The sequence below is a fragment of the Coregonus lavaretus genome (assembly GCF_964263955.1).
Source record: "Coregonus lavaretus genome assembly, chromosome: 19".
NCBI lineage: Eukaryota > Metazoa > Chordata > Actinopteri > Salmoniformes > Salmonidae > Coregonus > Coregonus lavaretus.
In genome coordinates, this window is record NC_140006.1 from 11633642 (window position 1) to 11777820 (window position 144179).

The window sequence follows — 144179 nt, forward strand, 5'->3', positions numbered from 1 at the left end:
CGTCCGGGGTGGAAACGGGCAGACCCCTACCAGGACGTCCTCTGTCTGCCAGCAGGTTGTCCAAACGGATGGCCATGTCCACCAGTTTTGTGAAAGACAACATGGTGTCCTGGCAGGCTAGCTCCCGTCGGACGTCCTCCTGCAGATGGCACCGGAAATGGTCAATCAGGGCCCGCTCCTTCCACCCAGACCCCGCTGCCAGAGTCCGAAACTCCAATGCTAAGTCCTGTGCGGTCCTCGTCCCCTGCCTCAGGTGGACCAGCCGCTTGCGGCTCCTCCTTCGTTCCAAACCGCGTTGGCCCACTCCAGGGCTTTCCCCGAGAGGCAGGAAACGAGGACGGACACCTTCTCCCACTCCGATGGCGCCGGCCTGATGCTGGAGAAGTAAAGCTCCAGTTGGAGGAGGAATCCTTGGCAGAGCGCCGCCGTCCCGTCGAACGCCCGTGGTCGGGATATCTGGATCCCTCCGGGTGCTGGGGTGTAGGTGGCTGGATCTGGTTGGCCAGCTGGTCTCGACAGATCGGGTCCTCTCCTCTCCAGGCGTTGGACGACCTGAAGAACCCGATCCATCGCTTCCCCCAAATAGCGCTGGATAGCGACAAACGAAACAGGCACAGGGGAAAATCTACCCTGGCAATACAAGGTAACGGTAGCTCCAACAATAACAGGCACAGGGGAAATATCTACCCCGGCAATAACAAGGTACGAGTAGCTCCACCGAGCTACACTACTCTCACAAATAAACAATCACCCACAAGGACAAGGGGGGCAGAGGGAACACTTATACACAGACTAATGAGGGGATAAGAACCAGGTGTGTGTAATTAACAAGACAAGACAAATGGAATGATGATATATGGAGCGGCAGTGGCTAGTAAGCCGGTGACGACAAACGCCGAAGCCTGCCCGAAAAAGGATTAGAGGCAGCCTCTGCGGAAGTCGTGACACACACACACACGTAAGTTACACACACACGTAACACACACATAACGCACACACGTAACACACACACTTAACACACATACTGTATTATAGACATATTACCAGGAACTCTCTTGCCGGTATAACCTCATAAAATGATGAGGATATGCCCAGTAAGCCTGTAAGGAGATGCCCTTGAACAGTGCCCAAGAGGTAGCCATACCTCTGGTGGAGTGAGCCCTCAGGCCTTCCGGAGGCTGTAACCACTCCCAATTATAGGCCATAAGGCCAAGATAATAGCTTCCACAATCCAATGTGATAACAGTTGACAAGAGAGGGGCCTCCCCTTGCAGGGAGCTGCCCAGGACAGGGAGAGTTTGTCGCTCTTGCGCAAAGCTTTCGTTCTATCCAAGTATCAAATCAAAATCAAATCAAATTATATTTTTCATATTTTGCTGATGTTATCGCAGGAGTAGCGACATCCTTATGTTCCTAGCTCCAACAGTGTAATAATACCTAACAATGCATAATAATACAGGCAAATCCAACAAATAAAAATAAAGGAAATAAGAAATATAGAAATATTAGAAAGTGTAATGTCAGAGTTTGGAATATACAGTAAATATACAGTACCAGTCAAAAGTTTGGACACACCTACTCATTCAAGGGTTTTTCTATATTTTTACTATTTTCTACATAGTAGATTAATAGTGAAGACATCAAAACTATGAAAAAACACATATGGAATCATGTAGTAACCAAAAAAGGCATAAAACAAAATCAAAATATATTTTCTATTTTAGATTCTTCAAAGTAGCCACCCTTTGCCTTGATGACAGCTTTGTACACTCTTGGCATACTCTCAAACAGCTTCATGAGGTATGCTTTTCCAACAGTCTTGAAGGAGTTCCCAGATATGATGAGCACTTGTTGGCTGCTTTTCCTTCACTTTGTGGTCCAACTCATATATATATATATATATATATATATATATATATATATATATATATATATATATATATATATACAGTTGAAGTCGGAAGTTTCCATACACTTAGGTTGGAGTCATTAAAACTTGTTTTTTCAACCATTCCACAAATTTCTTGTTAACAAACTATAGTTTTGGCAAGTCGGTTAGGACATCTACTTTGTGCATGACACAAGTAATTTTTCCAACAATTGTTTACAGACAGATAATTTCACTAATAATTCACTGTATCACAATTCCAGTGGGTCAGAAGTTTACATACACTAAGTTGACTGTGCCTTTAAACAGCTTGGAAAATTCCAGAAAATGATGTCATGGCTTTAGAAGCTTCTGATAGGCTAATTGACATCATTTGAGTCAATTGGAGGTGTACCTGTGGATGTATTTCAAGGCCTACCTTCCAACTCAGTGCCTCTTTGCTTGACATCATGGGAAAATCAAAAGAAATCAGCCAAGACCTCAGAATTTTTTTTCTAGAACTCCACAAGTCTGGTTCATCATTGGGAGCAATTTCCAAATGACTGAAGGTACCACGTTCATCTGTACAAACAATAGTACGCAAGTATAAACACCATGGGACCACGCAGCCGTCATACCACTCAGGAAGGAGACGCGTTCTGTCTCCTAGAGATGAACGTACTTTGTATATACAGTGAGGGAAAAAAGTATTTGATCCCCTGCTGATTTTGTACGTTTGCCCACTGACAAAGAAATGATCAGTCTATAATTTTAATGGTAGGTTTATTTGAACAGTGAGAGACAGAATAATAAAAAAAATTGATTTGCATTTTAATGAGGGAAATAAGTATTTGACCCCCTCTCAATCAGAAAGATTTCTGGCTCCCAGGTGTCTTTTATACAGGTAACGAGCTGAGATTAGAAGCACACTCTTAAAGGGAGTGCTCCTAATCTCAGCTGGAATGGGCTACAAGACCATCGCCAAGCAGCTTGGTGAGAAGGTGACAACAGTTGGTGCGATTATTCGCAAATGGAAGAAACACAAAAGAACTGTCAATCTCCCTCGGCCTGGGGCTCCATGCAAGATCTCACCTCGTGTATATACAGTTGAAGTCGGAAGTTTATATACACCTTAGCCAAATACATTGAAACTCAGTTTTTCACAATTCCTGACATTTAATCCTAGTAAAAATTCCCTGTCTTAGGTCAGTTAGGATTTTACATTTACATTTTAGTCATTTAGCAGACACTCCTATCCAGAGCGACTTACAGTTAGTGAGTGCATATATTTTCATACTGGCCCCCCGTGGGAAATGAACCCACAACCCTGGCATTGCAAGCGCCATGCTCTACCAACTGAGCTACAGGATCACCACTTTATTTTAAGAATGTGAAATGTCAGAATAATAGTAGAGAGAATTATTTATTTCAGCTTTTATTTCTTTCATCACATTCCCAGTGGGTCAGAAGTTTACATACACTCAATTAGTATTTGGTAGTATTGCCTTTAAAATGTTTAACTTGGGTCAAACGTTTTCGGGTAGCCTTCCACAAGCTTCCCACAATAAGTTTTGTGAATTTTGGCCCACTCCTCCTGACAGAGCTGGTGTAACTGAGTCAGGTTTGTAGGCCTCCTTGCTCGCACACACTTTTTCAGTTCTGCCCACACATTTTCTATAGGATTGAGATCAGGGCTTTGTGATGGCCACTCCAATACCTTGACTTTGTTGTCCTTAAGCCATTTTGCCACAACTTTGGAAGTATGCTTGGGGTCATTGTCCATTTGGAAGACCCATTTGTGACCAAGCTTTAACTTCCTGACTGATGTCTTGAGATATTGCTTCAATATATCCACATAATTTTCCTTCCTCATGATGCCATCTATTTGGCAGCAAAGCACCCTCACAGCATGATGCTGCCACCCCCTGTGCTTCACGTTTGGAATGGTGTTCTACGGCTTGCAAGCCTACCCCCTTTTTCCTCCAAACATAACGATGGTCATTATGGCCAAACAGTTCTATTTTTGTTTCATTAGACCAGAGACATTTCTCCAAAAAGTACGATCTTTGTCCCCATGTGCAGTTGCAAACCGTAGTCTGGCTTTTTTTATGGCGGTTTTGGAGCAGTGGGATCTTCCTTGCTGAGTGGCCTTCCAGGTTATGTCGATATAGGACTTGTTTTACTGTGGATATAGATACTTTTGTACCTGTTTCCTCCAGCATCTTCACAAGGTCCTTTGCTGTTGTTCTGGGATTGATTTGCACTTTTCGCACCAAAGTACGTTAATCTCTAGGAGACAGAATGCGTCTTCTTGCTGAGTGTTATGACGGCTGCGTGGTCCCATGGTGTTTATACTTGCGTACTATTGTTTGTACAAATAAAAGTGGTACCTTCAGGCGTTTGGAAATTGCTCCCAGGGATGAACCAGACTTGTGGAGGTCTACAATTTGTTTTCTGAGGTCTTGGCTGATTTCTTTTGATTTTCCCATGATGTCAAGCAAAGAGGCACTGAGTTTGAAGGTAGGCCTTGAAATACATCCACAGGTACACCTCCAATTGACTCAAATGATGTCAATTAGCCTATCAGAAGCTTCTAAAGCCATGACATCATTTTCTGGAATTTTCCAAGCTGTTTAAAGGCACAGTCAACTTAGTGTATGTAAACTTCTGACCCACTGGAATCGTGATACAGGGAATTATAAGTGAAATAATCTGTCTGTAAACAATTGTTGGAAAAATGAATTGTGTCATGCACAAAGTAGATGTCCTAACCGACTTGCCAAAACTATAGTTTGTTAACAATACATTTGTGGAGTGGTTGAAAAACGAGTTTTAATGACTCCAACCTAAGTGTATGTAAACTTCTGACTTCAACTGTATGTCCCCCTCCACTTCTTAAACCAAAGTTGCGCCCCTGGCTCTTGATGTATCATACAATGCGTCCATATGGCAGAAGGAGACATATTCATAACTACAGTGCAGAGGCCTGCCCGCCGTCCCGCCATAGATGGAGCCCCATCTGTGCAAAAGCCCACCATTAGATCCCATGGAATCTGTATTTCGTCAATATAGCCACGGAGCACGCTGAACATCCCCTGTGCCGTTTAATGCTCGGTATTCGTGAGCCAGAATAATATCTCCTCGTGAATAACACCCCCCGACATATATAGCGAACAAAAGTCAATTAATGGGCATCTCGGCACTCACAGCTAACGTCCATTTGAAGAGCATAAGCTAACATCCATCTGGATAGTCGCAATGACTCAGAGAGGTTGGCCTGTTGCATCCAAATTTAAACTCTCATGAGTCATGCCCAGAGGGCCATTGTGTCTGGGGAGGGTGAAAAATCTCTGTTCGCTTTGGTCAGAAGACAACTGCGTAACGGGAGTTGCCAGGGTTCGTCGTACAGCAGGAGAATTATCTCCACTACCTAGAGCTTGCCTGGCCACCGAGGGGCTAATAAGATGAGGGATGAGCCTTCTTCCCTCACTCTGACTAGAGTGGGGAGTATGAGGCTTAGAGGAGGAAAAGGGTAAAGCAGCACCCTCGGCCAAGGGTGTGCCAGCGCATCCACCCCCAATGGTGCGACTCCTGCTAGCACGAAGAACAGCAGGCAGTGCACGTTTTCGTGCGATGCGAAGAGATCTACAGTATGGATGCTTGACCATATCTCTCCCAATTTTAACTCAGTTAGGACTTTTAGGACAATTAGGACTTCTAATTTCTTCCCGAGACGGAATAAAAATGCATCCGTCACCACCTTCCTCATTGCCACTACCCCTAGGGGAGTCCTAAGAACGAAGATCGAGGGGCTCTTCCAGTGACAGAGAGTCGAGAGACATCGGGATGTCACCTTTATCTGAAGCCTGGTACACAGACAGTGGGCAGACACCCAGCGCTGGAAGTCTGGCTCTCTGTCGCCCCTATGCTTAATAGAGATTTCCTGCTCTAGTATGCGTGCCGAGTCGGCAGTCGCTATTGATTCCAAAACTCAGTTGAAAACGGGTGGTGACCCGGGTCTGGACTGGGCATGCGCAACAGTTCCCTGCTCTTGTGGCTAGTAGCCCACAGGTTGGTAAACTCTCGCTCCCCAGTGGTGCTGGAGTGCAATCTGGTGGCGATGGAGCGAGTCGCCTTTTTATTGTATTTTTGTCCTTGGCATGAAGCCTGCATACAGCAGATACTTGTTTTATTGAAAAGGGAAGTGTTGGTGGCGACTGACAATTTGTCTTCCTGCCCCGGCTGCTTGAATGAGAGGGAAGAGGGGGCGAGCCGTGGCATGGAGGGCACTCAGGGGTAGAGTGGATTCCCTCTGTCTTCCTTGAGAGTGAAAGCATGGGAATGGGTTGCTGCACAAAAGGACGGGCTCTAGGAGCACAGATGTTCCTCTCCCCCATTGTGATAGGGGGGAAGTCTGTACTCCACCCGAGAGGAGGTAGGCCAGAACACGGGGTGAACTGTTGGCTGCCCCTCTCTGCCGCAGGGGGCGTACCCCTAGGTCAGGTGCCCCTTCTTCCCCGTAGGGTAATCAGCAGGGCGGAACCTTGATGCAGCTGCAGCGAGGGACTGTTTTCCCCACTGTCGGCCCCTGTTCGGGGACCCGAACTGTGGGGTCGGTGTCTGCTGTGTCGCTTGGGGCTTCGCTGGTGCAAGCAAATTGCCCTCTCCCTGCTGTGAAGCCTTGGCTCTTGGAGGGGTAGGCGAGTAGCCAGGGTTCCGGGGCTACGAGGCGGCCAGAAGTTTAAGGCTTTGCACCTCCTTCTTCCGAAGTTTGCACTTCTGCCGCATGGCGGCAACAGCCGCCACGAACAGTTCCTTCGGCTCGACAGGAGCGTCAAGGAAATCTGTTTTCTCTTTGTCCGACAGACTGGACAAGCTGAGCCACAAGACTCTCTCCCCGCCACTGCAAGGCTCATGGAATGGCCACAGCCAAAGGTCTGGGTTAGGCTTGCCAATAGCTAGGAGATTATGCATCTCCAGCATCAAATCGGTTTTGTAGGCCAGCAGTAAGGATGTAACATTCAACGCCCGTACAGAACGTGCAGCAGACACGTAGACCCATCTTACCAGAGAGGGAAGTGCCTGTCAGCGATGAGGCACAGGGGTTGAGGTGGTTGGCCAGTAACCGGTGGCTTGCCAAGGCCCAGCTCTTCCATGTCCTTGACATTCATGTTGGCAAAAAGTCTGGTTTGAACCTTGCCGGTCAAGGGTTTGACCCAGGTACGTTTAGCTTCCGCCAAGCAAACTGGGATGGCTGGGAGGAATCGCTTTCCTGGGACGGTACGAGAGGGGAGGAGGTCATGCCCTCACCATCAACCTCGTCGATGACGAGTTCCCCTTACCTTTCCCCCTCCTCCTGGCCAAGTGTGGGTAAAGGTCCTCGGGGTAGCCATCCAAGACGTCGGCTCATGAGGGCTGGGTCTGTGAGGCAGTGTGGGAGACTAACCACGCTGGGCTGCTCTGGGCACTCCCTACAATGGACGCATGACTCGGGGTCGTCGAACGCCTCGTGTGTGTTCGAGACCCAGGCAGACGACACAGGGGGTGCATGTCCTTGCCTGACATGGTTGCCCCGCATGGACATGGATGTGCCGGTGCTGGGGCAGGGGCCTTGCTCGGTACCCCTTGGGCCAGGCTAGCAGGCTCCATGGCTCCAAAAAACAGCTAATCCTTGAACAAAGTGAAACATAACTAGCATTCGCCACGTGGGATAAAAGCTTAGCTAGTTAGCTCAGTGCTAGCCAAAAGAAGCTAGCACAGGAGACAAATGGTAAAGTCACCCAACACAGAAGATGAGAGCTGAAAAATCTGCGCTAGGCGGCGCACCTGAGAACAGTTAAGCAGGAAAACAGGGATCAAGTTGTGCTGTGGAGAGTTTAGAGAGGTACGTGAGGAAGAGAGGTGAGAATGACCAGAGGGCTGGTGAGTGGCTCCTTATCATGCGGGGAGGGGCTCACCTCATTCGCCACTCGACCTGTCTGTCTCCAACAGACGTGTATAATTGGTTCTTCGAGCTTCTGAGATTCAGGTGAATCTCACATCTGAGATATCGAAACGAATAATTGAAAGATAACTCTTTCTCATTTTCCTCAAGAGAACGAGCATCCTCCTTTCCACTACGCTTCATCTCTCTTACTCCATTTCCTTCTCTTTTTCCCACTCTCTCTCGCTCTCTTTCTCTCCCTGTCTCTTCTTCTTTCTGATCTGGTGACCTACATCAGGTGATACCCTCATGCCACTGCCTCAGGGCGCCACAAGACACAACACACTCTCTATATCTTTGTTATTTTATCTTCTCATCTCTCCCCATGTTTGTCTTTCCCTCTTTAATCTGCACACCACACTAGTTTTCTTTCCCTTCATGCTATTTTGTCTTTCCTTTGTCACAGACACAGAAAATGGACTCTCCGTCTCTTACAGCTGTCTTCTCTTCGCCACCTCTCTTTTAACTCTCTCTTTAAATTGTTCCACCTCTTTGCTCACTGAAACACCATTGTCTGCCTCACTTTGTCTTTTTCTGTTGTGGGTCCACAGCAGTGACGTGAAGTCAGGGTAGGAAGTGTAGGCAGTGCTTACCCTGTGATAATCTAATAAAAAAAAGATGTTATGAAAAGCCAAATTAAATTAATTAAATTAAAATTATATCAAATATTGTCATTCTTTTTTGTTACCTAATGTTTTTTCTTAATGATTCGGATGGTTTTTATGCTCTAAATCTCAGGAAAGGAGCCAGTGTATTCATGCCTTGCTTTTCATCCATTCAAATCCATTCAAATCGTTGACACTGCAGCTGGTGCTGACTCCAGCTTTGCCTAGCTTGAAGTAGCCTCATTCGTTGCATTGAGACAAAACTTAAGACCAGACAGAGGCAGCATACAGGAGCTTTACAAGACGTGACATGACAGGCAACCACCATCTGCCTCACTGCTAGCTGTGAGTACGGGACTGTCCACTTCATTACCAAATAATACTTTACACCCAGACTTTTACATATCTTGGACATTTACTTTAGCTTTGTAGGTGTAATGGGAATGGGAATTACTTTTTATGTCAGTGTGAAAATGGAACTGAAGGAGGCCTTAGGGATGCGTCTCCCACATGACCGTGGGCTTGCTGTGTGCATGAAGAATAAAATAATGGACATGGGGTTCTGCTGTGACTTATACAATGCTGTCACAGAGAGGTTCACTCTGAAGGACAGACAAATGGACAGACTTATATCAACATCCTTAGCTTGCCCATTCACTAAATATACTGTTAAATAACTCTGAATGACACCCAATAGCTTAAGGATGCTTAACGCCAAAGCTATCTTATTTGCATTAGCCAACCCTTATGCTGAGGAAAACTAGCCAGTTTGCTAATACCAACCCTGCACAAACCTGTGGCTAACTCTGCTGCTGCTGCACTTTGACTTTCTGGCTCTCCACCTTCTTTCACTGCTGCCTGCTCGTGCTCAACCTGCTCCCTTTTTTTGGCTCTCTTTCGGAAGACGTTCAGCATATCCATATTTACTCTGTTCTACGCTGCAGACTCTGACTAAGTGACAGGCTGCTGAACGATGACATTGACATCTAACAAGCGCTGTAGGGGTGGGGGAGAGGTCAAGGGACGTGAGTGGTCCACTGCGTTGTGAAATCTTGACCAATCACAGCAGGCATCACGTCACTCTAGGGGCTTCTTGCAGTGCCTGCTAATACCTAGCTCAGTGTATTGTTTATTTTTGTCATAAAAATGTGTCAGTAAATACTGCATAGCACAAGTGATGCGTGGTTATGGATACTCATATCAGACTCAATTTTATTTTTATTTCTATAGTTATAATTATTATTATTATTGAACCATAAAAAGATTCAGGTCTGAAGCCCCGGAAGCCCAGGCCTAATGACGTCACTGCCACATGGATGATGCGTGGAGATTATGCAATTTTTTCAACTATACAGCAATGGAAATACAGGAAAGTAGGGATGCAAATTCAGTTTAGAGTAGAATGCAAATGCTTTTAGATAGGGTTCTAAATGTGCATTTTTCTAGATTTAAGATAATTTATGGTGAAAGAAAACCTTTTTAGAAAACTATTGTCAGGTGTAGCATGGTAAATTTCACTAAATAACATACTCTATTGCATCATTGTGATTGAGGGAGTAAAGAATTAGTTGAAGATGAAGAATCGTGAGTCTGCAGCAGGTCTGCATTGCGTCAGAGTCAGCGAACGGAGAAAACGGGAGGAGAGAGGGGGAAAGAAGGGGAAAAGGGAGGAGAAAGGCACAAAAAGGGAAGAGAAGGTCTCTCTCAACTGACCTATATACAGTGGTGGAAAGCCCCCCCATACTGCAATACTGATGTGTAAAGGGCACTTTCAAACACAGGCAGGCTAACAGGCAGACATACATGTGTGGAGCGGCAGGATGGGTGAGCGGTAGTCAGGCAGAAAAACAGATACACAAGACAAGTGACAGATATATTGATTAAAAAGACAAACATTCATATTCATAGACAGGTATAGAGAAAATCAAAGAAAGATATAAAGGCAGGCAATCAAACAGCCATGGATAGAGAGAGACAGACTGACAGAAAGATAGAAAGTCAGACAGGGTTGTATTCAGGATCAGCTGTGATGGAGGATCCTACTGACAGTTATACACAGAATCACACTACAAATGAATGAAACAGAGAAATGTCATCAAGAAATAAGATAGATAAGACTACAACCATACATTCACCACTGATACAGATATCAACATTGATATTGCATCATTTGGGTTATTGTTGCAAGCATGCAGGCTACACTATTGTAATTTGTTCTGCTTTGGATTTCACAATTGCCTGTTATAGGATAAAAAAAGTCTAAATGCCATTGACACATTTGTTGTTAGGATGTTGGTGAAAGAGGAAGTCTTTGGTTTAGCGATTAGGTAATAGCAAACTGCGATCTGCTACTGTTTGACCATACAGTGTGCTAATGCCTGTTGCGATTGTTGTTATGTCATTAGACTCTTAATCCTGCAGTAACATTCCCTGTGATAATCCTAATCTCCACTGTACTGTACTAGCCAAGGCAAACCATAATCCCATAATGTATATCCTCTACTCCACTCCTCTCATCCCTTTCTCCCTAAATCCACTCTTCCCTCACTTCCTAAATGCGTCACTCTCTCCCTCCCTAAATCTGTCCTTCTCTCCATCTCTCATTCACTGTTCCCACCCCACTCTCCCTACACAGCAAATTGGCCAGTGTAGATATTTCCGTGTGTCATGCGTCAGTGTGTGGCGGTAGGACGGAGTCAGGCGCAGGACACAGAACTTAGTAAACAACGTACTTTACTAAACAAAAGTAACAGAGCATATCTTCCACGCAGGGAAGAAAAATACCAGCTCACAGGGAAGAAAAATACCAGCTCACAGGGAAGAAAAATACCAGCTCACAGGGAAGAAAAATACCAGCTCACAGGGAAGAAAAATACCAGCTCACAGGGAAGACAGCAAAACAACGAACAATCACGCACAACACCATGACGAAACCAGAGGGTAAAATAGGGACACAAATTAACGTGATGGGAATCAGGTGTGTGCAATCAAGACAAAACAAGTGGAACACAGAAACATAGATCGGTGGCAGCTAGTACTCCGGTGACGACGAACGCTGAAGCCTGCCCGAGCAAGGAGGAGGGGCAGCCTCGGCTGAATTCGTGTCACTGTGTAACATTTCTAGTGTTAATTCAGGAGTTAAATTCACTCTGTAAGAGTGAAATTAACACTTGTGGTGTAAAATATCCCCCAGTGTTGGTGTTAATAACCAGAGTAATGTTTTACACTGTGGAGAGTAAAACAGTCCCATCAAAACCACACCCATCATTATCATATTTCTCAGCATGCTCTACTGCAGGTAGATTTTTTTTGATTGTTTTTAACATCTGTGTTTTTGCATGTACATTGATTGATTGATACATTTTATGCTACACAAAGATAGATAACATATATTTTTCTAAACTAATCCAATCAGTTAGTTAGATTTATTGCACCTGTTACTGAAATGTTTGTTCGGTTTAAATGGTTTAGGTAGTGTTTCTTTAGGTAGTGTTTTTTCCCCAAAGTTTCTTAACCCTGACAGTCATTCTGAAATCAGGTTGCAGGTGAATACAAATTCCAACTGTTGGATATCCTAACTCTGGCTGGATTCCAATAGGATTACACATAACTTTGTAAACCATCATAATGTGACTTGCAGGCCTGATGTGGCCTGTAAACCAGCAGTTTCCTAGCACCACTGTGTTAGGATAAAACTAGGCCAACAAGTAAGGCCTTATGATATATGTAATGTATTGATCAAATCATCAAATCAAATCAAATGTATTTATAAAGCCCTTTTTACATCAGCAGATGTCACAAAGGGCTTATACAGAAACCCATCCTAAAACCCCAAGCACAGTGGCTAGGAAAAACGATCTAGAAAGGCAGGAACCTAGGATGAAACCTAGAGAGGAACCAGGCTCTGAGGGGTGGCCAGTCCTCTTCTGGCTGTGCCGGCCAGATCATTTTTCAAGTTGTTCAAACGTTCCCTCTAGTGGCCCTGTCCGACGATACCCCCGGACAGGGCTAACCAGGCAGGATATACACCCCTCACCCACTTTGCCAAAGCACAGCCCCCAAACCACTAGAGGCATATCAACAGACCACCAACTTACTACCCTGAGACAAGGCTGAGTACAGTCCACGAAGAAGGCTGAGTACAGTCCACGAAGAGCTCCTCCATCGCACGAGCCCGAGGGAGCGCAAGACCGGACAGGAAGATCACGTCAGTGACAACATTTTAATGATAACGTTCACCTAGGAACTCACTTGGTGAAAGCCACAGGCCTTTAAAAGGAAATAATTCAACAACCATGTCTCTGTCACTAACAAATACAGTCATAAGTGTTAACTCTACAATTTACTAAAAAGAAAAGGCTCCCTGGGAAATATGCAAATTAAGCTTTACACCATACAGTGTTAAAACAACACCCAAAATATTATTCACTGTTTCAAGTTTCAAGTTTTATTAGTCGTATGTACAGGATACACATGGTATACACTGTCCAACGAAATGCTTACTTGGAGGTTCCTTCTCGACAATGCAACAACAATAATAAATAATAAAAGATAAGAATATGAACATAAAGTAAATGGCTCAGGAGAATAGAATAAACATTTTAGCATAAGTATAATACAGGAAGTCACAATTTATAGTCCAATATTTACACGTGTTTTGGGGAAGGGGGGATTGGGGGAAAGTGTTTAAATTGTGCAGTATTTAGCAATCATAAGAGTCTGGTAGCAGCAGTTGTGATGTGTGTGTGTGTGTGTGTGTGTGTGTGTGTGCGTGTGCATGTCTGTGTGGGTGCGTGAGTGAATGCATGTGTGCTAAGGTGCAGAAAATCAGAGCAGGTGGTCAGTCCAGTTCAAGTGTTCATCAGTCTGATGGCTTGTAGATAGAAACTGTCTCTGAGCCTGTTGGTATCAGACCTCATGCTCAATACCGTCTGCCTGACGGTAAGGGAGTGAACAGATTGTGGCTGGGGTGTGTGGGGTCCTTGATGATGCTGCGGGGCTTCCTCAGGCACCGTTTCGAGTAGATGTCCTGGATGGGTAACACTACAGGTGTTCATTTCTTACACTGAAAAGGGTGTAACAGCGTCAACACCAAGCAAAGTGAGTCCAGTTTATTCTAAATCAAGTGTTCTGATTCAGAGGGGTTGGGTTAAATGTGGAAGAAACATTTCGGTTGAATGCATTCAGTTGTGCAACTGACTAGGTATCCCCTTTCCCTTTCCCTATGTTTTACACTGTAGGTGTTGAACATTACTCTACAGTAGAGATATGCAAACACCACACATGAGTTCCTTTGAACACTTTAAGAGTAAAATGGGGAACACTGCATCAGAGTTAAATCTTGTGTGGGACCCACATGTTCACTGAAAATAGTTTACATTTTACACTTTCAGAGTTAAATATAAACCATTGATTTTGCTTTATCCACACTTTCACTGTCCATGAATGTGTTGAGATGTGCATCACTAGGATTACTGACAATGTGGTAACACACAGTAGTATAGCTCTCCACGACGGGAAACTCACGTCCTTCCATGGTAACTCACCTCCTGACCTGATGTGACACAAAGACCACTGGGCAAAAACTGGTTGAATCAACTTTGTTTCCATGTCATTTCAACAAATACATTCAATGTGATGACGTTGAATCAACGTGGAAAACTGATTGACATGGTGACATTTTTGGTTGATTTCTCATTGAATTCAGGTTGGTTGACAACTCAACCAAATGTAAATCAAAACTAGACGTTGAATTGATGTCTGTGCCCAGTGGGAGAGAGTGTGTGTGTGCAACAGGGTTCAAGGTTATCCAGTCAGTCACACTCCCTAAAGCCAGACAGTGTTAGGTTTAGTAAAAGCTACCAGTTTACATTATGAAACATTGACAGCACCTAAACCTCAATTCCCTTGAGCTCTCATCAAAGTATATTCCATTTACACACATACAGGTACATACTGTACATGCAAACATGGAGAGCACACACGCACGCACGGCACAGACACGTACACAGTAAAAAGTAAACAGAATAGTAGAAAGCCTAATTAAGTTGGCTTTGAGTCACAGTCAGGGGTTTGGCCTGAGGTAATGTTTCCAGGAACAAAGATGTGAAGGTGACCTAAATGTAGGGTTAAAGTCCACCTATCTACAGCATTTAGAGGCCCATGTCCATGTGTTTATCATTAGTGTTAATCCAAATGGCCTCTAAATGCTTTATAATAGGGTTTACACAGGGACAATTACCTACCTACATGTCCTTAGGTTTGTATGTACACATGTGGAGAGGAGACATGCACACAAACAAGAGAGAGAAAGAGAGAGAGACATTTGTTCTAAAATGTGTTAATAATACTTCAAAGTAAGCGGAGGGTCATGTAGGTACTGAAAAGTACTTCCCTGTCATTTTGCTGCCAACCCTGCTTGAATCGTGGAAACTGACCTGTGCCATAAAGGTATAGACTTGTTGACAGAGACTGGACTGTACTGTGCTGACATACCTGGAGGGTACACTATTGCATAATTTAACCAGCTCTGATTCTCTAGTGTGTTGTTGTTGTTGTGTTCTCCTGGTTCTAATTGTATCTTCATTAAAATGAGCAGCATGAGGTCCAGATTGACAAGGGAGAGGAGTTTAAGGCCTGTATTCAAGTGTAGGAGTGCTGATCTAGGATCAGGTCCCCCCTGTCCATTGTGGCGTACTGTGGACAAGCCACCAGGGGGAGACTCGTCGAGGCCTGGTGACAGACGGAGTCTACATCACGCGGCGGTGGCTCCCTCTGCTGGACGTGCCAGGTCTCGACGGGTCCTCCGGCCAGGACTAATTGGAGCTGATTGAAGCTGGTGAGTAATCAAGGGTCTGATTGCTCACTAGCCATACGGGCCCATAAAGCTGCCAGGAGGGCAGCACACGGGAGGCTTGGAGGTAGTGAGAGGTTGCTACCAGACAGATGTCCTCACGATCTGATAGACCCAAGGGGCTCGGTGTTCTACCCCAGAGGAGACAGCATTCCCCAAACCCTTGATTAGCCCAGAAGACGGTCTCCTGGAGGAGACCAGTTTTTTTTTTTTTTTCTTTATTGTTGTAAATAACACCCTTAACTGAGGTATCACACTTGTCTCCGTGTCTGATCTGTGTAAACATCTTGATCAAACCCCCTGGTCTGCCACGTGATGGAGAATGCGGGCAAGTCTGACAATGTGGTCAGACCAGGTTTGACGTTTTTGCAGTATCAGCATTGACGAGTTGATAGCTCAGTTCGTTCGGGACCAACAAGTGCAACAGGACATTCAGGAACGAATGCTGGAAGAACAGCGTCTACAGAATGTCCGCCTGCTGGAGGAAGTCAGAAAGCTGCGAGGAGAAACACAGACCGAATCGCATCCCAATCAGTTTTTAATCAAGCTAACGGAGGATGACGACATCGAGACCTACCTCTGCACATTCGAAGGGACAGCACTCCGGGAAGGATGGCCCAAAGCGAAGTGGGCGAGTCTGTTGGCCCCCTTCCTGTCTGGAGACACCCAAAAGGCGTATTATGACCTCAACACCGAACAGGAGGCTAACTACGACTGTCTCAAGAGGGAGGTACTCAGCCGCTACGGGTACAGCCTGGCCCGTCAGGCCAACTGGTCCCCGACTGGAGGTTCGTGGCCAAAGCTTCCCCCCGAGCCCAGATGAGCGACCTACTGTGCATCACCAGGGCATGGCTCCTAACTGACGTAGCCACTCTCCCCGTTATCGACAAAGTGGTCATGGATCACTTCTTACGGGCGCTACCACACGACATGAAAAGGGTGGCAAGCCTATGAGCGCCCCAGACCTTGGAGGACCTCTTGGGAGCCGGGAAGATGCACCAGAATACCGAGGCCCTGCTGAACCTATTGAAGAGGTGGCATGTGAGGACAGCTTTGGCCATGTTATGGTCAAAACCCGGGACGTCGACAAGCAATGAGGACCTCGGACCAGCCCAGAAGCAAGTTCTCCGGGAGCTCGTCGATCGGAACGACATCAGTTTGTTCGACGCCTACCCCATGGATGAGCTCGTCGACCGGTTGGGAAAGGCCCGGTACATCAGCACCCTGGACCTGACCAAGGGATATTGGCAGGTACCCTTGAAAACGTCCTCTCGGGAGAAGGCGGCTTTCTCGACACCGGACAGTTTATACCAATACCGAGTCCTCCCGTTTGGTCTCCATGGAGCCCCGCCCACGTTCCAGCACCTGATGGGCCGTGTCCTCCGACCCCACCAACAGTACGCAGCGGCATATTTGGATGACATCATCCACAGCCAAGGTTGGGAAGAGCACCTGACGCGCCTCCAGGCGGAACTGGACGCACTCAGGCAAGCCGTGTTGACCGCGAATCCCAAGAAATGCAAGCTGGGGTTCGAGGAGATGGAGTACCTGGGGTATTTGATCGGAAGGGGGGAACGTCAAGCTCCAGGAGAGGAAGGTCCAGGCGGTTTGTGACTGGCCCATTCCTTGCACCAAGACACAGGTCAAGTCCTTCCTGGGGCTGGCGGGATACTATAGCCGGTTTATCCCAAACTTTGTGGCTATAGCTTCCCCCCTTACCGATCTGACCAGGGCCCGCCTCCCAAAAACAGTGAAGTGGTCGGATGAGGCCGAAGCGGCGTTCAGGCGCCTGAAGGAAGCCCTGTGCTCCCATCCGATTCTCGTGACACCCGATTTCCAGGTACAGATGCTGGTGCAGACGAATGCCTGCGACAAGGGACTAGGGGCCGTCCTGTCCCAGGTACACGAGGGGAGGAACAGAAACTATAAGAGCTGAAATGATGGTGAAATTAAATGGTGAAATAAATCACACTGAAAAGGATGGAGAATGGAGTGATGGAGGAGTGAGTCAGCCATGGCGAGTGGTGGTTTGGATTCATAATATCAGTCTGTTGTTGATGGGTGCTGTTTGGCTGAACAAGCTTCAGTGGAAAACTAATGGTGCCTGTTTAGTAACAACGGATGAAGAGAGAGGAAGACAGAGACAGACAAAGTCCTCGCCACACCTAAATAAGGGGGGATAGAGGGAGAGAAAGAGAAGGGGAAGAGGGAGGGGGAGACCAAGAGGGAAAGAAAGAAAATGAAAAATAGGAGAAAGAGAGGAGCGATAGGGAGACTTGTTTCCAATCAGAAGTGCCAGAAGATTTGCCAGAAGTGCCAGAAGATTTGAAAGCGTGACCTATTTCCTTCAAGGTAATTTATTGGTCCAATTTTCACTCCAATTGTTAAAACAGCAAATGAAACACTGACCCATTTAAATCAACAACATTGCTGTTGGGGATGATTGGAGCTGGAAAGAAGAAGAACAATCAATTTCTTCTTGTCCAATCAGCCCCCTTGTGATCCAGTCGTGACCTCCGACCTCTACTACTGTCTCCCCGCTGACCCGTTTTTCCCCTTCAACACTCCTGACGGAAATAGTCCCTTTATGAGATATTGTGTAAGACTAAATTTGAAGAGAGATGAGAGGGTCCAGATGAAAATACAGTTTTGCCTTATTTTACGTCTTTCAAAATCACACAAATTTTGGCTACAGTGCCTAATGACCTATACAGTTACATGTAAACCACCCAAAAAACTGTCACAGTTGAGTGATTATTTGGGCTCCTGAGTGACGCAGCGGTCTAAGGCACTGCATCTCAGTGCTTGAGGCGTCACTACAGACCCCCTGGTTCGATTCCAGGCTGTATCACAACCGGCCGTGATTGGGATTCCCATAGGGCGGTGCACAATTGGCCCAGTGTCATCCGGGTTTGGCCGGTGTAGGCCGTCATTATAAATAAGAATTTGTTCTTAACTGACTTGCCTGGTAAAATAAAAAAAAATTTATGCAACATTTCAGTTTCAGAGGAAGGAGTTCAGTAAAGTCAATCTCTCTCGTCTGAACATACTCTGGTGAAACAACGCCCTCCAACCCTCAGTGCATTTGTTTCTACCGTCATCATTCTGTTTGAACACAAAGAGCAGCCAGTACACTGCTAACATGTGGTTTATTGTACGTGACACAGGTCCATACTGTACACCCTGGCCAAACTATACTTCTCTCTCCCACGGCCCTGTTGACATATGAACACTGCTATCTCCCTAACCACGGAGAGATGGTGCGTTGCAAAACATGCAAATTGAGGTTTGAATCACTCCACTTAATCTTTTTATATGACTGACATATACTTCCTCTATCAAGGGTTAGATAGAAGCTTGGAAGATAGACAATACTTTACAGAAGTCTGTAAAATTGTAACATAGAACTGAGTTTCAGAGCCTAAAGCAGGCATTCTAAAGTTCCGACAGAAGAAAAGTTCAATTGAAAGGTGAGTCATATTTGGTCTTAAAAAGATTAAATGATGTAGGCTACACATGTGGTTATTTATGGAGTATTTCTGATACAGTGTCTTCAGAAAGTAGTCATTCCCCTTGACTTTTTCCAAATTTCATTGTGTTACAGCCTGAATTTAAAAAGGATTACATTTAGATTTCTTGGGTCACTGGCCTACACACAATACCCCATAATGTCAAAATGGAATGATGTAAAAAAAAAAAAAAAACTGGGGGGGCAAATTAATATAACATGAAAAGCTGAAATGACTTGAGTCAATAAGTATTCATTCAACCCCTTTGTTATGACAAGCCTAAATAAGTTCAGGAGTAGAAATGTGCTTAACAAGTCACATAATAAGTTACATGGACTCTAATAATAGTGTATAACATGCTTTTTGAATGACTACCTCATCTCTGTACCCCACATACACATATCTGTAAGGTCCCTCAGTCGAGTAGTGAATTTCAAACACAGATTCAACCACAAAGACCAGGGAGGTTTTCCAATGCCTCGCAAAGAAGGGCACCTATTTGTAGATAAAAAATAAACATACATTGAATATCTCTTTGATATGGTGAAGTTATTAATTACACTTTGGATGGAGTATCAATACACCCAGTCACTACAAAGATACAGGCATGTAGACAGTGAATGTTCCTGTGTGGCCGAGTTACAGCTTTAACTTAAATCTACTTCCAAATCTATGGCAAGACCTGAAAATGGTTGTCTAGCAATGATCAACAACCAATTTGACAGAACTTGAAGACTTTTGAAAAGAATAATGGGCAAATGCTGCACAATTCAGGTGTGGAAAGCTCTTAGAGACTTACCTAGAAAGACTCACAGCTGTAGTCGCTGCCAAAGGTGCTTCCACAAAGTATTGACTCAGGGGTGTGAATACTCATGTAAATCAGACATTTCTGTATTTCATTTTCAATACATTTGCTAAAATTGGGGTATTGTGTGTAGATGGGTGAGATTTTTGTTTTAATATTTAATCAATTTTGAATTCAGACTAACACAACAAAATGTGGAATAAGTGAAAGGGTATGAATACTTTCTGAAGGCACTGTAAATGTCAAATTTTCACTTAAACAACAGTATATTGTGATAATCCAATCTACTGACAATATTTGCCATTTATCAAAGATGTATTTCACCGTACAATACTGTGCTATGGTGATTTTCTAAAAAAGGGAACCTCTCTTTGTGGTTTTGCAGAGATATTAGTCAGCTAGTGGGAAACCCACACCATTAGGAATCATTTCCATACAGAACACCCATTTCCTTATAACTGTAGATGCCTGACTTTCAATTTTACCCAGATAAGTGACAAAAATAAATAAAAAGCAACTTATTCTAAAGCCATTTTCTTTGGAAGGAGTAATATAGCATTAATCTCTGAGAGTGAAAGTGAAAGGAGAGGGGGGGAAATAACAGGTATGATTCTGATTCTTTTCATATGACTGTTTGGCTAAAGAAAGTATGTTATGCACTGAGGAACCACATTGTTCCTGTAGACCTGGTGCACACAAATACTCATATTAGACAAGAGTCTACTACTATGAGTACATCTCAATAGTCTAAAGTGGATTCTCTGCTGGCCTTTTCTCCATCATCTGCACTCATCTAAAAAGAGACCAGAGGTGAAAGAAAAGGGGTTAAGGTGCAGGTTTGTCCTCCACTTATTTCACATTAAAGCAGATTAAAGGGCGACTACACTTCCTGATTTGGCTTCGTTTTTCATCAATGCTCATTATGAAATGCTAGCAGCCATGAATGAAGGCAAACGAGAGTTGTCTTGGGGGTGTGGTTTGCCTTGTTTCTCACAAGTGTAGCAGGTCGTGAACTCTGCAAACAACCTTTCTACACTCAGAGAAAGAGAACAGTAAATGACTATGTTTTTTTAATAATCTCACTTTAGGTAGCTATGTGTAACAAGAACAACACCTTCCTCATAGAGATCCTCCAAGGTGTGAGCTACCTTTCTGTGTTTCTGGTGGGCCTGCTACTCAACATGGTGTCTCTACGTGTCTTCTTCTTCAAACGGCCCACGTGGACGGATACACACATCTACATGCTGAACCTCGCCGCCGCCGACTGTGCCCTAATCCTCTTCCTCCCCTTCCGCATCTACGATGCCTTCCAGTGTTTGGCCATAACGCACTTCTGCACGTTTCTCATCTCAACACATTACATCAACATGTACGCCAGTATCCTCACCGTCACCGCCATCAGCGTCCACCGCTACCTGGCGGTCAAGTTCCCGTTCCAGACCAGAGCGTGGCGATCAAAGAAGGTGGCTGTGGCGGTGTGTGGGGCCATATGGGTTACGGTAGTAACAATATGTGGTGTGTTCAGTGATGCCAACTATCCCAACCAACTATTTACATGCTATGAGAGATGTAAAGACTTCCCATTGCCTGTTGGGTTCCTTGTGGTTCTAGAAGTGCTGGGGTACCTTCTCCCGCTCTTGATTATAGTGTTCTGTTCCACACAGACCATAATGGTTCTGCTGAAGGAGAAGGATCAGGAAGAAACCACTGTGGAGAAGAAGAACATTGTTGGCATTATAACAGCCAACCTGATCGTCTTTGTGGTTTGCTACACACCCATCCATCTTGGGTTTCTGCTGAAGTACCTGGCCAAAACAAACCGCTGGGAAACATTAGAATTAGTGGATGGTTTTTGGCTGGTTTGTGAATGGATCGCTACCACAAACTGCTTCTTGGATTCCATTAGTTATTACTTTCTGTTGAAACAGTTTTATTCTGAAGCCAGCAGATCAGCAGAAGTTGACATGGGCCCAGAGATTGCATTAACCATCATTCAAACTGTGAACACACACACCTACCCCGATAATTAGTCATCATACCCCTCCCTCCCTCCATGTATTACACCGCCAGAATAACGTCATCAGGTTTTTGACAACATCTCTTTTATTAAAATAATATTTTAAATAAAGTTTGTGTATGGGTGGGTGTGTGTGCGTGTGTGCTAGTGCATGTATGTATGGGTGTGTTTGTGTGTATGTGTGAGAGAGAGAGTGGTGTGGACGTGTTTACTATACTTGTGAGGACCAGAAGTCCCCACAAGAATAGTAAACAAACAAAAATGTGACTAACTGGGGACATTTTGTTAGTCCTCACAAGGTCAAATGCTATTTCTAGGTGGTTTAGGGTTAAGGTTAGAATTAGTGTTAGGGTTAGAATTCGGTTTAGGAGCTAGGGTTAGTTTTAGGGTTAGGGTTAGGAGCTGGGGTTAAGGTTAAGGTTAGGTTTTTGGGTTAAGGTTAGGGTTAGGGTACGGGTTAGGTTTAGGGGTTAGGGAAAATAGGATTTTAAATTGGGACTGAATTAAGTATCACCACAAGGTTAGTTATACAAGACTGTGTATGTGTGTGTGTGTCTGTCTGTCCGTCTGTCCATGTGTGGTTGTAAATGTGAATGATATAATGATGACAACTTTATTCATACTGACATGACCTTAAGTTGAACTTTTAGATCTGTGTGATGTTCTACCACAGCAAGTGTCTGACTTCAGTCTGCTCGGTAGGAGGTAAATACAATCTGTTATGTCATCAAAGCTACAATCTGAACTCGATATCAAGCCAAGCCATAGAACAGGGGTGGGCAACTAATACTTTTGAAGGCTGTGCAGTATGTGTAGGGACTTGATTAACACCAAGATCATATCAGATAGACTTCAGCATTCAACATTTGTCCAAGTCCCCAGGATGTCGGGAGATGCCTTCAATACCGTCCACTAGGTGCAACGTGAGCACCTATTACCTATTATAAAATATAAACTACATTTGTTTCAAAACATCATTAGACATGTAAATAACGTTATCTGAAATAAAACCAAAATACTATTTTAGTAAATTATATTAATTTGCATATTCTATCAAACAAAAATATAAATGTTTCCCTTAAAGGGAAATTTCACCGCTAGACACTATTTGGGGTGTTGAGCCTGCTGTCTGATCCACAATGTATGGAGTCATGTTTTGTAGAAATTATTGTGGCCTTTGTGTTTTGTCGATTGCACGATCATGCTAGCAGCGAGTAGATATGGTTGCCCTTGTTCATTGGACTTGCATTAGCATCGCTTCTGGTGAAACAATGGGAGTGTGAGGGCCTATGGCAGGATGCTTCAAAAAGCATGCTAAAATCCTCAATGTTACTTCACAACAAATGTTATAGCATCCCAAATACCATAACAAATTGCACATATAGAATATTGGAGGATATTACAGGAATTCTGGTATTTATGTAACATTTCCCGTATAATATTTATTTTTCTGAGAACACACACCAATACAGCACTATGTGTACATTCAGAGTGTAACTGGTTTCTGTATTACAGTTCTACCAAGTATTCATACCACTGACATACTTTTATAAGCTGTTTTGAATGCAACTAAGCATATACAGTATGTTAGGTAATTTTTATTTACCTAGTTATAACCATAGGCGAGTACACAAGGCGCTCCATTGCTGCAGGTGATTTGGTCAAAATCACTGATACAGGTCCCCCTCCACCCTCTGAGGATATGTATAACTTAATATTATGTCTCCAGAGAAACCTGGATTCAAATAAATATTTTTTTGTAGGTTTGCCCTAGAATAACTACACACAAATACAGATCTCTGTGTAGATTCAGAGCGTATCAGAGTTCTGAATTGCAGTTCTATCAAGTATTTATACTAGTGACAGACTTTGTATACCATTGGCAGATTTCTATATGCACAAAAATAAGGTTATTTTGGTTTTGTACACAGTCATATGATACGTGGTATAGAAAAGTACAATCTTAGTTGAGTACATGGGGAGCTATATATCTCTGTAGGTGATCAGTCTATCTGGTTAAAATCACTGATGCAGGTCCCCCTCCACCCTCTGGTGGTATGATAACTTGTTATTATGTCTCCAGAGAAACCTAGATTAAAATAAAGGTCCTATCTATCACGTTACTATAGGCGGAATTAGGTGTTTTTGGCTGAGGTCAAAATGACCCCATAGGACTTGAAGTTAATTTTGAAACAGAAACACTAAACCATGATTTAGTTAAAGGTCCAATGCAGCCATTTTTTCTCAATATTTCTGGGTAACAATGAAGTACCTTACTGTGGTTGTTTTCAATTAAAATGTTTAAAAATAAACAAAAATAGCTTCTTAGCAAAGAGCAATTTCTCAAGCAAGAATTTTGCTAGGACTGTCTGGGAGTGGTCTGAGTTCGGGAGGGGAAAACTGAACATCAGCTGTTATTGGGAGAGAGGTTTGGAACTCTCTTTCCTATTGGTCTATTAACTAATTTACCACCTGGTGATGTCACCAGGCAGGCCAAACCTCCATCCCACCAAAACAGGCTGAAATTTCAGGTGGTCTTTTCAAACAGCTCTTTCACTAAAAGGGCATAATCCTTTTTTTCTCTCACAATTTCACAGTATTATTTAAACCTTATAGTGTGGAAATATATATAAAACACAGGAAAATTATGTTTTTGACTGCACAGGGCCTTTAAGAACAAACATTGAATATTGAAGTGAGACTGTGAGATCTTGTTGTGATTATACTAATATCGGTCTAGAGCCCACAACCATAATAAGGTGATGATTTGAGTTTAAGTGCAGGGCTGGAGCAAAAGCCTATACATATTGCGGCCCTCAAGGACACGAGTTGATCATCCCTTGTATACAGGCATATTATTAACGTGCATCTCAATTCAATAATTTGGCTTCCTCTTCTCCTTTCCTTCATTCGCAATGATTTGAAAACACGATAGATGAAAACAATTAGGTAGATTCCTACTGTGAATTTGCTTTCACCAATCCAGGTCTTTCAAATCAGTGCATCCGAAGTTAAAGAGCCAAGAGGAAGCCGGCATAGACATCTGAGATGCAGAATTATTTTCACAGATGGCTTCCTCTCCTGCAAAGACTAGTTTCGAGCGCCATCTAGGGGTGATATAAATGGTTGCTTGAAAGTGCCCTCTACTGTATGTCAAGATTAAAGTTAACTATCTGTAAAGATATAACAGAGATGAATAGATCTTAATGGTTTATTACAATGAAAAATAATATATTGACAGGGGTCTCCATATTGACTGACTGCTTTATACTCTCACATGAAGTGTTTAGTGTGTGTGTCAGGGTTGGGCTTAATTTGTGTTGAAGGCAGTCAATTCAGGAAGTGATTTGAATTTAAGGTGGCACTCCAGTCTCCTTTTCACCTCAGTTAACACCGGATTGACTTAACAAAAGTCACATCTCAATAGGTGGTCCAGGTATGTCATGACATAGCACAAGTGGGGACGGGTGGGCCTTTCCTGTTTTGTTCTCTATTGCTCCTCTATTGTTCCTCAAGCAAGAGGGGAGGCCGATGACATCACAGATTCCCATCAGACCAACTCTTTGAATGCCCTACTCCTTGAAGTTTGCAGTATTTTTTTTACCCTTCAGTGTGTGTACAGTAAAGTATTTATACTTGGGATATCGCTTTTCAACAGTAAAAGTAAAAAAATCACTGGAGGACATCTTTAACATTCAGAAATTTAAAAACGTTGAAAATAAATAGCTTCTACTTTTCAGTTTATTGAGAAGTCAATGAAAATAAATACATTTTTTTTCGATTATTGAATTGTAATTTGTAAGTTTACTTCCTGAATTGAGTGCCTTCAATTTGAATTGAGCCCAACCCTGGTATGTGTGCGTGCATGCGTGTGTTTGTGGGTGTATATGTGTGTGTGTGTGTGTATGTGCACAGCCGTAAGTCATAAGTAAATTGGATACCTTTTTAATTCAGCTCAGCAGGACAAGCCTGCGATTCTACTCTTTAGAAAGAAAACAGCTAGCCTCAACATTTAGTCAAAGGTAAATACTGTACTTAGTGTACTTACAGCTCATTCACAGCATAGTCAACCAAAACTCACACGTCAAAGAGAAAGGCCTATGTCAAGTATGAAAACAAGAATCTTTAAAACCAAATAGATAAGATACATTCAAATCAATGATTTACAAGAATATGCATTAGATACAGTACAACTCCTTTTCAAATAAGAAAAATAAGTTATTGTGCTTTTGCATTATGTATTATTACTGCACAGTTTTATGAACAAATGAGTATATATATTCATTCAGGAAGTAGCCTTTGACTTGAAGGTTCCTCAGTATGGCTGTTTGTTGGTTTGGGGGAAAACAATCAATACAATGCTAGCGCATTTCAGTAACAACTGAACCAAATTCTGTACTAATGTTTATAAGTGGTTTATAAACAGATTTTCAGTGTTACTAGCATTTGAAATGGAAATGCCTAAAATGCATGAGAGCAGCAAAGGCAAAAGAGTTATGAAAGAAAACAAACATTCAGTAAGCTATCTGAAGGCGACATTGTGATGTTCCTCATCATTGCACACAGGAAGTAACACTATACACATTTGAACAAATCATACAACATCACAGTATCAAATATATAAGGTATAAAATGAATTGACATGGTTTTTATGGCACTTGAAAACGTTTCCTTTTTGTTTCAGTGGTCACATGATATGTCATCCAAAAGTACAGTTCAGAATATTGGCACATATTGTATTGACACAGAGGGTTTGTAACTGTGGCTGCATCTCGAATAACACTATATTTCCCATTCAGTGGAATACATTTGACCACTATATGGACAATAGGGTGTGATTTGAAACATGACCTATTTGTCTGAGTGCTGTGATGTCATCATTGTGCTCCTCCAATGGTAACACAGACTTCTGGGGTTGAGTCACAAGTGTCTTTATATACAGGTCATTGCTGCTCAGGTTCACAACAGAACGGAACTAATTTTCTTTCTGAATATGACTGGAGCTGTGGCTCTGATGACTTGAGAATGGCATATCATATCTTCTTTCTTGTCTCCATATTGTCTCTCTCTTTCTCACTCTGCCTTTCTGTTTGTCTCTCTATCCTCCTGTCTTTCTTCTTATCTCTCCGTCTTTCTATCTATCCCACTCTCCATGTCCACTTAACGTAATGGCAAGTCTTTTATTAGACACTTTGATGGGTAGAATATATGGTGCCATTTGAGCTCTATGAAAATGACCATTAACATTGATGAGTAAGCGTCAGGACTGTTGTTTAAATCACAACAACAGTGACTGTCACACACACGCATAGTCAGTGCATCTGCGCATACAGACACAGGACGCACACACACACACACACTGCCCAACCTAATCCTCTATCCTTCTCTCCACACGTCGCATCGGCTCTAGAATTATTGGCCATTAAAAAGTACATGGAGTGGAAGGGGTGGAGTGACGAAGTGAAGGAGTGGATGGGTGAAATGGCGTCATTAGAGAGAACGTCTGGCTGGCAGAAATAGTGCTGACATTCCACTCCAACTCTCCTCCTTTCCAGGAGTTCAGTAAGAGTGGGTTATAGTCCCAAGGTCCTAGTTAGACAGGTTAGGAGCAGTACAGTACGGCCCCTCTCGCCTCACATACACTGGGACTCTATGGCCCCCTGACCATGCTACCATGGACAGGTCCCCTGCACGGTAGGTTTACTAAAACGGAGCTGTAAATCTCTGTGTGTGTGTGCGTGTGTGTTTGTGTCAGGAGGCTGCTGGAGGGCGAGCTATTAAATCTTCATTGCCGCTTCCTTTCGACACTCTTCATCAGGTATTCTCGTCACGTTCAGAGTCAGAGTCATAGTCAGAATGACCTCAGTGTTTTTCTGCACACTGAGGCTGAACAGTGTCTGTTTCATTCACCTCCAGTAAGATGCTTAAAAGTAATATCTTTATAATTCATGTTTCAGTGTCCTCCATTGTCTTTTTGTCAGAGAGTGCCACTCAGTCTGCACTGGAAGGTGGACAGAGTGCATTGTGTAGGAATGATGTCTCCTAGGTCTTGTCTTCTGACACATGACAGTGGCCATTTTGTTTGGTTAGTTCTTGTTTCCCTGTTTGACGCACAGGGGAGGCTGTCAGCAAGTGTCTGTCTCTGGGTCTCTTTGCATGTTGCTTCCTGCTTATGGTTCTGTCTCAGAATGTTTTTTTTGTAAGCAAACTCTTCCTTCCCCTCTCTCTTTCCCTCTTTCTCACCACTCTTAGCAGCCTGAGGGGAGAGGCAGCTCTGCAATGCAGACACAGCAACAACCTCAATTTCTCTGGCCAATCACAGCCAAGCAGGATCTGAGTGACAGCAGTAGAAACCAGTCACAGAAAGAACAGCCTCAGGAGTCCAACAGTGAGATACAGAGATATCAGGAGGACTGAATGACAATGAGGGACAGAGACAGAAAGAAAGAGAGAGAAAGAGATAGGGAGGGAGATAAAAGGTAGAACAGAGAGAAGGAGAGAGATGTAGAAAGAGACTGAAATGGTCTTAAGCAGTGACTGGGGTCCTTCTCTGCTTTTCATTCTGTTTCTCACTGCCCGCTGTGAGCCCTCTCATTGGAACTCTTCTTACTCAGCAGCTGGCTGAGATCCACCAGTTCCCCCAGCTCTCCTCTCCCCAGTTCCCCTCTCAGCTGAGCCCTGCCCGGCCCGGGGGTGTGGTGCTGAGCCACATACTGCTGGCCATTGGGGGTCGGCATGGAGGATGGAGGTAGGGGGACCATGCCCTGGCTGCTGAGGATGTAGCCTTCCTGGGGAGGCCAGCGGAGAGGCAGGGGCTCTCCAAACTCCATGTGGGCGCTGGGGGCTGACACCACCCTCCTCCTATTCGGGGAGTCCTGGGGGGTCATGGGGTACACATACTCCCCTGCCGACTTGCGAAGTGCCGACTTTGGGGTCCCACTCCTCCCCTTCTCCGCCCAGGGCTTGCTGAGGCACACGTAGTGCTGGCGAGGTGTCTCCCCTCCTCTTCCTCGCTCCTCACCCCCATGCCTCCCACCTCCTCCCCCCTGGAAGAGTCTGGTGGTTAGGTAGACAGCAGTGGAGGGGTGTGGGGGGCAAGGGAGAGGGCAGGGGGATGCCAGGCCCATGGTGCTCCCTCCCAGGTAGGTCTGGCTGTTATCCCACCCCCCTGATCCAGAATCGGACAGCCTGAGCCCACGTCTCTTCTGCTGGGGCGTGTGCTCTGGAGTAGGCAAGAACCCTGGGTCTAGCTCCCCTGACTTCACCCAGCCGTTGGGCATCACAAACAGGGTCTCCCCGCCCTGAGAACAAGGTCTATCCCCTCCTCCCTGACGGGTCACACTGAGGACCGATCCCCCCATCTCTCCTCCTGACGTCAGCATCCCCCTCTCCCGGCGCTGGATGCTGGACTGGCTGGTGTTGTTAGCGTGGCGACGGTTGCTGGGCTTGTGGGCCATGATCCAGCAGACGGCCAGGCCCGATAGCACCGCCCCGATGGTGAAGGCCGAGATTGCAGACGCCACCAGCAGGTTGAGGGAGACCAGACTCTCCGGCTCGATCAGCAGACTCTGCTCTATGACACCTGAAGGGGAGAGGGGAGATGAAAGGAATCATAAGGCTAATGGCAAGAGAGAATATAAAATCCACTTAACGTTACAGCATTAACAGGTTCTCACTCTGCATTCCTTCACTCTCCTCTACCTCTTTGTTTCCATTCTCCCTTATGACCCTCTCCATGCTTTTAATATTGTCACGTTTAGATCTAAACATGATTTGCTGGATCTCAAAGATTATATTCCTATATTGTATTATCCAAGAGCATAATCTTATTCTGTGTTACAGTGATCTATCATAACATTGTAAAATTGCTGAAGATAAGCATCTCCATTTCCTTTTTGGTGCTTTCTCCAGCACATCCTTGGGGTTCTGCTGGCTGGGCTGAAAGCTGCACTTGTCATCAGTAAGAAGGGAAAACACTAAAACAGATCAACTCTGGTCAGAGTTTCCATTCTGTGTTCAGGAAAGCTCTGGGCCGGCCAGTGAGTTTCTCCCTAAAATACATCATTTATTTCAGTAAATATTTCCACTGGCTTTATGCTTTCACCACTCTCTATGGAACAGTCTGACAGCAGTAAACTGGCCTATATCTGAGTTAGAAAGCAAAGGTTCTGGAACTAGAACAGGTCAGGTTCTAGAGAATGGTATGCAGTGCATTGGGAAAGTATTCAGACCCATTGACTTCTTCCACATTTTGTTACGTTACAGCCTTATTCTACAATTCATTAAATTGTTTCCCCCCCCCCTCATTAATCTATACACAATACCCCATCATGACAAAGCAAAAACAGGTAAAATATGACATTTACATAAGTATTCAGACCCTTTATTCAAATCAAATCAAATCAAATTGTATTGGTCACATGCGCCGAATACAACAGGTGCAGACATTACAGTGAAATGCTTACTTACAGCCCTTAACCAACAGTGCATTTATTTTTAACAAAAAAAGTAAAAATAAAACAACAACAAAAAAAGTGTTGAGAAAAAAAAGAGCAGAAGTAAAATAAAGTGACAGCAGGGAGGCTATATATACAGGGGGGTACCGTTGCAGAGTCAATGTGCGGGGGCACCGGCTAGTTGAGGTAGTTGAGGTAATATGTACATGTGGGTAGAGTTAAAGTGACTATGCATAAATAATTAACAGAGTAGCAGCAGCGTAAAAAGGATGGGGTGGGGGGCAGTGCAAATAGTCCGGGTAGCCATGATTAGCTGTTCAGGAGTCTTATGGCTTGGGGGTAGAAGCTGTTGAGAAGTCTTTTGGACCTAGACTTGGCACTCCGGTACCGCTTGCCGTGCGGTAGCAGAGAGAACAGTCTAAGACTAGGGTGGCTGGAGTCTTTGACAATTTTGAGGGCCTTCCTCTGACACCGCCTGGTATAGAGGTCCTGGATGGCAGGAAGCTTGGCCCCAGTGATGTACTGGGCCGTACGCACTACCCTCTGTAGTGCCTTGCGGTCGGAGGCCAAGCAGTTGCCATACCAGGCGGTGATGCAACCAGTCAGGATGCTCTCGATGGTGCAGCTGTAGCATTTTTTGAGGATCTGAGGACCCATGCCAAATATTTTCAGTCTCCTGAGGGGGAATAGGCTTTGTCGTGCCCTCTTCACGACTGTCTTGGTGTGTTTGGACCATGATAGTTCGTTGGTGATGTGGACACCAAGGAACTTGAAGCTCTCAACCTGTTCCACTACAGCCCCGTCGATGAGAATGGGGGCGTGCTCAGTCCTCTTTTTTTTCCTGTAGTCCACAATCATCTCCTTTGTCTTGGTCACGTTGAGGGAGAGGTTGTTGTCCTGGCACCACACGGCCAGGTCTCTGACCTCCTCCCTATAGGCTGTCTCATCGTTGTCTGTGATCTGGCCTACCACTGTTGTGTCGTCGGCAAACTTAATGATGGTGTTGGAGTCGTGCCTGGCCATGCAGTCATGGGTGAACAGAGAGTACAGGAGGGGACTGAGCACGCACCCCTGAGGGGCCCCCGTGTTGAGGATCAGTGTGGCAGATGTGTTGTTACCTACCCTTACCACCTGGGGGCGGCCCGTCAGGAAGTCCAGGATCCAGTTGCAGAGGGAGGTGTTTAGTCCCAGGATCCTTAGCTTAGTGATGAGCTTAGAGGGCACTATGGTGTTGAATGCTGAGCTGTAGTCAATGAATAGCATTCTCACGTAGGTGTTCCTCTTGTCCAGGTGGGAAAGGGCAGTGTGGAGTGCAATAGAGATTGCATCTTCTGTGGATCTGTTGGGGCGGTATGCAAATTGGAGTGGGTCTAGGGTTTCTGGGATAATGCTGTTGATGTGAGCCATGACCAGCCTTTCAAAGCACTTCATGGCTACAGACGTCAGTGCTACGGGTCGGTAGTCATTTAGGCAGGTTATCTTAGAGTCCTTGGGCACGGGGACTATGGTGGTCTGCTTGAAACATGTTGGTATTACAGACTCAGTCAGGGACATGTTGAAAATGTCAGTGAAGACACTTGCCAGTTGGTCAGCACATGCTCGGAGTACACGTCCTGGTAATCCGTCTGGCCCTGCGGCCTTGTGAATGTTGACCTGCTTAAAAGTCTTACTCACATCGGCTACGGAGAGCGTGATCACATAGTCATCCGGAACAGCTGGTGCTCTCATGCATGCTTCAGTGTTGCTTGCCTCGAAGCGAGCATAGAAGTGGTTTAGCTCGTCTGGTAGGCTTGTGTCACTGGGCAGCTCGCGGCTGTGCTTCCCTTTGTAGTCTGTAATAGTTTTCAAGCCCTGCCACATCCGACGAGCGTCAGAGCAAGTGTAGTTCGATTCAATCTTAGTCCTGTATTGACTCTTTGCCTGTTTGATGGTTCGTCGGAGGTCATAGCGGGATTTCTTATAAGCGTCCGGGTTAGAGTCCCGTTCCTTGAAAGCGGCAGCTCTACCCTTTAGCTCAGTGCGGATGTTTCCTGTAATCCATGGCTTCTGGTTGGGGTATGTACGTACGGTCACTGTGGGGACGACATCATCGATGCACTTATTGATGAAGCCAGTGACTGATGTGGTGTACTCCTCAATGCTGTCTGAAGAATCCCGGAACATGTTCCAGTCTGTGCTAGCAAAACAGTCCTGTAGCTTAGCATCTGCGTCATCTGACCACTTTTTTATTAACCGAGTCACTGGTGCTTCCTGCTTTAGTTTTTGCTTATAAGCAGGAATCAGGAGGATAGAGTTATGGTCAGATTTGCCAAATGGAGGGCGAGGGAGAGCTTTGTGTGCGTCTCTGTGTGTGGAGTAAAGGTGGTCTAGAGTTTTTTTCCCTCTGGTTGCACATTTAACATGCTGGTAGAAATTAGGTAGAACGGATTTAAGTTTCCCTGCATTAAAGTCCCCGGCCACTAGGAGCGCTGCATCTGGATGAGCGTTTTCCTGTTGATTTATGGCCTTGTACAATTCATTCAGTGCAATCTTAATGCCAGCATTGGTTTGTGGTGGTAAATAGACAGCTATGAAAAATATAGATGAAAACTCTCTTGGTAAATAGTGTGGTCTACAGCTTATCATAAGATACTCTACCTCAGGCGAGCAAAACCTCGAGACTTCCTTAGTATTTGATTTTGTGCACCAGCTGTTGTTTACAAATATACACAGACCGCCACCCCTTGTCTTACCGGAGTCAGCCGTTCTATCCTGCCGATGTAGCGTATAGCCCGCTAGCTGTATGAAATCCATGTCGTCGTTCAGCCACGACTCGGTGAAACATAAGATATTACAGTTTTTAATGTCCCGTTGGTAGGATAACCGTAATCTTAAATCATCCAATTTATTTTCAAATGATTGAACGTTGGCTAATAGGATTGATGGAAGAGGCAGTTTACTCGCTCGCCGTCGGATCCTTACAAGGCACCCCGATCTACGTCCACGATATCTCCGTCTCTTCCTCACGCGAATGACGGGGATTTGGGCCTTGTCGGGTGTCTGTATGATATCCTTCGCGGCCGCCTCGTTGAAGAAAAAATCTTCGTCCAATACGAGGTGAGTAATCGCTGTCCTGATATCCAGAAGCTCTTTTTGGTTATAAGAGACGATGGCAGAAACATTATGTACAAAATAAATTACAAATAACGCGGAAAAACACACATAATAGTACAATTGGTTAGAGGGCTGTAAAACGGCAGCCATTTTCTCCGGCTGTAATCGGCTGTAATCGCACCTTTAGCAGCGATTACAGCCTTGGGTATGACGCTACAAGCTTGGCACACCTGTATTTGGGGAGTTTCTCCCATTCTTCTCTGCAGATCCTCTCAAGCTCTGTCAGGTTTGATGGGGAGCATCAATGCACAGCCATTTTCAGGTCTCTCCAGAGATGTTCGATCGGGTTCAAGTCCGGGCTCTGGCTGGGCCACTCAAGGACATTCAGAGACTTGTCCCGAAGCCACTCCTGCGTTGTCTTGGCTGTGTGCTTAGGGTCGTTCTCCTGTTGGAAGGTGAACCTTCACCCCAGTCTGAGGTCCTGAGCGCTCTGGAGCAGGTTTTCATCAAGAATCTCTCTGTACTTTCCTCTGTTCATCTTTCCCTCGATCCTGACTAGTCTCCCAGTCCCTGCCGCTGAAAAACATCCCCACAGCATGATGCTGCCACCACCATGCTTCACTGTAGGGATGGTGCCTCCAGACGTGACGTTTGGCATTCAGGCCAAAGAATTCAATCTTGGTTTCATCAGACCAGAGAATCTTGTTGTTTAGGTGCCTTTTGGCAAAGTGGGCTGTCATGTGCCTTTTACTGAGGAGTGGCTTCCGTCTGGCCACTCTAACATAAAGGCCTTATTGGTGGAGTGCTGCAGAGATGGTTTTCCTTCTGGAAGGTTCTCCCATCTCCACAGAGGAACTCTGGAGCTCTGTCAGAGTGACCATCGGGTTCTTGGTCACTTCCCTTTCCAAGGCCCTTCTCCCCTGATTGCTCAGTTTGGCCTGGGGGGCCAGCTCTAGGAAGAGTCTTGGTGGTTCCAAACTTCTTCCATTTAAGAATGATGGAGACCACTGTGTTCTTGGGGACCTTCAATGCTGCAGAAATGTTTTGGTACCCTTCCCCAGATCTGTGCCTCGACACAATCCTGTCTCGGAGCTCTATGGACAATTCCTTCGACCTCATGGCTTGGTTTTTACTCTGACATTCACTCTCAACTGTGGGACCTTATATAGACAGGTGTGTGCCTTTCCAAATCATGTCCAATCAATTGAATTTACCATAGGTGGACTCCAATCAAGTTGTAGAAACATCTCAAGGATGATCAATGGAAACAGGATGCACCTGAGCTCAATTTCGAGTCTCGTAGCAAAGGGTCTGAATACTTATGTAAATAAGGTATTTCAGTTTTTTATTTCTTAATACATTTGCAAAAATTCTAAAAACCTGTTTTCGCTTTGTCATTATGGGGTATTGTGTGTAGATTGATGAGAAAAAAATTATATTTAATACATTTGAGAATAAGGCTGTAACGTAACAAAATGTGGAAAAAGGGAAGGGGTCTGAATACTTTCCTAATGCACTGTATAACAGATGAGATTGCAATGTTCTGGTAGAGGAACTAATTCATTGCAGGTTATAGATCTATGATAGATAGTTTAGATGATATTGTAATATTGTGGACTTATAGTTTAGAACAGATTGCAGGTTCTAGAACTACAATAAAATAGAGGAGATTGTAGTGTAGTGTTCTGGAATCAGAACACTCCCCAGATTATAGATTTGCAATAAAACATATGAGATTGCAGTGTATAATTTGAGTTGGAACAGATTGCAGGTCCTGGAACAGTTTGCTGATGAGAAGGAGACATCCCGATTGACACCAAGACAGATTTGAGATGTGTTCTCTTATGCCCTGCCAGAATCTCAGCTTTGAGCACCACACAGCTTTGCATACTGAGTTTTGCCCTCATTTGTCTTCTGCACATGCTTTTCTGGCAAGCATTTGTCAAACTGTAGCAGACAGTCGTTGACAGCTGAACACTCAGAATATGTCTTAGTCCTGTGGGATTGTGGGGTTGTGAACCAGAAGGCTTTACTTCACTGATCAAGACATTCACTCCTCTGTCAACCAATCAAAATGCATTTATTGAAGCCAGCAACCAATTAAAAGCAGTCATGCTGGGAGGCTTCTGATGGACACTGATCTGAGGAGCGGGAAATCAAAGCCCTGACATTTCACACTAGCTAATCACGTTGCTGACAGACTAAAAAACATGACAATCTTCTGTCACCACTGTAAATGCAAGTACAATACACACATAAACATACAATATACAGTATATGAACTGTAGTATCATTGTGATGTTATGTACATTTGGGTTGTGATTGAGATTTTAATTGAGACCATGACAAATGTAAATTATACTTTGTAAAAACAATTGCATTGATATCTGTGTAGCAAACTTGTGTAATGCATGATTGAGCCGCTAGGCGGAGCATGTATTAAGGGAAAGAAAGAGCAGTTTGTACCCACAGAGCTACAGGGCTAAAGACATGGTACCTACCACCACAGTCTCCTAGATGGGAGAAGTTGCCATACTCAATGTCTTGCTGAAAAGGCAGCCTGCAATAGGACATAGACTATAGATTAACCGATTACACAGGACATCAACATCAATAGATAATAGATTAATACACAATGAACTGGTTAATCTGATCCTAGATCTGTGCCTATATGGGCAGCTGTCTCACCGTGTGCCTGGTCTGAGGAAGGAGCAGGTGCTGCCTCTGGTCCAGCCACAGTAGGGATCTCTGGAAGTCAGACAGCTCCTATACACACACACATGGAGATCTGATCAGCCTGATGGAGATGGTGTGTGTTTGTTAGATTAGGGTAAGGGTTAAGGCTGGGATTAGGGTTACGGTTTAACCGGGATGTGGAAATAAAGCTATGGTTAGGGTTATGGTGGTGGTTGAGGCTAGGGTTAGGGTTAGGGTTGAACCGGGATGTGGACATGATGAAGCTAGGGTTAGGGTTAGGGTTATTTATGGCTAGGGTTAGGGTTGATCCGGGTTGTGAACATAAAGCTAGGGTTAGGGTTAGGGTTACTACTAGGGTTATGGGTAGCCATAACCATAAACAAAACCCTGTGTGTGTGTGTGTTTGTGAATGTGTGTGTGTCTTACTCACTTCATGCAGCGTGAGTGTAGGTGGCAACGTGCTGTGGGCAGTCTGACCAGACAGGAAGGGAAGGCCAGCAGTAGAGTGTGACTGGGACGATCCAGGGACAGAGTCAACAATTGTCTGGCCTGGACAGAGTCCTCTCCACACCTAGAGACAGAGAGAGAGAAAGGAAGAGAGAGAGAGCGAGAGCGAGAGGGTGTGTGTGTGTGTGTGTGTGTGTGTGTGGGGGGGGGGGGGGGGGGTTGGGGGGAGTGACAGAGAGGGAGAGACATAGATGCATCTTTAGAGTATTTTCATTCATTTATATTGTTACAGCAGAGAAATATAGGGATTCACATTAGGGTGATTGCTGCCTTTGCAAACAGACTAAAACAGTTAATCTCCACAATAATGAGCTGACAAAACACAGGACTGCAGTGAGCACATGGGATTGTGGCCAAACTCCCTTCCTATACTCACTTCTCAGGGTTGAAGCCCTCCACCTCCTCCAGAAACACACTGCTGTGTGTGGGAGAGTTGTCTCCACTTGGGACGATGAGGAATTTGAGGACAGTCCCTCGCGTGGAGCCCAGAAACAACACCGTACGGTTTCTATGGGGACCAGCTTCTGTGTCCACCACCATGGCTGTCAATTGGTACCTAGGGAGAGGGAAAGGGAGGGGGGGAGAGAATGAGAGGGGAGAGGGAGCAAGGTATATGGTGAGCTCAATTTCAGGACACGTTGAGGTATACAACTTAGGGCAAACATTGATTTCAGAGTGAACAATCAGTGGTAACCATGTGTATCCTTAGCCATACCTGCCCATAGTCTTGACTACCCAGGGTCTGTGCCCCACCAGGGGTATGGTCTCATCCATCAGGGGATGAGTCTTCACAAAGTTCAGCACCTCATCCGGCAGAGTTTTGGACGAGCTGAACGGAGACCCCTGCACCGCACAGCCACCCGGCCTACAGAGAGAGAACAGGGTCAAAATAAGGCAGAATAATATGATTGAACATCGCATTACAATCCTACAAAACATAAATATGAGTTATTGTTGAAAGTACCTGGGTTTGGGCACAAGCTCATCAGATACAGGTGTCCAGATGGATTCTGGAGATTTCTGCTCCTTGAATCTTCCTTCAAACACCCTAGCCAACTGTTGCATGTCAAATACACAGACTGCAGACCCAGGGATACTGTCAGAGGTAGGGAGAGAGGGGGAGGGGAGGTGGGCCAGAAAGGATTAGATGTGGATCAGAAATATGATGTGTGCCTGTGTGTGTTCGTGTGTGTGCATGTGGGTCTTTCTATGAACTAGGGTACCAGTGAGGGTGTCCTATGCTGGACAACTTGTTACTACGGAAGTCCAGAGAGGACATATGAATAAAATAAATCCCTCGTTATGTCGAGATCAAAATTTATTTATCTCATGATCACTACATAATAAATGTTGTTTTGTCGACATCACAAGATAATCAGAAGTACCACGCATCATCCATTCATTTGTTCAGATGCACGATAATGACCTCATCAAGGAGCCCTGTGGCTGCATTGCATGCAATGTTCTCATTGGGCATTTAAGCCCTGAACGATGCTTGACAGGCAGCTCTGTCTCTCAGGAAGCGCGCCGCCCCCAAGACCACAGCCAATCGCATGCAAGGAACAATGCAGCTAAGTTGGCTAGTATTGTGAGATAGTCCCCTGTAGCTCAGTTGGTAGAGCATGGCGCTTGCAACGCCAGGGTTGTGGGTTCGTTTCCCACGGGGGCCAGTATGAAAAATGTATGCACTCACTAACTGTATGTCGGTCTGGATAAGAGCGTCTGCTAAATGACTAAAATGTAAATGTAATAGTTATTTGGAGCTCAGAAATTCAAGTACTGGAATTGGCCTAGTGTGAAAATCAGACATTTCCTCAATTTGGTACTCGAAAAGTCTGTAATTATTGTAGACAATTTATAAGTTATCCTGCTCCCTTATAATTATCTGTGATTTCATTTTTGATCCGTTTTTGTGAGAGATGTGGGCACTTTACTTCAATTGAACGGTGTTGTGCTACTCTGTTGCGGTAAAACCACATGCAGTTATTATGAGGATGACAACATCTAATGCTTGCTTCAACTTGGATTTTCATACAAATCCTTCTATTACAAAAGTAACCTGGTTTTTGGTCGCTTTCTCATTATAAAAACAGCGATGGTGAGATTCAAATGGTGAGATTAATGGTACCGCTATTCATGGCTTTATTATGTGTGCCTTAATCGGCCACATAGGCTACAGAAACATTTCCATGTATGTATCCAATTTATTTAGTCTGGCAAGTCCACATTATTCTCACATATTTTAGAATGTAATAATAATTTGAATATCAATGCATTGGCAAGGCCTAAACAATTAATTATTCTTTAAGTTTTAATGGCCTACTTTTTTGGACACTTTTTGCATGCTTTTTTTTTTTTTGGGGGGGGGGGGTTCTATATTAAGCCCTATATGTACAATTATATAAATTATACAACTGAGGTCCTTAAAAATTACAATTAAGTGCTTGAAAAAGTCCCTTAAAGTCTTTGAATTTGACTTGCCAATATCTGTATGAACTCTGCTTAAAGGATGTCCTAGGCTTATGTTGTTGTATAGGTGGAGTTATGGGCCAATTTGCATATATTCCTCTAAGTACACATGTGGAACTTTAAATGTTGATCCCAATGTCACAGATTGGACCCATAATTTATAGAAAGATCCATACCTGCATTATGTGTATGCGCGCATATGTATGTGTGCGTGTACCTGTTGGGCGGGGTAGAAAACAGTCCCAGTATGACGTCCCTGCCATTCATGTTGAGTATGGGGCTGGTGGCGTGGAGCAGGTTGAAGTAGAAGTGGGAGTCTCCTGGGACAGAGCAGTTCAGTCTGGCCTTCAGGAACGATGTCCACTGTTTCTCCAACACCCTCTGAGACCCACCCAGGTCCCCCTTACACACCCGCGCCACACGAGACACCATCACCTGTACACACACACACACAGTATAAACAAGAAAACAATATAAACAAAATGTGATGTACAAATCGCCATTTCTGTGTGTGTGTGTGTGTGTGTGTGTGTGTGTGCATGCGTGCATGTGTGTGGGTGTTGGCGTGCGTGCGTGCGTGCGTGTGTATGTATGTTTGTGTGTACTGTGTACCTTCTCCAAGTGATGGAACTCCATTGCCATTTCTCTGAAGAAGAAGTAAATATGAGGACCCCACTCCACTGCACTCACAAAGAAGGGCTCTGAGAGAGAGAAGAGAGAAATGCCATTACACGCATGCATATACCACCCCCCCCCACACACACACAGAGCTCTATATTTATTGCCGATACACAATCTGACACCTCTCTGTAACAACATATGACAACTTCTCTGGGGTCAGCCATTAAGCATTCATGTCCTGTTTAATTGATCATCAGTGACAAGCACATAGCAGTTATTTACTCATGTCTGTCTCTGACCTCTAGGGTTCCACGCTCTGTTTTACTCTGATGGAGATTTCATGCCCTTGATCCGTTGGTCTGGTCCTCTCTGATTTGACAGGACTGGATGAAAGCAATACATCTAACCTGGCACTAAGCTAGCCTATCGCTTTTATCTATCCACTCTTAGGATATAAGGATTTAGGTAGGAATGGAGACCACTTTAGAGTGTTTGGGTTAGCCCGCAGTGTTTATGTGATCTAAGGAAATATTGTTCTCCACCTGCGGAGAAGTGTTTGACCCATTCACTCGCATGCAAGTACGTCATTTCAGTGTACCTCTGAACCATTTGGAGTCGTGTTTGACGGTGCGGAGAGCAGGGCTATCGCCTAGGCTACGATAGATCACAGCATCAATCGCCAGAAAGTCTGTTACAGTACCAGTGAAGAGACTGCCCTCTGAGAGAGAAAGAGACAGAAAGACAGAGAGAGAGAATAACAAAAACATGCACTGTATTAATCATGAACACAAGGGTAGTCCAGTCCCGTTAGCACAACTCCAGTCTCTAGATTGATCCGTCGTCTGAATGCTTTCCCCTGGACATTTACAGCCCTTGTGAAAAGTGCTATGTCATTACTTTCCAATATATTGAAAGAGAGTGAAAGTAAAAAAGAAAGAGAGAAACTCCTGTACCTGCAAACAGAGCCACGTTGGCGTGTCTGGGGTCATAAGGGCATCGAGCCATCCCATTGACCGTCTCTCCTACCATTTCCAGAGTGTCCCTCTGTAACACACACAATTGTACATAGGTACTGTATGAACACGAACACACATGCCAATAAAGATTCAATTAATTGAATTGAATAGACAGATACTCACAGTGTAGTTGGCACATAGAGGGTTGAAGGCGTTAGTTCCACACACAAACAGTCCTCCATGTTGGCTCAATAACACCTTGATGAAGTTACGACACTCCCCCTGAAGACAGAGACAATAGAGGATGAGAAATTATGTGAGAGTCAGAGAGGAGAGGAAGTGTGCGTGTGTGTATGTTTGGGTGTGTGCACAGTGGTGTCATCAGGCCTGGGCTTCCGTGACAAAATATATATATACACTGAACAAAAATATAAACACAACATGAAAGTGTTGGTCCCATGTTTCATGAGCTGAAATACAAAATACCAGAATTGTTTTGCACAAATTTGTTTATATCCCTGTTAGTGAGCGTTTCTCCTTTGCCAAGATAATCCATCCTGTTGAGGAGTATTTTTGTCTGTAATAAAGCTCTTTTGTGGGGAAAAACTCATTCTGATTGGCTGGGCCTTGCTCCCCACTGGACCTGGCTGCCAAGTGTGTGGGCCTATGCCCTCCCAGGTCCACCCATGGCTGCACCCCTGCCCAGTCATGTGAAATCTATAGATTAGGGCCTAATGAATTTATTTCAATTGACTGATTTCTTTATATGAACTGTAACTCAGTAAACTCTTTAATTGTTGATTGTTACGTTTATATTTCAGTATATTTCAGTCTGATATGAGTTTCTTAACCATGCATCTCTTGCGCTATGCATTATTAAATACAAATAAAAGTTTTACTGACAAATAAGTAAGTTAGACAAAAGTAAACAAAACGATTAGTTACCGGAGTGTAACTCCAGTTCTATGAGTGGAGCGGAGCCCCATAGGGGAGCTCTGCTCCTAATGGTTTACCCTCTGCCCTAAGGCAGCAGCAGCCTGAGACAAAATTATGCACACACCTACAGCCAATAGGAGTACAGGTGTCCCTATAAGAGGGGGTGCCTCCCCTCAATCAGCCTCCCGAGATATTTTTCTTCAGCGAGACTAGAGAGGGTCGGCAGGGCCTTAAGTCCTATGGGGCTCCGCTCCACTCATAGAACTGGAGTTACACTCCGGTAACTAATCGTTCTATATCGTGGAGCTCCGCCCCATAGGGGAGCTCTGCTCCTAATGGTTTACGGCGGAGCGTAGCGCTCCAAAATGTACTCCCTGCCGAGCCTAACACTTCCCATCGAAACGAGAAAGTCAAGCCTAGCAATGGCTGCAACCGAGTCCCGCAGTACTGCAACTAAAAACCCCTACGGGCGTCACAATATACCGCGTCATCGGTTAAAAGACCCGCCCCACCTAGTCCAATGGCAATGCCAATGACTAGTGGGCAGATCACCAGAATAGAAGCCATACTAATCTGTACTAGCAGATAGATGTGCCTCAATATCCTGTGAAAACACTACCGACCACTAATGGAATGACATCAAGTGTCACTCTACATTATGAACGCGGTAGACCGCCTCACTCACTCAATGGAATCCCAGAGATTAGTGGGCGGGAACAAAACCTGGGTCATACTAACTGAACAAGCAGATAGATGACCTCATACTCTGTTAATCAACGCATGCCTCTACTGTACTGACCCTGTCAGTCAGGATTCATGCCACAAAATATGTTTTCTTATCCAAAGCGGACCTGATGGAAACCCAGTCCATAGTCCTGCTTTTCCCTCTCTTCCTAGCTCAAGATCTCCCTTCAGCTGTGCTGATTACAGACCGAGCCAAAGAGTTAGAAAACACATCTGTCAAAAACACGTCTTCCTAACCAAAGCGGACCTGATGGAAACCTGTGTCCACAGTCCTGCTTCTCCTCTCTTTCTTGCTCAAGATCTCCCTTCAGCCATGCTGAGTACAGATCGAGCTAGAGAATTAGAAGACATATCTAAGAGATAGAAACTGATAAATGGAGACGGCGTCGACCAGGATGCTGCTCTACAGATATCCTCTACTCCTGCTCTAAAAAGGGCAGTAGAAGCCGCTACTCCACGAGTGGAGTGAGCTCTGATACCCTGAGGCAATTGCCGCCCTGCTACCTCATAAGCTGTCTCAATGCCTTCACAAAGCCAGTGAGACAGCCTCTGTTTTAAAAGTGGTCTACCTAGTGCAGCCGCACCGTGACACACAAACAACTGAGGCGATGACCTAATCGCTGCTGTGCGCTCGACGTAACACGCCAAAGCGCGTACCGGGCACAGGCGATGGAGCTTCTCCTCACTCCTCTCTCTATGAGGAGGAGGAGAAAAAGCCCACAGCTCCACGGTCTGTGACCTATATGAACTCTTAATAACCTTCGGCACAAATGCCGGGTTAGGACGTAACACTGCTCTGCTCAGGTCACCATTGATGGCCAGGCAGTCAGGTCTCGTCGAAAGAACACACAAATCACTGACCTGCTTAGCTGTAGTCAAAGCGAGCAACAGTGCTGTCTTGATAGACAGCATCTTGAGGGGTATTTGATTCAATGGCTCGAACGGCGACTTACATAGCGCTTCGAGTACCAAAGCCAAATACCACTGAGGAAGCGTGACTCTAGGTGTTGGCCTAAGTCGCCGCGTTCCTAATAGGAAGCGTTTCACTAGAGGGTGACTAAAGACATTGTCTCTGCCAAAACCCTCATGACAAGCTGAAATCGCTGCTGCAAACACTCTAATCGTGGCAGGCGATTTTTGCTTATCAAACATGAGCTGCAGAAAAGAGAGAATACTCTCCACCTGACAGCTCATGGGGTCCACACCTTGTGTGACACACCATCGTGAAAACACGTTCCATCTACTGGCATACATCTTAGAAGTGGAACTGGCACGTGAACCCTGTATGGTCCTGATCACTGCATCAGATAACCCACGGCGCTCTAGCCTGTCCCTCTCAGCAGCCAGGCCTTCAGTGGTTGGCCGATTATGGGCAATTTCCCTATCGTGCCAGCCGCCTGAGACAACGCGTCCCGTCAATGTGGAATTGGCCAAGGTGGCGCAATCAACATCTGACTCATCTCCGCAAACCACAGAGCCCCCGGGCGATCGGGCGCTATCAGTATCACTGACAGCTCCTCTGACCTCACCCTGGCTAGCAGTGGGAGAATGCAGGACAGCGGAGGGAATGCATACAGGAGAACTCTCGGCCACGGGTGGTGCGCAAAGGCGTCCCTTCCCAGTGGCGGTTCGTCCTGTTCCCTCAGAGAGAACCACAGAGGACATTGCGCGTTCACGCGTGACGCGAATAGGTCCACCTCGGCTCTCCCGAATTATTCCCAATCTGGAGAACAATGTCTGGATGCAGACACCACTCGTCGTCTCGAGGACCCCCTCTTGACATGAGGTCTGCTCCTACGTTCAAGTAGCCCGGAATGTGTGCTGCTCTCAATGAGCGAAGGTGCTCGTGAGCCCACAGCCACAATTCCTCTGCCGCCCGATGGAGAGCAGGAGACCTGACTCCACCCTGGCGATTTATGTGGGCTACTGTGGTCCGGTTGTCTGACCAGACCAGCACATCGCGACCCCGAAGGGTAGACACGAAGTGGGTCAGAACCAGTCGAACCGTTTCCAACTCCAGGAGGTTGATGTGACGACCTGATTGAGGCCACACACCTCTTATCGCTTGTGTCTGACATGTCCCTCCCCATCCCGTCAGGGACGCATCCGTGAATACTGGGATGTGAGAGGACACCTTTCCTATCGGGACTCCGTGCGTGAGAACGCGCGAGTTTCTCCAATAGTTTAGGTCTGCACTGAGCGAGAGGGGAACCACCACCAACCGATGACGTTGATGCAATGGGTCTAGTCTTAGTTGGGCGAACCATCGCTGCGTCCTGCGCATGTGCAGGAGTCCCAGCGGAACCACAGAGTGGGCTGACGACATGAGACCCAAAAGTGACATGATCGACAGCGCCGTCACCGTGTGATTCGGACGACACTTCCTTAGGGCTAGCAACAAGGCTACCCTTCGGGGGTCCGAAATTCGAGCCCTCATCCTCACAGTGTCTAGCTGTATCCCCAGGTAGACAATCTGATGAGTGGGCCAGGGCGCGCTCTTTTTCCAATTCACAGCGAACCCCAGACTTGTGAGATGCATCACTGTCTGTGTTGTGTGAGTGATCGCCAGCTCTGCTGACGGGGCGAGAACCAGTAGGTCGTCCAGGTAGGCTAGTAGCCGTATTCCCTGACGACGCAACGGTTCCAATGCCGCCTCCACACACTTGGAAAATGTGCGAGGTGCCAGGGCGTACCCAAATGGCATCCTCGTGTATTCGTACGCCACCCCTTGAAAGGCGAACCGCAGAAACTTCCTGTGACGCGGCTGAACCGGCACATGAAAGTACGCGTCCTTTAGGTCTATGCTCGTACAAAAGTCCCCTCTCTGGACACATTCCAGCAGACGTTTTGTCGTTAGCATTCGGAAGGGCCGTTTGGTTATGCTCTCGTTGAGAATGCGTAAATCCAAAATCGGCCTCACTCCCCCCGTCTTTTTGGGCACTAGGAAATAAGGCGAATATAGCCCTTTGTTCCTTTGCTCCCGGGGAACTACTGTCACCACCTCCTTCGCCAAAAGTTATGTAATCTCTGTCATCAGAGCGGCCACTTTGTCTGGCGTTTTCATCACCGTCTCCACCACTCCCCTGAACGGGGGTGGGGTCCGGTGGAATTGGAGAGCATAACCCTTCTGCAACGTCTGTTCTAGCCAGCGTGAGAGGGTGCAGCTTCTTCGCCACTGCCAGCAATGCAGAGAAAGTGGCTGGGCGCGAAGCTGTGGTGCATCCAGTAGGAAGGACCTGTATTCCTCTATGGCCCTTACCGCCACTGTTCCCCAACATTAAAGTGGTGGAACAGCCCAAGGTGGGCCTCCCGTGAAAGGGAGAGGAAATGCGTTCTGAGAAAGAAAGAGGAGTAGGGACATCGGTTAAACCCGTAACCGTCGTATTCCTGCCCTCCTTGAACGCATCGCGGGTCTGAATTGCGCTGACCGAGGCCACAGCCTGCGGCAGGGCACCATCCCCAGCAAGCGATTGCGTCATCTTAGGTGACTGCAATTCGCTATCAGAGCCCTTCACTACAGTACTCCTAGAAGTCTGTAGTATGAGGTCTCTATGAGGTAAAACAAGGCGGCGCCTTGATACCTTCTTAACTTTCACCTTCTGTGTGTGTTCAACTCTGCACCCCTGGTGGGTTGAGTCACGCTCAGTGTGGTGAGTATTAGCGCGTTCAAAGGGAGTGGGGGCGCCGATACACTGGGCACCTTCGTGACCGTGGTAATCGGGCCCTCCGTGAACGCAGCATGGGTCTGAATCGCACTAACCGAGACCTTAGTCTGCGATAGTGCGCCATCCCCAAATAGCGGCTGCGTCATCATGTCTCCTGACTGAGACTGCAGCCTGCTATGAGAGACACTCACTACAGTACTCCTTGGGGTCTGTAAAGTGAGGTCTCTTTGAGATAAGCCAAGACGGTGTCTTGGTATCTTTCCTCCCTTCACCTCCTGTGTGCGTTCAGCTCTGCACCTCTGGTGGGCTGAACTACGCTCAGTGTGGTGAGTATTAGCGCGTTCAGAAAGAAGTGGGGGCGCCGATACACTGGGAACCTTCGTCACCGTGGTAATCGGGCCCTCCGTGAACGCAGCATGGGTCTGAATCGCACTAACCGAGACCTTAGTCTGCGATAGTGCGCCATCCCCAACTAGCGGCTGCGTCATCATGTCTCCTGACTGAGACTGCAGCCTGCTATGAGAGGCACTCACTACAGTACTCCTTGGAGTCTGTAATGTGAGGTCTCTTTGAGATAAACCAAGACGGCGTCTAGGTATTATACCTCCTTTCACCTCCTGTGTGCATTCAGCTCTGCACCTCTGGTGGGCTGAACTACACTCAGTGTGGTGAGCCTGGGCGCGTTCAGAAAAAGGTGGGGGCGCCGATACACTGGGCACCTTCGTGACCGTGGTAATCGGGCCCTTCTTGAACGCAGCATGGGTCTGGGTCGTACTAACAGAGACCTTAGTCTGTGATAGTGCGCCATCCCCAATTTGGTTATTATCAGCGCGTTCTGAGAGAAAACGGGGGCGCCGATACGTTGGTTACGCCCGTAACCATAGTAATCAGGCCCTCCGTGAACGCAGCACGGGTCTGAACTGCACTGACTGAGGCGTTAGCCTGAGACAGAGCGCCGTCCCGAATAGCGGTCGCGTCATCATGCCATTATGTGGCTGAGACTGCAGCCTGCTATGTGAGACACTCACTACAGCACTCCTAGGAGTCTGTAAAGTGAGGTCTTTATAAGGTACACTTAATACCTTTTATATACCTGCCTTATGTGTGCATTCAGCAACGCACCATGGTGGGCTGAGCTGCACTCATAGTGGTAAGAGAGAGAGCGAGAGTGAGGAAGGTCGAACGCTCTCGGATGTATTATGGAAAAGGGGCTCTTTTTTGACAGTGTCAAGTAGAGCCAACTCTTTATTACACACATCAACAAAAAACATTCTCCTCCATACACTCAACGGTAGAGTGGGGGGGGACAGTGGGCTCGGTCACAGCAGGCGCTGTGCCGTCTTCCGTTCTCTCCTCCTCGCCTGTCATAAACGGCGTCTCTTCTGGCCGCCCTTCGGGTGATGCCAGGATGACGCTTTAATGACCTCTCTCGCCGGCACCTCTGGCGCTGCAGGGGGGGGGGCGAGGACCGCTCCCTTGCTGCTGGAGGCCGCCGTCTGACGCCAAGCTGTAGCGAGAGTAACGGCCGCCCTTCCTCATATCCACTTCCGGGTTGGAGGGAATGGGGGGCAGCTTAATCTCCCGCTGTTTAGCAGCCCACTCAATGAGACCTGAGAATTCAGGCACAGAGAGGCTGTGGCGTCATCATCCAGGGATGTAATGACCTCACAATTTCCCGAAGGAAAAGGGGTGTTAAACATCTGGGTCAGTGTAATGAATTGTTCCAATAGAATATTCATTTCTTCCCCAATAGCCCTGTCATCTCCTGAGTCAGCGCCTTCAGATGATGCCTCAGAAGCTGAGACTAACACTGATAGCACATCCTCAAGAGGAATATCCTCCCTAAAAATGCCCAACGCTGCTTCCACTCCTTCAAAAAGGAGGGCGCAGCTGGCGCATAGTGGGGGATTAATGAAGCTGTCCCTGGCGTGCTGTGTCCCTCAACCCACGAAACATATGTCGGGGGGGTCGACAGCCGCCAAGGGGAACAGCGACATTGAGCTCTGAAAAGAGCTTTTGTTAAATACTTACCCTATGGATAAGCTTGGTGTGCTCATTGTAGGACGACGTCGATGATCTGGAAAATCGACGGCGTTTTCTTCGTCCTGAGTCTTCTCTTCGTCTCTTCTTGGCTTCTTCAGTCTAGTCCAGTCGCTGAAGAAAAAGGGAGGCTGATTGAGGGGAGGCACCCCCTCTTATAGGGACACCTGTACTCCTATTGGCTGTAGGTGTGTGCATAATTTTGTCTCAGGCTGCTGCTGCCTTAGGGCAGAGGGTAAACCTTTAGGAGCAGAGCTCCCCTATGGGGCGGAGCTCCACGATATAGAACTGCAAGAAGCCCCTGGAGTGACTCGATGCATGCTGCGATTCGTCGAGATTTCACAACGCAGTGGACCGCTTACGTTCCTTAACCCCTCCCCCACCCCACAGCACCGGTTAGATGTCACTAGCTATGTTTCCATTAACTTGTCCAGTGATATTTTTGTTGTAATTTAGAAAGTTGGCATAGAAAATAGATGCAACTATCTATTTTTATATTGTGTCGATAAAAACAGCTGGACGTTATGACGTCACACCAACAACAAAAAAACATTATGAAGAAAAAAAACGGTGATTGAAATGAAACCATTACCAATTTAGGCAAATTGCGCATTAATAAATTGGCCACAGCCTGTTTGCCCTCCCAATTATCTGTTCTAGGTATCAGGTAGCCTGCAAAAGCCAGCATGGATAGAATGCAATAATTGACTATTCTAATAATTGTCATGTGCCAACGTATCGCCATGGTCCGTGCCATGGTGAAATTTGCACGCCGTAGATCTGAAATAATAAGATGGTGAAACTTGCATCCAGCCAACCAGAAAAGCAAGGTGAAGCAATTCAGGCATTCTTGAAAATCAGGACAATCCTTGTCCTGCAAAGAAACATTAATTTATATAAGAAAAAAAGTGATTTTGCAAGCAGTAGGCCTAGGCATTTAAAATTAACCGAGTGGCACCACGCCCTACGGGCGGTAAATCATTGGATATGATTAATTTGATTCAATACAATTCAATCTTTTAATAAGCCATTTTCAACTTCCCGTCTGGTTATTTTGCTCACAGCTCACTGTCAATTGCTCACTGTCACCGTATGTTTAGGACTACATATTAGGCTATGGAATTCGTACAGAAAAATAATTTGTTTGCAAATGCAACTGGGGCCCTGATATCACATGCCCCACATATTAGGCAATCATCATTTATTCGAAAAACATAGTTTCCATTCAGCCAGGTCACCCGTGATACAAGACAGTATTCAACGTCCATCCATGTCTGAGGACATCGGGAGATGACGTGGAAACCGGCCACTAGGCAACAGTACGCGCTGTTATCTTTAAGCATCTGCCTCTGATTCCAAAGGTTGCAAGGTCGAATCCAGCGATAGAAAGTTGTTTTGAGATTTTTGTTTTAAGCCTACATTATCTCAAACCTTAACTCTTACCTTAACCATTCAGAGTGAATGCCTAACCTTAAGTTTTCGGAGGTAATGCCTAAATTTAACCTTAACCTTAGAAATTCAGAGTTAATGCCTGAACTTCATCTTAAACACTTCGAAATGTTACGTTTGTAACAACTGCAAAATGTTACGTTTGTAACAACTGCAAAATGTTACGTTTGAGAAACATGGATGAACGTCTAATTCTGACGTGAGACTGTGAGAGCTAGTTGTTTCCATTATCATTTGCAGCAATAAGGAAAGTTAGACAAAATAAAAATCCACCCCTGTCAAATGGATACAATTTTTGCCCATCTTTAGAAAATGTGTCCTATATCTGCCGTTTACATTACACGTCGCAATTATTTTTTTTGCAACATTTATTTTGTCTAATAAACCTGGGTCAATGGAAACCTGCCTAATGTCATGACTCAGCAAAACGTCTGTCAGTCAGTCAGAGTCTGCAGCATACAGAGCAAACCCAGTAAACTGGGAACATTCCCAGAACATTAGCTAAGATATTTAAAAATTCCCAGAATGTTTCATTAGGTTGTGGGAACAGTCTGGTGAGACATTGTGGGGACATCACAAAATATATGTTCCCAAAAAATAAAAACTGTCCAGTTGTGTGGATGATTATACAATGTTTCTTTTAGGGTACAAAAAATATTCACCCGACGTTACAAGAACGTTCTCAGAACACATTTTGTATGTTCTTTAAAGGTTCCCAGAATGTTTCATTAGGTTGTGGTAACAAGAGATATGTTCCAAAAACACTAAAACTGTCCAGTTGCGCTGACATTCAGATAATGTTTGTATCAGGGTTCACAAAACATTAATTTGGTGTTGCAAGAATGTTGACAAAACAGCCTTTCAGAGTTCTTTAAATGTTCTCAGAACATGTAATTAGGTTGTGGGAACAGTGTGGGTACATTACAAAATATGCTCAGTTGTGATGACATTCATACAATGCTTAAGTTAGGTTGCTCAAGACATTACCTTAATGTTGAGAATGAAATGTCAATTTTTATGACGTTCATAGCATAGCTGTTTTAGATTTAACGTCATATTCCATTGATGTTCATGCAATTTCAAGAACATTTAGAAAATCTAATATTTAAGTATTACCTAATATTACCACAACATTCTCAGCATGCAAATTAAAGCAGATTGGAGTACATCCCCTTTATGTTTCTCTCCAGATTTAATGGCAATTCGCATTTGAGGACTGAATTGTAGGTAACATACAGACACATGGCAATTTCATTTCATTCATAGGACATTTGAACAGTCTTTAATCATACAAACAAAACCATATTCTTTAGACTTCATATGTTGACTTAATAACTTGGTCTATTAACATGATAATCTGCCTAGATTGTCCCTATGCCCAAGAACACTAAGGTAACCTGCCAAAATGACTTCCGACCCTAGTACTCATGTCTGTAGCCATGAAGTGCTTTGAAAGGCTGGTCATGGCTCACATCAACACCATTATCCCAGAAACCCTAGATCCACTCCAATTTGCATACTGCCCCAACAGATCCACAGATTATGCAATCTCTATTGCACTCCACACTGCCCGTTCCCGCCTGGACAAAAGGAACACCTACGTGAGAATGCTATTCATTGACTACAGCTCAGCGTTCAACATCATAGTGCCCTCAAAGCTTATCACTAAGCTAAGGACCCTGGGACTAAACACCTCCCTCTGCAGCTGGATCCTAGACTTCCTGATGGGCCGCCCCCAGGTGGTAAGGGTAGGCAACAACACATCTGCCACGCTGATCCTCAACACGGGGGCCCCTCAGGGGTTCGTACTTAGTCCCCTCCTGTACTCCCTGTTCACCTATAACTGCATGGCCAGGCACGACTCCAACACCATCATTAAGTTTGCCGACAACACAACAGTGGTAGGCCTGATCACCGACAACGATGAGACAGCCTATAGGGAGGAGGTCAGAGACCTGGCCGGTTGCATCACTGCCTGGTATGGCAACTGCTCGCCTTCGACCGCAAGGCACTACAGAGGGTAGTGTGTACGGCCCAGTACATCACTGAGGCCAAGCTTCCTGCCTTTCAGGACCTCTATACCAGGCGGTGTCAGAGGAAGGCCCTAAAATTGTCCAAGACTCCAGCCACCCTAGTCATAGACTGTTCTCTCTGCTACCGCACGGCAGCGGTAGCAAAGGCTTCTTAACAGCTTCTACCCCCAAGCCATAAGACTCTAATCAAATGGCTACCCGGAGTATTTGCATTGTCAACCCCCACCCCCTCTTTTACGCTGCTGCTACTCTCTGTTTATCATCTATGCATAGTCACTTTAACTCTACCTACATGTACATATTACCTAAATTACCTCGAGTAACCTGTGCCCCCGCACATTGACTCTGTACCGGTACCCCCTGTATATAGCCTCGCTACTGTTATTTTACTGCTGCTCTTTAATTATTTTTTATTTAAAAAATTTATTTATCTATTTTTTACTTAACACTTATTTTTCTTAAAACAGCATTGTTGGTTAAGGGCTTGTAAGTAAGCATTTCACTGTAAGGTCTACACCTGTTGTATTCCGCGCATGTGACAAATACAATTTGATTTGATTTGATTTGAGATACAATTATCACTTACCTGATTGGTTAATTCTGTGAACGTGCGGCCTCGAACATGCCCCTGTGTTATACTACCATGCTTTAGATTAGTAAAGTTTCCCAACGTAGCTCCTCTCTCCTGTCCTGTTCTTATTAGGTGATAAAACTTTAAATATTACAAATGGCGACGATGGATTAAAAATACCAAACGTGTGGATTGTAAATGGAGCAGCCGTGCACCTGGCAGGAAGAAAATATAGAAGGAACGGATATTTCATGGACCGAGGCACGTGAGCTAGCTACCGCCGAGGATATTAGACCATAAAACAGTAACAACCGAGAAATGGCTACTATGCAAGTCAGACGAGTGGACAAGTACAAAGAATCGCAGGAGGATTTTGAAAGTTATCTTTAAAGTTTGGAGCTATGGATGTTTGCAAATGACATTAAAGACAACAAGAAGGTCAGTGTGTTTCTTTGTGTGATCGCTATGCAGCACAAGATGCTAGCAGAGAAGGAGCTAACATTCAGAATTATTTTTTTATTTTTTATTTAACCTTTATTTAATTAGGCAAGTCAGGTAAGAACAAATTCTTATTTACAATGACGGCCTACCAAAAGGCAAAAGGCCTCCTGCGGGGACTGGGGTTGGAATAAAAAATATATATATATAAATATAGGACCAAACGCACATCACAACAAGAGAGACAACACAACACTACATAAAGAGAGACCTAAGACAACAACATAGCATGGCAGCAACACACAACAACACAGCAAGGTAGCAACCCAACATGAAAACAACATGGTAGAAACACAACATGGTAGCAGCACAAGACATGGTACACACATTATTGGGCACAGACAACAGCACAAAGGGCAAGAAGGTAGAGACAACAATACATCACGCAAAGCAGCCACAACTGTCAGTAAGAGTGTCCATGATTGAGTCTTTGAATGAGGAGATGGAGATAAAACTGTCCAGTTTAAGTGTTTTGCAGCTCATTCCAGTTGCTAGCTACATCGAACTGGAAAGAGGAGCGACCCAGGGATGTGTGTGCTTTGGGGACCTTTAACAGAACGTGACTGGCAGAACGGGTGTTGTATGTGGAGGATGAGGGCTGCAGTAGGTATCTCAGATAGGGGGGAGTGAGGCCTAAAAGGTTTTTGTAAATAAGCATCAACCAGTGGGTCTTGCGACGGGTATACAGAGATGACCAGTTTACAGAGGAATATAGAGTGCAGTGATGTGTCCTATAAGGAGCATTGGTGGCAAATCTGATGGCTGAATGGTAAAGAACATCTAGCCGCTCGAGAGCACCCTTACCTGCCAATCTATAAAGTAAGTCTCCGTAATCTAGCATGGGTAGGATGATCATCTGAATCAGGGTTAGTTTGGCAGCTGGGGTGAAAGAGGAGCGATTACAATAGAGGAAACCAAGTCTAGATTTAACCTTAGCCTGCAGCTTTGATATGTGCTGAGAGAAGGACAGTGTACTGTCTCGCCATACTCCCAAGTACTTGTATGAGGTGACTACCTCAAGCTCTAAACCCTCAGAGGTAGTAATCACACCGGTGGGGAGAGGGGTATTCTTCTTGCCAAACCACATGACCTTTGTTTTGGAGGTGTTCAGAACAAGGTTATGAAATTGGCCTATAACAGTTAGGATTAGCTTGATCTCTCCTTTAAATAAAGGACACACCGTGGCTGCCTTCCAAGCAATGGGAACCTCCCCAGAGAGGAGAGACAGGTTAAAAAGGTCAGAGACAGGCTTGGTGATGATAGGGGCTGCAACCTTAAAGAAGAAAGGGTCTAAACCATCTGACCCAGATCGTTTTTTGGTGTCAAGTTTAAGGAGCTCCTTTAGCACCTCAGACTCCGTGACCGCCTGCAGGGAGAAACTTTGTAGCGGGGCAGGGGAAAAAGAGGGAGACGCATCGGGGCTAGTCCCATTAGAAGGACTTGGAGATGAGGAAATGTTGGACGGGCAAGGAGGCATGGCTGAGTCAAATAGGAATCCTGACTTAATGAAGTGGCATGTGAGATGGCATTGTCAATGGAGTTAGCTTCCAATAACATCAGGGAGTTTTCAGGGAAAGCAAAAGAGGCTCAATCGGTAAATGCAGTGAATAAAAATGCTAAAACATTTCCCAGGACAGGAAAAGGATAGTTAAAGTGCAGCAATGACAATTGATAGAAACAGTATTAAAGAATGACACAAGACAAGAGAATGCTGGTCAGTAACCATACTGCAGGTGCAGAGGAAATCATTCTGCTCATGATTGCAGATTCAAAAATGAGAAATGCCATGTCTGTTCTAAAGTTGGACACATAGGCCCGTGCATGTAGGAACCGCAGAGCAGGACAGACACAGTATGTTGATACTGCTGAGAGCAATGACAAGAGTAAGGAGGATGATTCAGGGCTGTTTGGGGTGTATATAGTTTACACTACCTCCAATGGGAAAAAGGGCATTACAATGAATGTCACTTTGGATGGAAAGGACTTGGATATGCAGTTAGACACAGGGGCTGCTGTCTCTCTGGTCTCGTAAGTGTGTTACCATGATGCTCTGTCTCACCCGCCGTTAAAGAAAACACAGTTACAGCTGACTACCTACTCAGGTGAGAAAATTCCTTTGCTAGGGTATGTTAAAGTGCCAGTGCAGTACAAAAAAAAAGTGACTTTGCCATTGGTCATTGTTAAAGGAGACAGACCTGCACTGATGGGCCATAACTGGCTAGAGAAAATACAGTTGAACTGGCAGGACATCTTTTCAGTGGAAAAGGCTGTGACAGACACAGACCCGGCAGTCAAAGCTGTACTACAGCACCTCCAGGTGGTGTTTTCAGAAGGGCCAAATTTCATAAAAGATTTCATAGCAAAGATCAGGACACGCCCCGACGCTCAGCCCATTTTCCAGAAGGCAAGACCAGTGCCATACGCATTGAAGGAAGCGGTGGACAAAGAGTTGGATAGGCTCGAGGAGACAAAGACTGGGCCGCGCCAATAGTCATCGTTCCAAAGAGTGACAAATCCATTCGGATATGTGGCGATTATAAGGTCACCATCAACCAGAGAGTGGAAGAGGATACTTACCCCTTACCAAACACTGAAGACTTATTCGCTACACTAGCTGGATGGACATCATTCAGCAAGTTAGATCTCTCGCACGCCTACCAGCAGCTCCAGTTGGACACAGATTCTGAGAAATATCTGACAATCAACACTCACCATGGGCTGTACAGGTATCAATGCCTCAGCTACAGTGTCTCAAGTGCTCCTTCAATCTTTCAGTCGGTCATGGAAAAGATCCTATAGGGAATCAAACATGTCACCTGTTTTAAGGATTACACCCTCATCACAGCTGATTCTAAGGAGGAACATCTGAAAAAGCTGGATGAAGTGCTCAAATGTCTGGAGAGGCAAGTTTTTACAAAGCAGCATGGAATACTTTGGTCATCAGATTGACAAGGAAGGACTGCATCCCACAGACGAAAAAGTTGGAGCCATCGTCAAAGCACCCAAGCCAACCAACGTAAGAACTGAAGTCATTCCTAGGCCTGCTAAACCATTATGGAAGATTCCTATCGAACCTGTCAACCTTGCTCCAGACGTTGCACAACCTGCTGAGAATAGAAGAACCATGGAGTTGGACTTCCGCATGTGACGCAGCGTTTGAGAAAAGCAAACAGCTGCTTCTACAGAGTAATGTCCTGGTGCATTACAACACCCAAATGACCCCTGAAGCTTGCCTGCGACGCATCACCATATGGTGTGGACGCCGTGATCTCCCACATCATGGACAATGGAGAAGAAAAACCCATTGTCTTTGCTTCACGGACGCTATCAGACGCAGAAAAGAATTACGCCCTGATTGAAAAAGAGGCCATGTCAATCATCTTTGGAGTAAAGAAGTTCCATAAGAAAGTTCACGTTAATCACAGATCACAAGCCTTTGCTGGCTATCTTGCTGGATATCTGCAGTTCCAACCTTAGCAGCATTGAGAATGCAAAGATGGGCACTCATACTCATGGAGTACAACTACGACATCGATTACCGAAAGTCAACTGATCACAGTAACGCAGACACGTTGTCAAGACTGCCAAGAGAAGACAAAGACATCACAGCTGAGGAGGGAAGCACATTCTACTTCTCACAAGTGGATGAGCTGCCAGTGTGTGCAAAAGAAAAGTACAAGAAAAGATGTGCTACTCAGCAAAGTGTGGAGTTACACTGTAAATGGGTGGCCAAGCTACGTGACGGATGAAGCACTGCAACCATACTTCATGCGAAGACACGAGTTGGCTGAAGATCAAGGCTGTGTACTCTGGGGTTTGCGAGTGATCATACCCCCAGCACTCAGACAGAGACTGTTGGAGGACTTTCACCACGAACATCCTGGCATCTGTCGTGTGAAGGCCTTAGACCGTAGCTACATCTGGTGGCCAGGGTTGGACAGTGACATAGAGAAGAAAGAGTTGTCAAATCTGCCAAACAGTACAGAAGATTCCAGCTGTAACACCACTAAATGTTTGGAGATGGCCCGAGAGGGTGTGGCAGAGAATTCACATCGACTTTACTGAAAAGGACTAGCAGTACTTTTAAGTGATCATCGACAGCCATTCAAAGTGGTTGGAGGTTTTTCACATGACTTCAATGACATCAATGAACCTCATCGAAAAGCTACAAAGCCTGTTCGCAACCTATAGATTGTGCGAAGAAGTTGTCTCTGATAATGGACCCGAGCTGGTTTCTTCAGATTTCAAACCCTTGTTCCTGCCTACCATCCTGTCTCGAATGGCGCAGCAGAAAGGTCAGTCCAGATACTCAAGTGAGCTCTGATGAAAAATTTATTGGAGGACAACAGACAATCTACTGTCTCTCTCAAGCATCGCTTATCCAACTTTCTGCTCATGTACCGCAGTACCCCCCCATACAGTCACAGGTCGGACCCCTGCTGAGCTCTTCCTTCTCCGACCTGACTTAGCTAAAACAGTGGAAGAAAAACAAGGCAAACAAAAGAAACACCATGACCATGGTGGACTACACCTTCAGGTTTTCCAAGAGAAAGAACAAGTGCAAATTTGAAATTTCAGAGGAGGGAAAGAGAAATGGATTCAGGCAACGGTAATCTGGAGACTGGGACCTGTGACTTACCTCATCTAGGACGGACAGAGAAAACACACTGTTCACTTGGACCACATGTTGCCATGGAGAGGTGCGAAATGGAACTACTTACCTGAGGACAGAGAGCCGTCATCCCCAGAGGACATCCCTCGATATCCCACGTACAGCTCCAGTCCTGACCGATATCTCACGGAAAGCTACAGTCCTGACCGCTCACCAACGTTCCCGGACAGCAACCTCAGCCCAAGTCAAGTTGCCCAGCCAACACTGGAAACTGGAAACTTACCAACTCCAGCTCCAGTAAGCTCAAGGAGTGCCACAAAGCAGCCTGCGTAGCGTAGGTATCCTGAAAGGATCCGTGATGTTCCTAAAATACTTTACCTGTAAATAACAAAAACAAAAGACTGTTCAGTTAAAAGAGACTGTTGAGTTCAAAGACTGAAAAAGAAAAAAGGGAAAACAATGACATTCTTAGTTCAGTTATTGAAAAAACAAAACAAATGGAACCTGTTGACATGTATTGATTTCTGTTAAAATGAATAGAGCTTACAATTATTGTAATGCTTAAAATGTATATGTGAAATGTTACTGGGTAAAATTTTAAGGGGAAGGAGTGTAATACATTGTATCTAGGCAGATTACCATGTTAAAAGACCAATCATCACTTATCTGATTGGTTAATCCTGTGACCTCTTAACTGATACGCTGATAGAAGGTGCTGCCTTGAACATGCCCCTGTGTTGTACTACCATGATTTGGATTAGTAAAGTTTCCCAACGGAGCTCCTCTCTCCTGTCCAGTTATTAGTTATTCTATAGGTGATAGAACTTAAAATACTACATTGACAATATGCACAAGTGGGGTTTGAACCTGCAATGTCTGCTTCCCAAGCTTTTGTATCCTCTGCACCACCAGGGAAGCGTTCTTACATCTTCTTTTTTTCAGTGTGGTCAATCAAGAATTCAAATAAAATCAAATGTATTTATAAAGCCCTTTTTACATCAGCAGATGTCACAAAGTGCTTATACAGAAACCCAGCCTAAAACCCAAACAGCAAGCAATGCAGATGTAGAAGCACGGTGGCTGGGAAAAACTCCCTAGAAAGGCAGGAACCTAGGAAGAAACCTAGAGAGGAACCAGGCTCTGAGGGGTGGCCAGTCCTCTTCTGGCTGTGCTGGGTGGAGATTATAAGAGTACATTGCCATTAAGGCCAGATCGTTCTTCAAGATGTTCAAACGTTCATATATGACCAGCAGGGTCAAATAAAAATCACAGTGGTTGTAGAGGGTGCAACAGGTCAGCTCCTCAGGAGTAAATGTCAGTTGGCTTTTCATAGCCGAGCATTCAGAGGTTGAGACAGCAGGCACAGTAGAGAGAGAGGGGGAGGGAGGGAGAGAGAGGGTCTAAAACAGCAGGGTAGCACGTCCGGTGAACAGGTCAGGGTTCCATAGCTGCAGGCAGAACAGTTGAAACTGGAGCAGCAGCATGACAAGGTGGACTGGTGACAGCCAGGAGTCATCAGGCCAGGTAGTCCTGTGGCCCTGTCCGACAATACCCCCGGACAGGGCCAATCAGGCAGAATATAACCCCACCCACTTTGCCAAAGCACAGCCCCCACACCACTAGAGGGATATCAACAGACCACCAACTTACTACCCTGAGACAAGGCTGAGTATAGCCCACGAATATCTCCTCCACTGCACGAGGCCAGGAAGATCATGTCAGTGACTCAACCCACTCAAGTCGAGTACAGCGAAAAAAGCCTGGCACGACAGGAGGCACGGCAAGGAAGAGCACTAGTAAGCCAGTGACTCAGCCCCCGTAATATGGTCAGAGGCAGAGAATCCCAGTGGAGAGAGGGGAGCCGGCCAGGAAGAGACAGCAAGGGTGGTTCATCACTCCAGTGCCTTATTGTTCACCTTCGCACCCCTGTGCCAGACTACACTCAATCATAGGACCTACTGAAGAGATTAGACTTTAGTAAAGACTTAAAGGTCAAGACCGAGTCTGCATCTCACACATGGATAGGCCGACAATTCCATAAAACTGTAGCTCTATAGGAGAAGGCCCTGCCTCCAGCTGTTTGCTTAGACATTCTAGGGACAATAAGGAGGCCTGCGTCTTGTGATCGTAGCGTATGTGTAGGTATGTACGGCCGGGCCAAATCAGAGAGATAGGTAGGAGCAAGTCCATTTAATGCTTTGTAGGTTATCAGTAAAACCTTGAAATCAGCCCTAGCCTTAACAGGAAGCCAGTGTAGAGAGAATAGCACTGGAGTAATATGATCAAATATTTTGGTTATAGTCAAGATTCTAGCAGCCGTATTTAGCACTAACTGAAGTTTATTTAGTCCTTTATCCGGGTAGCCGGAGAGTAGAGCATTGCAGTAGTCTAATCTAGAAGTGACAAAAGCATGGATTCGTTTTTCCGCATCATTTTTGGAAAAAAAGGTTCAGATTTTTGCAATTTTACGAAGATGGAAAAAAGCTGCCCTTGAAATATTCTTGATATGTTCGTCAAAAGAGAGATCAGGTTCCAGAGTAACTACGAGATCCTTCACAGTTTTATTTGAGACAACTGTACAACCATCAAGATTAATTGTCAGATCTCTTTGTTTCTTGGGACCTAGAACTAGCATCTCTGTTTTGTCCGAGTTTAAAAGTACAACATTTGCCGCCTTCCACTTCCTTATGTCTGAAACACATGCTTCCAGGATAGGCAATTTTGGGGCTTCAACATGTGTCATCGAAATGTAGAGCTATGTGTCGTCTGCATAGCAGTGAAAGTTGACATTGTGTTTCCGAATGAGATCACCAAGAAGTAGAATATATAGTGAAAACAATAGTGGTCCTAAAACAAAACCTTGAGGAACACCAAAATGTACAATTGATTTGTCAGAAGACAACCATCCACAGAGACAAACTGATATCTTTCCGACAGATAAGATCTAAACCAGGCGAGAACTTGTCAGTGTAGACCAATTAGGGTTTCCAATCTCTCCAAAAGAATGTGGGGATCGATGGTGTCAAAAGCGGCACTAAGGTCTAGGAGCACGAGGACAGATACAGAGCCTTAGTCTGACACCATTAAAAGGTAATTTACCGCCTTCACGAGTGCAGTCTCAGTACTATGATGGGGTTTAAAACCAGACTGGAGCGTTTCGTATACATTATTTGTCTTCAGGCAGTGAGTTGCTGTGCAACAGCTATTATTTTTAACTTTTTTGAGGAATGGGAAATTCGAGGTCAAGGTTTGGCTTTTTCAGGAGAGGCTTTATTACTGACACTTTTATTGAGTTTGGTACACATCCAGAGGATACGGAGCCGTTTATTATGTTCAACATAGGAGGGCCAAGAACAGGAAGTAGCTCTTCTAGTAGTTTAGTTGGAATAGGGTCCAGTAGGTAGCTGGAAGTTTTAGAGGCCATTACTATTTTCATGAATGTAGAGAGATACAGGATTAAAAAACTTGAGTGTCTCCATTGATCTTAGGTCCTGGCAGTTCTGTGCAGAATCAGGACAACTGAGTTTTGGAGAAATACGCAGATTCAAAGAGGAGTCCGTAATTTGCTTTCTAATGATCATGATATTTTTCTCTAAGAAGTTAGTGAATTAATCACTGCTGAAGTGAAGGCCATCCTCTCTTGGGGAATGCTGCTTTTTAGTTAGTTTCGCAACAGTATCAAAAATACATTTGGGATAGTTTTTATTCTCCCTAATTAGGTTGGAAAAGTAGGCTGATCGAGCGGCAGTGAGGGCTCTTCGATATTGCACGGTACTGTCTTTCCAAGCTAGTCGGAAGACTTCGAGTTTGGTGGAGCGCCATTTCTGTTCCAATTTTCTGGAAATTGCTTCAAGGCTCAGGTATTTTCTGTATACCAGGGAGCTGATTTCTTGTGACAAATGATTTTTGTTTTTAGAGGTGCGACTGCATCTAGCGTATAACGCAAGGTTAAATTTAGATCATTGGTTAGGTGGTTAACTGATTTTTGTACTCCGACGTCCTTGCATCCTATTTAAACTTCTTAGACATAGCTAACCAAGGGAAATACAGGTAAGTGGGTTATTCACCATCACTTCACCCATCCTCTTTATATACTGCTACTTCTGGGCCTATATTTACAAGGTATCCAAGACTATGAGTGCGGATCTAGGATCACTTTTGCTTTTCAGATCATGAAAAATAAGCCAGGGGGACCATATCAAGTGTCTCAAAGTAATAATTATATCGGGTGCGTTTTTAAAAAGTTGAACAGTCCATTCTTACACTGTTTTATTTTTTACGGTTATTAAATTCTACATTTGACTGGATTTATACATCTGGAAGAAATAAAGACATCCTCTCTTTTAGTAGAGTATATCTGAGCCTGTCAGGGCGTCAGTGAAATGCGGTAGGCGAAGTCAAGCGCAGGACACAGAGCTAATCAGAAGACGTACTTTACTCGAAGGTAAAATAAAGAACAACAACCTCCACACAGGGAGGGAACAAACCCGCACACTAACGACAGCCGAAACATGAACAAACACACACAACACACAGTGTGAGACAGAGGGTTAAATAGGTAAGACATCACTACATAATGGGAAACAGGTGTGACGAATAAAGACAGAACAAGTCGAACATAGATACATGGATCGGTAGCAGCTAGTACTCCGGTGACGACGAACGCCGAAGCCTGCCCGAGCAAGGAGGAGGGGCAGCCTCGGCTGAATCCGTGACAGAGCCTCAATTTCCCAAAAAATAAATAAACAATTACATAGTTAAAATATGGTAAATGTGGTATTGAACCTGCAAGCAGATCATTAGCCCTCTGTACCACCAAGGTATAGTGATGACCTTTTCGTCAGTCAAATATGCTTAATGAGGACACAGAACACAATTTCTGAGTTAATAAAACATTGTGTAAAAATGTACTGTTCAACTTAAAAACACGCATCTGATATAATACTTACTTTGAGGCACTTGATATACATTTACGTCATTTAGCAGACGCTCTTATCCAGAGCGGCTTACAGGAGCAATTAGGGTTAAGTGCCTTGCTTAAGGGCACATCGACAGATTTTTCACCTAGTCAGCTTGGGGATTAGAACCAGCGACCTTTCGGTTATTGACACAACGCTCTTACCCACTAAGCTACCTGCCGCCCCATATAGTCATTGCTGCCTTATGTTTCATGATCTGAAAAGTCATCCTTGCTCAGCACTCATAGTCTTGGATACCTTGTAAATATGGTAAGTACACAGCATATGTAAGTACACAGCATATGAAGAGGATGGGTGAAGTGATGGTGAATAACCCAGCTACCAGTATTTCCCTGGGTTAGTTATGTCTAAGAAGGCTAAAAAGGAAACATGAAGTTCTGATTGACCATACTGGCATGGCTATATACTGAAAAAAATAAGGTTTATGAGAGATTCCCTGGTGCTGCCATTGCTGGTTCAAATCCCACATGTGCAAATTGTCAACACATGAGATGTAACCATCTTTTGGCTGTCATTTACTATTAGGTAAAACTTTAATATAACATGTTCTGTACCGGTACCCCCGGTATGTAGCCTCACTACTGTTATTTTACTTCAGCTCTTTAATTATTTTAATTTTTTATTTTTTACTTAGATATTTTTTACTTAACACTTATTTTTCTTAAAACTGCATTGTTGGTTAAGGGCTTGTAAGTAAGCATTTCACTGTAGCTATACATTTGATATTTCTAAGATACTTATACATTTTACACCTTTAAAACCTTTGTTTTAAGTGTTTTATTTTGGGACCGCGGTGTTGGTGCTGTTCCTTATACACCGTGTTCGACTGGATTTGACCTTATCCTGGAGCTGACATTAGCAGGCTAGCCCTGGCTAGCTCCGACTAGCTAGGTTACCTGGCTGTCACTGGCAAAGCTTTTCAGCTTTTCATGTTGAGGTTGGCTCTTGTAGCCGTACCGCTGTTTCTGACCTGAGTATAAGCATGTTAGACCCCTCTATTTCGGAGTCGAATCCGGAGATGGAAATTGTAGTCAATAGGAAGAGTAGACTGACCTACAGTGCATTCAGAAAGTATTCAGACCCCTTCCCCTTTTCCACATTTTGTTACGTTACAGCCTTATTCTGAAATTGATTCAATTGATTATTTTTCTCATCAATCTACACACAATAAACCATAATGACGAAGAGAAAACTGTTTTTTTTAGACATTTTTTGCAAATTTATTAAAAATAAAAAACATAAATAAGTATTCAGACCCTTTGCTATAACACTTGAAATTGAGCTTAGGTGCATCCTGTTTCCATTGATCATCCCTGAGATGTTTCTACAACTTGATTGGAGTCCATCTATGGTAAATTCAATTCATTGGACATGATCTGAAAAGGCACACACCTGTTTATATAAGGTCCCACAGTTGACAGTGCATGTCAGAGCAAAAACCAAGCCATGAGGTCAAATGAATTGTCCGTGGAGCTCCGAGACAGGATTGTGTCAAGGCACAGATCTGGGGAAGGGTATCAAAACATTTCTGCAGCATTGAAGGTCCCCCAAAACACAGTGGCCTCCATCATTCTTAAATGACAGAAGTTTGGAACCACCAAGACTCTTCCTAGAGCTGGCCGCCCGGACAAACTGAGCAATCGGGGGAAAAGGGCCTTGGTCAGAGAGGTGACCAAGAACACGATGGTCACTCTGACAGAGCTCCAGAGTTCCTCTGTGGAGATTGGAAAACCTTCCAGAAGGACAACCATCTCTGCAGCACTCCACCAATCAGGCCTTTATGGTAGAGTGGCCAGACTGAAGCCACTCCACAGTAAAAGGCCCATGACAGCCCACTTGGAGTTTGCCAAAAGGCACCTAAAGGACTCTCAGACCATGAGAAACAAGATTCCCTGGTCTGATGAAACCAAGATTGAACTCTTTGGCCTGAATGCCAAGCATCACGTCTGGAGGAAACCTGGCACCATCCCAACGGTGAAGCATGGTGGGGGCAGCAGCATCATGCTGTGGGGATGTTTTTCAGCAGCAGGGACTGGGATACTAGTCAGGATTGAGGGAAATATGAACGGAGCAAGTACAGAGAGATCCTTAATGAAAACCTGCTCCAGAGCACTCAGGACCTCAGACTGGGGGCAAAGTTTCACCTTCCAACAGGACAACGACCCTAAGCACACAGCCAAGACAACGCAGGAGTGGCTTCGGGACAAGTCTCTGAATGTCCTTGAGTGGCCCAGCCAGAGCCCGATCGAACATCTCTGGAGAGACCTGAAAATAGCTGTGCAGCGATGCTCCCCATCCAACCTGACAGAGCTTGAGAGGATATGGAGAGACGAATGGGAGAAACTCCCCAAATACAGGTGTGCCAAGCTTGTAGCGTCATACTGAAGAAGACTTGAGGCTGTAATCGCTGCCAAAGGTACTTCAACAAAGTACTGAGTAAAGGGTCTGAATACTTATGTAAATGTTATTTCAGTTGTTGTTTTTTATTTTTTTGCAAAAAGTTATAAAAACCTGTTTTTGCTTTGTCATTATGGCGTATTGTGTGTAGATTGATGAGGGGGAAAAAACTATTTAATCAATTTTAGAATAAGGCTGTAACGTAACAAAATGTGGAAAAAGTCAAGGGGTCTGAATACTTGTGATAAATGCAAACAACTCCGTGACTCAAAGGAGAGGATCATTGAGCTACTAGAGGAGAATAAGGTCCTAAGAGAACGTCTTGCTCTCGCTAAAGAGACTTCAAGACTGCATGCTGTTTTTAATGCGACAATTCTGAATGACCGAGGGGAAAATCCAGGGTGCTCTACGAGATTGGGCTCTTCTGCAGTAGCTACTGAGGATAATACCTTGAACCACTTTCCCATGTTAACACATCCCACTGAGGAGAACCGGAGATCTACTGCATTTTGCTCCAACGCATTGTCCCTCTCAACCTCTCGTCTAGCCATTTTTATCTCTGAGCCCTCTGACTTCACAGGGGGCCTCTGACGAGGACCTACTCCGCCCCCCACGTTCTTCCCCCTCAGCCTCTGGTCCTGGGTTACTGAGCCGGCCATCCCCTGGAGCAACGCACAGACCACGTCCCACAGGACCCCCCCCCTGCCGTACATCAGCCATTCAGGGTCTCTGGCTCAGTGCAACCTGGGAATCCACAACCCCCTCCCCTCAAGGTAGCTATCGTCGGGAGTTCCATTGTCCAGGATGTGGTGGTTGCCGGTGCAAACACTTTCTGCTTCCCTGGAGTCAGGGTGTGTGACATTACTTGGAGCTTAGACCGAAACACAGAGCTTCACACGATAGTCGTGCATGCCGGTACGAACGGCATCAGGCTGTGGCAATGGGGGAAGTTGAGACGGGAGGAACAGGCTATTGGCTACTGGCAAGCGTAATATATTTTCTGGCCCTATTCCTACACACGATCGTGGAGTTGATCGTTTCTCCTGACTATTTTCAATGGAATCTTGGATGAAGTCAAAACTGCTCTGAAAGAGTGTTGAATATTATTGCCAATTTCAACTTATTTTGGGAACATCCTCAGTTCTTGCACTTGAACAGGAGAGGAGCTAGGATGCTGAGTGCTAATATCGAAGAGGTGCTACAAAAATGATGGGATGTCAGTAACCCGCAACAGGTAACCCTCATTGACTCTTGTTTTAATCCACTTCCTTGTTCAACGCATAGGAGTAATGATTCAGTTCTAGGCAATCTTGTATCTGTTCCAATTCAAGCCAACCCCATAGTATTTTCTAATAAGGGGTTACCTGCTGAACATGGCATGTTCGTATTAGAAACTCTGTCTGATCTGAAATCCCGCAGCTGCGGCCTTGGACATGATTCATGTAAATGCCAGAAGTTTGATTTAGAAAATGTATCTTATTCAGAGGAGGGGGCGTCGCCATATACATAAAGAGCAACTTAAATGTTTCTGTATCCATTACCGCCTCTCTACCTAAGCAATTTGAATGTCTAGTCCTAAATGTGGGCCTTGGTAATAATGCCCATCTGACGCTAGTGGGAATTTATCACCCTCCTTATGTGCTCTTAGCAAATTGTCTGACCTGCTCTCTAACTATGCTATATCCAAATTATTAATGTGGGTGATCTTAATCTGTATGGGTTGATGCCAGTATCTGATAGGCTGAAAGATATTTGTACTGCCTGTATAAGAGATGCTAAGCTACCTAAATCTCGCTAACACACTATTACAAAGATAAATTATAGGAATTTTAATGAGCAAAATGTTTTGTCTGAGCTGGGTTTGAGTGACTGGTGGGTTATGCTAACTTTCAGTGAATCAGATAAGGCCCTTAATTGTTTTATTTCCCTGTTTAACTATGTTGCAGAATAGCATGCACCGTACAAAAGGTTAAGGATAAAAGAAAAATCGTATCCTTGGTTCACACATGAACTGTCTGAGAAATTACAGGAAATACATTTTGCTTGGGCTAAGGTTAGACTGACTGATTATATGTCTGATTAGCAGTCTTTCAGACATTTGAGAAATAGATGTCTATCTCTGGTTAGAAAAGCAGAATCAACATATTTCTTGAATTGTGTATAGGGGAGTGGTGGTAAGCCAGCAAAGTTCTGGAAAGTGGTCAAATCTTTTAAACAAAACTCCACCCCCTCGTTGCCCCATAAGGTTTTGACAGACTCTGGTCCCATACTTGACCAAAGAAAAAACTTTTTTTTGTTGCTTCAGCTGGCCAGCTGTTTGAAAGGATAGTCTATGAAAATGTTTCTCATTCCACTACAGGGAGTCCTTTAGTCACCTCAGAAAAGATTGTAGAGAATTATGCTCTAACAGACTCACATACTTTATTTTCATTTAAATGATTTGATGTCTATGATGTATTTAAGTGCCTTGCTAAAGATAGATCCACAGGGGCTGATTCACTTGACCCCTTCTTACTACAGCTCTCTGCCCCACTCATTGTTGAACCTTTAACATGTATTTTTAATTGCTACTGGTGTTATCCCTAAGATTTGGAAAACGGCACGTCCTCCCCCTACATAAAGGTGGAGATCCTTCTAACTTGGAAATTGGGCGGTAGTTATCTAAGTTATCTTGCCTTGCCAAGGTATTAGAATCCCTGACCAACTCCCAGCTAATAACTTTTTTAACTAAATATGCACCAATCTGGTTTTAGATCTGGACATAGCACTGTTTCAACAACTATGCTTGTTTTAGATGATGTGTTGAATTGCCTAAATCATAAAAAACATTGTGCTGCCTTATTTAAATACTTTTCCTAGGCATTCGACACAGTTGACGATTCACTACTCATTCAAAAACTGTCTGAAATGGGCCTGGATAAGTAGTCTTGCAAATGTTTTAAGAACTATTTGACAGACAGGACACAATGTGTGCTTTCTGATGGTGTCGGTCACATCCACTCCCGCTCCCCCGCTCCGGGGCTCTCGACGTCACCGGTCTACTAACCACCGGCAAGCGCCTACTCCAACTACGACAGGATGGTCAAACCACGGCGGAGTACGCGCTCACCTTTCGAACAGTGGCAGCATCCAGCGGATGGAATGAGGCGGTGCTCCGCACCCTATTCAGAAGAGGATTGCGCGAAGAGGTCCAGACGGAGTTGGCATGCTGAGACGACAACCTATCCTTGGACGCCCTCATCGCGATGGCCATCCGTCTGGATAACCTTCTTCGGGAGCGTCGGTACCGCCATCACCTCTCTCCCTCCTCCATTGATCATTCTGAGTCAGAGCCTGAAATCATGGAGGTGGGGGCCACACGTCTCTCCACGGCTGAGCGATGCCGTCGTAGACAGCTGGGGCTCTGTCCTTATTGCGGACAGGAGGGGCACCAGCTTCAAAAGTGTCCGGTACGTTCTAAGTTCGGAGTCCACAGGAGCAGAGGGACAGCCACGTGATCATCCGTCTCCTGGGTTAGGCGTCAGTATTCCATCATATCATCACTTTCCGCCAAACCTTTCCTAGTAACGATTTCACTGGCTGGCGGTCCTTTATGTTTTGTTTCTACAGCTCTAGTGGACTCCGGTGCCGCGGGGAATTTTATTGACCAGACCCTCGCCTCCTCCCTTAACATCACCTCATACCCACTCTCCTCTCCTTGGCCGGTTCAAGCACTGGATAGTCAACCACTGGGATCCGGGACAATCACACACATCACATCACAGCACCACTCACCCTCACCGTGGAATCCATATATCAAGAAAGTCTTCCCTTCCTCATAATCAGTGCACCCGTACACAAGATCATCCTCTGCCTCCCATGGCTTCAATGTCATAACCCCACCATCTCATGGCCGAGGATGGAAATCACAGACTGGGCACCCTTTCCCTGTGGTTCCACGTCGGTTGAGAGTCCTGTGGTTGCTCTTCAGCCCAACATCCCGGAGGTATACCAAGATCTTTGGGAGGTTTTTCCAAGACCCGCGCCACCTGTCTCCCTCCTCATCATCCCTGGGACTGTGCCATTGTGGGTCATTTTTGGTTAACTACTCTATCTCACTTAGGGGCAGACAACATAAAAAACAACTATATGAATTATGCATGTTGTAGAATGAAATGCCTATATGCCTTAAATGCTTATAGATTAAGAACCAATTAAAGGGTTAAAACAGAGCAGATACATTTCTTTAGTGCAAATGCTGTGCTTCTGATAAGAATGGTTCCCTCTAATTCCCCGCAGCTGGTCTGGTTATGTCAATGACATGTGATGGAGATACAACTTCTTGTTGTGGCTGTGTGGAGATAGGAGTAACAATGGAACTAGTGTTATCACTTGTTTGTGCTTATGACCTGACACACATAGTTACATGCACATAGTCACAAGGAAAAACCATAGTGGCTCAGGGTCCTGGGAGGATGGCTGTGTTGGTAAAGTGTTAAATGTATGTGGTTGAGAATGGTTGATGGACATGACATGTTTAAACCATGTTTAAGTATTAATTGATATGTTTATAATGTGTTATGAAATGATAAAGGTAAAACAGAATGAACACGATTGATACTTTGTACTCCAGATGCATGCCTGGATAGTGAATATAGTCAATACAGAGTGTGATTGTTCTTTAACGTACGTATGTATATAATTTTTTGAGACACGCCACTAATAAGAGACAGAAGCTCCACTTAGAGAAACGCACGTAGCCTCGTGAGTAACCAACATGTGACACTGAAAGATGTTATTCATTCACATAGAGAGGAGTAACTATGTATGTTGTATAAGCTTGACTATGCATTTGTGTCTGTATAAAAGGAGAGCTCCGAGTCATGGCAAGCAGCTACTCCATGGACCAGCTCGGCTTTCGTTGCTTCGTGTAATAAAAGTCTATCTTGATTCAACAAAAACTCTGGAAGAACTTTTGATTGTTAATAAGTATAGTGATAATTATCCACAACAACATCGACCTTCTTGCAGGCTCTGCGCCTCCGCGCGGCCGCATCTACCCTCTGTCGGTGGCCGAAACCAAGGCTATGGAGGAGTACATCCAGGAGGCTCTCCAGCAGGGTTTCATTTGCACGTCCACCTCCCCTGCGTCGGCAGGCTTCTTCTTCGTGGCCAAGAAGGACGGAGGATTGTGCCCGTGCATCGATTACAGAAATCTGAATTCCATCACCACGAAGTACCACTACCATCTCCCGTTGGTGCCGACTGCGATTAAACAACTCTGTGGGGCCCGGTTTTTCACCAAGTTGGACCTGTGGAGTGCCTACAATTAGATCCGTATCCGGGAGGGGGATGAATGGAAGTCGGCCTTCAGCACGATGTCTGGTCACTACGAGTACTTGGTGATGCCTTTTGGATTAGCCAATGATCCATCAGTGTTCCAGGCATTCGTCAACGAGGTGTTCCGGGACATGCTTGTACGCCAGGTGGTCGTGTATATTGACGACATCCTGGTCTACTCGGCTACCTTGGAGGAGCAACATCGCTCACGTCCGAGTAGTCCTGTAACGCCTCCTGGCCAACCACCTGTACGTCAAGGCGGAGAAGTGCCAATTCCATCAGGAGGAGGTCTCCTTTTTGGGTTACCAGATCAGCCCGCAAGGAGTCATGATGGATGAGAGGAAGGTGGATGTTGTCAGGTCATGGCCAGTCCCAACCACCATAAAGGGGTTACAATGGTTTTTGGGATTTGCCAACTTCTACCTGTCCCGACGTCAAGGTAATCCACAGAAATTGTATCCATGTGCATATTACTCAAAAAAGCAGTCTCCTGCAGAGAGGAACTATGATGTTGGCGATCAGGAGCTCCTGGCGGTGAAGTTGGCATTAGGAGTGGAGACACTGGCTGGAGGGTGCCCAGGACCCATTTCTTATCCTCACCGACAATTGGAACCTGGAGTACATGCGGACAGCGAGCCGACTGAACCTGCACCAAGCCAGGTGGGCCCTTTTCTTCACCAGATTCGATTTCACGCTGACATATCGACTAGGTTCTAAATATATCAAAGCCGATGCACTGTCCCATCTCGACGATTCGGGAGAGGTTCCTGTCTTAAGTGCACCCATAATCCCACCCTTTCGAGTCATAGCCCCGTTGCTCTGGGACATACACTACCAGTCAAAAGTTTGGACACACCTACTCATTCAAGGGTTTTTCTTTATTTTTATTATTTTTTACATTGTAGAATAATAGTGAAGACATCAAAACTATGAAATAACACACATGGAATCATGCAGTAACCAAAAAAGTGATAAACAAATCAAAATATGTTTTATATTTCAGATTCTTCAAATAGCCACCCTTTGCCTTGATGACAGCTTTGCACACTCAAGGGGTCTGAATACTTTCTGAATGCACTGTATTTATAGCTGTCTTCTACATTTAAAACATTTTTTGTTGTTGTTGCTGTATTGATGTATTTTTTGTCCTCGGGGCACCATTGTAAATGAGACACTGGTCTCAATTGGGTTCCCCTGAATAAATAAAAGTTAATAAAAAAAAACGTAACAGTATATTTTGTGAATGGGCAAGCTAAGGATGTTATATACTGTTGTTTACTCACTGTGCATGTATATACTTTATTCTCGACATAGCCCATCCTAATATACCTACTACTGTATATACCATTTTCTTTCCAAATTATAAACTGACTATACACACCACATATTTATATTCTGGATTCCAGTGTTGGGGAATAGCGAACTACATGTAGTTCAACTAGTAATTAAACTACATTGTGCTACTTTTTTTACAAAAAGAAAATATGTTTGGATTAGGCAAGAATTTCCTTTATTTTTCAGCATCAGACCTGCCAAATTCTCACTTGAAACTGTCACGCCCTGACCTTGAGAGCCCTGTTATTTCTCTAGTTAGTTTGGTCAGGGTGTGAATGCTAGTTGTTCTATGTAATAATAATATAATATGCCATTTAGCAGACGCTTTTATCCAAAGCGACTTCCAGTCATGCGTGCATAATTTTTTTTTTTTTTTGTGTATGGGTGGTCCCGGGGATCGAACCCACTACCTTGGCGTTACAAGCGCCATGCTCTACCAGCTGAGCTACAGAGGACATATATATTATATGTTATATATTTCTATGTTGGCCGGGTGTGATTCCCAATCAGAGGCAGCTGTCGATCATTGCCTCTGATTGGGGATCATACTTAGGCAGCCATTTTGTCTACCTATGTTGTGGGATCTTGTTTCTGTTTGGCTTGTTGGATGTTTAGCCTCTTGAACGTCACGTTCTGTTGGATTTTGTTATTTTGTCGGTGTTTATAATAATAAACGACCATGTACGCATACCACGCTGCATCCTTTACACAACGAACGTGACAGAGGATCCCACCACCAACGGACCAAGCAGCGTGAACAGGTGGGGAAAACATTTTGGACATGGGAGGAGATATTGGCCGGTAAGGGACCCTGGGCGAAGGAAGAAGCCCAGGCAGGAGAGAAAAAACGGCGACTCAAAAGGTCCCGATCACGAAGGAAGCCCGAGAGGCAGCCCCAATAAATACAAATTTGGGGGGCACACGGGGTGGTTGGCGGAACAGCAGGAAGCCCTGGAAGGGCTGATTGTGGAGAGGGAGATAGCGAGAGAAGAAGCCGCTATGATAGATGCCCTCCAAGACCTGCAACTCAGTACTCTGAGAGAGGAGATCACTGCCTTACGGGAGCTGTTAGTTAAGAGGGAGCAGATACTCTCCCTTCAGAAGGAGGCGCTGCAGGAGGCCCACAGGGAGAAGGAGTCAGTGGATGCACGGAGAGAGGAGCTGGCCAGGCAACAGGAGGAGCTGAGAGAGGAGTTAACCCTCCAGCAGCAGAGAGCTCGGGCCTTAGAGCAGAGGCTGGCGGAGCCAGGTTTAGCAGAGCCAACTCCCCGCACTCGCTTTGAGGAGCGTGTGACTGTGCAGGCACCAGGCTATGCGCCGGCATTATGCACTGTGCCGCCAGTGCGCCTTCACAGACCGGTACGGCCCGTGCCTGCTCCTCGCACCAAACCAGTGGTGCGTGTCCCCAGCCTGGTAAGGCCCGTGCCTGCTCCTCGCACCAAACCAGTGGTGCGTGTATCTAGTCCGGTGCGCCCCGTACCTGCTCCTCGCACCAAACCAGTGGTGCGTGTCTCCAGTCCTGTACGGCCCGTACCTACTCCTCGCACTAAACCAGCGGTGCGTGTCGCCAGCTCGGTACGTCCCGTACCTGCTCCTCGCACCAAACCAGTGGTGCGTGTACCCAGCCCGGTGCGCCCCGTGCTTGCTCCTCGCACCAGACCAGTGGTGCATGTCCCCAGCCCGGTACGGTCCAGTCCAGTGCCAGAGCAGACCGCTCTACCGGGGCCCAGTTCAGCTCCGGTCAGCGGCTCCACTCCAGTGCCAGAGCAGTCCGCTCCACCGGTGCCTAGTCCAGCTCCGGTCAGCTGCTCCACTCCAGTGCCAGAGCAGTCCGCTCCACCGGTGCCATGTCCAGCTCCGGTCAGCTGCTCCAGTCCAGTGCCAGAGCAGTCCGCTCAACCGGGGTCCAGTTCAGCTCCGGTCAGCTGCTCCAGTCCAGTGCCAGAGCAGTCCGCTCAACCGGGGTCCAGTTCAGCTCCGGTCAGCTGCTCCAGTCCAGTGCCAGAGGAGTCCGCTCAACCGGGGTCCAGTTCAGCTCCGGTCAGCGGCTCCAGTCCAGTGCCAGAGGAGTCCGCTCCACCGGGGTCCATTTCAGCTCCGGTCAGGGGGTACTGTCACGCCCTGACCTTGAGAGCCCTGTTATTTCTCTAGTTAGTTTGGTCAGGGTGTGAATGCTAGTTCTTCTATGTTATATATTTCTATGTTGGCCGGGTGTGGTTCCCAATCAGAGGCAGCTGTCGATCGTTGTCTCTGATTGGGGATCATACTTAGGCAGCCATTTTGCCTACTTATGTTGTGGGATCTTGTTTCTTTTTGGCTTGTTGGATGTTTAGCCTCTTGAACGTCACGTTCTGTTGGATTTTGTTATTTTGTCGGTGTTTATAATAATAAACGACCATGTACTCATACCACACTTACACAACGAACGTGACAGAAACATTGTTTTTGTGTTTTTAATAGGCTAAATTACACATTCTGTTAGCATCTCAACTCCAGAGTGATCTGTTCTCGCAATTTGTATTCAATGACATTTCAGATTTAGATATGCTACTTTTTCACTAAGTAGTTTGGATGTAGTGAATAGCTTTTTCATAGGTACTTTAGTTAAGTAAACTATATTTTTCATAAAGGTAGCTTTAGTGTAGCTTCCAGTGCAAAGTAATTGGTAGCTTGGTAAACTATATTTTCAGAGTAGCTTCTCCAACACTGCTGGATTCCGTGACCAATAAACTTTGATTTGATTTTAATCAAAAAATCTAATATTAGCTGCTAGAACTGATGAAATTAAATGAATCATAGAGGTCTTATAACTTAATCCATTCTACAGGTATTTTTTTGGGCTCATGTCTCTTTATATTCATGTAGCCTAGGGGCTATGTAGCTTCTTACCTGTCATGTTTGGAGTTGTTGCTCTGTTATGTGGACACTTATGCAGAGAATTGAGTTGTCCTGGTCATCATGTCAGTATACAGTTACTTTAAAACTAACTAATGACATGTTGCACATCTACCTTGCTACCTTGGAGATGCACCAAGGAGGAGGACAGATGAGAACAGCAGGCCAGTGGAACACTTAGAACAGCATCAGCCAGGGGCAACTGGTAGGGAAGAGGATGACACAGGCCCAAAACAAGTTAAGCTAACCCAGTATCCCCTTGACCGTTTTGGATTGCAAAACTAAAGAGACACACCAGACAAGACACAGAGACAGCAACTGAAAAGTATATGATGGAGAGAGACACCAGAAGAACAGAACAGGCCATAACAGAAGAGGATAGACAAAGGAAACAGTAACAAACAAGAACCTGAGACAAGACACAGACAGCAACTAACAAGACATAGAGAAAGTGTCAGACGAAAGTGACAGATGGCAGATGGAAACAGAACAGAGGTGGGTTGAGCACACAGTAGACTGTATGACTTCAAGTTGTTCTATAGATTCGAATTAATTGTATTTATTTGCACAAATTATAACAGTGAAAAGGTAAAACATGGTTTACAAAGAATTTGCAGGTGAGGTGAAAAAGCCTGTGAAATGACTATTAAAACAATTGTTTCCTTGTTTCCTACACTTTTTACAACCAGGACAGGACGAGAGAGGAGGGTAGACAAGAGACAGCAACATAGAAGACTAAGAGACAGCAACAGAAGAGGGAAGACAAGAGAGACAGCAACAGACGACACAGAACAAGCGATGGAGAGAGGCAGAGGAGGGGTGAGCACACAGTAGACTATCACTTAAAGTTGCTCTATGGATTCTAATTACTGCACTGTGTGTGTGTGTGTGTGTGTGTGTCCAATTTGTAAGTTGCTCTGGATAAGAGCGTCTGCTAAATGATGTAAATGTAAATGTAAATGTGTGTGGATGTGGGTGTGTGTGAGGGTGTTTTGGTACTGTGGGATTCTTAATCAGTTTGGCTCATTGGACAGGTCAGAGTCTGTTTGAAGTTGTTGAATGGTATGGAGGTTTTTGGCAATACACTGTAGATGTATGTGTTCGAGAGTAGAGAGTGTTCCAGAGTAGAGAGACCCACAGTAGCTACTGTAATTGAGTATTGGCAGTGTCTGCTGTGGCAGGTGGGAAGGAGCAAGTTACCTGAAAAATATCTTTCAATGTTCTAATCTCTCAATGTTTATCTCAAAGAGCACCAAATCCATGCATTTAGCAGTTGAAATTCCTTATTTATTTTGCTGGGGGAGTATGCCCCCGGACCCCCTTACTGGCTTTGGGCTAAGCCCCAAATGCCTTTAAATCCTAGGATCCCACAGTGTGCATACAAGTGTGTGTGTGTGTGTGTGTGTGTGTGTGTGTGTGTGCGTGTGCGTGTGCGTGTGTGTGTGTGTGTGTGTATTTCAAACCCATCCCTCAAATGGTTAGGCAGATAAATGAGTTTGTCATATGCATATGACAAAAGTAGTGCATAAATGCTACAGAACTGGTCTTGTTTACTTTACACACTACATGTGTCATGGCTGGAATATGATGAGCTGGGCTGAACTATGGGATGGCTTAGGTGAAAACAACCACCAACGTAAGTAAGCCTTAGGGAAATTACACCGAACCTAAATCTCTTTTATTCCCTTTTTTTTATTTTCTTTTTATTCCCTAACATACATCACACTGTTCAGATGTATCCCTGTGCTTTAGCCTGAACTCACCACAACATTCACTCTTTATGAGCTCCCCTTGGGTTCATGTGAGCTAGACGTATCTCTACATGTTCTAGTTTTTCTTCTCCAACCCCCTCTCTCTTACTCATTCTTTCTCTCTCCCTCTCCCTTATTCTTTTGCTCTTTCTCACTTTCAGCTCCCCCTCCCTCTCCTTCCTCCTACCCTCTCTCGGCCTGACGGCCTCTCACACCTTTGATGTATTTTTCTCTGTTTCTTTCTCTCCCTTTCTCCTTTAATCTGTCTACCTTAATGTCATACACCTCTTTCTATCTCCCACGCTCTCCCTCCCTCCCTCCCTCCTGTCCTGATTTTCTCCTTCCCCCATTCTCTCTTTCGCTCTTCCCTCTCTGCTAAAAAGACAGATACAAGTCAAGTCTCTCTCTCTATATCTCTCTATATATATATATCTCTATACTCCCTCTTTCCTTTATCTCTTAGGTCTATTTTTGCCTTCATTATTCACTTTGATCACCTCACCCTATTGTACTCATATTAGTGTCCAATCAAAAACGCATATTTTGACCAATGGGTAAAAAAAGGTTAAACGTGTAGTCAATCCTCTAAGAAAACCAATGGTTCAAACCTCATGTCTCTATCACAATCTGTTCAAAAGTTCTTAGAGTTTTTACCCTTGTAGGATGGCCAGATTTAGGGTGACTAAATCAATGGAGTCCAGAGAAGAATAAGTGGTAAGAAATCTGGAATATTGCATCGCGTCAGCTAGGCTGGATTCTGTGCAAGAATTAAGGCTACTGGCTACCTGACAGGCTCACTTTCCCGTTGAACTCATCTTTCTTCTCGACTCCACAGGACATTAAACAATATAGAGGTAAGATGGATATCGTTTTTGGGATGTATTTACATTTTTTGATATACGCTTTTCATATTAATTAGAAAATTCCTGTTCTTTTTCAAAGATTTCTCACGAAAACAAGCGTATCTCTGTGAAATGTAAACGGAGCACTGAGCGTATACCAATCTTTTTATTTTAAAAGCATTTTATTTTAAAATCAGCTCGTGTCATGCTAATTTAGCTTTTTGCGACCCACGGAAACAACTTTGAAGACGATGACCACAAAATGTTAAATCCTCAAAAGTTGTTACGAGAAACCTGCACTGCTATGTCAACATTGCTCAGTGCTTATTATCGGATGTATTAGGTTACGAAATCCAACTTTTTGGATATAATGCTAATGATATGTTAGAGGAAGACCCCACTGAACGATTCAGAACATGAATAATCATATTTGTCTTGGTAAAATGTATTTTATAACATAAGAAAGTTATAAAAATAAATAAAGAGTCGCACAGTATTTATTTTTATAGCTTACAGTTTATTCGCCGTTAGTCAGCACCGCTACACAAAATAATTGTATCTGGGTGTGCTCCAGCTCATGCTTTTTATTATAACATAAGGAAGTGAAATTTCATCACCAAAGCGCGTTTTCAACCACTCTTGGGCAGATCAATTGCCGGTATCACATTCTCACTGGATAAGAAAAACATGTTATTGGGGATATTAGAACAGATAACCAACAGCTCCCTCACACAGGAAAGAGTAGCCTAGAGAGAGTTTCTCTGTATGTAAGTTTCTGACTGCTTCACTCTGGGCTAGAGAGGCAGACCTGGCCCAGAGAGTTACAGGTGTGTATAGTGGGAGTAGAGTTTCTCTGTGTGTGGCAGCGGTGCAGGTGTGTGTTGTAGAGATAACATTTCCCTGTGAGTGTGTATGGGCGAGAGTGTGTATGTCATGGCTAATGATTGTGAGTCGGACATATAAAGTTCCCTTAAATGTGTGTGTGGGTGTGCAGATGTGTGTCAGGCTATGTGACTTCTAAAGGAGTGTGTGTGTGATGGTGTTGGGTGTGTGTAGGCTGACACGTCCCCTGCAGGGACGGGAACTAACCTCATGTTTGCCCTTCATCCTGCAGACTCGAATGTCATTCTTATTGGATTCCCACGTCCGCTTCTAGCAGAAGAACACAAAATGACATGACCGGAGGGTTATCATACTGGGGTATGATTTAATCAGAAGTATGTGATACCAGTGCAGTCACTCAGTTAACGTGTGTGTGTGTTTTTTCTGTGTATGTGTCTCACCTTGCTGTAGAACATTTCGTCCCCTGACATATTGTCCAGCTCCACTCTATACAGATCATCTCTGTCAAATACATCAGGAGGGGAGGGAAACAGGGGGGAAGCAGAGTGGATCAAAATGGTTTTACAGTGACCTTATCATAAGCCAGTAGGTATAACTGCTGAAAGATAAAAGTGAGGATTGTTAGGGGTGGGGTATGGATTATGGCTTCGAGGTGATTGCTGATGTTGTTGGTTACCTGGCTCCTATGTAGAGTGTGCGGTTGACCTGGAGTACTGTGTGAATGTGTAGCTCCTGTCTCTGTGAGGAACGATGAGCTCTACCCACAAACACAGGATACCTCCTCACCACTGAGAAAGAGAGGGAGAGAGAGAGGGCCAGAGAGCGAGAGAGCGAGAGAGAGAGAGGTGTGGTTTATTGCACTCTTATATTCCAGGGGATGGAGAAAGATGTAAAGGATTGACGAAGCCGGTGAGGAGGATAGAGTGAAAGAGACTGAGAAAAGGGGGTTAGAGGGAGCTAGTAGCAGAGGGCGAGACACACAGGAGAGAGACAGAAGAGAGAGAGAGTGGATAGACCCAGGCAGATACAGTATGGAAGAACAGGACACACTGCAGGGAGGGTGGAGAGTGGAGAGGACACAGTGTCTTTCCCATAGGGACTCCTCTTCAGGAGATTGAGTGGGCCCTCTATCTCACTGTCCTTGACTGCAGGGAGCCACATAATAATACACATCCATCCATCCATCCATCTATCTATCTATCTCCACCTCCTTGCCCTCTCTCTCTTTCCACATCTACCTATCTGTCCTCTCTCCTTTTTCTCTGCCTCTCTTTGAGCTCCCTCTCTCTTCTCTCTCTTTCACTTTCTTGCTCCCTCCTCCTCTTTCTTCATCTCTCTCTCCATCTACCTCTCCATCTCTCTAACTCCCCTCCCCTTGAACTAGGTTGATACTCAATCAGATATGCAATAAAACAACAACAAAGCAATGACCTCAGATCGCAGCTCCATATTATTAAATCAAAGAGGCGGGGAGAGCAGAGCAATAATTCTTTGATTCTTGCACGCTCAAGGAGAAAGCATTTTTTAGTGCCGCTATCTATCCCTGTGAAAACAGCTCCAGACCAGGGCTGTGACCTCTGACCTTTCTGTCCTGATGGACTACTGAGATCCACCAGAAGGCCATTCATCAATGCTACTGATACCATACATACATAAACACACACTCACGTATGCAAGGAAGTGCACAAACACACACTTACACACACATGTCAACGCACGAGCGGACAAATGAACAAATGTGCACGCACACAGATGTACGCGCACAGATGCGCACGCACGGAGAATGACACATACCCTCTAAGGGAGCATAGCTTAGAGGACCGGGCTCCTCTGGGAAAGCGCTGTGAGCCAATTGAAGGAGCAGGAGGAGAAACATGAGGGGAGGGGCCATGGTCGTCATGGCAGCACAGCACGGGCACTAGAAAGGGAAAGAAAGAGAGGAGAATATAATCAGTGACCAGTCCTGTAGGTACAAATCACACCATACATTTTATAGGCTCGTATAGATTCTGATTGCGACAGATTGCAAGCACACACTCTATAACACACACCAACACACACACACAAACACACACACACACACACACACACACACATATACACACACAGCGATTAAACATTTGGGACATAAAGTATGGTCCACAGAGCAGTGTAGGCGTGAAAGAGGGTTGGGTCAGGGGGGCAGGACAATAAATGCTGCCACCAATCTGGCTTTAGCAGAGTGACCATTGTGTCAAATGAGGTGTAATGTGATTCTATTGTGTAGAATGGCAATCCATTGTTGAGCATTTCCAGCTGAACGTGATGACCTAAGCCATATACCACCCCAGAGTCATATATAGAGACTAAAGCTATACAGGGTACCATACAGGGGGCATATACCATACCATCCTATATAACAGAGAAGCTGTGCCCTAGCAAACCAAAAGAAAGGGTGAAAGACTGAGGGCAGCTGGAGAACAACAGACAAGCTGAGGGAAGTCACACACAAGCTGAACAATCGCCATGTATTTGATAGAGCCCAATGCTTGGTAATGCACAACAATCCTAGTCATTCATTCAGCTGCAGTAAAGGCTCTTATCCAGAGTGATTTACAGTCAGTGCATACTGTAAGTGCAGCGTGTGAGTAGAACAATCTTCCAACTCTCTGACACATTTCAACTGGTGCCTTCCTGAACAACAGTGACCTCCCGACCAGGGGTCAAGAAGGCAGTGAATTATGGGTAGACCAAGGGAGGAAACAGATTTAGGTCTTAACAAAACAATAAAAGGCCATCAGAGGGTCATACAGCCAAACCTCTCTTTCACCCTCTCTCCCTCAAACACACACGTATGCAACATATGCACACACACACACACACACACACACACACACACACACACACACACACACACACACACACACACACACACACACACACACACACACACACACACACACACACACACACACACACACAATCGCCTCCCCTTCCCACCCCCACACAAACCCCACAGTGCAGGGGTGAAACAGTCAAATGTGGGCATCCACAAGCCCATGCATCAATCAACACATTGCTCTCTATAAAACCAACACAGTGAAATAACAGCAGAGCTGACTTACTGCCACACATAAATAATGAGAAAGATTGGCTGACACTCTCTACACACCCAGACGTCTAAATGTCATTGTTTTTCTATGATTCCTCCGAGGCCATGGCCTATCTTATATAAAAACACACTGAGCTATAGTACATTTATTCAGGATTGGGAGCAGTCAATTCTTTATGAAATTCTTTATTGAGGGAAAATAGTAGCTACATTTATATCCATGAAAGGTTTTTCACATTAGAATTGGAATTGTAATGGAGCTGACCCCAACCCTGTACAGGGCTACAACTACACTCCAGCTCTCTAAACACAGTCCTCGCCTTCTGCTGTTTCACACTTGTACCATGACAGGAGATATATTCAGTGCTATGGAAACGTGTCTTTGTCTGAGATAGTGAGGGATATAGGAGGGATGATGGAGGAAGATGGAGGGATGAGGGGGGGATGAGGGGAGGATGAGAGGAGAAAACAGAGGAGGAAAGGAAATGAAAATAAAGTACAGAAGAGGAGAGGAAAGGAGAGGACATGAAAGGAAATGAGAGTGGAGGAAAGAGGGCTCAAAGCTCGAGGTAGAAAATATCTTGAAGAATTTTAATGAGAATGTGATGGAAGGGTGGATGGAGAGATGAGAAAGAGAAGGAATAAGAAAAAGGGGAATAGAGAGGCATAAGAGCTCAATATCTATGCTGTTCCAATCATATCGACCCACCTCACTCTTCCCCCATCCCCCTATCATGTCCTCGACCTCCTCACTCTCTCCCCCTCTCCTATGATTTTTCTCAGAATGTAGTTCAAAACAGAAACAATAATAGTAGAGACATTATGGAACATTGATAGGAACCTTGGTTTGTTGCTAAGTTGATAAAATGACAGCAGTTATTTGATACACGCACATAGGCCTACACATGCAAGTGCATGCACACATACACATTGTAAACTCTGTAACACAACTGAGCGAAAGCAATTTGAGTGACACCAGATTGTCACAGATAGTCACATTGACACTAAAGCGTGCTGATGATGAATCGCACACACGTACACACACATGCACTCACGCACTCTCTCACACACACACACACACACACACACTGCAACAACTCAAAGATTAAGCACCCTCATAAGGCAGTTATTGATCTTTGAAATCCCACTCCAGATCTGGGCCAAGGGCAGTATATAATAATAATAATAATATGCCATTTAGCAGACGCTTTTATCCAAAGCGACTTACAGTCGTGCGTGCATACATTTTTGTGTAAGGGTGGTCCCGGGGATCGAACCCACTACCTTGGCGTTACAAGCGCCGTGCTCTACCAGCTGAGCTACAGAGGACCACATATATATATATATATCGCACAACGCTATTGGCTATCGACGATAGGTCTAGGAGAGTATATAGACCTATTGGCTATCAATGGTCCTAAGGCATTATGCACTGTATATCACAGCAGGTAATTGGTCATCTATGTGAAAAAGGGGCAAAATAATATTTGTAATGAAATGACACTGACATGGCTTCTACGGTAACCAGCTGTACCCAATCAGGAGGTTAGCTGAATGTGTTAATCACCTGATTGGCTCAATGGCTCTCTTGAGGGCCAACTGCATTCATTGTCTAAATAAATAAATAATTAAATTGTACATAGCGTTTGTGATATATCAAGAGTAGAATCACATCTGCCGCTGACTCTCATCTTGAAAAGGATTGTTTTGGTCATGACAACTCTTCAGTCTGATAAATGCCACTTTAGATTTACAGGTGATGTCACACCCTGGCTCTGGGACTCTATATGTTGAGCCAGGGTGTGTTCATTCTATGTGTTCTGTTTCTTTGTTTGGGTGTTCTAGGTTGTCTGTTTCTATGTTTGCCTGTGTGACTCCCAATCAGAGGCAACGAGTGTCAGCTGTCGGCTGGTTGTCTCTGATTGGGAGCCATATTTAACTGTCTGTGTTTCACTTTGTGTTTGTGGGTTTTTGTTCCGTGTCGGTATTTGTTTACCGTGGACTTCACGAGTCGTGTTTTGTTTGGTATACTTTAACTAATTAAAGTCATGTTTGTTTCACACGCTGCGCCTTGGTCTACTCACTCCTACGACGATCGTGACAGAAAAACCCACCAAACCAGGACCAAGCAGCGTGTCCAGGAACACACGCAGGAGGTAACGCTGGTGGATGTCCTCCTCGGCTGGGGGCAGATTACGAAGGAGGAGGCCGACCGGTACCGGAAGGCGATGAAGGGGGAGATCCAGGCAGGAGTGGAGAAGCGGCGTCAACCGGGCCGTGGTCGGACAGGCGAGAGGCACCCCCAAGAATTATTTAGGGGGGGGCACACGGCATGGGCGACTGGGCAGCAGGAGGCTAACACAGGGCAAAATGGGAGACGAGGAGAGAAGGCCACCGGGTTACGGGAGCCATTGGCGAGAGGAGGGAAGGAAGTTGTAGAGGCACGGCGAGAGGTACTGAGGTGTATTGCCAGTCCGGTCCGGCCCGTTCCTGATCCCCGTTTAAGGCCAGTGGTGTGTGTTCCCAGTACGGTCCGGCCTGTTCCTGCTCCACGCACCAAACCTACGGTGTGCGTCGCCAGCCCAGCCCGGCCTGTCCCTGCTCCACGCACCAAGCCTACGGTGTGCGTTGACAGCCCAGCCCGGCCTGTTCCTGCTCCACGCACCAAGCCTACGGTGTGCGTCGCCAGCCTGGTCCAGCCCGTTCCTGCTCCACGCACCAAGCCTACGGTGTGCGTCGCCAGCCCAGTCCGGCCTGTCCCTGCTCCACGCACCAAGCCTACGGTGTGCGTCGCCAGCCCAGCCCGGCCTGTCCCTGCTCCGCGCACCAAGCCTACGGTGTGCGTCGCCAGCCCAGCCCGGCCTGTCCCTGCTCCACGCACCAAGCCTACGGTGTGCGTCGACAGCCCAGCCCGGCCTGTTCCTGCTCCACGCACCAAGCCTACGGTGTGCGTCGCCAGCCCAGCCCGGCCTGTCCCTGCTCCACGCACCATGCCTACGGTGTGCGTCGCCAGCCCAGCCCGGCCTGTCCCTGCTCCACGCACCAAGCCTACGGTGTGCGTCGCCAGCCCAGCCCGGCCTGTCCCTGCTCCACGCACCAAGCCTACGGTGCGCGTCGCCAGCCCGGCCCGGCCTGTTCCTGCCACTCGCACCAAGTCAGGGGTGCGAGTCGTCAGCCTGGTCCAGCCCATTCCTGCCACTCGCACCAAGCCAGGGGTGCGAGTCGTCAGCCTGGTCCAGCCCGTTCCTGCTACTCGCACCAAGCCAGGGTTGCGAGTCGTCAGCCTGGCAAGGCCCGTCGCTGCTCCACGCACCAAGCCAGGGGTGCGAGTCGTCAGCCCGGTGAGGCCCGTTCCGGCTCCACGCACCAAGCCAGGGGTGCGCATCGTCAGCCCGGTCAGGCCCGTTGCTGCTCCACGCACCAAGCTAGGGGTGCGCATCGACAGCCAGGTCCGGTCCTTTCCTGCCTCACGCACCAAGCCTGGGGTGCGCGTCGTCAGTCTGGCACAACCCGTGCCTGGGTCATCGGTGCCAGATCAGGTACCGCTTTATTGCTCCCCAACGGAGCTGAAGCTAGCCGCTCCTGCTACGTCCAGGTCAGCTCCAGCCAGCGGAGCCAGACTGGACCAGGGGCGCTATGGGGGGTTCATTGGAGGGTGGTGGTCAAGGCCGGAGGCAGAACCGCTGCCGAGGAGGTATGCCCGCCCAGCCCTCCCCTGTTTTGCTTTAGTTGAGGCGCGGTCGCAGTCCGCGCCTTTAGGGGGGGGTACTGTCACACCCTGGCTCTGGGACTCTATATGTTGAGCCAGGGTGTGTTCATTCTATGTGTTCTGTTTCTTTGTTTGGGTGTTCTAGGTTGTCTGTTTCTATGTTTGCCTGTGTGACTCCCAATCAGAGGCAACGAGTGTCAGCTGTCGGCTGGTTGTCTCTGATTGGGAGCCATATTTAACTGTCTGTGTTTCACTTTGTGTTTGTGGGTTTTTGTTCCGTGTCGGTATTTGTTTACCGTGGACTTCACGAGTCGTGTTTTGTTTGGTATACTTTAACTAATTAAAGTCATGTTTGTTTCACACGCTGCGCCTTGGTCTACTCACTCCTACGACGATCGTGACAGGTGATCATACCTTTATTAGGACCCCAAACCAACATCAATACTCATCACCTGGTAGATACAGTACATACCACAGGACTGGGTCATTCTAATGCATGAGAAATAAAGAATGGTCAATATCAAGGCCCACAGCAATTATTTTCTGGTACAGCACTATCGAGGAAGACTCTTGCTGCTCCGGGCGACCAGGTGCTTTCATTCTCTGAAGCTGACGTGAGGAGAGTGAATACTCACAAAGCCGCCGGCATCCCTAGCCGCGTCCTCAGAGTATGTGCTGACCAGCTGGTGGGCGTCTTTTCGGACATCTTCAACCTGTCCCTGTCCCAGACTGTAGTCCCCACCTGCTTCAAGGAGACCACCATCGTCCCAGTGCCCAAGAAAAACAAAGTGACATGGCCAAATGACTACCACGCCGTTGCACTCACCCCGGTCATCACTCCTACTGCTCCAACAGATCCACGGCCGTAACACATCTGGACAAGAGGAACACCTACAGTGTGTGAGAACGCTGTTCATTGACTACAGTTTAGCATTCAAAAATATTGTTCCCTCCAAGCTCGACACCAAGCTCAGAGCCCTGGGTTTGGACACCACCCTCTGCAACTGGATCCTGGACTTCCTGACGGGAAGACCACAGGCTGTGAGGATTTGATTGTTGACTTCATGAGGCAGAGGAGGGAACATACCCCAATCCACATCAACGGGACTGCAGTAGAGAGTCAGCAGTTTTAAGTTCCTCAGCGTCCACATCACCGATGACTTGATATGGACCAACAACACCAACACTCTTGTCAAGAGTGTGCAACAGTGCCTCTACTTCCTAAGGCAACTGAAGAAATCTGGCATGCCACCCGTGGGTCCTTTCCAAAATACTACCGTTGCACCATCGAGAGCGTCCTGACCGGCTGCATCACGGCCTGGTACGGGAATTGCTCCATCCACGACCACAAGGCCCTCCAGTGGGTGGTGAAGACAGCCCAGTATATCACTGGGACCGTGCTCCCACCCATCCAGGACATCTACTATAATTATTGGACTATAAATTGTGCCTTCCTGTATTATACTTATGCTAAAATGTTTATTCTATCCTACTGAGCCATTTACTTTATGTTCAAATTTTATATTTTATTATCTCTTATTGTTGCATTGTCGAGAAGGAACCTGCAACTAAACATTTCGTTGGACGGTGTATGTGTGTCCTACGACTAATACAACTTTAAACTTGAACATTTGTTTATTTTGGATCCGTATTATTCCAATACGTTGTGGTGCGTGTTCTATTAGTGTAAAATGTGTCCTTGTGTTTGGGTCTGGGAATGGAGTGATGATGAAGACTTCATCACCGTTTTCCTGCATCTCTCTCTCTCTCTCTCTCTACTGCAGCCACGCTTCCCTGTGCCCTGTGTTACCATAGCAACCGATAGCAATGTCGGGCCATGGCGATTCTATTGCAAAAGATTCAAAGGGAGGCAGGGAGGTCTCTCTCTCTCTATCTCTCTCTCTCTCTCTCTCTCTCTCTCCCACACACACACACACTGGGAGGGCTCTCTCTCCCACCTCTCTCTCCTCTCTGTCTCTCTTCCCCTCTCTCTCCTCTCTGTCTCTCTTCCCCTCGGTCTCTCTCCCACCTCTCTCTCCTCTCTGTCTCTACTCTCGCAGTAAAAATAGGGGGATGGGAGAAAGATGAAGAGAGAGGACGGGACATGAGAGAAGATGTTCAATGGGATACAAAAACAAATATATTAACATATCAATGCTGACAAAAATATTTTAAAAAGTTTGTATGTTTTTATAAGCACAAACTCCATTGGAAATTACTCTTACTTGCCGAATAACTGCAATCACTGCACCAATTCAATTAAACTTACTCTCTCAAAAAGAAAAAATCACTGTAATCCTGAATGGGTTGAGTAAATGACAGGAAGTTAGCTGATGAGCAATAACCTGTTTACAATGTGATAAGTTGTGCAATTTTAAATCCACTATAAAAACACAGCCACAGATGAGTCCACTAATGAGTTTGATATTCACACTTCTACCAGCGGAGGAAGTGGATATGAATGCATTACTGTCTGACTCTTTTACGGATGACCAATAATTATGGCTCTGATTCTTCTCCTAGCCTGTCGTTTCTAAATGAGGTGTTCCGTAGTGCTGTGGTCTAAGTGTTCTGTAGCATTATCTGGATTGTAGTGAACACTGAGCAGTGCTCTGAAATCACAGGCTTTTAGGGAACACAACATGTTCCAACTCTATACAACGCCAACGTCATATCAGGTGGACTGAGAGAGATGGATAGACATACAGGAGGCAAACACACCTCTGACAATATTTCTTTCTGAAATGGTCTTTCTTTCTTTCTTTCTTTCTTTCTTTCTTTCTTTCTTTCTTTCTTTCTTTCTTTCTTTCTTTCTTTCTTTCTTTTTTCTCTCTCTCTCTCTCTCTCTCTCTCTTTCATCACACTCTTCCTTCAAGAGCCTATATGGAGGTTAAAATCCCTGAATAAAGTAGCAGGGCCTGAGGCGAGGGGGATAAACTGGGATAACTGGGTCACCTTCACCATCAGTGTCTACAGTACACTACATTCACTGGTTACATTAATGGACTGACACTGACAATGATAATGGTTGGGTGTTTCGTCATATGTAATGGAGATAGGTGGCAAAAGGGCAGGCAAATTTGTTATGAATGTACACAGAAAAACACACACACACAGAGATAAGCATAGAAATCAATGAGATAAGGTCTTTATCTAATCAAGGGGAGTGTGGTATTGGATACCACAGCCTTCCCTTAAGTGTGTAACGGTCTGGGGGCCAATCCCAGTTAAGGGAATATGGGATTTTCTCTGTTAAATATCCTAATGCACTTTTCAATCTGCAGGGTAATTGATATGCTAATGCATAGGTTATGTCTGCATTAGATTCCCTGGCAGAGAGCTGAATGTTATCAGGGAGAGGGATGGAGGGAGACAGGGATAGAGAGAGTGAAAAAGAGAAGAAAGAGAGAGAGAATTCTCCCCTGGGTCTATATGCCAGTATGTAATTATAAAGAGGCTGGTCAGGCCTGAAGAGTAGCCAGCCAGAGAGCACCTCTCTCCCCCTCTATCCCTCTCCCACAGGTCCCACTCTCTGGAGGTCCAGTGTTGGGTGAACATATCTACAGTATATATGCAACTAGTCTGAAAACTGTAAAATATAGAATAAATCAAACTATTCAACATCTCTGAAAATAAGTTTTGGTTAATACAAATAATGGTTCAGTTTTAAGAGTTATTGTCTTTTAGGGACAGCTGATCTCAAAACCGTTATAAGGAGAGTTGAGCAGTGAGGAGCCTTAGGAGTGGTTAGACAGCCTATCCTAGGTCAGTTATTAAGGAAAGTTGAGCAGAAAAGAGCCCTATAGGAGTGGTTAGACAGCTGATCCAGGTGATAAGGGGCAGATAAGAGCTAGAAGAGGTCACACGGCCGAGATCTCTATTCTTATTAACATAATACCTTACCTTCTAATTGCCTTATTTGCATATTCATCCTCAACTTGGACCGATCTTATGCTCTCTCTCACTCCCTCCCTGATTCAGAGGGGTTGGGTTAAATGCGGAAGACACATTTCAATTGAATGCATTCAGTTGTACAGTGCCTTGCAAAAGTATTCATCCCCCTTGGCGTTTTTCCTATTTTGTTGCATTACAACCTGTAATTTAAATTGATTTTTATTTGGATGTCATTTAATGGACATTCACAAAATAGTCCAAATTGGTGAAGTGAAATGAAAAAAATAACTTGTTTCAAAAAATTCTAAAAAATAAATAACGGAAAAGTGGTGCGTGCATATGTGTTCACCCCTTTTGCTATGAAGCCCCTAAATAAGATCTGGTGCAACCAATTACCTTCAGAAGTAACGTAATTAGTTAAATAAAGTCCACCTGTGTGCAATCTAAGTGTCACATGTTCTGTCACATGATCTCAGTATATATACACCTGTTCTGAAAGGCCCCAGAGTCTGCAACACTACTAAGCAAGGGGCACCATGAAGACCAAGGAGCTCTCCAAACAGGGCAGGGACTAAGTTGTGGAGAAGTACAGATCAGGGTTGGGTTATAAAAAATATCTGAAACTTTGAACATCCCACGGAGCACCATTAAATCCATTATAAAAAAAATTGAAAGAATACGGCACCACAACAAACCTGCCAAGAGAGGGCCGCCCACCAAAACTCACGGACCAGGCAAGGAGGGCATTAAGCAGAGAGGCAACAAAGAGACCAAAAATAACCCTGAAGGAGTTGCAAAGCTCCACAGCGGAGATTGGAGTATCTGTCCATAGGACCACTTAAAGCCGTACACTCCACTTAAATAAATAAAATAAGCAAACACGTTTGCTTTTCGCCAAAAGCCATGTGGGAGACTCCCCAAACATATGGAGAAGGTACTCTGGTCAGATGAGACTAAAATTGAGCTTTTTAGCCATCAAGGAAAACGCTATGTCTGGCGCAAACACAACACCTCTCATCACCCAGAGAACCCCATCCCCACAGTGAAGCATGGTGGTGGCAGCATCATGCTGTGGGGATGTTTTTCATCGGCAGGGACTGGGAAACTGGTCAGAATTGAAGGAATGATGGATGGTGCTAAATACAGGGAAGTTCTTGAGGGAAACCTGTTTCAGTCTTCCAGAGATTTGAGACTGGGAAGGAGGTTCACCTTCCAGCAGGACAATGACCCTAAGCATACTGCTAAAGCAACACTCGAGTGGTTTAAGGGGAAACATTTCAATGTCTTGGAATGGCCTAGTCAAAGCCCAGACCTCAATCCCATTGAGAATCTGTGGTATGACTTAAAGATTGCTGTTCATCAGCAGAACCCATCCAACTTGAAGGAGCTGGAGCAGTTTTGCCTTGAAGAATGGGCAAAAATCCCAGTGGCTAGATGTGCCAAGCTTATAGAGACATACCCCAAGAGACTTGCAGCTGTAATTGCTGCAAAAGGTGGCTCTACAAAGTATTGACTTTGGGGGGGTGAAGAGTTATGCACGCTCAATTTTTCAGTTTTTTTGTCTTATTTCTTGTTTGTTTCACAATAAACAATATTTTGCATCTTCAAAGTGGTATAAATCAAATGATACAACCCCCCCAAAAAATCAATTATTTTAATTCCAGGTTGTAAGGCAACAAAATAGGAAAAATGCCAAGGGGGATGAATACTTTCGCAAGCCACTGTACAACTGACCTGGTATCCCCCTCTCTCTCCCTCTCTCTTCTGCTCTCTCGCTCTGCATCTTTCTCTCCATCACCCTCTTTCCCTCCCTACAATCTCTCTTTTTCGCTCTCTCTCTCTCTCTCTCTCTCTCTCTCTCTCTCTCTCTCTCTCTCTCTCTCTCTCTCTCTCTCTCTCTCTCTCTCTCTCTCTCTCTCTCTCTCTCTCTCTCTCTCTCTCTCTCTCTCTCTCTCTCTCTCTCTCTCTCTCTCTCTCTCTCTCTCTCTCTCTCTCTCTCTCTCTCTCAGACAGTACATGTTATTCTGGTCTAACTAATGGGGAGCGTTTAGCAGTACCCTTGGCGTGTCTTTGAGTCCCGAGTGAAATATCTCCCCAAGCAACAGAAAGCCGCAGCCCAAACACACACACATAGGCAAACGCACACACCCACGCACACATGCACAATGAACACATGCATACACACACACACGTTCGACTGCATCACAAACACATTTTATAACTTGGAGCTGGGTCTGCAGCAGATGTATTTATTTATAGTGCTATACAACGCTACAGCCGGATTAGACACACACGCACACGCACAGTACTGAGCTGCAGCAAGGACAAACGTTAGCTACTACACAGAGCTCAACTGCAGCAAGCCCATATGCATTCACCGCACAACACTAGAATGTCGAGCACATAGAGCAGGGATCATCAACTACATTCAGCCGTGGTACGATTTTTTATTGAGTGAATGGTCAGGGGGCCGGAACATTATTACAAATCATTTGTAGACTGGAAATTGACCGCAAGAAGCCCGAACAGATATAACATTTTACTAAAACATAACATTTCAAACCTTGCTTACAGTCTTCTACGATCACATACACTGAGTATACAAAACATTAAGAACACCTGTTCTTTCCATGACATAGACTGACCAGGTGAATCCAGGTGAAAGCTATGATCCCTTATTGATGTCACTAGACAGATTAAAGAAGGATTTTTTAGCTTTGGGACAATTCAGACATGGATTGTGTATGTGTGCCATTCAGAGAGTGAATGGGCAAGACAAAATATTTAAGTGCCTTTGAACGGGGTATGGTAGTAGGTGCCAGGCGCACTGGTTTGTATCAAGAACTGCAACACTGCTGGGGGTTTCACGCTCAACAGTTTCCTGTGTGTATCAAGATTGGTCCACCACCCAAAGGACATCCAGCCAACATGACACAACAGGGGGAAGCATTGGCGTCAACATGGGCCAGCATCCCTGTGGAACACTTTTGACACCTCCCTAACCAAGGCCCTTCTCCCCTGATTGCTCAATTTGGCCGGGCGGCCAGCTCTAGGAAGAGTCTTGGTGGTTCCAAACTTCTTCCATTTAAGAATGATAGAGGCCACTGTGTTCTTGGGGACCTTCAATGCTGCAGACATTTTTTGTTATACTTCCGGACAAATCCTTCGACCTAAAGGGGGGGTCAAATGAAAAATCCTGCGGGCCACCAGTTGGGGAACCCTAACATAGGGTATGCAGCACACATACGCAGACACACAATGAACACATAATCACAAGCAAGTGTACATGTGCAGACAAGCACACACAAGCACACTCCCTGAGCACCTATACTGTTGTATAGAACATGCCCTACCTTGTGTTTTGATTGCTTGTAATTAAGATAAATATAGTCTTTGCCATAGCAGAGCAGAGATGATTGCTGCACACCGTGACCATATGGGGTCTGTACAGGTACTGCATGTGCACCAAGCTACACGTGTGTAAACACACACTCAAAACATGTACACAACACACTCGAACATGTGCACACACTTATGCATGCATGTGAGCACACGCACGCAAGCACAAACACACACGCACACACACACACACACACAGTAGAGTCACTGACACCCTCTCCCCTGAATGTGCTCCCCTCCCCTCTCTCATGTATAATTGTGTTGATGCTCTCCTCTTTCGCGCCTCTCTCAATTTTGACTCTCCCCTGATGAAAATACATAATTAAGAGAGAACCTTGGCGTCTGAAAGTGGAGGAGAGAGGGAAGAGGAGAGAGGAGGAGAAGGGAGATTATCTCCAGCGAAAACAAAATCAGACCTTAACCCATCTCCAGCAGTCAAGACAAAAGACTCTACTGTGCCTCTGTCTGCCAATAAAATCCTCATCCAGCTGTTTCTTTTTGCTACGATGCCTTTTAAATGGCTTTCTTTGGCTTACAGGCTCTGTGTTCTCTCTCTCTTGGACGGGTAAAGCAGCAAATACTTAAATGAATAGAGTGTACTTCCAAGAAACTCCCAGCTACTCTCCATAAGAAGTAAGAAGTCAAGTGCCGCAGGCAAACTAGGAATTTGAAAAGGTTGTTTGAGTCAGTGTGAGGCACATCAAGTGGACTGCTACTTTAATGCAAATGAGCACAAGAGATAAGACACAGACATTGGAATAACTGTCATCTTTCTAGAGGGCAGAAAAGGCAAAGATAAAGTTATCGTAACCAAATTCAGGCACTGTATAGGAACAATTGTTCACTGTCTGTATATACAGTGGGGAGAACAAGTATTTGATACACTGCTGATTTTGCAGGTTTTCCTACTTACAAAGCATGTAGAGGTCTGTAATTTTTTATCATAGGTACACTTCAACTGTGAGAGACTGAATCTAAAACAAAAATCCAGAAAATCACATTGTATGATTTTTAAGTAATTAATTTACATTTTATTGCATGACATAAGTATTTGATACATCAGAAAAGCAGAACTTAATATTTGGTACAGAAACCTTTGTTTGCAATTACAGAGATCATACGTTTCCTGTAGGTCTTGACCAGGTTTGCACACACTGCAGCAGGGATTTTGGCCCACTCCTCCATACAGACCTTCTCCAGATCCTTCAGGTTTCGGGGCTGTCACTGGGCAATACGGACTTTCAGCTCCCTCCAAAGATTTTCTATTGGGTTCAGGTAACTCGTTACCTGTATAAAAGACACCTGTCCACACACTCAATCAAACAGACTCCAACCTCTCCACAATGGCCAAGACCAGAGAGCTGTGTAAGGACATCAGGGATAAAATTGTAGACCTGCACAAGGCTGGGATGGGCTACAGGACAATAGGCAAGCAGCTTGGTGAGAAGGCAACAACTGTTGGCGCAATTATTAGAAAATGGAAGAAGTTCAAGATGACGGTCAATCACCCTCGGTCTGGGGCTCCATGCAAGATCTCACCTCGTGGGGCATCAATGATCATGAGGAAGGTGAGGGATCAGCCCAGAACTACACGGCAGGACCTGGTCAATGACCTGAAGAGAGCTGGGACCACAGTCTCAAAGGAAACCATTAGTAACACACTACGCCGTCATGGATTAAAATCCTGCAGCGCACGCAAGGTCCCCCTGCTCAAGCCAGCGCATGTCCAGGCCCGTCTGAAGTTTGCCAATGACCATCTGGATGATCCAGAGGAGGAATGGGAGAAGGTCATGTGGTCTGATGAGACAAATATAGAGCTTTTTGGTCTAAACTCCACTCGCCGTGTTTGGAGGAAGAGGAAGGATGAGTACAACCCCAAGAACACCATCCTAACCGTGAAGCATGGAGGTGGAAACATCATTCTTTGGGGATGCTTTTCTGCAAAGGGGACAGGACGACTGCACCGTATTGAGGGGAGGATGGATGGGGCCATGTATCGCGAGATCTTGGCCAACAACCTCCTTCCCTCAGTAAGAGCATTGAAGATGGGTCGTGGCTGGGTCTTCCAGCATGACAACGACCCGAAACACACAGCCAGGGCAACTAAGGAGTGGCTCCGTAAGAAGCATCTCAAGGTCCTGGAGTGGCCTAGCCAGTCTCCAGACCTGAACCCAATAGAAAATCTTTGGAGGGAGCTGAAAGTCCGTATTGCTCAGTGACAGCCCCGAAACCTGAAGGATCTGGAGAAGGTCTGTATGGAGGAGTGGGCCAAAATCCCTGCTGCAGTGTGTGCAAACCTGGTCAAGACCTACAGGAAACGTATGATCTCTGTAATTGCAAACAAAGGTTTCTGTACCAAATATTAAGTTCTGCTTTTCTGATGTATCAAATACTTACGTCATGCAATAAAATGCAAATTAATTACTTAAAAATCATACAATGTGATTTTCTGGATTTTTTTTTTAGATTCCGTCTCTCACAGTTGAAGTGTACCTATGATAAAAATTACAGACCTCTACATGCTTTGTAAGTAGGAAGAACTGCAAAATCGGAAGTGTATCAAATACTTGTTCTCCCCACTGTATTTGCATTATTGTGCTATATTGGGGTTATAGTAAACTTATAAAGATAAGAAAGCAAATAGGCCCGTGAAAGTGACCTAAAGGCTATGTACCGTAAATCATAACAAAAGTGGTTTACAAAAGGAGTAATCTAACTCTCCTTCCTATGTCTAGAAGAACCTTACCCTATATATGCTATATTAAAGTTCTCACTCCTCTCCTGTCATTTACAGTAGGCCCTACACATCAACTTTGCTATATCAGCCGTTCCCAAACTATTTTGGTGCTGTGATGACCTACCTAAAGTCTTTAGAATTTCCTTATGACCCTCAAGAGGAACAAATACATTCCAGCCACAGCCCATTAAGCCACAACCCAAATAGGACCTAGCTGACACTCATCAATAGGTTCAGACACACCATTTGGGAAAAAGTGCCCTAAATTGTTTATAATCAGAATCTCATCCTGAAAGAATAAAGATCTCCCGTAAGCTCTAGTAATATGGCAACATGTGGGAAACATGAAAGGGTTCAGCATCAAATATCCACAAAACACATGCTCTGTACACACGCACATACACACCCGTCCTGAACCTACGTGCTATTAGGTCCATGGTTCTTTTTAATAAGAGTGTAGCAAAGGCATCGCTACCCTAGGGGATCCAGGGCTAAGGGATCTGAGAGGCATATGTTGCAGAAGTGAACACACATGTTAGCATCACTCAACTGTTGTGTGAGACCACATGCTGGGCGTCAGACTCTCTTTATAATGAGCAGAGCTCAGGGGAGACATTATTGATTAACATAAATACTAACATACGTTCCTAATGTCTAATAAATCATTGCACAGAGCCTTTATCCAAAGCAATATATTTGATGTAAAAGCACTTATCTATACGTGACCCATGCAGGAATCAGATTCCATCCATTCAGGTCTGTGAACACCAAAGAGGTAGAAGATAAAGCAACCTAAATGGAACTGGGCTAAATAGTGGGGGTTTTCAGTGTGAGCTGGTTTGTTTTTGGTACCTCCTCTCCTCACAACAAGATCTACATTCTGACGGGCAGTACAATGGCCTGCCTCCAGGAGCCCAGCACCTCTGCCCTCTTTATGCTGAATAATGGCTCCCTGAGGTCCTTGCTCCCAGGACCCCGCTGGTATAGGTCACCGAGCAGATGCCTGCACAGCCAGAGCCCTCTGATCCTATAGACCCTGAGGTATACAGAGGCTTTACAGGGTTGATTTGAGAGTGTTGATGTAGTGCTGAGTAAGGAAAAGAAGCACATCTTCTCAGTTGTAACAGACTGGATTGTCTGGGCAGTTAGGAGGACTTCAGGACACGCTCCATATTGGTCCATCTAACAGAAGAACATCAGCATACACCATATCAGTTATGGGGCCTCTGTAGCCTGCATTTCCTTTTCGTGTCACATATGGATATTTCAAACCTGGATCGGAAATTCTTATTAACATCTGCACTGCCACAGACTGCTATAGGGTTGTGGAAGCTCTAGACGCTAACTCGAGTCTTCAGATCTCAGGGAAAGCTGCTAATCATGCACGAATGGTTCACCAACCTCTGTTACTCATGGATTGAACTACTTTTGCAGGAAATGGCGGTACTGTACAATAAAAAGTGCTAATTTATTATTCATGTTTAAATAATAAAGCAGTTTAAATAATAAAGCAGCACTTTTTACTCAACCTCACTTTTCCTCCCAAATAGGCATTTAGGAAGAATAACAGAGGTAAATGGTGTTTACACATTTTACAGCTGAAAGTGAAACAGCATTTCTCACACTCTGCAGTTTTGAAATCAATCAATCAGTGTTTACCGGGTGTAAAAGAATCATGGCCACGGGAAGATGTTTAGGGGTGGGGGTGATGAATTTGCCAGAATGTTTCTCCACGCGCAGCTGACGGCTATGTCTGTTTTTCAATTTTATTTCAGAAGTAAACAAAAACAAATAGTTTGCAATTGCCATCTTGGCCATAGAGGAACAGAATGGAGAGTCTACAGGTTTGTTACCAAGACTTATTTAGTACATGAATCGGTTGGGCGCCGTCTAAAGAGAGCCTAAGGGAAACACTGGCTGCACCTGTTGTTCCTGTGGTGGGTGAGCACCTGCTCACAGGGCTGCTGTGTGGCTGTCTGTGTCCAAAGCAAGGAAAACAGGGAAACCATTCACACTCCCTTAGACTGCATGCATCCCCCTCTCCATTTCTCTCTCTTTCTTTCTACTTTCTGTCTCACTCTCTCCTCCTTACTCTTACCCTTTTCTCCCCCCCTTTCCTCTCTCAGCCCCTCTCTCCCCATCTCTCTCTCTGCCCTTCTCTCCATGTCCCTTTCCTCCCCCCTCTCTCTCTCCTCCCCCTCTCTGCGACCAGAGGCTTTCTTTGCCTTGACGAACTTGGTGTGAACATTACCCAACAAGTAATTTGGTCGAAACCCAACGTCTCCGCAATCTCCCTCCATGAATTGGCCTTTACATGCTGGTCTTTATATAATGCATGGCTAGAATCGTAGAGGTGCAGGTACTTCTGTACCTCCTCGGCCAAGCGATGCTCAAAGTTGTCGTTGTTGTCATTCACCATGTTGAATACACACTGGGTTTCGGGCTGAATGTTGAAGAACCAATCACTGACGAAGGGGCGTAGACTTCAGCTACCGAACTTTGGCTTGCCTCGAGAAAACATCTTGTGTGCACGAACTGCCCAAAAAACCTTTGCCAAAGACCAAAACGCACAAAAACATCACAAAATGTCTGCATAATAAATGCACGAACTGTTTCGGATTGGAAGCTTGTGGACGTCTTTAAAGTCCTCTACTGGAACTCACTGGCCTTGAACGTTAAGGGGGAAGTTGTCAACAATAAATAATACATAACTGGTAAATCATCCTGCCGGCCCCAGAAAGTCCAGCAGTAAGTGAATGGTGTTGGGTGCTTAAGGAAGCCGCAGTGGGCTGTAAGTCTGATGGACACAAACATTGAGAGAGTGTACAGTATATTCAGCCTGTCTGCCTGTGGGATTTAGCCGAATAAAGCTCCCTGATATTGATTCCTCTTCTCTGAAGCCTCCCTTTGGTCATACTACTTGGACATGCTCGAAAGGACATAAGTACAACTTTATCTGGTCATAAATGTGATTATAGACACTAACCTTAACCTTACTCCTAATTCAGACCACAAAGCTCACCCAATTGTCCATTCAATGTCCCTTCGAGCATGGCCATCTGGTGACTACTCCTCCTTCTCCTTCACACTTTCAGCTGTTTATGGGAATGCTCTGACCCTGCTAACTTCCCTTACAGACATCAGTATCACCTCCCACTCACAGTCAGAGATATAGAGTTCAGCAAACCCTGTCATCTCATCTCAAGTTCCAAAGCCATTACATTCCAGTAAGAGTACACAATAGAATACACAATAGAATGTCATGTTTTACAAGTCTTACAAGAGTCTTACAATAGTCTTACTAGTCTTGGAAACAACATTGGGTGTGGATACGGCGTGATGTCAATGATGTTTGTGGAAATGTGCTGTATGTATGTGAATGTTAAGGTGTTTATTGCTTTGCCTATGGAAGTTTATTTTATTTTTTTTACTGTCAAGGAAAAGCAGCGAGAATAGGTTAAATAAAATGTATGTTTTTAAAGAATGTCATGTTTGCTGAACTCTGTATGCATGGCTCTGCTCCCACTCCCATCAAAAACCCTATGGACCAATCACAGGCAATCCAGAGGCCATTTGGAATTAACAGGGTAACAACAGGGGGCGGCAGTCTGGGCATACTTTTTTTAAAACTTCCAATCAAATTAGTCTAGTTAAAAGCACAGGCCAGCCACGCAAATGTCAGTTTACCTGTAGACCCAACTGGGTCTTCCTACTCAGTAGGTCTCAAAGTGCTTTAAATTATACTACACTTAGACCATAGACCATGGAGCTACTGTAATTCCATCACTGAAAGAATAATGAGCCAATCAATGGAGTGACAGCAGTCAAATCACCATATGTCGAACCCTTGGTCTACATCACCGAAAACCTTGAGAAAACATAATTATTCAATGTCACTCTTTCATGCCAATTACTTACCTCAGGTCATTCCCCAGGTTCAGAGTCACACTGTACAAGAATGACCCAAGGAATTAAAGAAAACTAGCATTATGTGCCTCATGCATAGGGATGAATAAGAGCTGTTGTTCCATACAGGATCAGTAGGCTAATTGTCAACATGATTAAACTATATTGTCATCCTTATGATCAGAATTCTTACTGTTGTTGCATGTTGACATTGAAAACATTTATAAACATTAATGATCATATACCAATAGGCCCACATAAAACTAATGGTCTATATCATGCAAGTGATGCAAAACATGACAAAATAATAAAAAATCAATTAATCCATCATGAAAACAATGATGCATTGAATAATACAAAGAACACAGGGCCCAGACAGTAGCAACCACAGGAGACAGATACATCAAATGAATATGCCACAAGAGTATTTTGTCATTATCAGTAACCCAAAGCATTCAATGGCAGGCAGCTAATTAAACATACATGAGTGTATTCAAAGCATGCACATCCAAAACCAGCAACATAAGGTGTGGCCGCGACAAAAACGCTTCTACGGCGAACGCAATACCTGTTCACCATCTTCCACCATACCGCTTAGCTCACTCACCATTCACTGTGCGAGACGGACAGGTATGCAGGCTATGTCTAGCCGTTCTCTCGGAACCTATGCAGACCGGGTTTTCTCCAACTCTCAAATCAACACAAGGGGTGAAGAACGGCACCGAGCTCTCTTTGGGGGTCTTGAATCACAATGCCTGGTTGAGAATCGGTATCCCCGTAGCTAGCCTAATACCAATCCTCTCTGTCGCACCTGTCTCTTCATCGAGCGGCTTCTGCGTGTAACCGTGGCATCCCCGCTATCTTTCAGAGAATGCGCCCAGACCAGTCCGGACCTTTCCAATAAACCTTTCCCGGTTGAAAGCGAAATACTGTACATGCAGGTGCAGTGGTTTTTTTATAGGCTACATTCCAGTACCTTGGCTGAAAATGGAAATAGTTTGCGGGCACCCCTGCAAATTGTCTAGGAATATATATATGCGGGGTACGCAAGCATCACCATCAAATGACTAGAAAGCTTAGGCTATATGTGCAGTCAAAATACTCACGAGTCTTTCCATTCAGTCTTAATTAATTCACCCAGTTGTGCAGTCTTTCCAGGTTTGACAGCCCGAGAGAGACAACGGCTCTCCTCCCTGATTTGAGTCGGCACTGGTCAAGCTCTCAGTTATCACAGGCTTATGATGCATATATATATTCCTAGACAATACTTGATTTAGGAAGGACACCAACGCAGAATGTCTCCATAGCCAACAATACATAAAATTACCAAACCAACACCGAGACAGAAATATTCACGGCAGGGGCCCATTGCAAAACGACACAGCACCCCACAGTGCATGAATGGGAACGTCCTTGCTCTCTCGCGCACTCTCTCTCTCTCTCTCTCTCTCTCTCTCTCTCTCTCTCTCTCTCTCTCTCTCTCTCTCTTTCGCTCTTTCACTCGCACCCACGCACACGCACACATAAAGTTGTGTTTTTTTCTTGCATATTCAAATCAATCACTTATTTATTTTTTTAAATATATAACGACAGAAAACCATTACCAAATTATAAACAAATATTGGGTTTTGTCTTTGAACACTGTAGCATATCATTAGGTTAGAAATATGGAACAAACTGAAAATGTATATTCTGGAGAAAGAATAACATTCAGATTAGGATCCATGACATAACCCATGAAGGACAAATCTGGGTGTGAAAATGTCAAAGATTATAGTAGGTTAAAACACTGCATAATAAAGGAACCACTGCTGTAGGAATGAACAGAGCGAGATGCCATCAGTGGAAGCTGTCAAAACTAAAGAAATCAGATGAAAGGGGGGCACAAGGGAGCAGCTGAGTGGCAGATGTTTCCGAGAGAAGGATCTCAACAAATAAGAGCAGGGTATCTCTATAATTTTGTACAGTAATTATATATTCACTCAATAAAATGTGTTATAGCCTATTCATAATATTCTGTGAGGTAGGACAGCCAAAGTCATTGTTGTAAATTATGATTTTCCTAATTACATAAATAGTCCTATCCATCTGTAACATCTATTGGGATCACAGGTTCTAGGCCCATGAACACAGCCAGAGGCAGATACAGTATAAAAAATAAACAACGTTTATTAAAGGAATAAAGGTTTAAGTTTGCTTGTTTTGTCACCCCGCTCCTCCGCACACTCCACTGGCTTCCAGTTGAAGCTCGCATCTACTACAAAACCATGGTGCTTGCCTACGGAGCTGTGAGGGGAACCGCACCTCCTTACCTTCAGGCTCTGATCAGACCCTACATCCACCTCTGGCCTGCTAGCCCCTCTACCTCTACGGAAGCACAGTTCCCGCTCAGCCCAGTCAAAGCTATTCGCTGCTCTGCCACCCCAATGGTGGAACAAGGCAGCGGAGTCACTGACCACCTTCCGGAGACACTTGAAACCCTACCTCTTTAAGGAATACCTGGAATAGTATAACAGTAATCCTTCTGGACACTGAAATCTGATTTGTTTTGCTCTGAAGTGTTTTTTGATTGTTGCAGATTACCCTTCATTAGCATGACAACCACCCCAAAATGTAAAGGAACAGTGACAGGAAATGAGCATCTGTAACGCTACTTCAGAGGCTACATCAGTGTGAATGCGCACATCTGATATGGGTCACATGTAAAACTGAGTGTGGATAGTCAGAAGAAAAGATTGGATATGGAAAAATCACAATTGGGTTCTTTGGGTGGTTCACCAACAGATGCAGCAAAGCAATGACACCACACACTTCATGTAAAATTCTCTCATCCACACACTGGTCTAAGGGTCATATCTTGATGGGATAGAGCTTTTAAATTTGAAGTCAAAAGCAGATATTTTTTGTGTGCATTTTAGCTAACTCTAAACCTTTCCCTAACCTTAACCTAATTATCCTAACCTGCTACGTTAATTATCCTAACCTTCTGCGTAAGTTCTTCTAAACCTGCTAAGAAACGTCAATTTTGACAACAGCTGTATCCCTTCTAGACAAAAACTGGTCTAAAGGGCAGTTTTATACTTTTTGACCTGTCCCTCTCTAATTAAGGTCCCAGAGGAAACACACTGACCAAACCTAAGGTTCTCTCTCTCTCTCTCTCTCTCTCTCTCTCTCTCTCTCTCTCTCTCTCTCTCTCTCTCACACTCTCTCTCTCTCACACTCTCTCTTTCTCTCACACCTAATTCCTAACCCTAACCCTAACCATAACCCCTTACCCTTACACTATCCCTAATTCTAACCCAAACCCGTATTATAACCCTAAACCTAACCCCTAAATTTAAAATAGCATTGTCCTCATGGGAACGTGGGAAAAGTCCCCACGATGGAACATTTCCCTTAATCCAAGGAAAATTATCCCTCATAGAAGAATCCCCCCCCCCACACACACACACACACACACACACACACATAGCCTGCTCTTTTCCAGTGCAAGTATATAGTATCACAACGTAATCAGTGAAAACGACAATTTTGTAAAATGTAACATTGTAAGCGCTAAATGAATGACTTATCACTACCAATGGGCTACGCTCTCTCTCCGTCACTTCCGGGTCTAGTCGGACAGGGTTGTGGAGAAATTAACTGGTTGTCATGATATTTAGCTAGCCAATCAACAAATGACAGACAAATATCAAATTATACAGAGTACACTACCCATGTCAGGGCTCAAGGAGGATTGTCGAGGTATTGTGCAGCTCTTTTTTTGATAGACAGGAATATTTTATCTTGTCCGCAAACCCATCGTGAATAGGTAAATTAACCTTAAGCTAGCTAACGTTAGCTAGCTAATTGATGCTTTGACATGGCTAGCTAGTTTAGCCAACTAGCATTAGCTACACCACCTAGTAAGTTATTTACCGATAACGTTAGCTAGCTAAATTGCATTAACGCTAGCCACTGCTTTAGCTAGCTAAATATCGTCTCGTTTCGCAAGCTATATTTTTCGACACATTACGTTAACGCTATGTACCGGTAGCTATCTAGCAGGGTTAGCTAGCGTGTATCACAATCAATATAGCTAGTTTATGAAGCTAGTTCGCTAGTCAGCTAGCTAACGTTAACTAGCTTTAACTATCCTCATTACTGAACATCAGTGTTTTACTGAGTGATTCACCATAATATGCAGTATGATATTGAAGTTAAAGTTACCTAGATATTAGCTTGCTTTTCCTGTAACTTGCAAGCTAACGTGAATACACTGTGCATTTTTAGGACGTTGTAAGTTAGCTTGTGAATTCTGATATTGTCTTGCATTGTTAACTAGCTAACTTAACAGCTACGGCTTCCTATGTCTGCAAGGCTGGCATACTACGTCTCTGCTAAGACTGAGGTCAGGACCTTATGGCATGTATCCACAGGGTCACTGGTTCAAACCCCACTTTGACTCTCCCACCTCACAGAATAATGTGGTAGTAAGCTAGCTAAATGAGCATGTCAGTACTGTGTGTTCATGGTACTCTTTTTGCCCACGGATCCAGCCTGCTGAGTGACCTGACCAGGTGGTGTTGGCACCTTTATGTGCCATCTGATTCCAAGTCCCTGAGGAACCTTAATACAGGTAGATATTTAGCTCTTCACCATCAATGTTCCATACATCATTGTGTGATATACACAGCTAGGCAAGCTGTTTAGTACACTCACGCCCCCCTCCCCCCCTTCCTGTCATCCGTAGAAGATGAACGGCCTGTCCATTAGAGAGCTATGCTGCCTGTTCTGCTGCCCTCCTTGCCCAAGCCGCATCGCAGCCAAGCTGGCCTTCCTCCCTCCAGAGCCTACCTACGCAATGCTGCCAGACCCAGAGGCTACAGCTGCGGCAGCAGCCGGGACCACGCCTGGGGGTGCACCCCCCTCTCTGGGGGCTCCGGGCCTGCGCTCCCGGCTGGGTGGTGGTGGGGGGGACAGAGGAGGTGGGGGTGGGGGAGGAGAGGGCAGGTGGAAGCTCCACCTGACAGAGAGGGCAGAGTTCCAGTACACCCAGAGAGAGCTGGACATGACGGACGTGTTCCTGACCAGGTCCAGCCGGGGGAACAGGGTGGGCTGCATGTACATCCGCTGTGCCCCCAATGCCAGGTGAGTGAGTGGAGGGGAGGAAAGTGAAGAGCTAGAACAGTGTTAATGAATTGGTGGGCCGTGACATTTCTCTTGTTCGTTTTCAAAGAGATAGCGTTTGTTTCTGTCCATAAAAATAGACATCTGTGCAGGTTGTTCTATTTATAGAAATGCATTAAAGTAAGATAGTGTTCTATTAAATTAGATGGTTCTATTGTACAGTACATCATCCTTCAATTATACTTTCTCTTAAATTGTACCTTTTTTTCATTTCCTCTCCCTTTCCTTGTCCCTCCCCCCTTTCCTTGTCCCTCCCCCCTTTCCTTGTCCCTCCCCCCTTTCCTTGCCCCTCCCCCCTTTCCTTGTCCCTCCCCCCTTTCCTTGTCCCTCCCCCCTTTCCTTCTCCCTCCCCCTTTCCTTCTCCCTCCCCCCTTTCCTTCTCTCTCTCCCCCCTTTCCTTCTCTCTCTCCCCCCTTTCCTTCTCTCTCTCCCCCCTTTCCTTCTCTCTCTCCCCCCTTTCCTTCTCTCTCTCCCCCCTCTCCTTCTCTCTCCCCCCTCTCCTTCTCCCTCCCCCCTCTCCTTCTCCCTCCTAGGTTCACAGTGCTGTTCTCCCATGGTAATGCAGTAGACTTGGGTCAGATGAGTAGCTTCTACATTGGCCTGGGCACGCGTATCAACTGTAACATCTTCTCCTACGACTACTCTGGCTATGGTGTCAGCACCGGCAAACCCTCAGAGAAGAACCTCTACGCTGACATAGACGCAGCCTGGCACGCCCTACGCTCCCGGTAAACAGCTGTTACACACACACCCAAACCCGCTCGTTAACTAATCATCAAGACCTTTGATCAGCTGAATTAGGGGGCTTTCACACCGAATTGGTTTGGAGTGTTTTTTTCCAAACTCAGTTGCATTTCCCTCCTTAGTTGGGTTCGTTTGGACTGGTGTGAACACACTACCCGCACTCCGGAGCGTGCTAAACAACACAGTGTGGTTAGCTCAAAAAGGGTCCGTTTCAATTCGTACCGTGATGCGGTTCGCTGCAGGTGAGAACGCAGTCCGGACCAAACAAAGGAAAGGAACCACAGTCGCACAGTATTATTGTTTGTTTCACTGCTAGCATTTTATGAAATGCAGCATCATAACTTGATATCTCTGAAACATTCTGTGAGTATAGCAGCGCGTTTATGAGCGCATCCGATGCAGATTAGGGGAGACAGGGACTATACCGGGGATAGGCTATTGAATATAGCCTATTCACGTCGCAGTTAGATGGGCTATTGGGCTGTTTTATCCTGCATGTTGTTGGAAGACCAAAGCATAAGTAATATGAAGATTGGGACACACAAGTGATGCTTCATGATAAACATACAGCGCCTTCTGAAAGTATTCAGCCACTTGACTTTTTCCACATTTTGTTAAGTTAAGCCTTATTCTAAAATACAAAATCCTCAATCTACACACAATACCCCATAATGACAAAGCAAAAACAGGTTTTTAGAAATGTTTGCTAATTTATAAAAATGTAAAACCGAAATACCTAATTGACATAAGTATTCAGACCCTTTGCTATGAGACTCGAAATTGAGCATTGGTGCATCCTGTTTCCATTGATCATCCTTGAGATGTTTCTACAACTTGATTAGAGTCCACCTGTGGTACATTCAATTGATTGGACATAGTTTGGAAAGGCACACACCTGTCTATATAAGATCCCACAGTTGACAGTGCATGTCAGAGCCAAAACCAAGCCATGAGGTCGAAGGAATTGTCAATAGAGCTCCGAGGTAGGATTGTGTCGGCACAGATCTGGGGAAGGGTACCAAAAAATGTCTGCAGCATTGAAGATACCCAAGAACACAGTGGCCTCCATCATTCTTAAATGGAAGAAATTTGGAACCACCAAGACATCTCCTAGAGCTGGCCGCCCTGCCAAACTGAGCAATCGGGGGAGAAGGGCCTTGGTCAGGGAGGTGACCAAGAACCCGATGGTCACTGACAGAGCTCTAGAGTTCCTCTGTGGAGATGGGAGCACCTTCCAGAAGGAAAACCATCTCTGCAGCACTCCACCAATCAGGCCTTTATGGTAGAGGGACCAAATGGAAGCCACTCCTCAGTAAAAGGCACATGGCAGCCTGCTTGGAGTTTGCCAAAAGGGACCTAAAGACTCTCAGACCATGAGAAACAAGGTTCTCTGGTCTGATGAAACCAAGATTGAACTCTTTGGGCTGAATGCCAAGCGTCACGTCTGGAGGAAACCTGGCACCATCTCTACGGTGAAGCATGGTGGTGGCAGCATCATGCTGTGGGGATGTTTTTCAGTGGCAGGGACTGGGAGACTAGTCAGGATCGAGGCAAAGATGAACGGAGCAAAGAACAGAGAGCTCCTTGATGAAAACCTGCTCCGGAGTGCTCAGGACCTCAGACTGGGGCAAAGGTTAACCTTCCAACAGGACAACGACCCTAAGCACACAGCCAAGACAACGCAGGAGTGGCTTCGGGACAAGTCTCTGAATGTCCTTGAGTGGCCCAGCCAGAGCCCGGACTTGAACTCGAACGAACATCTCTGGAGAGACCTGAAAATAGCTGTGCAGCAACGCTCCCCATACAACCTGACAGAGCTCGAGAGGATCTGCAGAGAAGAATGGGAGAAACTCCCCAAATACAGGTGTGCCAAGCTTGTAGCGTCATACCCAAGAAGACTCGAGGCTGTAATCGCTGCCAAAGGTGCTTCAACAAAGTACTGAGTGAAGGTTCTGAATACTTATGTAAATGTGATATTTAAGTTTTTTATTTTAAATAAAGTAGCAAAAATTTATAAAAACCTGTTTTTGCTTCGTCATTATGGGGTATTGTGTGTAGATTTGATGAGGGGAAAAAATAGAATCAATTTTAGATTAAGGCTGTAACGTAACTAAATGTGGAAAAAGTCAAGGGGTCTGAATACTTTCCGAAGGCACTGTAGATGGATTTAACGTGAGCGTTTTAGTCAAATAAACAAATGACTTGCATGGATATATGGGTTTGTTTAGGAATTTTTGTTTGTTTTTGATATTTGGCAATGTGAAAATAAATACAATGTAGCAAATAATCTAACTCTGAATCAAACTGTAGCTCAAAACTTTGTGAAAACTCCCTTATATAGTGCTGTGCTGAGGCTGCACACACTAGGGCTGACCCCATTTAATCGACCCGGTCGATTGTTTGGTCGATAGGCTGTTGGTTGACTGAGATTTTTTTAGTCGAGCTGTAGCAAAAAAACATTTTTTTCATGGTGAACAAGACACCTGTCTAATTCGCCCTGCCTGAGTTAATTTATCCATTATGGAAGCCGTGAGGATGGCACTGTCCATCACTCTAAGACGTGCTACTGAAATTGTATATGGTTATATTACATAAGAACTATGGTGCAACACTAGTAACACATTTTATAACAAATGCGCTTTCTTCCCCGTTGGATTTCGGTCGCTGTCCACGGTTCTGAAACATCAGTGCGCTGTTGAATTGGCGCCTTTTCCTAGACCATGTTGCTATGTGCATAATAGCAACGTTAACCAGCGTGGTGTTGAACAATGCGGCGGCGGCAGCAACGGAGTTAGGAGATGAGAAAACAGCCGTTGCCTTAATTGTCTAAGAAAAGTGAGGAGAGAGGAAACCCCAACTTAATTAGGTCTATAATCAACAGCCTAACTGTTGAATGTGCCTGGCTTTATAAATCATCCATATATATCTAGCTACAGAAATAAGATAGATCCTGCTTGTGTTGCCTGTTTGAGTGTTTGTTTAATAGCCTACTGATGCGTGAGCACCAAGCCTCACGCATCCACAAGATGTCTGATAAACAATTTCACAAATGTGGCTCTTTTTAATCTTTGCTATGCTGTAATAAAGGCTTTACTATTTTTATTGTTAGACCAGCCTCTCTGGTATTACTTATAATTGATTTAGCATTGTTTACACTGTTCCAAATTGCCAGAAAAACATTATTTATAATAATAATTTCTTGATCGTCTTCTTATTGTTATAATTACTATTATTATGATCATCATTATAATAAGTAATGTCATTATCATTAGTAGTCTTAGTATAGCAGCCTTGTATAACCACCATCGAGCTGTAGGCCTAAGAGCGCATCCTGTTTAGTCTTAATACCGTAACTTACTTAGGCCCATATCTCAATACTTATATAGGCTACTGTATCTATCATTCATTCATTCGTTAATGACATCACACAGCGTACGAGTCATTCATGATTTGAAATGCAATCAAGCATTTTAGTTTTAAAATAAAAGAACGAAGCGACCCTTGAATAATTAGTGTAAACAATAAATATACCGTTCCATCTCGGCAGTTGCATTCACGAATGCACGTGACTGTTTTTAATCTTTTAAAGGCTTTCCAAAAAAAAGACAAAGAACCTTACAACAGACTCTCTGGTACGCTTATCATTTATTTAGTGTTTACATTGTTCTAAACGGTCAGAAAATCATATTGTAATCTAACAGCACCTGTTTGGGACACATAATATGTACGCAGCGCTTGCTCCTTACCTTATTCTTCTTGATCTCCAGTATTTTCCACAACTAGTCACATTTATTCCACACATCTGACTTCCCCGTTACCTCCTGAGCAACCAAACATTCCCCCTTTCGGAGTTTATTTGTCATCTGAAATTCTGAGCCTGGCCCGGCACAATCAAATCAATTGCAGTCGGACTCCCTCTATTCATTCATCTGTGTGTCTTAATTATTTGCTCAAAGAGTGTGCATAAAGTATCAGACAAGCATATAGTTGATTTGATTAAAACGCATAGGATATGTCTATACAGTGCCCTCCACAATTATTGGCACCCCTGTTTAAGATGTGGTCGAGGACTTCCAAAAATTCTCCTTTTTTTTTAAACAACATAGAACCCAAATGCAAAAAAAGAGAAAAATCCAACCTTTTATTTAAGTACATTACTTTGGTGTAAAAAAAAAAAAAATGTGTCCCACAATTATTGGCACCCCTGATGTTAATACTTTGTACAACCCCCTTTTGCCAACAAGACAGCACTTAATCTCCTATAACATTTCACAAGATTGGAGAACACAGAGAGAGGGATCTTTGACCATTCTTCTTTGCACAATCTTTCTAGATCATCCTGGGTCCTCTCTTATGCACTCTCCTCTTTAGCTCGCCCCACAGGTTTTCGATTGGGTTGAGGTCTGGGGACTGAGATGGCCATGGGAGGACCTTGAGTTTGTGACTGCTGAACCATTTTTGTGTAGATTTTGCCACATGTTTTGGATCATTATCCTGCTGAAAGACCCAATGACGACCCATCTTCAGCTTTCTGGCAGAGGCCATCAGGTTTTTATTTAAAATGTCCTGGTAGTTCAAAGCGTTCATAATGCCATGCACCCTAACAAGGTTCCCAGGGCCTTTGGAAGAGAAACAGGCCCACAGCATCACAGATCCTCCACCATACTTCACGGTGGGCATGAGGTGCTTTTCGGCATACTCATCTTTTGTTTTACGCCAGACCCACTTAGAGTGTTTGTTGCCAAAAAGCTCAATCTTAGTCTCATCTGACCAAAGCACACGATCCCAGTTGAAGTCCCAGTGCCGCTTAGCAAACTCCAGACGTTTACGTTTGTGAGTGTTAGTGAGAAAAGGCTTTTTCCTTGCATGCCTCCCAAACAGCTTGTTGGCATGTAGAGAGCGTCTGATGGTTGTTTTGGAGACTTTGTGACCCCAAGATGCCACTCTTTGATGCAATTCTGTGACAGTGAGCTTAGGACTTTTTTTTACTTCTCTTACCATCCTCCTCACTGTGCGTTGTGGCAAGATAAACTTGGGACCTCTTCCAGCCTTGTTTGTCACTGTTCCAGTTGTTTTAAACTTCTTGATGATTCCTCTGACTGTAGATACGGGCAAGTTAAGGCGAGTGGCTATTTTCTTGTAGCCATTGCCTGACTTATGAAGGTCGACACAAATCTGCCTTACTTGAATGGTGTGTTCTCTTGTCTTTGCCATGTTGACAAATGGGTAAGAGAATTAGGCCTCTGTGTCACGTCATATTTATACCCCAGGGAAACAGGAAGTCATGAATTACTAATTAAAAGTTCCTAGATACCCTGACCAACTTTAGCAACTACAGAAAAATATATTTTTAAAAAAATCAATTGAAATTTTCAGCGGAATTGTTAGGGGTGCCAATAATTGTGGGACACATGATTTCAAGTTTTTTTTTTACCACCAAAGTAATGTACTTAAATAAGGTTGGATTTTTCTCTTTTTTTGCATTTGGGTTCTATGTTTAAAAAAAAAAGGAGAATTTTTGGAAGTCCTCGACCACATCTTAAACAGGGGTGCCAATAATAGTGGAGGGCACTGTATATGGAAAAATACACTTTAAAATGTCGAACAATCGATTGGTTGAAAGAACGGATGACTCGGTCAACCAAGATTTTTTTATGTCGGGAACAGCCCTAGCACACACAGCCAGGTCACCCGTGATGCAGGTCAGTATTCGACATCCATCCATGTCTGAGGACGTCGGGAGATGACATGGAAACTGGCCACTAGGGGGCAACAGTGAGCGCTGTTACCTTCAAGTAGGTTTGGGTTTTGCTAGGGCATTGTGGAAGGGGATGGCAGATGGGTGTAGGCATCTGTATTTGATTCAAAATCAAATTTCGAAGTGTTTAAGGTTAAGTTTAGGCATTAACAGCTAATTTAAGGTTAGGGTTAACTTGCAACCTTTGGAATCAGAGACTCTTAACCCCGGAGTCAGATGCATCTGCATCTGATTCCAAAGGTTGCAAGTTCGAATCCAGCGATAGAATCTTGTTAAAACCTACCCCAAACCTTAACCCTTACCTTAAGAATTTGGAGTTAATGCCTAAACTTAACCCTAACCTTAAATTAGCTGTTAATGCCTACACTTAACCTTAAACACTTCGAAATGTGACATTTGGAACAACTTCGAAATTTGACATTTGAGAAACATGGATGAACGTCTAATTCCGAAGTGAGACTGTGAGAGCTAGTTGGAAAAACAAGTAGGCTTATTTTGGTCCTCTCTGTATTTGTTTACTCAGTTCTCTGTCTCTGTGTGTGTCAGGTATGGCATCAGCCCAGAGAACATCATCCTGTATGGGCAGAGTATTGGCACGGTACCCACGGTGGACCTGGCGTCCAGGTTTGAGTGTGCTGCTGTGGTGCTCCACTCCCCTCTCACCTCTGGCATGAGGGTGGCCTTCCCCGACACCAAGAAGACCTACTGCTTTGATGCCTTCCCCAAGTGAGACACGCATGCACAAAAAAAAACATTAGAATGCTTAATTTAGATCCAGAACAAAAGTAATCGTTATAAAGGCCCACATCTTTTGGAATAAATAGATATTTGGACTCCTCAGCCAAAAAGCACATTAAAAAACAATCATACACATATGCAATCGCAGAAACAATGACAAGGTCTTGTCGACTGCTTACTAACTGATTATAACCTATATATTGCAGCATAGAGAAGGTGTCTAAGATCCCATCCCCGGTGCTGATCATCCACGGGACGGAGGACGAGGTGATAGACTTCTCCCACGGCCTGGCTCTGTTTGAGCGCTGTCCCAAGGCCGTGGAGCCGCTTTGGGTGGAGGGGGCGGGACACAACGACATAGAGCTCTACAGCCAATACCTGGAGAGACTACGACGTTTCATCAACCAAGACCTGGCTGCAGCACACGCCTGAGAGAGGAGGAGAGGGTGTGTGTTTGGCTCTGTGTGTCTGTGCGAGTGTGTCTGCAAGGAGCTGTACAAAGTCATCAACCTACAGTACCTGAAGAGGAGCATCCAGGATGCTGTAAATCTGTGAGTGCGTTGAGGGTATGTGTGTTGACTCATGGAAATGAATGACCTCTTGATATGGACACACCTGTCAGACTTTGGATGTGTGTTCCTTGAGACTTCCTTAGGCAGAGTGTGTGTGTGCACCTGCAAACTGTCTAATCTGTGTACATAGAGGTAACTGCCAAAATAAAGGAAACACCAACAGTGTCTTAATAGGGCGTTGGGCAACCACAAGCCACCAGAACAGCTTCAATGCACCTTGAGATAGATTCTACAAGTGTCTGGAACACCCTATGCTCCTTTGAGACCCCTCTTTCAAAGTCACTGAGATCTCTTCTAGCTATGGTAGCCAAAATAATGGGCAACTGGGCATTTTTATACATGACTCTAAGCATGATGGGATGTTAAATTGCTTAATTAACTCAGGAACCACGCCTGTGTGGAGGCGCCTGCTTTCAATATACTTTTTATCCCTCATTTACAAAAGGGTTTCCTTTCTTTTGGCAGTTACCTGTATGTACAGTACCAGTTAAAAGTTTGGACACCTACTCATTCAAGGGTTTTTCTTTATTTTTTACTATTTTCTACATTGTAGAATAATAGTGAAGACATCAAAACTATTAATTAACACATATGTAATCATGTAGTAACCCAAAAAGTGTTAAACAAATCAAAATATATTTGAGATTTGAGATTCTTCAAATAGCCACCCTTTGCCTTGATGACAGCTTTGCACACTTGGCATTCTCTCAGCCAGCTTCACCTGAAATGCTTTTCCAACAGTCTTGAAGGAGTTCCCACATGCTGAGCACTTGTTGTCTGCTTTTCCTTCACTCTGCGGTCCGACTCATCCCAAACCTACTCAATTGGGTTGAGGTCGGGGGATTGTGGAGGCCAGGTCATCTGATGCAGCACTCCATCACTCTCCTTCTTGGTAAAATAGCCCTTACACAGCCTGGAGGTGTGTTGGGTCATTGTCCTGTTAAAAAACAAATGATAGTCCCACTAAGCCCAAACCAGATGGGATGACGTATCGCTGTAGAATGCTGTGGTAGCCATGCTGGTTAAGTGTGCCTTGAATTCTAAATAAATCACAGATAGTGTCACCAGCAAAGCACCCCCACACCATAACACCTCCTCCTCCATACTTTACAGTGGGAACTACACATGCGGAGATCATCCGTTCACCCACACCGTGTCTCACAAAGACACGGCGGTTGGAACCAAAAATCTCAAATTTGGACTCCAGACCAAAGGACAAATTTCCACCTGTCTAATGTCCATTACTCGTGTTTCTTGGACCAAGCAGGTCTCTTCTTCTTATTGGTGTCCTTTAGTAGTAGTTTCTTTGTAGCAATTTGACCATGAAGGCCTAATTCACACAGTCCCCTCTGAACAGTTGATGTTGAGATGTGTCTGTGACTTGAACTCTGAAGCATTTATTTGGGCTGACATTTCTGAGGCTGGTAATTCTAATGCACTTATCCTCTGCAGTAGAGGTATCTCTGGGTCTTCCTTTCCTGTGGCGGTCCTCATGAGAGCCAGTTTCATCATAGCGCTTGATGGTTTTTGCGACTGCACTTGAAGAAACTTTCAAAGTTCTTGAAATGTTCTGTTTTGACTGACCTTCATGTCTTAAAGTAATGATGGACTGTCGTTTCTCTTTGCTTATTTGAACTGTTCTAGCCATAATATGGACTTGGTCTTTTACCAAATAGGGCTATCTAATGTATACCCCCCCCCCCCCCCCCCCCACCTTGTCACAACACAACTGATTGGCTCAAACGCATTAAGAAGGAAAGAAATTCCACAAATTAACTTTTAAGAAGGCACACCTGTTAATTGAAGCTGGTTGCGAGAATGCCAAGAGTGTGCAAAGCTGTCATCAAGGCAAAGGGTGGCTATTTTAAGAATCTCAAATATAAAATATATTTTGATTTAACACTTCTTTGGTTACTACATGATTCCATATGTGTTATTTTATCATTTTGATGTCTTCACTATTATTCTACAATGTAGAAAATATTAATAATAAAGGAAACCCTTGAATGAGTAGGTGTGTCCAAACGTTTGACTGGTTATGTATGTATGTGTGTACAACTCAGAGTTGAAGATGCTCTCTGTATTGACCTGAGTTGACATCACTCCTCCCTGTGTCTACAGTGGACATCTTTCTGTCTGCTTTTGCTTGTATTTCTCCCTGTCTCTCTTTTATAATGGACATCTCCCTCTCTGGATTGCTTTCACCAATCCAGTCCTGTCCTGATTAGGGGAAGGGGCAAGCGGACAGAAAATAACTGGCATTTGAGTTATTTGAGAAAGAGTCTTCTCTCCTGTGAGTCTGTGTTTTAACTTCTTAGCTGAAGGTTATGATAACTGACTGAGGGCAAGGAATGAAAATGTACTGCAGTATTAATCTTAGTATTTGTTTGGCTGTTTCCCATCCATATTATCCAATGTGTCTAAAGTCTACTGGTTGTGGAGACTTTGTCTCTGAAGCCTTAGATGAACTTAAATTTGTAGTCACAAACAAATCTGGAATCAGGCTAGAAAATACTAGCAAAAAAAACATGTTTGTTTTTGTAAGGAGGCCTCTGTGTGTCTCTTGATAGATTGCTAATGTGAATGAAGATCAATCAAGCCTATACTGGAAAAAAAAAAAAAAGGTTAGAGAGGCCTTTGGAAAATAATATATTTTGTTTTCATTTTAGAAACAGTCTTCTCTGTAGCTCTTGAGAAGATGGTTCAGTTTACTGTTTTGACGATGGAGAGAGCAGGACTGATGATCAATTGCAGTGGATGGTGTCCGTGAGGCCATCTAAACTATAATTTTCTGTCAAACTAACATGTTATTTCTTACATTTTACATCGCACATGTACGAAATGATGGTTCAGTTTGCTGCTATTCATCTGTATCAAACACATAGGAAGACAGACCTTTTCTATTCCTGATGGTAAAGAAATGGTGTTATAGCGTCTTATAAATATAACACTTTTACTGACTGAGATCTGAAAGGATTACACATTCCTTAATTCACACTTATCCTCAATCTTTGCTCGTGCATTTTCTCTCAAAGTAATAACATATTTTATAGTGTATAGCAGAGCCACAGATGCACAGAGTTGGGGCTTGATTCAATCCGTATCACTGAGGTTCAGCGCTGTAGCGCGATTGAAATGTAAAGGGAATTTCTAATTGAGCCGACATATGCAGCGTTTACCGTGAATGCGGTCTCCGCAAACGCAGGAACATTACTTTTACATGTTCTATCACGCTGTAGCGCAGGTCTTCAGCACTACGGATTGAATCGAGCCATTACTCAAACTCTGTTTTGAAATGTCTAAACATAATTGGGTTCCATGTTGGTTCTAAGACAATAACATAGATGGAGCCAACATGAATGCCAGTTTCATGAACTGATGGTATGATATCTGTGGTGTATAGGAGCTCTTCTATGGTGACAGAATGATTCATGTCTGATCCAAGCCATAAACAAGCCTCTCATTGTTACTGTGGTGCAGGTTCCACCACATCAGTCCACAAACACCCACACGGCACAAGCAAGCATGATAAGCAGGTCTTAAGTTCAGGACTATTGTACAAAGCATCCAAAGTGTAGTTAAATATAATATGTACATTTGTGTCTATTTTAGCGTTGTTGACTGACACTCCCCCCCAGAAAGACCTGAAGCAAGGACTCTAGGAATGACCTAGTCATAGAATACTGCAGTTACTGTCTATAAGAGTACCTCTCTATTGAAGGGACATAGGCTACTGTATGCTGAACAACACTACATAACACTGCAGTCATCCTGGGTGAAAGTGGCACTTTGTAGGTGGGCTGCTTTTCCGTGATCATTTTGAACAAGGATGTATTCCATTTTCACTGTATGCTGTGTGTTACCCAACCTAAGGTGGTGGAAGTCCCTCAGCCTCCTGTGCCCAGGGTTCTAGGCTCACCATGGTTCTAGACTTGCCAGGGTTCTAGGACGAGACTAGATCTGTTCCGGTTTTCATTATTGTACTCTAAGTGGTTCTTGCTAAGAAGGTGTCTGAATGTAAGGGAAAATAATTAATACCGTGGTCATTGACACTTGAGACCCTATGAAAATGAAAGTGAGGTATCGATACCCTGACGACTGTATGCATGTCCATTATTTTTGTTTAGCTGGGCAATTGTTGGAGTGGGGAATATAACTTAGTGTGTGTGATGCCAGAGGACAAAGTAGAACTCAAGGCATTGCACAATATAGCGCTTTTTAAACTGTGGTATTGATTGTTTTTTTATTACTGAAACTAAAGTATTGATTAGAGTTTTGTGCTAGAGTTTGGATGGGGAAAATGCTGGGTGGGGTTAGAACATGTGGGCGTGGTTTATATATGGATATTGTGCTTGCCTATTCTATGATTATGATTTGTAATTTTACCTTTTTTTTTTCTCTTTTTTTTAAATATGTAATGATGTGAATTAATTGGACTGAATCTTGACCTTTATATTGACAATGGGGAAAAAAACAATAAATAACATTTATGTACAAAAATATGAACCTGCGTTGTTGGCTCTAGGTTGTAAAAACAAATCACATAATTTGTGAATCAATGTAGTAATTACAGTGCATTGTGCATTAACAAGTCATAGACTGTTCTCTCTGCTAAGTGTGGAACCAACAGGACCCTGAACAGCTTCTACCACCAAGCCATAGGACTGCTAAATAGTTAGTGCGGTAGCTATTTGGTTAACTCTTTAACTATCTGCATTGACCCTTTTTTTTGTTGACTCATCACATACACTGCTGCTACTGTTTATCTATCCTGTTGCCTAGTCACTTTATTCCTAGTTATATGTACATGTATTTACCGCTTACCTCTGCCCATCGAAGCAGTTACCCTGTGTATACAGCCAAGTTATCATTACTCATTGTGTATTTATTATTAATTTTATTACGTGTTATTACTTTTCTATTATTTCGCTATTTTCTCTCTCTTTGCATTGTTGGGAAGGGCCGTAAGTAAGCATTTCACTGTTAGTCTACACCTGTTGTTTACGAGGCATGTGACGAATGATATTTGATTTGAACTATTAATGGCGTACCGGGCAGGCCCCGCAAGGCAGGGGGCCCACGAGCTCTGGCGGCCCATGCGCCTGTCATCAACGTATATATATTTTTTAAATGTAATAAATCATTTTGACACTAACCCTCCAAAAAGTAATTAATAAACCTTTTAAATATCCATATATACTAGGAAGCTACATGTTTGTTTCTTGGGGTTCAGGAATGTGACTGAAAAAGTGCCTCAGGCTTTCGAAATAAATAAAACACTGATTGTAAGTAAGGGGATATCAGTGAACAAATGCTGTGGTTAAGGCTACGATGGCGCCAGTGCAATGAGTTACTCTGGTAAATCCGCGTTGCAGTGGCTGTACAGCATTTACTGTGATATGGCCTCTGCAGAAGTCAGGGCATTTACACGTCTTGCGCGTCGATGAGCAGAGCAGAGCTGTTGTGAAGGAAGTTGTCAAGGAAGTGAGTTTGTGTTTATACTGGACCTCCCACCTACCGTCAACCAATCATGTCAATGCGGAGCTATACAGAGCCCTCTGCATTATTACAACATTTGGGAGGCGCACAGCACGGCAATGCGGTACAGAGCTCAATTTGACCCCTGCATGCCTCCGGAGGCTCCGCAATTGCGTCACACCTGCCACACGGAGCCTCCGACTACATTTTCAAATCAAGCATACATTTGCTTTAATGCTTCTATAGTTCTTTATGAGTTTTAGTTTAGAAAACGATCTCCCCGCTGCTGGGCCGGAGCCAGAACGAATCAGTTGGACGGTCATATGATTTCCATGGGGGGGCAAGTTTTTTTCACGGCACCTCCTATGTGTGCACATGCCGCACAATAAATAAATTAAAACTAGAACTGCTGGGCCTCGAGGGACCCCCCTTCAAGCTAATGAGCAGTCATTCTGACTGCAACATTCTAGCAGTGTAATTAATGCATTTCATATATGCAATCGCAAAAATCATCATTTGGTTGTGTTTATGAAGGTCTAAGGTAATATAAGAATACGAAACATTTATTATTTAAAATAACACAAGCATTTTCATTACTATATGTTACTGTAGGATATATGTAAAAAATAAATAAAACAATTAAAGTGTTTAATCAATTTTATTCGTGGAGTGCCTTTGTTACAACTATGAAACATAACGCATGTGTGTTGGAAGGCGTTAACAGCTTATTTTTCTAATGATAAAATAAAAAATGTATACCCCAACCACAAAGATGCATGTCATTGGTCAGCAAGATGTGCGGTCAAATTATGAAAACATCAGTAGCCAAAACGTAATTATAAGCGCTAAGTGGCTTGATAAATAGTGAAAATAGGCACAAAAGCAATCAATAATTGATAATTAGGCCTGCATAATAATTATGCATCTTAAAAAACATAGCTGATATGGCTGACTTGCTTAAACAAATGTGGTTTCTACTGACAATTGAGATGTTCAAACTATGGCATAAGGGAAAGACGAGCAGATAAGAGGCAATCCGTAATTTAGATTAAGACATTAATGAGCGAGCTAGGATCGACATAGTCAATATAACTATTTGTTCAGCACTGAAATGTACAGCAACAGAATTCAGAACATGGGGCATTCTTACAGTATTCTCCCTGTACACCAAGTCAGAACCGTAGGATAAGTTATGAGGGGAAAAAGAACAAATTATTAGGGTGAGGCACATGGGCTTCTAACAGCTTACTACACAACATACACTTAGTATTACTTTCTTAGCTACAGTATACATATCTCCCTGGCATATTACATAACTTATGCAGCATCATACAATACATTTTTGGACTCACCTTGTTGTGCTGTCCTCACTTGAACAGGAAGGTGGCACTACGTTCCTTCTTGTGAGCAAACTTTGTCTGGCATTCTCTGGATTTATGGTGCTTTCAAGACAACTGGGAACTCAACAAGATCGAATCATGATGTCAGTGATCTTCAGGTCAGAACGCTAGAAAGAGGCCCATTCCCGACTTGGAATTCCGAGTTGGATGACCATTCAAAACGTATTTTCTATAATTTCTCTTCATATGGGCCCCGTGTAGCTCAGTTGGTAAGGCATGGCGCTTGCAACACCAGGGTTGTGGGTTCGATTCCCGCGGGGGCCAGTATGAAAATGTATGCACTCACTAATTGTAAGTCGCTCTGGATAAGAGCGTCTGGTAAAATATGACAAGGATTTTAAATGATCGATTTGATTCATGATGATGACTGCTTGATAGCTAAGATTTTTAAAGTATGATGTTGACATGATCAGTCCAATCAAAGCTACAATAGATACAGTGGGGGGAAAAAGTATTTAGTCAGCCACCAATTGTGCAAGTTCTCCCACTTAAAAAGATGAGAGAGGCCTGTAAATTTCATCATAGGTACACATCAACTATGACAGACAAATTGAGGGAAACAAATCCGAAAAATCACATTGTAGGATTTTTAATGAATTTATTTGCAAATTATGGTGGAAAATAAGTATTTGGTCACCTACAAACAAGCAAGATTTCTGGCTCTCACAGACCTGTAACTTCTTCTTTAAGAGGCTCCTCTGTCCTCCACTCGTTACCTGTATTAATGGCACCTGTTTGAACTTGTTATCAGTATAAAAGACACCTGTCCACAACCTCAAACAGTCACACTCCAAACTCCACTATGGCCAAGACCAAAGAGCTGTCAAAGGACACCAGAAACAAAATTGTAGACCTGCACCAGGCTGGGAAGACTGCATCTGCAATAGGTAAGCAGCTTGGTTTGAAGAAATCAACTGTGGGAGCAATTATTAGGAAATGGAAGACATACAAGACCACTGATAATCTCCCTCGATCTGGGGCTCCACGCAAGATCTCACCCCGTGGGGTCAAAATGATCACAAGAACGGTGAGCAAAAATCCCAGAACCACACGGGGGGACCTAGTGAATGACCTGCAGAGAGCTGGGACCAAAGTAACAAAGCCTACCATCAGTAACACACTACGCCGCCAGGGACTCAAATCCTGCAGTGCCAGACGTGTCCCCCTGCTTAAGCCAGTACATGTCCAGGCCCGTCTGAAGTTTGCTAGAGTGCAATTGGATGATCCAGAAGAGGATTGGGAGAATGTCATATGGTCATATGAAACCAAAATATAACTTTTTGGTAAAAACTCAACTTGTCGTGTTTGGAGGATAAAGAATGCTGAGTTGCATCCAAAGAACACCATACCTACTGTGAAGCATGGGGGTGGAAACATCATGCTTTGGGGCTGTTTTTCTGCAAAGGGACCAGGACGACTGATCCGTGTAAAGGAAAGAATGAATGGGGCCATGTATCGTGAGATTTTGAGTGAAAACCTTCCATCAGCAAGGGCATTGAAGATGAAACGTGGCTGGGTCTTTCAGCATGACAAAGATCCCAAACACACCGCCCGGGCAACGAAGGAGTGGCTTCGTAAGAAGCATTTCAAGGTCCTGGAGTGGCCTAGCCAGTCTCCAGATCTCAACCCCATAGAAAATCTTTGGAGGGAGTTGAAAGTCCGTGTTGCCCAGCGACAGCCCCAAAACATCACTGCTCTAGAGGAGATCTGCATGGAGGAATGGGCCAAAATACCAGCAACAGTGTGTGAAAACCTTGTGAAGACTTACAGAAAACGTTTGACCTGTGTCATTGCCAGCAAAGGGTATATAACAAAGTATTGAGAAACTTTTGTTATTGACCAAATACTTATTTTCCACCATAATTTGCAAATAAATTCATAAAAAATCCTACAATGTGATTTTCTGGATTTGTTTTTCTCATTTTGTCTGTCATAGTTGACGTGTACCTATGATGAAAATTACAGGCCTCTCTCATCTTTTTAAGTGGGAGAACTTGCACAATTGGTGGCTGACTAAATACTTTTTTTCCCCACTGTATAACGTGATTTGACATCATTTTATCTGTGGCCTTGAGCCTTCTTGGATGGGCACTTCTAATGTAAATCTATGGCAGCACCCAAGGGGCTTTAATTTTCGAGCTCTCCCCGTAGATTTTGCGGTGACGTAGTGTCCCGATGAGTAACAGAACACTGAGCCAATCACGGCGCAACTAGAGACGATTACCAATCCCTACGCTCCGTATTTTCCGCTGGCTGCCCCACCACCACAGAAAGCACTGAGCTCGGCTGAAACACCTGCATTTTGTAGCTGCCTTACTCAAGAAATCAAAAAAGAGACCATGTTTGTATGAGGCTTTATTAACTCAATGATTTTCTTTTTGACATTGTTTGCAAACTGATATGTGATACGTATTAATGCCAAAATAACATGCAAAACAGGCACAATTTCTTTTAAATATAAATATCTATACATTTTTTGTTAAACAGGTGGGGCTCAAAACAGGTGGGGCTCAAAACAGGTTGTGTTCTGCCCCACCTGCCCTGAATGACAGGTTGCCACTGTTCAATAATAAGTTAAATTGTGTGCAGCGCAATGGACAGGGGAGTCCCTCATGTTGGATTTAATTTGATTTACAATCATTTAATTTAGTTTGAAATTTGCCTGCCCATTTGGACACTTACAACACCAGGTGTGACATTAAGGCCAAGAAGATCACTAGGGACCCCAGCCACCCGAGCCATGGCCTGTTCTCTCCGTTTCCATCACAGACGACTGGCCAATAGCTTCTACCCCCAGACCGTCAGGCTGCTGAATAACCAGTACTAGTCAGCCAGCTGCTCCCCCTGTCACCCTCCTGCCCATAGCCATGGGAGGTAGGGGTGCTGAGGGTGCTGCAGCATCCCCTGAAAAATTGGAATAAAAAAATAATAATGTATGTATTTATTAAAGATTCATGATTAATATTATTAATAAATTAAAATATGTATCGTTTTTTTCTTCAAAAAAGTAGTGCACTGGGCCTTTACTAGTATTAGCTAACCATTATAGGTATGTAGCTCATGCTAAACACGTTTTTTTCAGCATCTCTGCTTTGGCAAAAAAGGTAGTTGTATAATTAAGAACAATATCTTGCAGGATTCAATAGTTGGAATTGTACGAGTTGTTGCTCTGTCCTCTAATGGAATCCAGAAAGAACAAAACCCTGTCCTCAAACATTTACATCAAAAAGTGCAAAGTTCTGAGCAAAGACACAAAACATTCACATCATTTAGTGGCTGGATTTATCCTCAAGCCGACTACTTTTTTCCTCATTGTTAGGCTTATGTGTCATTTTTATAAAAAGCTTACTAATAGCAGTTAAATAGCAGCTAATTACGGTATAGGCTACTGCTGTAGATAGTAGGCTACAATGCATAATGAAACAACCCCTAGTAAACTAGTGTTTTGAAGGTGGACTGACTGTATAGTTGTTTTGCAAAACAACTTTCTATCCAAGCTGGGAGAGAGCGCAAGGACGGCTCATGTCATGCACGTTCAGGTAGGCTATACAGGACAGTTGTATATTTAAATCTATTGGTAGCTGATTAGTATGCTGTTACATCGGACAGTAATTTTACAATCTGCAATGTTTGAATTTCCAACTTTAATTACCGAATAGGTTATTACATTATTGCCGCCAGCCAGCAGACACCATGTAGGAGGCTACTGCTTCATGAAATGTTAAGCTTAGCATGAGAAAATGACGACCAAATAGGCCTACCAATAATAATGTATCTATCTAACATGCGCCACAGAAAGCCTATAATCGATTCGATAGGCAGCCGCATAGACATGTTGCAATTTCAGCACTATGGACAGCGATCAGTAATCTATACTTTGAGTGGTTGTCTGGCTGACGCATTCGATTTTATTTTAGGGAGGGGAGGGGCCGAACTCCGACTTGCAGGGGTCCAGAGAAACTGCTTTATAACAGTGATCAATCCATTTTAGTTTGCAGGGTGACATTCAAGAACTGTATTAAGAAGAACAAATATATTTCAAGTAGCCTTTTCTCAAATACATGATTTTATAGATTGAAAGTATACTACACATATTGATTGATACACTAATAATAATTGTGAGTACAGTAGGCTTTTTTTTATGAGGAGAGAGTGCCCCCTGCTGGCCTGTTAGGGCCACTGACAGTTAGACACTTTCTCTAAAATGAATTTGCCAGCAAATTTGAGATTCCTTTACAAAAAGAACATAATTTACAGCAAGACATCAAAACAGGCATTACCAGTTAAGCTGAGATAAACAAATAGTGCAGTAAAACAATTGATTTTAGGAGTGGACTGCGACTGCCTGAAATCAAATTCTACTGAATACCAAGAGAAAAAAAAAGGCATGTTGCTTTGTGTGAAGTCAAGGTTATCCACATTTCTGACAAACACCACTAGGGGGTGATAGAGTCGTAGTTTTTAAGTGATCTGTCTCCTCAACATATTAGCAGGATCCAGAAATAAATATTGAATATATTATCAATGGTCCAGCTCACGAGTCACAAGATGACGTGAAATTGAAAGCCTTTATAAGTGGATCTGCATAGTTTGTTGTACTGTGGCTTTGGACAAACAGGCTTGCTCTTTATTCTTCCTGCTGTATGTCTCTTCAGGCTACGTTTCCTTGTACCTGTATCTGTAAATGAAGAAGGAGCAGTGGGAGGAGGAAGAGAATCACTCTCCCACATATTTTCACACATTATCACATGCAGACACGCACACATACATATTAAAAAAGTGAAGACTCAAATTCCCACAAGGGGTGTTCCTGTGGTTATGGTTATGTATAACAAGTGGACTGATTTGCAGAAAAACAAGAGACATTCCTCCGGGGCCGTTTATCTTCTAACCTTCTGTGATTGCTGCTGCTGATGTACTGTACCCATGATGTCTGAGAACATTCCGTCTACACAACCGGTTTGAGCTACCTTGCCTTACCATAATGCATGCTTCACCATACATAGTTTAATGGTTTTTAATTTGAGAAGTGGCTTCCTTTTTTTTATGTACAAGTTTGGAGTTCCTTGAAAGTGCTTGATAGTATCACAACAAAGAACAGTCATCTATGGAAAACTACCCCAAGGTGTGTGTGTGTGCGCGTGTGCGTGTTTGCTCACTCTCTGTGGTGTATGGAGAACTCAGGCAGGGCCCCTAGGGAACTCAGCTGCTCCTCCAGCGCTAAGATCCGCAGGCCAATGTACCCTGACGACAGCAGTAGAAACACCACCCTACACACACACACACACACACACACACACCCACACGTTGGTGGATAAGATACAGTACTTCCTGATTGCTTGCTTGCCATCAGTTTGGTTTTTACTTCACCTGACTTAGCACATATCCCTAATCTTTATTGTTTACATTGTTGAATACTGTTTTATCGCACATGAAAGGTAATCTCTCTACAGTCAAATGTGTGATATCAAATCTAATTCAATCTATATAAATCTATCAGCGTTAGGTGTAATTCAATATGACTTGATTCATCCCTTGAGGGGCAATTAGCAAGTATTGTCAGAGCACAAACACACAATTACATGTATCCTCCACAGTCCACAGGCAACCAATGAAAGAGCAAACAATGGAGACAGTGGCAAGGAAAACTTATCTACTATAGGCCTTGTAGGTTGGATAAAAGAAAAAGAAGAAGAAACCGTGAGAGGAACCAGACTCTGAAGGGGGAGCCCATTATTTTGTTCACAGTACATACAGTATGAAAGAAGTTCAAAGTACATACAATATGAATGAAGTTAACAGTACATACAGTATGAAAGAAGTTCAAAGTACAAACAATATGAAAGAAGTTCAGACTACATACAGTATGAAAGAAGTTCAAAGTACATACAGTATGAATGAAGTTCAAAGTACATACGGTATGAAAGAAATTCACAGTACATACAGTATGACCATCTGGAGAACACATTGTGCTTAGAAAACCAGATCCATCTACAGTGCCTTCCTATTCATACCCCTTGACTTATTCCACATTTTGTTGTGTTATAGCCTGAATTCAAAATGGATAAAATACTTTTCTCACCCATCTACACAAACTAGCCCATAATGACAAAGTGAAAACATGTTTTTAGAAATGTTAGCAAATTTACTGAAAATATAATACAGAAATATCTCATTTACATAAGTATTCACACCCCTGAGTCAATACTTTTTAGAAGCACCTTTGGCAGCGATTACAGCTGAGAGTCTTTCTGGGTAAGTCACTAAGAGCTTTCCACTCCTGGATTGTGCAACATTTGCCCAGTATTCTTTTCCAAATTCTTCAAGCTCTGTCAAATTGGTTGTTGATCATTGCTAGACAACCATTTTCAGGCCTTGCCATAGATTTTCAGGTAGATTTAAGTAAAAACTGTAACTCGGCCACTCAGGAACATTCACTGTCTTCTTGGTAAGCAACTACAGTATAGATTTGTCCTTGTGTTTTAGGTTATTGTCCTGCTAAAAGGTGAATTCATCTCCCAGTGTCTGTTGGAACGCAACCTGAACCAGGTTTCCTTCCTCTCCAGCAACTGAGTTAGGAAGGACGCCTGTATCTTTGACTGGGTGTATTGATACACCATCCAGTGTAATTATACTGAACAAAAATATAAACGCAACATGGAACAATTTCATTGATTTTACTGATTTACAGTTCATTTGAGGAAATCAGTCAATTGAAATAACTTAATTAGGCCCTAATCTATGGATTTCACATGAGTGGGAAAATAGATATGCATCTGTTGGTCACAGACACCTTAAAAAACATGGGCCTCACAATGGGCCTCAGGATCTGGTCACTGTATTTTTGTGCATTCAAATTGCCATCGATAAAATCCAATTGTGTTCGTTGTCCGTAGCTTATGCCTGCCCATACCATAACCCCACCGCCACCAAGCACTCTGTTCACAACCTTGACATCAGCAAACCGCTTGCCCACATGACGCCATACACGTGGTCTGCGGTTGTGAGGCCGGTTGGACGTACCGCCACAATCTTTACTCCTGAACTTATTTAGGCTTGCCATAGCAAAGGGGTTGAATACTTATTGACTCAAGACATTTCAGCTTTTAATTTTTTATTAATTTGAACAAAATGTGAAAAAACATAATTCCACTTTGACGTTATGGGGTATTGTGTGAAGGCCAGTGACAAACAATTGCAATTTAATCAATTTAAAATTCAGGCTGAAACACAACAACGTGGAAAAAGTCAAGGGGTGAAAATACTTTCTGAAGGTACTGAATCTACCCATCTCTCCAGGTATTAACCTGCCATAAACAGCCAATCAGATGGCTCCTAACCAATCCAGAAAGACAACATACCTAAGCAGACAGACTGTTAGGCAGGCACCTGCACTTCCTTGAAACGGTGATTATATAGCCAAAGGAACCAGGAAATCTGGTCACAATGCAGACACGATAGATTCATAAGAGATACATTTGAATATCGTGTCGACACATGTCTGAAAATGGACAAGATCAGAACAAAGGTCAATGCAAATAGTCCAGGTAGCCATTTGATTAGCTGTTCAGCAGTCTTATGGCTTGGGGGTAGAAGCTGTTAAGGAGCCTTTTGGACCTAGACTTGGTGCTCCGGTACTGCTTGCCGTGCAGTAGCAGAGAGAACAGTCTATGACTACGGTGGCTGGAGTTTTGGCAATTTTTAGGGCCTTCCTCTGACAACGCCTGGTATAGAGGTCCTGGATGGCAGGAAGCTTGGCCCCAGTGATGTACTGCACCATACGCATTATCCTCTGCAGCGCCTTGTGGTCAGAGGCCGAGCAGTTGCAACCAGTCAGGATGCTCTCGATGGTGCAGTTGTATAACTTTTTGAGGATCTGAGGACCCATGCCAAATCTTTTCAGTCTCCTGAGGGAGAATAGGAATTGTCATGCCCTCATCGACTGTCTTGGTGTGTTTGGATCACGATAGTTTGTTGGTGATGTGAACACCAAGGAAATTGAAGCTCTCGACCTGCTCCACTACAGCCCCGTCGATGAGAATGGGGGCGTGCACGGCCCTCCTTTTCCTGTAGTCCACAATCATCTCCTTTGTCTTGACCACGTTGAGGGAGAGGTTGTTGTCCTGGCACCACACTGCCAGGTCTCTGACCTCCTCCCTATAGGCGGTCTCATCGTTGTCGGTGATCAGACCTACCACCGTTGTGTCGTCGGCAAACTTAATGATCACATAGGTGTTCCTTTTGTCCAGGTGGGAAAGGGTAGTGTGGAGTGCAATAGAGATTGCGTCATCTGTGGATCTGTTGGGGCGGGATACGAATTGGAGTGGGTCTAGAGTTTCTGGGATGATGGTGTTGATGTGAGCCATATTCATTTAGGCAGGTTACCTTGGTGTTCTTGGGCACAGGGACTATGGTGACCTACTTGAAACATATAGGTATTACAGACTCGGTCAGGGACAGGTTGAAAATGTCAGTGAAGACACTTGTCAGTTGGTCAGCGCATGCTCTGAGTACGTATCTTGGTAATCCGTCTGACCTGTTTAAAGGTCTTACTCACATTGGCTACGAGGAGCGTGATCACACAGTCTTCCGGAACAGCTGGTGCTCTCATGCATGCTTCAGTGTTGCTTGCCTCGAAGCACGCATAGAAGTAATTGAGCTCATCTGGTAGGCTCGTGTCACTGGGCAGCTCGTGGCTGGGCTTCCCTTTGTAGTCCGTAATAGTTTGCAATTCTTTCCACATCCGACGAGCATCAGAGCCAGTGTAGTAGGATTCAATCTCAGTCCTGTATTGACGCTTTGCCTGTTTGATGGTTCATCGGATGGCATAACGGGATTTCTTATAAGCGTCCTGGTTAGAGTCCCGCTCCTTAAAAGCGGAAGCTCTACCCTTTAGCTCAGTGCGGATGTTGCCTGTAATCCATGGCTTCTGGTTGGGGTATGTACGTACGGTCGCTGTGCGGACGACATCATCGATGCACTTATTGATGAAGCCGGTGACTGATGTTAAATACACCTCAGTGCCATCGGATGAATCCTGGAACATATTCCAGTCTGTGCTAGCAATACAGTCCTGTAGCTTAGCATCTGCATCATCTGACCACTTCCATATTGTGCGAATCACTGGTACTTCTTGCTTTAGTTTTTGCTTGTAAACAGGAATCAGGAGGATATAATTATGGTCAGATATCAACCAGGCTTCTGATCGTGAACTACAGAATGTTCTGTGACTCCTATACATAAAAAAATGCAGCTTATGATCAAAGATTCAAACTTTCCCTTGTGTTACGTAATACTTCTGAAACTAACAGTAGTCTTAAGATGTGTTTAGATGAACACGCCCATCATCACATGTGGCAGTGTGTGTGGATAAGAGAAGAGGTGAGGGAAGGGCTTCAGCATCTAGGTCTAGACACTGAGAGGATAGAGAGGTAGAGAGACGGTGGAGGGAAAGACAGAGAGGTGGATGGTACTCACAGAAACAGATAGATGGAGAGGAGGACGTTGAGGTTGCTCATCTCTCTGATGAGGAGGAGGGATTTAATCCTTTCAGGGACTCTCCAAACCCACGAGTCAGCTGATCAAGAGAATTAAAAAATGGATTATTCAAACAACATTTAAGTGTGTGTGTGTGTTTGCACATGTGTGGGTGTGTGTGTACATGTGTGTGCGTCTGTGTGTGTTTCAGTGTGTGTTTAACTACCTGAGTCTTCCGCCTCGGTGAATGTGAACTGATCGTCCTGGTCTATGCTAATGCTGCTTCTAGGAGTGGAGCTACCCCTCCCTGAGGAATATTAACACGTATTTATTATAATTGTTCTATCATAACATAATATTCTCTTTTATGTCTTCTTTTATTCCTATTTTCCCTCCTTTCTTTCTCCTGTCGGTCCAGAAACATCCTAAGACAGTCTTTCTAACCTCTGCTGGACATGTCATGGTAGACGGCCTCTTTAGGATGGCTCCGGTACATACTGTCCTCCAGGCTTGAGTGGCTGGAGATCTGCGGGCAGGGAAGGGGTGAAAAGAAAAGGAAAGTATGCTTGTGTGTCTGATCACGACAAGCCCATGATTTATCTGAATGGTGTCTTAATTCCACACAAAATAAAATGTCAAGTGATTTCTGGAGTTATGGGAAATTCCAGGGCACTTTCTTTTAATGTCACATTTACGTCATTTAGCAGACGCTCTTATCCAGAGCGACTTACAGTTAGTGCATACATTATTCTTTTTTATTTTCATACTGGCCCCCCGTGGGAATCAAACCCACAACCCTGGCGTTGCAAACGCCATGCTCTACCAACTGAGCTACCTCCCTGCCGGCCATTCCCTCCCCTACCCTGGACGACGCTGGGCCAATTGTGCGCCGCCCCATTGGTCTCCCGGTTGCGGCCGGCTACAGCAGAGCCTGGATTCGAACCAGGATCTCTAGTGGCACAGCTAGCACTGCAATGCAGTGCCTTAGACCACTGCGCCACTCGGGAATATCTAGGTCTGCACTGTGCACTGTCACAAAGTGCACAGTGCAGATCAACCATGAGGAACAGACGTACGTTTGTCAACCAAGGACAGACATTTGTCATAAGCAGTCAAAGCAGAACTGGGCAGTACATGGTGGGACTTGATGATCGGGTCTTACCGTGTCTATGTCCTGATCCACGTCGTCAACACCGTTCTCTCCTGGGGAGACGTGGGAACTGCTGTTACCATTCTCCCCCTGCTCCCCCTGCTGCTGTGTGAACACAGTCTGACACACAATGCAGTGTGTTAAAGAATATTCTCCTTGGTGAATACAGAGAACAGAGAAAGACAAATAGAGTAGAGGATAATTGCAGATGATAGATAAGGAGATAGAAAGGGGGTGAATAAGAGGGGAGAGTGAAAGAGGGAGAGAGTTATATAGAGGGAGGAAGAGAGAGCGAAAGAGAGAGAGGTCAGAGATTATGAGGGTATACCTGTGCTTGTGTACACACAGACTGCAGGATTTCGTAACACACTTGCCGGTTCCGCAAAGACACAAACAAATACTGAAACACAGACAAAACAGAATAAGGGACTACGCAACAACCCACATGCAAAGACACATGCACTCAAACAAAGACTAACAGGGCCACTGTGGGTTTCTGACCTTGTCTCCATCCGTAGTGTGGATGGAGAGCATTGACAAGGCTGAGTTCTGCTTTTTCACTTCCTTAACACTGGACACGTGAACCACCACCTACAACAAGAAAGAGGTACAACATCAACATCAACTTCACAAATACCACAGACCACAACTGTGCATCTACTTCTACTTAGTGCCCTCCATAATTATTGGGACAGTGAAGCATTTTATCTATTTTGGCTCTATACTCCAAAAGTCTGGATTTTAAATCAAACAATGACTATGAAATTAAAGTGCGGACTGTCAGCTTTAATTTGAGTGTATTTTCATCCATATTTGTTGGAAGCATTTGCTCTTTGTTTTAGTTGTGTTTCAGATTATTTTGTGCCCTGTAAGGGTTGGTGTGAGGTGTGACCCAGTGTCACGGTTTCGGCCGAGGCTGCCTCTCTTCCTTGCTCGGGCAGGCTTCGGCGTTCGTCGTCTCCGGAATTCTAGCTGCCACCGTTGTATGTTTCTATGTTCGTTTGTTCTGGTCTGGTATTGTACACCTGTTATCGTTTAGTGTCATTAGTGTCCTATAAGTTCTAGTTGTGTTTGTCAGGCGTTGTTTGTGATTGTTTTCCTGTCTGATTGATGTTTGACGTTTTGGGACAGACGCTATTTACCGTCGCACAGTGTTTTCGTGCGTAGTCGGGTTTTGTATTTTACGCACTGTTGCGTATTGTGTATCTCCGGGTTAGTTTACCCGTGTATTTTTGTGCTTTGCCAGTAAAGTCAAGTTTGACTGAGCTCCTGTGTCCTGCACTTGATTCCACCACACCGTCGCGTCAGAACCCTTGACAGAATCACACACCTTTCAAATGGAATCAGCAGGAGCCGCAGCAGCACAGGAGACGTTGGAAGACAGAGTCCGGGAGCAGAATGACCAGATCCTGCGGATGGGGTCCGCACTGCAGGAGGTGATCACCACCCTCGGAGACCCGAGGGACACCTCCTACGCCATCTTCCCTTCCCTCACCATCGGCCAGTCAGCCCAGTCCCGCTCCGGAACCCCGAGGAGTTCGACTCTCGCTCCCGAGAGCCTACGATGGGACCGCTGCCGGGTGTCAGGGCTTCCTTCTCCAGGTGGAGCTTTACCTGGCCACTGTGCACCCGGCGCCCTCGGGACTCGAGAGCGTGTCCGCCCTGATCTCCTGCCTTTCCGGCAAGGCGTTAGAATGGGCCAACGCTGAGTGGAGGAGAATAGATGCTACCACCATCACGTATGCTGAGTTCTCCCGCCGCTTCAAGGCGGTGTTTGATCATCCCCCGGAGGGGAAAGCGGCGGGGGAGCGTCTGTTCTGCCTCCGGCAGGGGAAGAGGAGTGCCCAGGAGTTCGCTTTGGAGTTCCGTACTCTAGCGGCGGATGCAGGATGGAATGAGCGGGCCCTCATCGATCACTACCGCTGTAGTCTACGTGAGGACGTCCGTAGGGAGCTGGCCTCTCGTTCGACCAGTTAGTCGACATGTCCATCAGGCTGGATACCCTGCTAGCTACCCGCGGACGTCCCGAGGGGGTCCGTCCATTTCATCCTCCAGCGCCTCCGAGCCGTGCCCCATGGAGCTCGGGGGCGCTGGCGCTAGAGAGAGGAGGGGTCGGAGTACGAGGGGGTCCATCTCCTGCACCAACTGTGGTCGGGGAGGACACACCGCGGCCAGGTGCTGGGGATGGCCTCCTAGGGGGGAAGACGACAGGCCCCGCACTGGGGAGTCCTTCCAGGTGAGTAGGCGCCCCACTCACCCAGAGCTCTCTGTTGCACACTTCTGTATACCTGTGCGTTTTCCACAGGTAGCACCTCATTCCCAGCATAAGGCGCTGGTAGATTCAGGCGCGGCTGGGAATTTTGTTGATAAGAAGTTTTGTTTAGCCTTAGGGATTCCCCTTCTCCCTGTTGACGTCCCCTTCCCCGTTCATGCCCTAGATAGCCGTCCGTTGGGTGCGGGCTTGATCAGGGAGGTCACGGCGCCACTTAGGATGTGTGCGCAGGGGGGTCATCAGGAGATGATCCAGCTATTTCTGATCGACTCGCCTGCGTATCCGGTGGTGCTGGGCATGCCCTGGTTGAGTACCCATAACCCGTCTATTTCGTGGCAGGAGAGGGCTCTGATGGAGTGGTCTGCCCAGTGTGTGGGTCGATGTTTAGGCGTTTCCGTAGGGGCTACCTCGGTGGAGAGTCCAAACCAGGTGCCCGCATTGCACGTTCCCCCTGAGTATGGGGATTTGGCTATTGTGTTCAGTAAGTCGAGGGCGACGCAGTTGCCTCCCCATAGGCAGGGAGATTGTGCGATAGACCTCCAGGCAGGAGCTGCGCTCCCACGGAGCCATGTGTATCCTCTGTCTCAGGAGGAGAAGAGAGCTATGGAGACTTACATAGACGAATCTCTGAGACAAGGATACATACGGCCCTCCACTTCCCCTGCGTCCTCGAGTTTCTTTTTTGTGAAGAAAAAGGATGGTGGGTTACGCCCGTGCATTGATTACCGTGGTCTCAATCAGATCACGGTGAAGTACAGTTATCCACTCCCGCTGATTGCGACCATGACGGAGTCATTGCACGGGGCGCGTTTCTTCACTAAATTAGATCTCAGGAGCGCGTACAACTTGGTGCGCATTAGGGGGGGCGATGAATGGAAGACAGCCTTTAGTACCACCTCGGGTCATTACGAGTATCTGGTCATGCCATACGGGTTGATGAACGCTCCTTCAGTTTTCCAATCATTCGTGGATGAGATCTTCAGGGACATGCAGGGGCAGGGGGTGGTCGTGTACATAGATGACATTCTCGTGTACTCGTCTACCCGAGTCGAGCATGTGGCCCTGGTGCGCCGAGTGTTGCGGAGGCTGTTGGAGCACGACCTGTATGTCAAGGCAGAGAAGTGTCTGTTTTTCCAGGAGTCGGTCTCCTTTTTGGGTTATCAGTTGTCTGCCTCAGGGGTGAAGATGGAGGTAGACCGGGTGTCAGCCGTGCGTAATTGGCAAACGCCAACCACTGTGAAGGAGGTGCAGCAGTTTTTGGGGTTTGCGAATTACTACCGGAGGTTTATCCGGGGTTTTGGACAGGTGGCAGCTCCCATAACGTCTCTTTTGAAGGGGGGTCCGGTGCGTCTGCAGTGGTCAGCCGAGGCGGACAGGGCGTTTGGGAGGCTGAAGGACCTGTTTACCTCGGCTCCGGTGCTGGCGCATCCGGATCCCTCTTTACCATTTCAGGTAGAGGTGGACGCGTCAGAGGCCGGTATAGGAGCCATGCTTTCGCAACGGTCCGGCACGCCACCTAAACTCCGCCCCTGTGCTTTTTATTCCAAGAAGCTTAGTCCGGCGGAGCGAAATTATGACGTGGGGGACAGGGAGCTGTTAGCCGTGGTACAGGCCCTAAAGGTGTGGAGGCACTGGCTTGAGGGGGCTCAACACCCTTTCCTCATTTTGACGGACCACCGTAACCTGGAGTACATCCGGGCAGCGAGGAGACTGAACCCTCGCCAGGCGCGGTGGAATATGTTTTTGACCCGGTTCACATTTAAAATCACGTACATCCCTGGGTCACAGAACAGTAAGGCAGACGCACTGTCTCGGCGGTATGACACGGAGGAGAGGTCCGTGGAGCCCACTCCCATACTGCCGGAGTCTTGTCTGGTGGCACCGGTAGTGTGGGAGGTCGATGCTGAACTCGAGCGGGCATTACGCACCGACCCTAGTCCACCTCAATGCCCGGCGGGTCGGAGGTACGTTCCGCTCGCAGTTCGGGATCGATTGATCTATTGGGCTCACACGTCACCCTCCTCTGGACACCCTGGTATCGGCCGGACAGTGCACTGCCTTAGTACTAAGTACTGGTGGCCCACGTTGGCGAGGGATGTGAGGGTTTATGTTTCCTCCTGCTCGGTGTGCGCCCAGTGTAAGGCGCCTAGACATCTGCCTAGGGGTAAGTTACTACCCCTGCCCGTTCCACAACGACCATGGTCTCACCTCTCGGTGGATTTCATCACGGACCTTCCTCCTTCACAGGGGAATACCACTATACTGGTCGTTGTGGACCGGTTTTCTAAGGCCTGTCGTTTGCTCCCCATGCCGGGCCTTCCTACTGCCCTGCAGACCGCCGAAGCGCTATTCACCCATGTGTTCCGGCACTACGGGGTACCCGAGGATATTGTGTCTGATCGAGGTCCCCAATTTACCTCCAGAGTCTGGAGAGCTTTTATGGAGCGGTTGGGGGTCTCGGTGAGCCTCACCTCGGGTTACCACCCGGAGAGTAATGGGCAGGTGGAACGTGTGAACCAGGATGTGGGTAGGTTTCTCAGAACATACTGCCAGGACCGGCCGGAGGAGTGGGCAAGGTACGTTCCCTGGGCCGAAATGGCCCAGAATTCCCTATGCCATTCCTCCACTAACCTAACCCCTTTCCAATGTGTGTTAGGTTACCAGCCGGTTCTGGCACCTTGGCAGCAGAGCCAGATCGAGGCTCCTGCGGTGGATGAGTGGGTGCGGCGCTCGGAGGAGACATGGAACGCTGCACACGTCCACCTGCAGCGGGCCCTCCAGCGTCAAAAGGCGAGCGCCGATCTCCACCGCAGTGACGGACCGGTGTAAGCACCTGGTGATCGAGTCTGGCTCTCTACCAGAAACCTGCCCCTCCGCCTGCCCTGTCGGAAACTGGATCGGCGGTTTGTAGGGCCATTTAAAGTCCTGAGAAGGTTGAACGAGGTGTGTTACAGATTACAACTACCTGTTGAATATAAAAGTATTAACCCCTCGTTCCATGTGTCTCTTCTCAGGCCGGTGGTAGCTGGCCCACTCCACGAAAATGAGATCAGGCTGACTCCTCCGCCCCCATTGGACATCGAGGGGGCACCGGCGTACTCCGTGAGGTCCATCTTGGATTCGAGACGTCGGATGGGGGGTCTCCAATATCTAGTGGAGTGGGAGGGGTACGGCCCGGAGGAACGGTGCTGGGTGCCGAGGAGAGACATTTTGGACCCGTCTCTTCTGACGGAATTCCATCGTGGTCACCCGACGCATCCTGCGCCGTGTCCTCCTGGTCGTCCCCGAGGCCGGAGTCGGCGCACGTCTGGAGCCGCGCGTCAAGGGAGGGGTACTGTCACGGTTTCGGCCGAGGCTGCCTCTCTTCCTTGCTCGGGCAGGCTTCGGCGTTCGTCGTCTCCGGAATTCTAGCTGCCACCGTTGTATGTTTCTATGTTCGTTTGTTCTGGTCTGGTATTGTACACCTGTTATCGTTTAGTGTCATTAGTGTCCTACAAGTTCTAGTTGTGTTTGTCAGGCGTTGTGTGTGATTGTTTTCCTGTCTGATTGATGTTTGACGTTTTGGGACAGACGCTATTTACCGTCGCACAGTGTTTTCGTGCGTAGTCGGGTTTTGTATTTTACGCACTGTTGTGTATTGTGTATCTCCGGGTTAGTTTACCCGTGTATTTTTGTGCTTTGCCAGTAAAGTCAAGTTTGACTGAGCTCCTGTGTCCTGCACTTGATTCCACCACACCGTCGCGTCAGAACCCTTGACACCCAGGTGCGGTGCAGGTTAGACAGTAGGCAGTAGGCAGAGATGGTGAAACAAGGAACTTTACTGATGGTCCCGAAGCCAGGATAAAAAATAACAGAATTTACACAAAAAAGAAAGGCGGAGCAAATAAGACTCCAAAAAACAGGCAGACAGCCAAAAATACTAAATACTAACTATGACTGAAATAATCAATAAACAGGGAGAACACTTCCCACGTACCTGTCCATATGTCCCACGATCAGACACTGATTAGCACTGCTTGGCACAGTGAAACTAGCAGAGAAAACTGAGCAAGGGAACACAGGGAAGTGAGGGCATAAATACACAGTTGAATCAGATAGACACAGGTGACACCAATAGGAAGATGATTTGTCCCGACTGTGAGTGAGGAGGTGCCTAAGGTTGTCGGAGGATGACACATAGAGGTTCGCTCAGTGCACCCCCCCCCCCCCCCCCCCCCCCCAACGAACGGCCCTAGCCGTTCACCTTGGACGCTTCCGGGTGGAGGTGACGGAATGTTGTTATCAGCCCCTGGGTCCACAGTCGTATGGCCTATGAGGAGTTAAGCCCTTAGCACGCCTCTTACTAAACACCTCCCCCAGATCCCAATACTCCCAAAGAACGCCTGGCAGGTCTGGGCTGGTGACAGATTCTGTAGCCGCCGTCCTCCCGGTGGCAACCGCCGCTAGGGCGGAAGGCGGTTCGGAGTGCGGGACCTGGGGAAGAGGTGAGGACTGGTAGGTGGTCTGGGACGGTTGTTTGGGCTGATGAGTGGTCGGTGGAGACCGGAACAGGACGGGGGTGGCGCCTCCCTCCAGGATGAGCCGCCCCATGGACCAGTCTATCCGGGGTTTGTGGGCGACCAGCCAGGGATGCCCGAGGATGAGGGGACACTCCGGAGAGTCCACAATGAAAAACTGGATATCCTCCCATAGCCCCTCCGCCACCCGGACATGCACGGGAACAGTGCGCCGGGTGATGAAGCCAGACCGCAACGGCCGGCCGTCCAGGCCCATGACCGGAACGGGCTCGGAGAGGGAGAGTAACGGAACGCTCCACTCTTGGGCAAGCCCTGCGTCCATCAGGTTTCCCGCGGCCCCAGAATCCACCAGTGCATGCGCCCGACACGCAGCGCGGGCCCACTGAACCCTGACGGGGAGAAAAGTCCGGGAGTCTCTGGAGTTTGGGTTTCGGTTCCGGCTCTCTAACACCCCTCCAGATACTAGCGAGCCCTCCCGTTTCCCGGCTTCTCCGGGCATGATTTGCAGTGGTGACCTGTCTGGCTGCAGTACAGGCAACGTCCCTGGCGCAGACGCCTCTGCCTCTTCATCCTGGCCAAGTGTGCCGCACCCAGCTGCATAGCCTCTTCCTGAGGCGTCTCCTCCCTGAATTGGCGGAAAGCCTCCGGGCTGAAATGGGGACGCGGAGGCGCGCCTTTCATCATGCCTCTCTTGTGCACCCTCTCATGAGGCCAATTGTCTACCCGCACCGAGAGGTCGACGAGGCTGTCCTGTCGCTCAGGCAGCTCCCTGAAAGAGAGTGTGTCCTTTACCCCCTCCGATAGCCCCTGAGCGTAAAGGACAACCAGGGCGGCCTCCTCCTATCCTGCCTCTCGAGCCCGGGTCCGGAACGCCACGGAGTAGTCCGCCACCGAATGGTCACCCTGCTGATAGGCCAAGAGTCGCCTCCCGGCCTCGTGGCCCCACACCATCTGAGAGGTGTCAAACACCTTGCATAGCTCCCGGGTGAATAGGTAGGAATCAGAGCACGCTGGAGTTTGGCTCTCCCACTCCGAGTTAGCCCAGGAAAGGGCCCGACCCGTCAACAGAGTGATAATGTAGGCCACCCGGCCCTGCTCCGTTGGGAAGGAGGAGGGTTGTAGGCTGAATATCAGGGAACACTGGGTGAGGAATTCCCTGCAGCCCTCTGGTCGTCCGTCGTACCTCTCCGGAGGTGGTAGGCGGGGTTCCCGTGATGTCACAGTCGAGACTGGAGATGCCGTTGCCGCGGCTTCCGCTCCGCCGGCTGCCGGCACTGGTCGGGTGTCCACCCGGCTCTGCACGGCGATCATCAGCTGGCGGAGATTCTCGGTGATCTGCTGCAGGCTGCGGTCGTACTGGTTCAGCATGGCTCCCTGCATTGCCAATGCGCTATGATACTGTGCTGCCTCCGCTGGGTCCATAGTGGCTCAGTTTTCTGTAAGGGTTGGTGTGAGGTGTGATCCAGGTGCGGTGCAGGTTAGACAGTAGGCAGTAGGCAGAGATGGTAAAACAAGGAACTTTACTGATGGTCCCGAAGCCAGGATACAAAATAACGGACTTTACACGAAAAAGAAAGGTGAAGCAAATAATACAAAATACTAACTATGACTGAAATAATAAATAAACAGGGAGAACACTTCTCATGTACCTGTCCATACGTCCCGCGATCAGACTCTGATTAGTACTGCTTGGTATAGTGAAACTAGCAGAGAAAACTGAGCAAGGGAACACATGGAAGTGAGGGCATAAATACACAGGTGAATCAGATAGACACAGGTGACACCAATAGGAAGATGATTTGTCCCGACTGTGAGTGAGGAGGTGCCTAAGGTTGTCGGAGAATGACACCTAGAGGGTCGCTCCGGAACTGCGACCCCCTCCTGCAACAGTGCCCAATATAAATGAATGGTAAATAATGTCTTGTGTAATTTTGGAGTCACTTTTATCTTAAATAAGAATAGAATATGTTTCTAAACACTTCAACATAAATGTGGATGCTACAGTGATTACGAATAATCCTGAATTAATTGTGAATAATGATGAGTGAGAAAGTTACAGATGCACAAATAACTTACCCCTAAGAGATGCTAACCTCTCACCATCACAATAACAAGGGACGTTTTTTTGGGGGGGTATGATATTTCTGTGTCTGTAACTTACTCACTCATCAACAAATTTGTAGAGTCAGAAGCTTGATGTAGTCATTGCGTGCTATGAATATGGGACCAAATACTTAACTTTTTACTACTTTAATACACATAAGTGAATTTCTCCAAATTATTTTGTTCCCTTAAAATGGGGGGACTATGTACATAGAGTGCTGTAATTTCTAAACGGTTAACCCAATATGGATGAAAATACCCTCAAATTAAAGTTGACAGTCTGCACTTTAACCTCATAGTCATTATTTGATTTCAAACCTTTGGAGTATAGAGTATAGAGTCAAAAGAAGAACAAATGATTCACTGTCCCAATAATTATGGAGAGCACTGTATGTTGGCGAACTTGGTGTTATCTACTCTACTCTATTATATTTGAATCTCTTACCTTGGTGTGTTTGAGGAGTACGGAGGAGTAGAAACACACATAGTTGACAGACACAAATAGCTTCCCGTGATACAACACGTCCTTCTGCAGGGCACAGGTGAATGCTGAAAACACACAACCAGAGAACAGTGCCAAATGAGAGAGACACTTATCCCCAGAATACAGCGTGATGTTCTGTATGCCGTCCTAAGCAGCTGAGGGCACATGTTAAAATATTGTGCAAAGTGAGTGCATAAGTGTTTTAATGTAATTAGTTGTTAGCAAGGAGCACAATGCACAATGCCATCCTCATGATGCCATCAGGTTGTGGAATGAATTATAATGAATGTCCCAAAGCATGAATTATTGTGTCGACTCCATAAGTAAACATGCTAGACATGAATCCACATGCAGCACAGACAGACAGTCAATGGACGACGACAAAATCATAAATATGTACTGATAATGTACTGATATCAACTCACCATGAGTTAGTTTCTCCTCTGCATGAATGTCTTGGAAGAGTTTGTGAAAGGTTTTGTTGTATTTCACAAAGCTCTACAAGAGAGAGAGGAAATTATCTAATTAATCAATCAATCAACCAATTAAGGAATTAATAAATCATTTAATCAGGACGTATTTCCGAGCCAGATCCAAGAACCCAAACATGTAGTGGAGAAGCAATAGTACCTCCAGGGTGTTGTACTGTACATTTCAAATGTGCTTACATTTTTGGTGATGATGACGCCATCAGGCCGATGGACGCTCTCCTCCTCTATGGTCTGTGACCTGTGGACAGGGAGATCACAATTACACACGCACATATGGATTTAGAGCAGGGGTGTCAAACGTACGGCCCGCGGGCCGGATCAGGCCCACAAACGGGTTTAATCCGGCCCGCGAGATGATTTTGAAAAAAAAAAATATATATATATATATATATATATATATATATATATTTTTTTTTTTGAATATAAAAATGCGCTGCAATTTTTCAATAAAATAAACTGCTGTTCCAATTGCGTCCACTGGATGGCGCAATAGCAATTGTGTTAAGCAAGCAAACTGTTTATACCGGGGCAGAGCAAGTAGGTCAAGCACGTGCAGCCAATGAGCTACTTTGTTTTGCCCGCGATATTTATTACGGCTTCTACTTTTAACATTATGTGCTTTGGCACCCTCATTGCCCCAATATGTCTCTGTCAAAAAAGAGAAAAGTGGACGCAGAGTGCAGAGTGTTCCAAGAAAAATGGTCATCCTATTTAATCACGGAATTGAATGGGAAAGCTGTATGTTTGGTGTGTTCAGAGCATGTTGCAGTGCTGAAAGAATATAACCTTCGTCGCCACTATGTGAGTCTTCATGCCGACAAATATGACAACTTTCAAGGACAGCGGAGATGAGAGAAGGTGAATGAACTGTTGGCGGGTCTGAAGAAACAGCAGTCTGTGTTTACTCACAGCCGAGACATCAGTGATGCTGCAGTGAAAGCTAGCTACCTCATTGCTAATGAAATCGCAGTGGCTTCAAAAACATTTAGTGAGGGTGAATTTGTAAAAACATGCATGATGAAGGCAGCGGAGATTGTGTGCCCTGAAAAGCGGCAGGCTTTTGCAAATATCAGCCTGACAAGAAACACAGTTGCAGACAGGATTTCCGATCTTTCAGTGGATTTGGACAGCCAGTTGAAGCAAAAAGTAAAGTCATTTATTGCGTTTTCAGTTGCAATTGATGAAAGCACGGACATTACAGATGTTGCACAACTGGCCATTTTTTCATCCGCGGAGTTGATGACACATTGACCGTCACCGAGGAGTTCGTGGAGTTGGTGCCGATGACAGATACAACGACAGCAGCTGATATTTTTACCGCACTCGTCGGCGCGCTGGACAGGGTCGGAGTGGACTGGTCCCGCGCTGTCAGCCTGGCTACAGATGGTGCACCCTCAATGATCGGGAAAAAAGCAGGCGTTGTGACAAAGTTCAGAGAGAAAGTGCAATCTGCAAATGGAGGACGTGATTTTTTGACTTTTCACTGTATTTTGCACCAGGAGGCTTTGTGTTGCAAGTCATTAAAGATGGATAACGTCATGAAGGTGGTCATCCAAACTGTTAATTTCATCCGACCAGAAGCCTGAATCACCGTCAGTTTGACAGCCTTCTCAGAGAGAAAGACCACATCTATGGCCTGCCATACCACACTGAGGTAAGATGGTTAAGCCGAGGTGCTGTGCTGAGGCGTTTCTTTGATTTACGAGAAGAAATTGAACAGTTCATGGAAGAAAAGGGCAAACCAGTGTTACAATTTCATTCCGCAGAATGGATGCCGGACCTTGCATTTATGGTGGATGTTACAGAGCACCTGAATAACTTGAACAAACAGCTGCAAGGGCGCAACAAAGTTGTCTCGCAGTATTATGACAGCATACGTTCTTTCAAGTTGAAGCTGTCATTGTGGGAGACGCAACTTGCCGGTGGTGATGCAGCTCACTTCCCCTGTCTGAAAAATGTGTGCGCGACCCAACATGTGGCAGACATGAAGCGGTTCAAAGATAAAATAACTGGACTGTTACGGGAGTTTGAGCAACGCTTTCAGATTTATGTTTATATGTTTTTATGTTGATGTGCTATTGTTTTTAATTGATTTTATTTTATTTGTATATTTAACCTATTCTTGACTCTGTGGTTCTTGCACTTGTTTGGGGAACAGGATTTCATTATTTTTATCTACATTTCTGCCTGAGAAATGACACCCTGATATAGTTCTGTGATCTGTGATATACTTCTGTGAATCACTGAGGCATTGTGTGTTTGTGTGTTCTTTGTCCTCAGAACTTTCAAATAACTTGAGGTGTTTTATGATTAATAGTGATGTTGTGCTTTTGGACACTGTCCTCAGGCTCCAGCTTTATGGTTATATGTTTTTATGTTGATGTGCTATTGTATTTAATTGATTTTATTTTATTTGTATATTTAACCTATTCTTGACTCTGTGGTTCTTGCACTTGTTTGGGGAACAGGATTTCATTATTTTTATCTACATTTCTGCCTGAGAAATGACACCCTGATATAGTTCTGTGATCTGTGAAACAGTTCTGTTAATCACTGAGGCATTGTGTGTTTGTGTGTTCTTTTTCTTTAGAATTTTCAAATAAACTTGACGTGTTTTATGATTAATAGTGATGTTGTGCTTGTACTATTTTGGACACACTGTCCTCAGGCTCCAGCTTTATGTTGTATGTTGATCGTATTAAAACAAAGAAAACAATCTGAAGTTGTTGTTTTTAAGTTATATATACCATGATTTTTCCGGTCCGGCCCACTTGGGAATAGATTTTCCTCCATGTGGCCCCTGAGCTAAAATGAGTTTGACACCCCTGATATAGAGGGTTTTGTTTCCCCCAGTCCAAATCCTGTTCTAGTCATTGCACTTGCTTTCATAAGTAACCTCTGACCTGAGTGAGTTACTCCTGTTCAGGCTGCATCCCAGCTCTTGTGTTTCCAGCTGTGCCTCCTCTAGACTGTGGCTTTTCCTCCTCTCTCCACTCTTCTTAGGCCTACTGCGGCTGCCTCTCCTCTGGTCCAGCAGACTACCTCCACCACCATTCTCCAGGGACCTGGAGGAACAGGACACTAAACGGTCACAGAGTGTTGTCACCTGGGTCTGTAAACACTTTCTGTTTAGAGGTCATGTTTACCTATTTGTATATTCACCTACAGTATAGGTCTTACTTTGTAATTAACATTATGGTGGTTTCGAGAACTATAAAGTTGTGGATTTAATTTAAATTTCAGACAACTGATTCACCTACCTGGGTAGGTTTTGTGCTGCTCTAACAATTCATTAATACAGGAGCAATTAGGGATAAGTGCCTCGCTCAAGGGCACATTGACAGATTGTTCACCTAGTTGACTCGGGCATTCGAACCAGCAACATTTACATTTACATTTACATTTACGTCATTTAGCAGACGCTCTTATCCAGAGCGACTTACAAATTGGTGCATTCACCTTATAGCCAGTGGGATAACCACTTTACAATGTGTTTTTTTTCACTTACATTTAAAAAAAAATATATATATATTTATATATATATATATATATCTTTTTTTTTTTGGGGGGGGGTGGGTTGGGGTAAGGGAGGGGTAGAATGATTACTTTATCCTATCCCAGGTTTACTGACCCAACACTCTTAACCAATAGGCTACCTGCATCATCGACGGCTAACATGATACCATCAGACAACCATAAAGAAGAGTTGAATGGTTGCCAGAGCAGTTCTAGCTAGTAGTCGACAAGATAGTCAATAACACTTTAAGGGTTAAATTAGCTGTATAAAACATATGTGGCATCCAGGTCAAAGCATCCATTTGCATTTTAAATGATCAGAACATGCCACATGCAAAGTGTGTGTTATACGATGTTTAAGTTCCCCCACCTGAGGCTGGGAGAAAGCAAACAGAGGCTGGGAGAAAGCAAGCAATGGAAATTGAATATACATGCATCTTTGTTAATCCTGTTCCAGCGTAATACCTTAATTATTGTTCCACTCCTTCCGGACAATATAGGCCTAATAGTAACAAAAGCTATTACATTTACAACTCAAAAAGTCAAACTTCAATGTTTAATGCGCAAATAAAATGCACTACAACATTACAGAATTAAAGAGTCCTCAAAACAATATTTATTCAAGAAGGGCTTGAGTATATACAGTTGAAGTTGGATGTTTACATACACCTTAGCCAAATACATTTAAACTCAGTTTTTCACAATTCCTGACATTTAATCCTAGTAAGAATTCCCTGTTTTAGGTCAGTTAGGATCACCACTTCATTTTAAGAATGTGACACGTCAGAATAATTGTAGAGAGAATTATTTATTTCAGCTTTTATTTCTTTCATCACATTCCCAGTGGGTCAGAAGTTTACATACATTCAATTAGTATTTGGTAGCATTGCCTTTAAATTGTTTAACTTGGGTCAAACGTTTCAGGTAGCCTTCTACAAGCTTCCCACAAAAGTTGGGTGAATTTTGGCCCATTCCTCCTCACAGAGCTTGTGTAACTGAGTCAGGTTTGTAGGCCTCCTTGCACACACACACTTTTTCAGTTCTGCCCACAAATGTTCTATAGAATTGAGGTCAGGGCTTTGTGATGGCCACTCCAATACCTTGACTTTGTTGTCCTTAAGCCATTTTGCCACAACTCTGGAAGTATGCTTGGGGTCATTGTCCATTTGGAAGACCCATTTGCGACCAAGCTTTAACTTCCTGACTGATGTCTTGAGATGTTGCTTCAATATATCCACATCATTTACCTTCCTCATGATGCCATCTATTTTGTGAAGTGCACCAGTCCCTCCTGCAGCAAAGCACCCCCACAGCATGATGCTGCCACCCCCGTGCTTCACGGTTGGGATGGTGTTCTTCGGCTTGCAAGCTACCCCCTTTTTCCTCCAAACATAACGATGGTCATTATGGCCAAACAGTTCTATTTTTGTTTCATCAGACCAGAGGACATTTCTCCAAAAAGTACAAATCTTTGTCCCCATGTGCAGTTGCAAACTGTAGTCTGGCTTTTTTATGGCCGTTTTGGAGCAGTGGCTTCTTCCTTGCTGAGCGGCCTTTCAGGTTATGTCGATATAGGACTCGTTTTACCGTGGATATAGATACTTTTGTACCTGTTTCCTCCAGCATCTTCACAAGGTCCTTTGCTGTTGTTCTTGGATTGATTTGCACTTTTCGCACCAAAGTACGTTTATCTCTAGGAGACAGAACGTGTCTCCTTCCTGAGCGTATGATGGCTGCGTGGTCCCATGGTGATTATACTTGCGTACTATTGTTTGTACAGATGAACGTGGCACCTTCAGGCATTTGAAAATTGCTCCCAAGGATGAACCAGACGTGAAGGTCTACACATTTTTTTCTGAGGTCTTGGCTGATTTCTTTTGATTTTCCCATGATGTCAAGCAAAGAGGCACTGAGTTTGAAGGTAGGCCTTGAAATACATCCACAGGTACACCTCCAATTGACTCAAATGATGTCAATTAGCCTATCAGAAGCTTCTAAAGACATGACATCATTTTCTGGAATTTTCCAAGCTGTTTAAAGGCACAGTCAACTTAGTGTATGTAAACTTCTGACCCACTGGAATTGTGATACAGTGAATTATAAGTGAAATAATCTGTCTGTAAACAATTGTTGGAAAAATACTTGTGTCATGCACAAAGTAGATGTCCTAACCGACTTGCCAAAACTATAGTTTGTTAACAAGAAATGTGTGGAGTGGTTGAAAAAC

General features: G+C 45.0%; 4 protein-coding genes across 4 annotated transcripts in view; 2 read left to right on the forward strand and 2 right to left on the reverse strand.

Annotated features, from left to right (window-relative positions):
- Positions 1–18722: 18722 nt before the first annotated feature.
- On the forward strand, positions 18723–21652 carry LOC311146529 (G-protein coupled receptor 35-like; the record flags this gene model as incomplete). Its single annotated transcript, XM_084183048.1, has 2 exons — positions 18723–18778; positions 20711–21652. Exon 2 carries the CDS (start codon positions 20717–20719, stop codon positions 21650–21652), a length of 936 nt encoding a protein of 311 aa, XP_084039174.1. The 5' UTR covers positions 18723–18778; positions 20711–20716.
- A 6556-nt stretch (positions 21653–28208) lies between these two features.
- LOC311146460 (semaphorin-6B-like) lies at positions 28209–79247 on the reverse strand (the record flags this gene model as incomplete). The annotated part of the gene is made up of 16 exons (XM_084182966.1): positions 28209–29221; positions 35690–35748; positions 35877–35954; positions 36316–36456; positions 36769–36948; positions 37108–37257; positions 37357–37488; positions 39079–39296; positions 39474–39562; positions 40081–40200; positions 40436–40526; positions 40622–40720; positions 77594–77656; positions 77788–77848; positions 78024–78135; positions 79142–79247. 16 exons carry the CDS (start codon positions 79245–79247, stop codon positions 28209–28211), a joined length of 2712 nt encoding a protein of 903 aa, XP_084039092.1.
- A 22452-nt stretch (positions 79248–101699) lies between these two features.
- On the forward strand, positions 101700–111403 carry LOC311146598 (alpha/beta hydrolase domain-containing protein 17A-like). Its single transcript, XM_084183121.1, has 6 exons — positions 101700–101827; positions 102622–102701; positions 102816–103213; positions 103786–103980; positions 110301–110480; positions 110699–111403. Exons 3-6 carry the CDS (start codon positions 102819–102821, stop codon positions 110922–110924), a joined length of 996 nt encoding a protein of 331 aa, XP_084039247.1. The 5' UTR covers positions 101700–101827; positions 102622–102701; positions 102816–102818; the 3' UTR covers positions 110925–111403.
- Positions 111404–121765: 10362 nt separating this feature from the next.
- The window catches only part of LOC311146461 (GRAM domain-containing protein 2B-like), a gene marked incomplete at its 5' end in the record, with an annotated part of 25803 nt that continues 3389 nt past the window's right edge, over positions 121766–144179 (reverse strand). Inside the window, 12 exons of the mRNA XM_084182967.1 lie at positions 121766–122620; positions 123102–123212; positions 127420–127519; positions 127646–127726; positions 127864–127945; positions 128582–128689; positions 128898–128969; positions 129071–129160; positions 137907–138010; positions 138371–138443; positions 138614–138667; positions 141333–141501. Coding sequence (XP_084039093.1) covers positions 122599–122620; positions 123102–123212; positions 127420–127519; positions 127646–127726; positions 127864–127945; positions 128582–128689; positions 128898–128969; positions 129071–129160; positions 137907–138010; positions 138371–138443; positions 138614–138667; positions 141333–141501 — 1066 coding nt within the window. The 3' untranslated portion in view covers positions 121766–122598. The remainder of the gene's footprint in view (positions 122621–123101; positions 123213–127419; positions 127520–127645; positions 127727–127863; positions 127946–128581; positions 128690–128897; positions 128970–129070; positions 129161–137906; positions 138011–138370; positions 138444–138613; positions 138668–141332; positions 141502–144179) is intronic.

Excerpts from the sequence above, each read along its gene's own strand:
- LOC311146598 (XM_084183121.1), top strand. The coding sequence starts at position 102,819 with ATGAACGGCCTGTCCATTAGAGAGCTATGCTGCCTGTTCTGCTGCCCT. Across the intron at positions 103,214-103,785 it reads CGCTGTGCCCCCAATGCCAG|GTTCACAGTGCTGTTCTCCC; the intron begins GTGAGTGAGTGG and ends TCTCCCTCCTAG. Across the intron at positions 103,981-110,300 it reads TGGCACGCCCTACGCTCCCG|GTATGGCATCAGCCCAGAGA; the intron begins GTAAACAGCTGT and ends TGTGTGTGTCAG.